Here is a 142,259-nt window from a genome sequence, read left to right as displayed (position 1 = left end):
TTTCTTACCCATTCTGAAGTCAATGTATCCTTCTCCACCGCTTATCACCAACATTGATTTTAAGGGACACTGGTTGAAGGACTCTTGGCCTTGTTTATCAGCTGTTAGATCTGTTCCACCAGTACTCTGCGGGCAAACAACCTGACCTGGGTGAAAAACAGAACACTTTTTTATGTCTTATCTCAGAGCAAAACCTTCTGTGCTCGGTCATTAGACGACAAGGCCTAAAGCAATTGAGTGCCTTCTTAACAGGCAAGTGCTCACTTAGCACAGCACCTTTTTATAGAAGGAAGCAAAGTCCTTGCTTGTGATCAAGCCCCTTTCCTCCCACTAAACTGGGCTGCACTTAGCAATCAGACAAGTCTTGTAATTAAAATCCAATATATTGTTTCTGAAAGTATGAATTCATACTCTTGCTATCTTAAAAACCCCTTTGAAGATGGTAACAAAACCTCACCTGGTACTGCAACAAAGAATTTCACAGCATCCCGGTGGCCGTGGAAGCAGAGCTGTGCATGTGCCATGGAGCAGTAGGGGATGAATGTCCCTGGAGTCACTTTATCACTGTGCTCATCTCCATACACACGGATCACACTCCCTGGACGGTTTCCAGAGCCTGCTGCTGATTTATTGGCTGTAAAAGAAGAGGAGTTGTTTTCTACTTCAAAACACAAATTGCTGAAGTGGTTATATGTTAAGAAACCTTATGGGTACCGTCTAAAAGCTAAAGCCAACTTAGATAAAAATGAAACAGGAGGGCAGCAATGCCAATTCAAGACAGAGCTGGAAAGAAAAAGATTGCATGCTTCGTTATTTTAGGTACATCAGAAAATGGAGCAGGATTCTTATTAGTCTAGCATAAACACCAGATTTCAATATCCTACTTTTGGGAAAAAATAATTTGTGACAGGACTGTATCTTTCTTAGAAAATAAGTACCTCTAATGTGTTACAGTATGAGCAAATTCCACATACTTAAGCATGTAATTAAAGACAGTTTCATTCCAACTAATCATAATGTATGCCCTTACCAGCAAAAATTCTCTAGAAACAGCCACCTGTGGGCATGAAAGAGCTACCCTATTATCATTCTACATCTAGATTTTACTGAGAAGTTTTAAAATACATTAAACCAGAGAAGTACTCATGCTAGACACACAAGCCATCTCCATTCCAAAGACTATCGAAGTAGTGAAAGAAACAGTGATTTGTAACAAGACAGCAAATGATGTGGATTAATGACAAAGTTATAAGATGTGGTATCACATTGGCTGGAAGAAAAACAAGTCTATATGAGAGTTCAGCTGCAACACAGATGATATGCTAAACTGCTGAGCAGACTGGTGGCCATTTAGCAAACATAAAACTGCTGCAATGCAGTAACTGCAAGTGGAAAAACATTTAGGAACATACAAAGGGTAAATCTATAAGGAGTGGGAAACAGCCTCAAAGTGGCTATTAGAAGCCTGAAAATAGGTTTCGGTTCAGGATCTGCACTTACCCCGCAGCCCCAGTAAACGTCCCTGGTGGAGGATTACAGCTAGTGAGAAAGGAGGAAAGGGGAAATGGATAGGTATGACAGTAGAGGAGAAGGATTAATGAGAACCCACCACTCATATTTTGGTTTTTGATAAGGTAGAGCTTAAAATTTTAGCTCCTAAAAAAACCAATAGATATTTAATTACAGAAGATTCAATCAAAAGTCACAAAGAACATCTTATTATAGAAATTTCAGTACAAAACAGACCACAAAAGAACTGTCACATATTTTTAAGTTTATTATTGATTAGCAACGTTTCCCCTTTCTCTCTTTCCTTGGTAGGAGGCTCCAGAGTAATACAGAATGACTCATGTTTTCAAGTACCCTTTTGAAACATCATCTGCTGCCCTGCTACTGAGACCCAGGGGATTGAGAGGTGCCACTGCTCATGCAAGGATGTGACTGCTTTTAAAAACCATCAATATTTCTCACCAGGGTTCTCAGTCCCACTACCAGACTACCCCCAAAAGGCTGTTCTGACCCACAACCAACCAACAGCACTGAAATTGAACTGAACAGCTTTAATAGGGATTTCTTCATGTTTACTTCTGGTTTAAAACAAACTCCTCTGGAAACGTTAAATTAAGCTTGACACAAATTAATAGCTATAATTTTTGAAAGCATGGTTTAAAGTGTCTCAAAATCCATGACAGGAAGTCTGTCCTTCCTTAGTACATTCATGCAAGGCAAAAAAAAAGACAGTTACTGAATGGATGGACAATGCAATGGAACAATATGAGAAACAATGCATGTGTTTGCTGTTCAACAAAGATACAACATGAAGAGTTTTCACTATTAAATCACCCTAAAATTTCACCTGTCAGACTGCACTATTTTCTAGGTAACAACAGTACAATTAGGACTATCAAAGGTCTGCATTTTATTTTCTGAAACTTCTGTCCACCTGTTATAACATTAGTCTCAGGCACAAGGGTTGAGGCTTTTTTTTAATTGTTTAAATGCAATCAATTTACACAGAGATTCTTCCCAAGCTTTACCTACTTAAAATCTGGTTTGCCCTTGACCTGTTCTTTTCTCCTGAGATTCAACTGCCCTCAATTAGTGTCAGCCTATGACAAGCGTCTAGGGTCTGTTTTTAAGCAAAAACCAAGATTTACATGATTGCAATCTGACCTGCATATTAGTGCCCTGTTTGAAGAATGTGTTTACAGCTCCTATAACTCTGAACGTGTCCTTTAAAGCAGTCTGTGTTAATTCTGTTCCAGTCCTTTAAACTCACTTTGTGGTGAATTTTCAAGAACTAAAGCAAATCAAATTGCATTAGCAACAACACCAGTGTGCTCAAATCAAAAATCTACTCTGTGATCATATGGCAATCAAAAACAACATCAATCAGAAACCTAATGATGTTCCATATAAGCATTAAACTTCTATCAATGCTGCTAGTGCTCAGAACACCTCTAAGGCTTTGATGTGTCCCTTTGATTCAAGCCAACTCTGCTCAAATGGCAGTACAGGAGATTCTGGAGATGTGTTATTTTCTCAGAGTAATTGTAACCACATACACAGATCTAGGTGCTAAACATCACACAGGCCTGATCTGTTACAAACCTGAAAGAGTCAGACCTGGCAGCGAAGCTTTCTATCCATTAGCAAGCATCTGAGTTGTGTTTAATACTCTTTTTTTAATGCCTACAGCATATTGCACAGTGCTATTCATTGATATTTTACTTACTTTCTGTTAATGGAATGGAGATGATGACACCATTTCCTGTTCCTACCCATAAACGATTACAAGACACCATAAGTGCTGTGATTCTCACAAATGAGAATCCCAGTTTACCAGTACCTAAAAACAAAAGATGCTTTTCATCAAAAATTATGAGCAAGAATAACTCTAATTCTACAACACAGAATCTTAAACCCAACTCCCAAATCACAAAGACGAGTAATTCCCTCCCACTTCTGAGAGAAATAAAGCAGAGGAGCACATTTAAGTTGTAAAGATAACCTAGAAGGCTACAACACTGTAATTAAATCAAGAACCTACACTGCAAGAGTCTAACTTAGCTATGAGAAAGCAAAAAAGGTTCAACAGCCCCTTAATACTGCACAGTAAAATCTTTTGGGGCTTATCAGCTTTTAAAACAAACAAAAAGTGAGTTTACAGAGATAAGATAGTAGTTTGTTATCCATTAAAATTAATTTCTCATTTGTTAGCATGATGAGGGGAGCAGAAGGCTGACCAGCCATGTGCAGTGCACAGCAGAGACTTGTGAAGGATTTCCCAGAGCCTAATTACCTGTATTTGTTGTGTAATGTAGGTGGTCAAACTGCTGTTATACAGATATTAATGAAAAAAACCAGAAAGTTTACTAGGTTCAACAGCAATAAAAATTTGCTATTTTGAGGGGTTTTTTTTGAAAAAAGAGGCATTTTTTCCAGGCAGGTAATGGATTCTTCCCTTTTCTAACTATAAAAAAATGTATCAGTATAGAAAAAGAGAAAGATTGTAGCGTGTCTATTGGTGCCTGACCAACTCAACCACCATTTTCCTCATTAGTTCTGAGTTTTTAAGAACACTTTACATATCAGGTAAGGTCAACAGACTGTAAGAGATGACTGCAACAAATGACCCATCACCCCCATCATGCTTCACAGACTGACTGAGGCTTCTACTTCCAGATACAAGTTTGCACAAACGTCTTTTAGCTGGCCTTTCCACCCACCCTTACCCCAAATCTGCAGTGAGAACTGCCTGATGCCTAGCAGGAAAAGGAAGCTGCAGATAAGCAAGAACACAGCAGATTTTCCTGGGAACTTACCGAGCATTTTGCTCACATAGGGCTCAATGTCCACGTCCTGCAGGTGCTGGTAGGTGTGGGCGTGGTACAGGCGCAGCGTGGAGTCCAGGCGGATGGACACCCACACCCCGTCCCCCACCCAAGCCAGCTGCCTCACTTGGCTCTCCCTCCTTGGGTGGGCATCAAAGGACTTCTAAGAAACATTGGGGTTCAAATTGAAACGTAAAACGAAGGGAAGAGTAAGAGAGGTTTCTTCTGTTACAGCCACACAGTTGGAACTGGCAATTTTAAATCAAGCACAACCCTCTGATTTGCAAGATCACAGACAGTGTTTAGCTCAATTACAAATAGCATGTGATGCTCTAAAATTGCCGATTCTTTTCCCTGAGTGTGATCTCAAAGCTGTAATTTCCTACTCTGTCCTCATTTACACATCTCATCCCAGCCTGCTCCAGCTTCTGTCTGCTTTGAACCTTGAGCCTTTTTGGTCTGAGATCCTGCTGCCACAGCACAAGGTACATGAGCCCAAAAAATGTCTTTCTTCCTTGTTCCATCATGACTGACTCTCACAAACAACCCCACCTGTGCAAAATACACACCACCCACCAGCAAAATAATCCATTTCACTTTATATGAACTTCATTTCAGTCTTCCCATATATATTTAGTCTTCTTCACAAAAAGAGGTTATTATTGGGTGATTGATATTTTCAGAAGAGCTGAGCAGTCACTCTCAAAGGCCCAGGTCTCGGGCCAATTAGCAGGAACTGAAGCACTTATATTGCTGAAGGCTTGCAGAAACCTTAGCCTCTTTCTGCTCTTGAGATAACAGACTAAACATTGCAGATAAAGCACCAGCTCACACGCCTTGCATAAGCTATTCTCTAGCTGGAAGGAGAGTACATTCCAAAATAACACAAACCTCTGCATCTGTGTGAAGAACAAAATAAAGCACACAGTATAAGCTGGGAGCTGGCCTTACAAGGACACTTTCCAGTTTCTGACCAGCTAAAAGTGGAGAACTGTATCTCCCAAAAACTGCTTTCAATAAGTGAGAACTGTCTCATCACAGCTTAAAGTCTTCCAAAACAACTATTTTGTAAAACAAATTTGCTAGGTAGCCTGTTTCCCGAGTTACTCTGGAGTCTGAGCTGCAGCATTAAAACACAACATTTCATTATTTTAGTCACCATCAGAACTTACCTCTATTTTCATAGCCTTTGGTTGAACAACATAGATTTTGTTCCTGTAGCCACACCAGACCTTGTCATGTACCACTGTCATGCACCGGATCGAGTGGTGCGGCCGGCCTAGGTCCAAGAGGTGATAGTTGGTCAAATCCCACTGACCATCTGCAAAAACAGGAGGAAAACAAAACGCTAATAAAACAGAAGACATGACTATAATGAAAATGCAAGAGTTAATGATCAAAGTGGGCTTCCAGATGGCTTTTCCCTATTTAGTTCAGATCTATCCCATCCTCCATTTCAAAGTAAGAAAGTACTCCATGAATGCATCACAACAGTGCAAAAACAGTACTTGAATCTGCAACTGAAATAACAAGAAATATTTCTCATGACAACCCAAAAAAAGGTCATTGGGGAATACACTATCAAAACATTACTTGTAAATGGCACATTTCTTTCCTGACTACTGTCAAAAATTCCCTGGGTTCCAGATGCAACAGAATCCTTACCAACTCCCCGGTGAAAGATGGCGAGCGTCCCATCTGCCAGTGCAACCAAGACTATGCCTTTGACATGTCTGGGGAAAAAGGAAGCACAACAACACCCTCTGTTAGACTGCTCTACTCAGAAGGCAGGTTGAAAGCTAGGTAGAAACGTTTGCTATTTCAGCATATTTTTTGCAGTCACATTAGCCCCAGTGTTTTGATTTCTACAATATAGCTCAAGAGAAGGGATGTAACAAGGGGTCAAAATACAGTTCAGAGAGCTTGAAAGATATCTGGCTACAATGTCTGAAGAAAACAGCAAAGATAGCAACCTATAACTGTTTTGTAGAGCTACAGCTCATCCTTTGGGCTATATATTTCTACAGGTACAAGATGCATTTATTTTCCTAATTCCCCAGAAGTTTTCCACTGTCCCCTCAAGGAGCATGCAGGCAGTTATGGCAACTGGCATTCCCAATATCTGAGGAGGAAATATAAAACTACTCTGGAAAGTACTTTAACAGAAATTCATTATGATTTACATGACATTCTTTTAGGACTTACACAATACTGAGAATAGAATCTTTAAGTTTAATGGCATGAACACATTTCCTCCACTGGGCCACTGACGAATGAACATACAGGCTGCAAAGACAAATCAGGAGGGATTAAAAGCACTACCAGACAAAAACAACACAAGCAAAACCCTTATAAACTGAAATCCACAAACAAAGGGAAATAAGTTTTCATCTTCCATTGGAAACTATGTATTCACTGAAAGGAAGAACTACATGAGCAACGGAATGGCTTTTTCAGAGGTGTAAAGCATCACAAACTCCCTTGCAGATCCATCTGCAGTAAAAATTACAATACATTTTTCTAGCATGCTAAAATATTGAAAATCATAGATTTAAAAGACCATAACAATTTCTTTGACTACACAAAAACCACAGAACTTCTCTGCATGATGATGAAGTGTCATTTAACAAAAAAGGGCTTGCTAATCACCTACAATACTTCCTTTGAATTCTCTAATGCCTAAAAATGCAGCACAGCATTCAAGGTTTTGGCTCTCTTGAGATCATCCTGTGCTTATCTTGACTTGAGATGGTTATCAGGCCTGTAGGCACAAGAAGCAAGCTTAAAGTAATTATTATAAATACATGTAACAAGATTAGCACTTCCTTACCATCCATTCTGTGCTCCAAGCCACATGGTCGGTAAAAGGCTACTCATTTTCTGTGCTTCTTCTCTCACTAGATCTTGCTCATTTGGCAGAACTGCAACATCCTTATATAACTCTGACTCAGTACTAGAAAAAAACACCAGTTAAAATACACTTAATGGAGTGCACAGATTACTCAAGCTATAACCCAGGTGTTTACTTCACTACTTAGAGTTCCTACACTGGCTTTTGAAGTATGTGAGACATTTAAAAACACAGTAACCACACATGAAAGTACAATAGAGATGAAAACCTCAATAACAATGGATTTCTTCAAGCGGACATTTACTTTTACAAGGAAAACTAGGTTCCATTCAAGCTTGTCAGTATTATTATCTCTGGGGAATGGCGGAAGAGAGTCACAAAGCAGAGTCTTGTACCAAGACTACTTAATATAAACCTCAACACACTTAAAAAGGAAAAAAGAAGTAGTAATTTTGTCTCCATGCTATGTTCCTACAAACACTATATTTCTTTTTTAAAATACATTTTAAGAGGTATGAGGACTGAGACTAGGTACTTAGGCTGATACACTGGAGATGCCTCTGTTGTATGCTGCACTCCCAAGGGATCTGTAAAGACATGCTCTGTGTAGACTCCAGTTTGTGCAATATCAGCTGTGTCTTCTCCTGTCCCTGCATTGACTTCTGTTGCCTCTGTTGCCTCCTCTGCCGTTGGAATGTTCTCATCTACTGAATTATTTTCAGTTGTAATATCTATGAAACAGACAAATTTGAAAAACTTTTTAACAACTGCAATAGAATTTGCTATTGTTTAAAACAGCCAGAACTTGATACTTAAAACTGAAGTGAGTAGCTGTTATACCAGACAGTTACAATTTCCACATGAGAATCAAAAACATCACATCAGAAATGCCCAAATTTTAGCAGGTTGCACTGTATAAACAAATGTCAAATGCACTTTAAGTATCAACCCAGTGACTGATGGCTCAGATTGGCCATTCAATGATTAACTAGGACAGCAGTGAACAGGATCAACTGCCACATATCCATTGACAATCTTATCACCATACAGATCTGCAGGGCATATGACAAAAAAACAGTATGAATGTTTATGAAATAATCCATTTCACTTAAATCCCTATTAAGACTTGACAAAATCCAAGGCATTTATTTTAGTCACTCTTTGGCAAGATCTGCATTTCAAATATTACATTAAAATCTCTCTAGAGCAGGCACAAGAATTCTCTCAAAAGTACCTGCAAGAAGCAGCTGCCAATTCCCATTTCATGCCACCTCCACCACATTTCCAGCTACAATTTACACATTAACAGAGAGTTCATGTTATCATGGCCTACATGCTGTTAACCTCAGTAGTTGCACCACTTATTTCCAGCTGCATCTCGAGGTGTTTGGCCAGCCCTGACACACCTGTAGTATTTATCACACACCTGACTGTTTCTCTGCCACAGGTGAAGCCCCATTGATGTCATGGGCACCAGGAGCCCCCACGACACCCTCAGCAGTGCAGCCCACCACAGTGATGCCCCCCAGGAGGCTGTCGGTCTCAGCAGAGCTGTTGCTGGTCATACTGCCACACAGGGAGGATTTGTCCACTTGGCTGGAATCTGCTTCCTGGGACCCTTCTTCTCCTGCAGGGTAGTCTGTTTCCCTTGCCCCTGAAAGAGAATAAACTCAGAATAACGTAATATCCTGAGCTGGAAGGGACCCACAAAGATCCAGTCCAACTCCTGGCCCTGCACAGATACCAAACAATCCCACCTTTAGTCTCAGAGCATTGACCAGACACTCCTGGAGTTCTGGCACCCTTGGTGCCATGACCTGGGGAGCCCTTTCAGTGCCCCACCACTCCCTGGAGAAAGATCTTTTCCTGATATTCAGCCTAAACCTCCCCTGATACAACTTCAGCCATTCCCTGGGGCCCTGTCACTGGGTGTTTTTCACAGGGATAAAGCTGAACCACTTCTCTATCTAATAACCAAGCTTCAAACTGAATGAGCTCACCAACAACTGAGATTTAATATGTAGACAGCCCCTACTTACAAGGTTATTTTAACATGATCAGCAAACGTGGAAGATGCTGTCACAAAGCCCACAAAACAAAAGCAAGATCAACTTATGCTGCACTACAATGCCATTCACTGTATTTCAATCTGCAGTTTTCCAAATAGCTTATTTCTATTTAATTACATCTTCCTCTAAAATCAGATTTCATAACAGTGCATGTATGCAAGGGCACCTATCCATATCTTTATGAACAATTTAGGTGCAACAGATCATTTGCTCTGGAAGAAAAACCGTTTTTCTCATGTTCAATCCTCTGACACTTTCAAGACTTAAAATACACTCAAATGTAACAAGGATTCCCTCTACAGGGAGCTCCAAGACTTGCTGCTTATCTTCAAGAGGCTGAAGAGGTCAAAAAAGCAACCAACATATTATTCTTTTTGTGAAGTTCACAATTCCACAAAATATTGAAACTGCTGCACAGTTTATAGTACATCAACCAAAATAGTTCCCCTTGGCTGCTGACATCTCTCTGACTTTTGGTTAATTTCAGTCAATAGCCAACTAAAGAGTGAAACAGTAGGGTAGAAATGCAATAGTTTAATGTACAACCAAACACTATCTTATTGCTGCGCTACAGTAACTTTTTATCACACCAAGTAACAAATCTGTGGATTTTCATTGCATAAGAAAAGCTGAATAAGAAACAGTTAAAACAGCAGGAGCTGAACCAGCCCAAGTGTTTACCTGGTACACTGGCAATACAAAGCACGTGAGAATTGCAAACAATGAAACTGTCCAGAATATTCCCTGGTTGATTTGCATCAATAATGATAACTTTTGTAGCAGAATGTGTGCTAGTACAGATCCAAACTAGACTGGATAATTCTTCCTGATGTTTCAGTTCCTTCTGCTGATCCTGAGAGAGAACAAAGGCAGAAATGAACAACAGAAAGAGGGACAAGAATAGAATTACTACCTTTGATCTTTTATGGTCTTACAGTTTCACTTATAGAAATATACATAAATGTGTGGAAGTTAAATATCTTCAATTCCATTGTAAAACTACATGTAGTTACTCATTCTCTATGAATCTGAAGTATAAAGCTCCCTCATATTTCGTACTTCCATTAAAATATATAAATTATAATTACACTGCATAATTATACAGTTAGACCAGTATAAAATAAAAACATTATTGACATGACAACTGCCATACTCAGTATCTCCACAGGTTAATGGGATATCCCAAAGCACTTCGAAATTAAGACTTTGTTTTTATGTCCTTAATATGAATTCCATTCATGACAGTTAGAACATCTACGGTTCTGTCACAAATAGTTTTCAAACAAGGCAGCACTGGTATAAGCAGTACATCATTTTGCTATCAAGTTGATTTGCTCCTGAGATTTGCCCGCAATGGAAGAAACGAAGTATTTAATAGTTGGATTCAATAACCCAAACATCCTGGGCTAATGACTAACCAAGAAAAATCTATTTGTTACCAATGCACCTGATTAGAAAATTCTTTATTACTCTACAGTTAAAGAGTAAAGACATGTACCTATATAATTTATTAAATGTGTCTTACAATGACCTTACCTTGAGCTCCTGGTCTAGTTTATCTAAGCTACTCTGGGATCCTGTTTGTTGCTTGTTGCCATCTGTATCCACACCACTCACATCATTGTAGAATACACTGGCACCAACCACAGACCCTCCATCTCGTGTCTTCCCTCCTGACAGGTTGACCCCTACAGCACACCACAGCTTGGGAGAAAAAGAAACATTTCACTTGAATCGCAAACTAAAAAGAGACACAAGCATTGTTAAATATGCCAAGTGATATCAACATTATTATGTATCTGAAGTGGATTTTAAGTCATTAATCACAATTCAAGTAATGCACATTTTACCCAGACATAAATTCTTCCCCACTATGTTTTAAAAAGAATGTAATTGAGTCCAAAACAAAAATATTCAAGCTATAGTTTGCCCAAGTCTCTCTATCATCACTGGAAATACCCTACCTTCATAGAGGTATCCTTCTCATCCAAAGGCCTCAGGTAAACAGGTACAGGCAAGTTCTTCATCTTATTTTCACCCTGTCCACCATTTGCCACCTAGGTAAAAAACAAAAAAACAAACAGGGAAAGTTTTACCTTTGAAAGAGGTTTACAATCTTTGGAATCAGTTGCTCAGAATTTATTAAACACAATTAAGAGTTTTGCATTATTGTTTTCTTTCGAAAGATTCTTTACTGCTAAGTGCAACAAAAAAATTCTGGAATCACTCAAACATAAGCTGTGAAATCATACCATATTCAAAAGTGACAAAATATGAAGTTGTTACCATTACGCTTGAAAACATCATACCTGTTTGTACTTCTGAGGTAGACTCCAGCCAAAAGCCTGCACTCTGCCATCCTCTTTCTGGACATGAGCTTTCACCTGGCGATACTGCTCCCTCTTCTGCTCCCGGCGTGAGGCTAAACTGGCTTCAGTTCTGGGCGAGAATCAGGATTGAGGAACTCCTTACTTACGCTCTTTAGAATCTCTTGTGTAATGTGAATTGCTGTTAAACTCAATAACCAAGATCAACGTGGATGCACTGGGTTACCAAGGATATCCCTAGTTTTTTTCACCTATCAGAACACCAGGTTTCCTGTGGGATATTTTTAAGGGATTGGTGAAAAACAGGCAAAACCAGGAAGTCTACTGCCAGCATTCTTAAAAAAAATGAACTTGGGCTGTGTACCTCCAGTAGGAGCTTTAAAAGTTGTAATTCAGAAGGATATATTGCCAAAACAAAGCACAGGAGAAAAAAAATAATTGGAGTCTTGTCAGCCTGACTCTTAAGTGAACCTTAAGTACCTGTACAGTTACTGCCCAGCTACAACATTTGCATATAAAAGTGCACCAAGTGTTGCCTCCTATGCCTAAATGCACTTTTTTGAAAGGCAGTGGTATTCACCAAGTAAAATATTTCAGCCAGGTGCTCAAAGTATTTACCCACTGCTGCAAATTTCACTCTGCATTATCTTGAGTCCTTATGAACCAACACTCACTTCAGGAGAACATTATACTTCACTTACCAGCATGCTAGTAATCTCAGAGGACTAAAACAGTGAACACTCGATAGAGCATATCTACTAGTATAAAACAAAAATGTCTTACTCTTCACTGAGGAATTCAAAGGCTTTAGATTTGTCACTGGGTAATTGAGATAAGGTGCTGCTTCTTTTCTTGACTGATGGAGTAATGTGCGAGGTTGGAGCATTATATTTAACATTGACAGGAGGCTCTGGTTTCTTTGCTGTATTGCTGGATGAACTGAAGAGCCTACTAAAACTAGAAGAAGAGAAAAAGACAAGTGTCAAGATTTGTCAGATACATCCAAATTTGACTGTGCAGGCAAAACACAGCATATGTCAGCCTGCTCAAAACCGTTAAAGTAAGAAACTGGAGCCCAACATAGCAGCAGCCACCACACACTCAGCAACACTCACAAAGCACAAAGCCTCATGTCCATAAGAAAAATTCTTAAAGGATTATTATCCCATTTATCAAATCCAATGGGAACTTCACCTTAATTAATCTACAAGGAACTAAGAAAATTAGGATCTGAAGGACACACCTGGAAGACAATTCTGTGAAAGACATTAGTTCATGCAGAGAAAATTTTAAAATCCCTGCTATTTTCTATGCAACAAGATAAAACAGTTATCAACAAATCACAATATCAAAAGGATTATTTAACAAATATCTTGTTGTAAAAAACACTGGTTTGGATTTAAAGAGCTTGAAGTTCACAAGAAGAATGTAACAATCAGTAAGCTGTACTCCACAGAGGGAAAAGAAGCTCAACTAAATGCAATCCACACGTGCTATTCAGGTTTCTACTTTTCATCATAAAAATGGATCCAGAAAAAATGTTCAGAACAAGAATTCTGGTGCATATGCAGCTAGAAAAAAATTCCAGCACTTCGGCATTAAACTTTACAAAGTGCACAGCCACTCACTACATGCTGCAGCTTACAATACATTTTGTCTTCCAGACCAGTCTTACCGAGTTGGCATGCTGGGCAACAAGAGGAGAAGGGTTAAGATACCTTCATCTACCAAAAAATAATTAGCTAATACACACGAATATGCCCACTAATTGGTTAGAGTCTTTATGTATTTTTGCCAGTGAGTTGTGTTTCTATACTTACAATTGCCAAATGCTTGATCTTTTCTTCTCTTGCATGGCTGGATTTTCTCTGGATGCTCTACAAGAAATGAATTCCAAGTTTACTGAGTCAGAAACAACTAAAAAAGGAAAAGGAATGGAACAGTGTATAACTCCTATTTTTTAAAAAAGGATAATATCTTGAAAATAACAAAGCCTGTTTTTTCACACTGTTACTTCTTATCAGAGGACAATATTGAAATTCCCACTAGCGGAAATAATATTACATAATAAACTTCATCCACATTTCTTTGCATCCCAAACAAACTGGCAACTTCTCAGACAGAAGAGACAAGTCTGCATAATACTTTGTAACAAAAAAAGCTTGGAAGAAAGCAGCAAACCATTTAAAATTATTCTGCCCCCTATTTAATATCTTAACCGTTGGTTTTTGTTTTAAAGCCTATTAATCTTCAATACATCAGTAAATAATTGATAAAATGAGTGTTCCCATAGTCATAGGTAAGAGATAGGAGAGGATTTCTACAGCAGACAATAGTTACAGAGGAACAAGCCATGGCTGGTGGGAATGTGCACTTTTCCTCCCAAACGGTCACAGGCATGAGGACAATGGGAACAATTAGATGCCACTGCTGCCCATGGCCAGCAGGCAGCACCACAGCCTCTAGTACCTGTGGTCAGGGACAAGGATGAGCTGGGCTGATGTCTGAGGCAGAAGACTTAGGTTTTTAAACCATACTTTCCAAACAGCTGAATATTCAGCATGCAAATGAGACCAAATCACCATCTTTCTTGCTTGTATTTAACACACGTTTCATAACTTGAAACTGTTTCATCTTGAACAACCCAAGTCCTTCCAAATCCATTATGCTCAGTCCAAAGACCACATTACCCCTACTTTGACACCACAAGGTATGTGAACGCACAGACTAATTTTTACTGCCCACCAGATTAATGTTATTTATAATTACCAATTTCTTTACCTGTTCCAAAATAAGCATCCCTTGAAAAAATGTGTGTATTTCACATCATATGAAGTAACACATCTCCACTGAGGTCTCACAAAGAAGCATTCTGACAAATTATATGCCCACAACTTAACAACAAGGTTCCTCATAGGCATGAGGCAAACAAGCAGAAGGCAATGAACCTGCTGAGCAGATCACTCAGCAGCTAAAAATCACAAGGAGCTCTGACAAGGATTCTGTAAGAGCCCTTTCACCTTATCATCTCAGTCCATCGGACAGCCTCCTGCAGCTCCATCAGCCTCTCCTTGTACTGGTTCCTCTCCATCAGCACTCGGGCCATTTCCACACGTGTGAAGCGTTTCCGCTGTGCCGTGGGGACGTCGCTCTGGGCACACAAGGAAACAAACATGGCAGGGACAAAGGAGCACCACAGAGCCCTACAGAGCCACCCCCTGCCTCCTGGTAACAGCCAGGCTAGGGCACAATTCCAGATTTCAAATAGTTCGGGGCTTTGGAAATCTGAGTTTTACCTTCCTCTCCCTCCCATCCTTTGTATGCAATATATTGTGAATGAAAACAGCTCTTCAAAAAAAGAGTGTGATAAAAGAGGGCAGAGAGGAAAGCAAGCAAGCTAATCACTGTTAATTTAAGTTTACTTGTGCTCTTTTGATCTTCTGTCATTTCTATACGGGGATGAACTTTACCACTCCTTATCAAGCACTAAGTTTTAGTAGCACTCACTAAACACACGGACTTCTAATGTCCCACTGAATGACACACACAATCACATACATATACACCTACATCATCATCCTCTTTAGCCTTCTGTCTTGCTTCCTCTGCTTCTGCACGAGCTCTAAATACAAAATAAAAAACTGCATTAAATACCACAGTAGAGTTTTTCTTCTTTTCCTTTTTCACAACTACAGAATTAAACTTACTTCCTCAGCTCTTCTTCCAGCTCTTTATTCTTCTCTTCAAGCTTTTGTTTTGCTTGTTTTACAGCCTCTAATTCACCTTGTAGTACATCCTTTTCACAGGTCAATTCATCCACCTTTGCTATTAAATCATTCTTCACTACATTCAGTGCATTTCTACACAAACATCAAAAACACATGGTTAAAAGGATGACCATGGTCTCGCAGTTCAGCTTCAGCCTGGTTTCATTTTTAAACCCTATACATTTCTTACACAGAACTACTGTAAAACAACACAGTGTTCTTAGAGATCAAACCACGTTCCCCCAAATCTCCAACATTCAAACACATTTACATTCTCTCTATTAGAAGATAGTACTGATAAATCAGTTTGCTTAGAAAAAATTCCTCAACAGTGCTTCAGTGGATTTGCCTCTGCACTTGAAATCTGTTTCTGACAGGGAGTTGATCTCATCAGTACACAGCACTGCATTTCTTGGAGCCTTACAAGGATAAAAGTACATTTTGCTTCTTAGGTCTTTAATTTCTAGAAGAAGACCAACTCAGACAAATACGCCTACAAATTCAAAATACTCACACCCCCACTACTCTTAGAACTGAAATCATATTTGTATAGTTTCATTTCTGTATCAGGATATTGAAGATGTGATGAAATAACTGGAAGTCTGTATTTCTGCGTAAACATTCTCACTTACTTTGTCTCCAGCAGCTGAGTGTTTTCCAAAATAAGGTTTTCAACCTCACGCCCCATTCCTTTCCAAAGGAAACAAGCACATGAAATTAGCATATAAAATGGTTATTTTTACAAAACTTAGGCTTTGCCATTGTCTAAAGTCAACTGAACTTTAAGTACGACAAACTTGTCAGAAGAACTGTGAGCTATCTCAAGTTTCAGGTCCAACCTACCTTCTACAATTAGCTTTCCCCCCCACCTTCTCCCAGTCTGACGTCAATTAAAGCCCAAAGACATCCCTGACTAAGCACAGGCCAGTGCTGCTACTCTGTATATTTAGATGTTACAGTACAAAGTCAAAAACCAAACACAGCATATGTTGCAGAAGTATTAGACCACAAAAAGTTAAGTTTAAAATGCTCAACTGTCTTTTATACCATGTTAGATATCGGAGTGTATCAGTTATAGACAAGACATGCTGAATAAAGTTCAGATTGTGAAAACCCTGCAGATTTCCCCAGAGCAAATGATACCTTACCAAAGAAATTATGGTCTTTAAAGCCCATGCATTCCATGTAGAGCAAAAACAAGAACAAGAAACATTTCATGTGAGGTGTAGTATGAGTGAGGACCAACAAAAGATTTAGACTTAGGAAGTAAGAGCAAATTAAAGCCACCACCAAAAATCTGAAGTGGGATATGACATGATTAGAAGCAGGATTTATACAGAAGACTGATGTTGAAGAATTTAAGTTTGTCACAACCATTTCCATTGGTTAAACCTCTTATAAAAATCAGTAACTTAATGAAAGTCTCTCATTTTCTGTGAAATAATTTAAAAGCACAGGCCTTGGAAGAAATTCTAAGCCATTCAGAAGTTTCCAATTAATATGCTACAATGGAAAAAAGTGAACATAACTTTTCAAGTAACTCCTTCAATGTTACTTAAATTTCTGGAAATTAATTTCTCACTCTATTTTTTGCATACCTTATATGATTTTCAGAATTTAAAAAAAGGTAATTTCAGGAGAGAATAATTATTTTGCATCTTGCACAGCAAAATAATTACCACACAGATAACAGCAATTATGTTAACTCAAGATTAACATAATGAATGAAAAAGGTATCTTAATGGTGGAGGCCTTTTAGAATACTTAAGGAACACAATCTTCTAAGCAACTTTGGCAGCAGAAGACTTTAAAAATACTTGGATAACAAAGAAAAAAGGTATCTATAAATAGACATGCAAGTCAAAGTTCCCTCTTTTGACATTTCCCTCTCTGGGTTTTGGATTAAAAGTAAATGACATTTACTGAACTAACTTAGATCAGCCATGGTTAATTTATCAATATCTGGAGAAATCCCCTATACCACAGCCATTAAGAGATTTTATTCAAGATGCTTACTGCTTTTTAAACGTTTTCAGTATTCACAGATAAAAGTACATAGGATAACGTCCAATAGGTTTCAGGATCTATTATAATGCAAGAACAAAAACTAGAAAGCCAGAGTGCAACAGCAAGAAAAAAGATACCAAGCAGGGAAAAAATAGAGAGAACATATTTCATGAGAGCAGCAGCCAAGAATGCCTAACTGGAGAAGCAACAGATTTCAAGGGTTTTTTGAAAAAAGAAGCATACACACCAGAATATTCCCCTGGGTATGCAGCCCAAGAGAAAACAGATTGGAGAATCCCAATTAACTATTTTTACACAACTCCAAACTGATGCTTAACGTTCACTTAGAACAGGTTCAAATGCTTTAAACACCCAGATTTAAACACCCAGATGGAGGTGTGGCTTTTCAGGTTTTGGACTATGGTTGTCCTCAAAGTTAAACGACAATTCTAAAATCAGATTTTCAGACCAATACGTTCTGCATAACGAACGCAGGTATAACCCTAGGCTTAGTTTGCACACACTGGTGCTTCCAGCAATAGATTTACAGAAACTAATACTAAACTCACTGACAAACCCTTAGTAAGTTATACTAAAAAGTAGGTTATTTTTTGCCTATGAAAAACAAAGCATTAGAATCAGGACATCCTGACAACAGTTTGATTTCTTTTATCAGTTTATCACAGCTAAGGGATGGATGTTGCTCCATGTTAATACTTCTTCAGTATCTGTATTTTTGCATGCAGAATGTGTGATTAGTTGTCCCCGTGACAATGGAATGACATCCAAGAGATTTGGATGGAGTATGTTGCAGTAAGGATGTGGAGAGTCTCACTGCTCAGAGCAACAACAAAGAAAAACCATCTCAGACTGGAGATAGGACCATTACTCCTAGTGAGTAATATCTACAGAAAGGTCACCTGTTTGATGTAAAATAGGTTTCTGGAGGAACACTGAACAACCAGAAATCCAGATTGCACACAGGAGTTTTAACAGTCCTAACAATCTGCATCATTGCAGGGTCAGAGGGCAGAAGCAAACGAGCTTCTCTCCTTGATTGTCTGCACACAACCCATTTCAAAGGCATCTGAGAGTGACATCTGCATTTTATACATTTCACAGTACCAGCTTTCCTTATTTCAAAATGAGACCTGAACAACTATATAGCAAAAAATATCTTGCTATATTGTTTATAGAAAGATGATTCTTCTGATGACCTTTTTGATCTTGGCCAACTCAAAACTCAAATTTTTTCAGTCAGCATAGAAGTAACAGCAAGCTGCTTAGGGGAAGGAGAAATGTGAGTTTCCCTCCCCCTATCAATTAACAGTTTGATTCTCAAATTGCCACCATTTCACTTGCTGCAATTCTCTTTCAAGTTAAAATCCCTAAGGAGGTGATAAAGCCAGGCTACTACAGATCAGGCACGACCTGAATAAAACTACCTAAAACTAGTTCAAGGCAAAAATCCTTCCTTGAGATAAAAACCCTTATGTAAGAGAACATACCAGGAGAAATGGAGACTAGTGTAGGAAGTGCCCCAAAAGATTAAGATCGTTATACAGAGAGAAACAACAAACACTTTCTTCTGGTTTTACATTCCAATTACTACCTTAGGATGCTACTCAATTTTAATGCAAATGAAGCCTAACAATAAATCCAGCAAGAATAATTACGCACTTCCTAAAAAGGAAAAATTGCTGTAAACAGCATCTGTAAATAACCTTTCTTACCCAGTAAATCTGCACCTTCATCCACATCTCCAATTAGGCCAGAACCAGCAGATGACAGCTCTTCAAAGAGTGACTCTGTGTTACGGTCAAATGCTTTGTTCTTGATGCCTTTGGTGGGAGTGCTGGGCAGAGAATTAAACAAGACATGAAAAAGGAGGGGGATAACACTCCCATAAGGAAGAAAAGCTTTCTCTGTATTTTTTACCAGGAGTTCGTTTGTTCCCTCAAACAAATCCCACAAGCTTTCAGCTGGCTTACGAATTCTAGATTATATTTTCAAATGCTGCTTTGCCATCAAGATCCCAATCTTGAAGCAGTTGCTGATACTGAGCTGGACAGGATTTTAATAAATTAAAGCATATCAAATTTTGGCCTGTAGAAATTCAGTTGTGTCAGGACTTAGCCCAAATGCCTGAAGAACAGACAGCTCAGCTAAACTGGAAGTCATTTAATATAGCAAGAATGCACGAGAACTGAATAGTAGGAGGTCAAAATATTCCTCTGGTCAGAGAAGGGGCTCCTCTCACACAAAGCTCCTACACCCTTAAGATACAGGGTGATTTTATCCTTCTCATCACAAGAATGAAACAAAGACAAGAAAAAGAAAATTCCCATAAACAGCATCTTTAAATAACCTTCTAAAATTTGTCTTCTTCCTCAAATCAAAACACACAATTTACCTGGAACCCTTATATCCACTGAGATCTTTATCCATATCCAGTTCTGGAGTTGACTCAATGATTGCCTGTACTTCAGATTTTTCTTCATTTTCATTTCCTCCTGGGGCAAAGCAAGTGGTACAAGCCCATAAACAAAATCATCATGACATATTAACTACATGTAGTAGTTTCTTAATCAATTGCCAACTTAGGATACTTCTGTTCAAAGACTTATCAAGGTAATTAAATGAAAAGACGCACAGATTTTGATACTCTAGTGCAGACACTGGAATTTCTAGGTCTCTCCTGAATTTAACACAAGTCATCCAACAGTTATTTCCTACTATTTCTGCAATTAAAACCAAGACGTCCAACATTTGATGACTCTTTGTGACTCTTCTACTGCCAAAGAAATGTCGTAAATAATTCTGATTCTGAAGAAAAAGGACTAAAGTCACCAATAAACAACAGATTTATCTCTGACCAATATTCTGTACTCCTTAAAACACTGAGCAGAAAAACCCCATTCTCATTTGTGCACAACAAAAAGTAATTAATAAGTGATCAAATATGATCTATAGTAACCCTACATTAAGAAGTTAAAGCAGCTCACCAGTGCACACATTTCTTGTTTCTTGAGCTACCTGTACTTGAGTATTCTTGCTTACATCCAGCTTCTCATTCAACATCTCTGTGTCCTTTGCAAGCCCTTCAACATTTTCCTTTTGAGGGGTTTCAGCAGGCAGCACAGGAACATCTGAAGCAGCTGTGGATGCTGGAGTAGTACATTTGGAGCCTGCTTGGCTAACATCAGAGAGCTCATCCTAGAATTCCACCATTACCAGTAAAAAATGAACAAAGTGTTATTAGAGGAGTTGGGCATATAAACTAAGGAACAGACAACAAAACCTGCATTTTTCTGAAAATTATGCAAATGCAAAGTCAGATGAATTAAAAGTAATACTTTAAGCCAGTACAGTCATCTTTAGCCTATGGCTCTTTCACTCTTGTTAAGGCCATTATAACTACATAAAAATGCCTTTATTTTTAATAGTAATGTTTGAACTCAGCTGATAATTTTAGTCACTACTTTACTACTTTTCTGTGAAGTCTTCCAGAAAACAAGCAGCATTCTCATTCTAAGAGTCCTTCTAGCTGCACAATGAACTGCTTAATCTTCCCAAAGCTACTGTAAAATTAATGGTTCAGAATATACATGCTATCTTAAAAAGCAGCCACTGAAGCACTGATGCAAACATGGATTCAACTGACATGAGACTGTAGTAATTCATAGAATCATAATCACGGAATGGTTTGGGTTGGGAGACACCTTAAAAATCATTTTGTTCCAACTCCCTGCTGTGAGCAGGGACACTTTCCACTAGACCAGGTCGCCCCAAGCCCTGCCCAACCTGGCCTTGAACATGTCCATATCTGCAAGCACTTCACTCAGGTTTTAAGTGCTTCCCAGTCTGAACTGTGAGCACTGGCTGACACTGCGAATGAGACACGGAACTGCGGTAACTACTTGTCCAGTTAGATTTCAGATCAACCAAGGAACACCAGCTCCTCCTCAGAAGCTGATTCCTGTCAACAATTTACAGTGAAATTGTGTCAAGGCTCACAATTATGGCATTAATTATGGACTTAATCCAGCTGCTGGACTCCAGATTGGGACCATCACACAGACAGAGCTGCAACAGGCACTGGGTGGGAGGGCAGAGCAGTGCACTGTGTGTGACACAACCAGAGGCCACTACCTGAATATACCAAAAGCCCTTTTTTGGCTCTTCTCTCATCACTTTCATTCACATTTTACCTCCCATTCATGCCCTGACCCACATCAGATGTCTGATCTACGACTTAAGTAGCACATGACAGTGAGTAACAGCTCACTGCAGAGAGGAAAACAAATCTGCCTGTTTAGGCCAATAGTTTCTAACACACACCATTAGAGGAATCTTGTTGGGGAAAATAAAGATGAAACTTGAGGCTGCTGTGTGCAAAATGAAGGCAGGATGGTAACGTTCTATCAAAAGTTCTTGTAGGGTTTGTTTGGGAATCAGAGGTGAAAGCAACCTGAACAAGTCTGTGACATTTTTTAAAGAGAACATGACTGAACTTGTCACAAGAACAAAACAGGATCAGATTTTTGCAAAGCATAAATTCACTGCATACCCTTTAGAGGAGGAAATGAAACTGAATTTTAAGGCCATTAAAAAAAAAAAAAAAAAAAAAAAAACACAGAAGAGACCTGCATGTAGAAATACACTGCCTCACTTGTACTTAGCATAAGATTACTATGAATTGTAACTTAGAGATTTCTCCTTTTGGAACTTACTATGGCAAAATTGTTTTTTGTGTGGGAACAGGGAGCAAAACACATTTATTTATATCAGCATAAACGTAAACCTTGCTTGATAGTAACATCTCCATGTTGAATTTGCACGTCCTAGGAACAAAAATACAGCACTATTTGCCTCTCAATTACTGACAGTTCTCATTGTTTTATAGTAAATTGCAGAATAACCAATTATTAATATTTGATTTTCTGTCCAAAGTATTCAGAAATACAGATACCTCTAAAGGAATAAAAGAAAATAAAAAATACTCTGCAATTTACCCAATTGCCTTTTGAATGGGTGAAGTTGAGGCACTGGATAATGGTTCATACTTGAGCAAGCAGCTACAGAAGGGAGGAAGTGGTGCTCCTTACACCAAGGGCATCCAGAACTCACACAAATGAGGAATAAAACCTCAGCAGAGCTGCTGGCTCTGTTTAAACATTTCTACATCTTTGTATTCCAAGAGCATCCACTAACCGATGCAGCACAAACTGATCACTGACTTTCACACACAAAGCTCAAGGAAAATAGCTTGATAGCACACGAAAAAACAGGGAATAAAATGGTCCTTTCCCTAAGGGAATTTCAAATCACCCCATCTATTTTATATTTCTGACTTTATTATCTAGGGTATTTTTTTAGCTTACTCTTGGAAACCAGAGAGATTAAACTATTACAAATATTTGTTCTAGAACTAAAGAAAAGCAAAAGCAATTTCATTAAGTGACACTGAATTAATCGAATATCTCAAAGCCTAAACATTTGAAAGTCAGTGCTGTGTTGATTTAGCAAAATTGACTTTTTTTGTCATGTTGCCAAAAGACTTTTCCTGAAGAAAAAGAAAAACAGTTTGAAAATTCAGTAATTAAATCTGAAGGAATAACTCATCTGCAATGCTGTTCAGGAATGAGTAGAAAAGACTGACTGATACACAATTGTGTGTCATCTTACAATGATATCCAGCAATGTCACTATTGCACAAGCTATAGAATACCCAGATTTTTTTAATCTCTGCCACCTCCTCTTTGTGATACTTCTGGAGGAAACGCTGACCATTAATTAAAGTTTCAGGCATGAATGGAAAATAGATGCTAGAAAGCAGCCGAATCTTGTTTGTGCTTTATACTGGATATTAAAAATATTCAGAAGAAAAGTAGTAGAGAAAAAAAGTTTCAAATGCTGGTTTTGGCTTCCATATATCATGTTATTCAACAGCTTCACTTCAGAAGTACTTTACATCCACAGCTACAAAGTAAAGATGTTCCTTTGGACTCAAGGAACTTATTCTGAATAAACAGATTTGAACTACAGTTTGTGCTATTTTGTGAATTCTCATTTTAGCAGGGCATTATTTTTAGAAGAATTATACCAAGAAGCCTATTTTGACAATATGGATTAGCCAATTTTCTGAAGGGAAAGATGGAATCAGAAGCTTCCCTTTCCACTTCATCTCCACCTACTCTTAGTCATAACTTGTATTTAGTGTACATATTTCAGCCAGCTTTCCTAAAATCTACCAATTTACTGATGTTAATAGCATAAGACAAAGGGAATTGGACATATTCAAAATCCAACCTCCTGACTAGCACCCTTTTAAGTGACAAATTTTTAGAAGCAAACACACATTGTCACTTTGATATCCCAATAATTAACCACTATTTACTCTTCCCATTATCTCCTTATGACCTCCATGATAAATAAATAGATTCCTATTACCTCCAAATAGTTTTTGTAGTTCTGATCAGTTAATATTCCCCTGCTAGGCAGGTATCAAGTTCACTTACGAGGAAACTCCTCTCAGCTGTATGCCTTTCCAGAAATAACAGTACATCCACAGGCTTCCAAAAAACCTCATCAAGAAATATATATTGGGAGGATTTACACATTCTGGAGTTCTTCGCTCTGCAGATCCTCCTCCTGCTGTGCTGTGAGTGCACCCCAGACTGCCAGACTCATCACACTCCAACACCACTCCCCCATTCCTCCACTCCTGCACATTGTTTTCTTCTACCCTCTCACAGGTGGAACATAGAACAAGTGCAGGAATTATAGCCAAGCTACAAGTAAGGGAAATCATGATCACAGACTCATTTAGGGAAGCTAGGTCATTCTCAGCTCTGTGGTCTACCTGCACCATACACCTGGTAGTAGGCAGACGCTGCATGAAGAGCACTGCCCATGTCATCGCCAAAGCTTTCCTTCTAAAGCAGCATCAATAAAATTAATTAGACTGTTCCCATTACCTAGTAACATATCTAGTGTGGAAAAACAAGTTGGAACCTTTGGAAAGGGCCCTCAGTCAGAAAGAAAAGACCCACTCCGGAGAACAACAGGAGAACTAACCTGTATTACCACTCTTTTGGAAAATGCCCCCAAAACTTTGTTTCTTGTACTAAGAAAGTTCCCTCAAAGCTCACTGGAGTAAGCAACCTACTTGGCTTACACAGAGATGTTTTAGGGGTCTACCTCCTCTCTCTCGATTTGGTGGGGTTTTTTGGGCTCTTTTTTTCCATCCTCCCAAAGATCTACCATCTGTTATGGGAGTTTCTCCTGCCACACAAGGCAGCCAGGCTGTGCTCACCTTGAGGCTGGTGTGGGACCGTGGCTGGCTCAGCTCAGGGAATTTCCAGTGCTCTGCCGCAGGTGTTTCCGCCGCCTCCCTCTGAGCCTCGGGTGTGAGGAGACCATCTCCTGCAGGTAATGGGAAGATGCCCAGGGATATTGGACGCTCCTTCCTGTTGGAAAGACAGGCAGGGTTCATCAGCCATCTCAGATGGCCCACAGTTTATTTCCCTGCAGGCCTCTGAAATCAGCAGGGAAGCAGTGAAATTCCAGGCTCAAACATCCAGACACTGCTCCATTAGATGTGCAGTGCAGCACACCCAGACTGTGCCACAGCACCCAATAATTCCTCAGTCCACAATTGCCAAGCCAATTTCACAGCTTTAAATAGCAGTTATTGATTTACACTACAGCTAAAATGTAGCAAAGAAAAGTTTTACAGAAATGAAACACCAACCAAAGTATAAGACGAAAGTGTTTCCTTACTTCAGACTGAAAATAGTTTTCAGCAGCCACTATTAAAAGTACCATTTTGCACCTTCTTCTCCAAGATACAACCACATAATTTCTACAACAGCAAACAGCTAAATCATCAACTGAAGTGTCTGCAAAATTGTAAACAGTAAGTCTCAAGCAACTCTTCTCAAATCATTGGGGATTTTATTTCTGAAGATCACAGAAACTACATGGATTTATGTAAGAGAAAAGAACTGGGTCAGGGAATTACCAATGTTACAACTGGTTCAGCTAAAAATTGTGTAGTTTTACCCAAGATCAGTTCAACACTCTGCTTCATCCTAAAGCTGCACAAAAGCTTGTGCCACCAAAGTAAATTGTCTCATCCTAAATTTTCACTTCTTCACTCTTTCTACATCCCTATGGCAAACAGCATTTGGAAATTCCAAAGGTTTATGCAGTAACCCTCAAAAGAAACAAAAAAAATCCCCAGGTCAGTAGTGTGCTCAGTGCACAAAAGGATTCATTCTTCCTACTAGCAAGAGACAAAACCATTGTGTACAATGCCATTCATAGGATGCTGTGGCCAGCCCTGAAAAGGAAAAATATCAGCCAGGCCTAGAACTGAGATAAGCAAAGTGTTTGTTCAGGCAGAACAATGTAAAGCAGAAAAAAATGACTGTAGTCAACTAGCACAGCTTTAAGTATAGTAGAGGCAGAAGATAAAAGTGTGCACAAGTGATGGCATGGTTTTCACATTTTAGCATTAAAAAAAGTCAAGTCCCAACCACACGTGCTTTCTTTCATGTGGCCTTTCAAAAATTAAACATAACCTGGGCAGAATTAGTATCTGCATACAAAATACATGCAAATATATGGCAGGCAGAGCTGAAAAGCAAAAGCTAAGCATTTCTGGACATATTTTTGATTTTGCTTATTTACTTTGAAGAAAGGATTTTATTTACCAAGTAATCAGTAAACTCTCTTTGGTAAATTTTTACATTGTCAAAATCACAATGTTCAAACAGCAAACAATTCTAATTGGCATGAACCTTTCCAGTCCAGGTGTAGAAAGATGCTCCTGCTCACAAAAACCTTTGCACCTAATTCTCACATTAGAGCTATCTTGGCCTTGCAGAAATATTATACCAAATTAAGGCATTACTTGTGAAGTAGTTTAGCACAACAACAAAGCAGTCAGCAAAGTGAGTAAAGCAAATCAGTCTGGGTTACAAAATTCAAAACAACAGATAATGTTCCAGCATCTGCAACTGCTGGAATGAGAAACCCCACAGCAGAATCTAAGGATTCCCACTACTGTAACAGGTCCTGCTTTACTTTAGATTTCCCACAGCTCTCAGGCATGTGGGGAACAAAAGAAAGGCCACAGAAGCTGAGATTACGTCAAAAGAGGGTCTGAGACCATTTCATTGGATAAGAAGTGCGGGAACAAAAAGGAGGAAGAAAAGCTGCCCTTCAGTGGCTGACAGTGATGCCTTGGGAAGGCTGACCAGAAACAGAGACTGGACAGAGCTGGAGAATGAAGTGGATATTTACTGAAGGGCCTTTAAGGGTATACCTTGGGCAGGACAAGAGCCTGACCAGGGCTACACCCAAGGTGGACTTAGAATGGTCACAAAATGGATGACCACTCACAAGGTCTTACACTTTTATAAGTTTTGGTCCGTTTGCATATTGGGGCTTAATTGTCCAATTACAGCTGCAGGTTGTGAGGTCTCACTCTGCTTATTTCTCTCTTCAGTCCACCGTTGTTTATGCTTTTGGGCCTGAAAGCTGCACTTGTTGTCCTTGTTCTTCAGCAGGAAAAGGATTTGTTTCATCTACCTACTCTGTGAAGAGAGCTTACTAGCACTTAATGTGAGGCTCAGAACTACACCCCTAGGCAGCACAGAATCTGAAAAAAGTGAAAACTAAAACTTAAGGCATCAATAGAGCAGCACTGTGAGGGGCCTGGCCTCAGGCAGAGGGTCCAGCACATTTCCTTACTGCAGGACTTGCCGCAAAGCTGATCTGCTTCACAATCCTCAAAAGAGAGAATTAAATGGGTACCGAAACAGTTCACACCTGGCATCGCTTTTTTTCCAGATTAGTTTGAAAGAAATTTTCTAATAAACATATTCTGATGTGTTAGAACAGAGGTTGGGTGCGTTGCAAGTCTGTAAATGAAGTTTGCAAAAGAGGCTGATTTTGGGAATGAAGCTTATTATGTGAGAGTGTCTGCACTAAAGAAATGTTCCAATCAGACTGAAGCAATTTCAATTTATTTCACTGCTTGTTGAGCAGAAAGCAAAGAACCTCTTCTGCTTCCCCAGTGCCCAAAAAATATCTGAAAAAGCCACAGTGAGAGGAATGGAAACACGTATTTTAAAAGCCTAAACTAATCATCTGAATTCTAATTCATGTAATTCCTAAAGGAAATTAGAAGGGCAGGAAAAAGCATAGCTTCCCCAAACCCCTTAAATCCATTACTCCAGGGGAACAAAAGCACATTACCAAAAAAAAGAAAACAAAACCTATTTCTTAAACCATCTGACTGTTTAAAACTTTAAAATATCTTAAAAGTTACTGGACATGAAGTTCTGTTTTGGTTTTGTTTGGTTTTAGAGTTGGGAAACATTTATTCTGCGTTTGGGTTTCCTCCTCTTTTAAACAAACACAGCCTTACTAACTAGACCAATCTATAGTTTCACTTGAAATTTATTTTATTTCTTCATATTTAAATATTCATTCAAATTTTTTATCAGCTACTGATATAAATTGGTATTTCTTTCATCTATTGATTGCCTTTAACCTTTGGAACAACACTTCTGTGCTCACAGACCCAAGTTAAAAGTATACTACCATACAAAGTCTACACGCACCTAGTATTAAGGAGGAAAAAGTCAGATAGCTGCTCAGAGAACACTGATTTCCAGCATTTTTCCCATTTAAAACTGAATTTATTAAACTTATAACCACAGGTAAAACAAGTCAAGTGCTCAGGCCAGAAAGCTGCATTTTAAACCTTTCCAGCTGTTTTCCATCCGTAACTATAGTATTAAAACATGTCAAGACTACTTTTGGTCACAATATTCAAATGCATTTCTGTCTGCTACTGCTCCAGGCACGTAGGACAAACAGAACATAACCTGAGGCGGGGTGGGGGGGACAGACAGCTGGCAACCTGCCATACAAGTACAGAAACAGAGGAGAGGGTAACACTTTTCTGAACAATAGTGAATAGGCTTTAAGAGTTCTAATGCTTAAATCATGATAGATTTTTTCCCCCACCAAGTAATAATCAGATTTTTTGAAAATAACATGATCAACTAATCACTGTGGTTTTAACATCAATTAACTGACCTTACATAAGCCTTTTGATTAAAACAGGTGCAGTTTAATAGTACAAAGCCACAGACTGCATACATTTATGCTACACAAGATCAGCCAAGTACCTGACAATACCCTGAATGTGAGCTTTATCCCCGACATTAACATTGCAGCTTTTGCAGCAGGTTACAATAAACTGATGTTAAGACCTTTGCACAGCAAAGAGACACGTAAACTGATCTTAAATAAAAGGCTGAGAAAAGAGATCGTACGTAGACAAATGTTCAGCAAAACATGACATTTATACATAATTTACTTCTCTAATTTGTCCCTGTTTGAAAAAGCAGGAGAACAGAAAGCAGGGCAGCAGCGAGAGCACACGAAGATGGGGTTCAGTGGGTCAGAGTACCTGAGGATCCTTGGGAGGTTCTGCGTCAGAGCTGGCACCCCAGTGGAAATGGAAAAGTGCACGAGCAGCAGAACAGAGAGCGACACCAGGATGGCTGAGTTAATGACCACCGCCCCGCCAACGAAGCCAAACACAAACAGCAGCATGCAGCCCGGATTCATGGCGCTGTGCTGGCATGGTGGAACGCCGGCTCCAAGAAGGCTATGCAGGGGCCAAGGGGGGATCTTTGTAGGCAAAGTCTGTCATTCAGCCGCCACCACAAAAACAATGCCATCAGCAGCAGCAGCAGCAGCGTTCCACTCTTCTGCAGCAGCTCCAAAGCAATGACGTCACCACCCTCCTCCCCCTCGCCGCTCCTCGCAGCATCGATGCAGTAGCGCAGAGGCACAGCCAGCCCAGGAGTGCTTCTCCCTCCTTCCACGCAGGGTTCATCGGCTCTAAAGCTCCCAAATCTGCATAATCTACTCCCAGCAAGCCCTGAGGACGAGCGGGCACCATGCGCACGCCTCCATTGCCACACACACAAAGATGCAGCCAGACAGCAGCCGGGCTGGGACAGCCACTGACATTTTCCCTGCCTGTCCCAACAAAAACACTCCAAAGAGCTGAAATTGTTTAAGGCTAATTAATGTACGAAGTATATCTCAACGCTGAGCAGGCACAACAGCAAAAGCCTCTTTCTACGGATTTCTACGCTGTTCTCTTACCACATTCCAATCATACAACAAATCTTTCTGATTCAGCCGAACCGTTGTTGTAGGATTAAAGAACAAAGTCTTGCAAACACAAATGAATGGAATTTTTTTCTCATTTCAGGGTGAGAGACCAATAAATAGCTTACCTAATTCTACTGTGTGTTGTGGATTCTAGCTGATCACCCCCTGTTAGCTGATGAAGTTTGGTTCTTTCCAAGTGCTCCATATAATTGTGTATCATCTGTTTAAAAGGGCAAAAACAGCAAGAAATATTTAGTAACATTTACTTGTACTACACACAGCTGCATAGTTCTTGACCAATATATTCTCCCCCCGTAATGCTAAATAGTAAGAGCGTTTAGAGACATTAAAGAAATAAAGAAAGAAGCAAAATTATAGTGTTATTAACCAGATTAACCAGGGTTATTAACTGATTAAACCAGAAGAGAAGTCCATAATAAATTAAAAATAGTGGAGAACATTCTTGTACATTCATGCACAGGAAACTTCCTAAGGGTAAAGAAAGTGCATGCAATATTTCAAACATAAGTTTAGAAAAGAAGTATCATGTCCAAATCCATTTTGGAGTCTGAGACCTCTACGTCCAGCAGATACTACCGTTTTTCACATGATGCATAATAGGCACTATAGGCCTAATTGCAAACTACTGTGAAGGTTAGACAGTATGCTCCTAAAATATTAAACACTCTGAATCCACAAGCTAATAATCAGATTATTTCTGCAGGCAAAAATATGAAGTCCCCATTTCTTCTCCTTTTTTTCTACTGAAATACAAATAAACTTCAGCTTTCTGTATTTTCTACAAGGGAAATTTGGTTTTAAATTATCTAGGCTGCCATCTCATTAAAAGGACAGAGTGGCTGTGGATTTTGAGCACTCAAGACGAGTTCTGCTTGCTCTCTCTTTCCCAAAAGAGACAAGCACAGGCCAACAGCTGCAGTCATGACTTATTTAATGAGCCCTGACTCCCATGGCCAAAGGATACTGCTCTCAGCATGTAACTGATCCAGGACATGCATGGGGAGAAGTACCAGGTATCACTGCATCATTCCAAGGGCTTTATTCGGACACACATCTCTGAACTTAAAACTGGGAAAGCCTAAGGAGAAGTCTGTGTGCAATCTGGTATTTTTAGCACTTCCAACATTCACGTTCACAGATGAATAAGGCTCTAGGAACAATAAAGGAAGAAAAATCCCAGGTGTACTGCAGAGGAATTTAATGTACTTTTTTTCCCTGAGACATATTCAGGTCACATCTTAACGGCTTTCTCTAGAAAAAAAAAAAACCCAACAAACTACTCTCTAAAATTGTAATTTCTTCTGCTATTCTACAAAGGGTATACAAACGCTTCAGAATAGTGATATTACCAGGCATTTGTACAATCAGTTATACAATCTTTTCTTTTGGGGGCAGCTGCACACATGAGTACTGAACTCAGCAGGACCTGGAAACCTACATTTATGTGTTACTCTCAAGACAGGTTTGTGGTGTCTGAGTTTGACCTTCAGATGCCACCAACCTCAGCTAGTGCCAGCATCTCTTCAAATGCTTCTTGCCAGCATTAGCTACATAGGAATAAATATTCTTAGTTTCAGATTTTTCTGATCAAACCAACAGGCTTAATACATCCTGACTGATGGATACGCTATAAATCAGTAACTTATGTGCTGGTTACAAACGGATGTTGGTTTTCCCAGCATTCACCTGAATTAAGAAAAATAATTCAGACCAGAATAAAATATCATGCTGTTGGGGGTGAGGTTTTCTTTCCTTGTTAGTTGTGGATTTTTTTTCCCATTGCACTGCTAAGAAGCACTGATGGCTGGATGCTTGAGATGGGTTAGCCGGCAGCGGGGTCTCATGGGCCTTCAGAAAGAGACGGTGGAGCTGCTGCTTGGGGAAGGGAGCTCATTGCTGCTGCAGGTGCCCAGCTCAGTCCTGCTCCTTCGGCTGTGGGGTCCCTGCTCCTGGGAGCAGCCACTGACCTGGGACCTTGTTACCGCCTGCCTCACTAAAACAGGGGCCTGTCACTGTTCTCCTGGGTGTCCGGGGATCCTGAGCCTTCCCCTTTCAGCCCCGCTGGGAGCCGGGTGGCTGTTGTCCCAGCACTGTCTTCGGCAGTGCTCTGAGTTTTTCACTACTCTGCAGCCCGCACCCCCTGCCTGCCGAGACCTCCCGTGTCTTCAGCCACAGCTCCGGAGTTTCTGATCCATCCCTTCAGCCACAGCTCCGGAGTTTCTGATCCATCCCTTCAGCCACAGCCCCGGAGTTTCTAATCCATCCCTTCAGCCACAGCTCCGGAGTTTCTGATCCATCCCTTCCCATCTGGGCCCAGCCGCCATCACCGCGTGCTCCCCGAGCCCGCCCCACAGCGCCCCCTGCAGCCGCGGGGGATCAGCGCACCTGCCCCGCCCACCGGGAGCCAGCAGCGCCCCAGCCGGCTGTGCCCGGAACTGCACCCCAGGGGAAAGTGCCTGTGGTCAGGGAAGGTGTCACTGGGTTCCCGGCTGTTTATTATTAATGCTATAGTTATTGTTGTTTGTTTGCCTTTTAAACATACTTCCCATCCTCGTATCTTTGCCTGAGACCCCCTTAATTTCAAAATTATAAAATTTTGGAAAGAGGGGGGTTGCATTCTCCATTCCAAGGGAGGCTCCTGCCCTCCCTAGCAGACACCTCTTTCCAAAGACACATGCTATTTCCAGAGAAACATTATATAATATGCTTGGACTGCTGTCAAAAGCTTACAACACCTATCTTCCAACAAAATGCAGTGTTTCACCAGACCATCCCATTTGTCTTCTGATTTTTAATGCTTGCTCACACACAGAGGGGCAAACAAAAGGACTGAAAGCTCCACCTTCAACTATCCACATTTTTTTCCATCTTAACCAAGCAGCTAGATGTTCCAATTGTTCCTTCACATAGTTTTACGCAAATTTATTATAATGCAGATAGTTTAGAAATTCCGGAGGGGGGGGAGATCCCCAAGAAATGTACATCAGACCCTGTTCATGTATTCTCTCATCACAGGAGGAAGATATTGCTGACCCGCCTACAAACACTCCCATTTGCAGCACACCAATTGGTTTCTCAAAGTAAAATTTTAAATAGAACAACTGCTCTATTTTTTCATAGTGTTTTCAGCCAGCGGACAGAAGATGAGTGTCTAGTGCCTCCCCAGGGAACTGCTAACACATGGGAAAAAATAATAGGGTCAGTAAAACCCACACAACTTCCATGCTTTGCAAAGGACATGGTTTTAACCTCCTCTCTTCTCAGTCTGTTCTTTTGTTTACTGAAATGTCTCATCACATTTATTACCCACAGAGGCTGGAGGGCAGGTCAATTTAAAGGAACTTAAAATTGACCTGTTCAGCTGTTACTGTTCTGCAGCGGAAAATGGTGCTGATAATAAGCAAATCTGTAGATCACACACTTCAGCACAATGCATATAAGCTACAGGAACCCAAAAATAAAATGAAAAACAAAATGTGCAGTGCTGCATTGCAACTTAAGATCCACAGAATCATAAGGTTATATGTGCATGTGCAGTGCTGCACAGCAACTTCTCCACAGATCCCGGCTATATGTGCCAGTGGTGCCCAAAAAACCAGAACAGTGGTACCACCACGTAAAGTCCACTTTCTGCCTCAACCCAGGGTCCCAAGGATAAAAGTTGATAATACTGGAATAGCCTCCACAAGGAAAATAATACCTTACCCTCCCGCCCCACAGGATGGGGAGCTCCACAGCTGGTGCTGTAGAGTCATAAGAAATGGTGTGTGAATTCCCAACTCCCACAGGAGTTAAAGGAAGGTTAAAGTAACACATACTGCAGCTTCTTGGGAAGTAAGCCCACTATAACTGCTCATGTGCAATAAAACTTTGAAGACTCACTCCAAAACCACTGGGATTTGAACCAGATGACATTCAAAAATCTTTTGAATCTAAATGACTCTCGAGCTTTGGCATATCCATGAAGATCCAAAAACGTGTAAGGAATTAATGCACTAGAATTCTGAGAGCTCAAAATCTGATTAGAAGTTCTGCTGGTTTGAGATTATTCAGCTGCTGAAATAAAAAGGTTTTAATATTACTGACAATTTAAAAATAGACTTAAATGGATTGAATTGCTCTCCATTCAGCACAATTTTTTCTGAAGTTATGCTGGAGGACAGATGAAAAATAATTAACTATGTCTACCCATCTTCTATTCAATACAAGCTGCAGTCAATATTTAATCATCCATAACCTTTCACTACGGACAACTCGCTCTGCTGCCCACAAAGTCCACAAGTATTTTGAATACAACCAGTTGTTCCAAGGAACACACAACATAAACACAGAACACTTCAGCATTGTTGTAATTAAACACATTGCTTAATTACGATTAGCTGAGGGGATTAAAGATAAACTTGGAAGACTTACCTTAGTTAACAGCATTTCGCAGTTCGGGTGTTAATGATTTTAAGGCACATGTACAAATCAACTACAACATGCTTTCGAACACATTACAGCATGAATGTGAAACCAATTCCCTTTGAATGCAATGTCTTTCCACCTCGTAAAACACTCAGATTGGCTTCCTCATACGGCATGTGACGAGTTTTACAACCACAGAAGTGTTAAAGGTTTTTCTACATCTTAAACTCCAGCACTCAGTAAAACACAATGAACATCCTGTCACTCATTTCAATTTCTACCCTCACAAATGCCACCACTCCCAGTGTATACAAGCCTGGCACTTGTCACAAGTAAATGTGAGTATGCATTTTGGGATGTTGTTACCTACACCTTTCCTTAACCAGGTTGAGAGCATCTCCTTTATACATCCCTTGCTCTTTCACTCCTCCTTCCTTTTTGGGTCACTACTTTAGCTCCCCTGGACAGGTTTTAGTAATTCTTTGGCTGTCAGAACAGAATCAGTGCTACAGCCCTTGCTGCTTATCCTGCAGATCCAGTCAGGCTGGGCACGAGCCACTCCTCCCTTTGGGAATGTGCACCCAATTGTGTGTATATAGATCTTTCTCTGTCCCACATAATCTAGATTTATTGAGGTAACAGATATTTCTAGAATCTCCTTAATTTAATATCAAAGTCCTAAACATACTTCCATGTAAGTACCTTTTTTCTTTCAGGGCTTGTGGTGAGTTTCTCACCTAAGTAAAAGCACCATTCCCACCAGAGAGCATGATGCATCTTTATCCACACACAAGATGGTGTTGCTGGCAGATACATTAGTATGTAAAGATACTAAATCCAGGTTTTATAGATCAAGCTGTTAATGCTCAGCATAAGGCTTTAGAAAAACTGTTGGCTTGAAATGATATCCAAAGTCTAATCTCACAATGTGACAGCTGCCCGTGCTTAGCTATAATGGTAAATAGACACCTCCACTAGCCTTCTCTTCCTGCCCAAGGACTTGCTGGGGATATGTTTATGCTAATGAACCCGACAAAGTCCATTCCCAATGCCAGAGCCAGGCTAACTGCTCTGTCACATCGTATCAGTGCAGAACATGGAGAAACTTCCATGGCCCAATTATGCTTCATTAAACTAAGCCCATATTCTGTGTGTCAGGGAAAGATATTGAACCACCTCAGCCTCATGTTTCCCAAAGGAGAAAAAGAATAACTTTCTTAAATAGAGAAAAAAGAGTTTTATCTTGGAAACCTGTGCAGAGAGAAGCCACAGGTAATAGTCAATTCTCCAGCAGATCTCAGGTATTGCTTTGCCTCAGTTTCCCAACTGAGTAATAAACATAAAAGCCTTAGCCAAGCCTTTAAAAAGCCAGTGCCATAGTTAAGAAGTTACGCCCTTTAGCTCTAAAGAAAAAGGAAAGTAAGATCCTTTACCCCCTACTCAGCAGTCAAAACCACCCTGAATGGTTTGCTCTGAAAGAGGCACCAGCAGCAGAGCATGATCTCAGCAGCAAAGGCAAGAAAGCCCTCACAGGTACAAAGAGCAGACAGGCCTGCTTTTATCCAGGCACGAAAATAAGCCAGATTCTATTAAACAGAAGAATATTTGAGATACAAGAAACAACTGAGAGAATTCCTTTCTAAGTCAAAGAGGAAAGATTTAAAGACTTTTGTGTTATACCACTGCCAACCCTTCTGTTTTCCAGCACTTGGCTGTATGATTGCTTCCTGCATCTGGTCCTTTAGAGCCAGAGAAAGATGGAAACAAGACCTTGCATAGAAGTTCCACCTCAGGAACTCGAGTACACTGCTTTGTCACTCATCTCATCTGAGTGCTAGAGCAGAGTATGATCAGCACAAGATCAAAACCCACTGCAGGCACAGGAAAGACAAGGAACCAGAGCAGAGAAGTCGGAATATGTTCAGGCTGTTCCATCCATTCTGTTCTGACCAAACATTTTATCCTCTTCACTACCTGCTACACCCCACCTTCCAATCTGCCATCTCAACTGCTCAGGTTCTCATACCCTAATCCATTTAAAATCAAGCCAGTTAGCCCAAGCACAGTCTTAGTGGGAAGGAGGCTTAATGGGATATCCTGCACTCACACCGACCAGCCCACCTCCCTCTCCAGACAGCAGCAAGACAGATGCTGATTTAACAGAAGGGTAATGGAGGGTAAAGCCTGTCCCCAGAGCTCTTCCCAGCCAAGGCAGCCCTGCTACCTCTGCAGCCACAGACACCTCATTGCTGGGCAGGCTGGTGCTGGAACTGCAATGCAGACCCTGTCTCTGACAGGCTGAGCTCCAAGGAGAACTCTCAGCTCTCACCACAACACACACACTGCGGAAAGGGATTGATTCAGCTCTCTGCTTCACATCCCTGGTAGAACTCCCCAGGGTGACTCAGTTTCAGTAGGTCTCGGTCCATTTGGACTGAAAATGGGTGACATTCCCTGGGGTGCTAAGCCAGCACCTTTGCTGTGCAGTGAACTCCAGCAAAGGCAGCCACAGACAGGTAGGGAGGGCTGAAAGGTGGGTACTGTGAAGGACACAGATACAGAACCTCAGGCCAGGAGTTGGAAGAGAAAGACATCCAACTCCTCTGAAATATGCATCAACGAAATAAAGAATGAGGGGGAGGGGGAGTGGGAGGTGGAAGGAAACAAATAATGAAGACAGAAGAGAGAAGACTTGATAGAAATTAAGATTGCACAAAATGCAGTCCTATTGCATCTCGGGGGCAACATTAAGATTTGTCACTTCTCATTTTACTTAGATTTCCAGTTTTCAACAGATGTGCCATTCTAAAGCGACTATCCAGTAACAATTGTGATTTTAAAAATGCCATGATTTCAGTAAATATATAAATATTTTTAAGAGCTTCAGAAGTCTTGTCACATAAGCGCTACAGACTGGTCATGGCTCCAAGTCACTTTTCAGCTGCTCTGGGTATAAAACACCTAAGGTTGCTGAAAGCATTTAAAATAACCAAATCTGACACCTGCATCTGCTTCCCCTTTCCCTGCATGGGTCTCTTGGACTGGGAGCAGTCAGTATGGCTCTCTTTGGTAGCAAGGATCTAAAACCAGACCTCTGACCTTCCGAAGGCAAAGCAAGGAGAGTAAGAAGAACTGTGCTCAAGTGGGACTCCACATTAATCAGAATAATTCAAAGGACCTAGTGACTTCCTCAGTAAAATATGTATATGACTGAGGCAGTAAAACATCCCTGTATGGGAAAGACAACCTGCTACTGAAAACTGAAGCATTGCAAGTCCTGTTTTTATGCTTTAGACCCAACATAAACAGCATGGCTCTTATTTATTTAAATTAACACATTCAAACTTGTTCCATCTTCATCAGCAAATCCCATTTTCAACAGCTATCAATAAAGTATGGCAGGGAACTTTTTTAATCACAAATCCCAGTAGGCCAGATTTTGAAAAGATTTGTTCCTTCAACAGTACAAATAAAGCCAATACAAAGAATTGACAGAAAGAGTATGAAAATGTAATTTCATTTCTATTTCTTTGAAGCTAACAAATATGTTTTGAAACTTTGCCTCTGAAATATGGAAGAACAAATTCCTTTTTAAAACTTCTCAATATTTGACAAAGCTATAAAAATTACAGATGTGTAATCAAACATTGAGAAACAAATAGATGTGAATGATGAAAACTACATCACCAAATGAAGCCTGGATACAACTCTGTATACAAAACAAAATATTCAATAATTTTCCCAATTGGTCACAACAAAAGGTTTTCCACAGATCTACATTTTTACAGATATCCCAAAATCACCTTGATGTAACAACCTACCTCTGTATGTCTGGAATGAAGTGCATTGTATTCCTTCTTGAGTTCTGCCTCCCGCTCCTCAAGTCTGCTAACTGGAAGAAGAAAAAAAAAAAATTAAAACTCAATTCAGAGTTCTAGAAAGTGAGACTGACTTGCCTGGGATTTAGCAAGCAGATCAGAGTACTCCCAGTAGGGAACAGCACAAAACAGGATAAAAGTATGTCAGTGTTTGTGTTTCTAAGCTCTTACCACTGAGCTTTCTCAGTACATCAACAGCAGCACAATCTTGCAATTTACATTCCCCTAAAGAGCCCAAGTCCTATTTTCCCCAGCTGATTACTAGGCCAGCGAGAGGGGATTTTTCTGTTCAAGACCAGCTTACTGCTCACTCCAATCCAGATTGCTTCACATGGAAACTGCAGGAAGAGGCAGAGGCCACGTCACACAATCCCAGATGAAGCCATGGGCTCCACCTAAGGTCCTACATCAGTACCCTAAAACACCTCCACACAGTTTCCAGAGGTGTTTAACCAGGACAAACATAGGCAAGGTATTTGTTAAAACAGGTTCAAGCCATATGTGGTACAGAAATTAAGGTTTCTGCTGGCATTCACTCACACTTCACTGAGCATTAAGGCAATAGATTTGAAGACAGAAAACACTTGAATACTTCTGTAGGCATTCCAAGAAATTAAAAATACATCTAGCAGATTTAGGAGAACTTTAGACAGTAAGTTCTTATTAGAGGGAGATGAAGCAAACTGAGCAGCTCAGCTCATCTGTGCCCTGTTTCAGCTCAAATGAAACTGAGCTGAAATAAACCGAGATATCCCAATGCAATTAATTTGCAGAAAAACTAAGAGAATTCAAACCTTCTACACACAACTTAATGTGTCATTCAAACATAAAATACATTTCGCTGCTTAGATGTGAATTCCATGTTTTTATTCAGGTATTTATCACAATATTTATGTGACATAACCATGGGTATCAAACTGTGTAACTGAGCTTTTTCTACTTGCCATGTTTAAATATCCCTGGGAAAGTTCAAATTTCTAGTTCCATGTTTCCAGAGAGTCATTGCCAGACACACACTATCTCAAGACAAATGCCAAGATCTTCTTTGCAATTTGCATATTTTCATGTTGCCAACTGGGTCTCCTGAAAATTAATTTCAATATACCATTTCTTTTTGATCTATATATCTGTATTTTGGCACAGTATTTTATCAAAACTATGTTTTAATGGAAAAAAGTCTTTGCCCGAGTCAAATGCTGGAACCAAAATACGTAACTGTCTACTCACTCAAGTCTGTATAAACATTCTGAACGGATCTAATCTTGCTCTTATAAGAACATTAAGTTCCTTGACACAACCTTTTGCAGTTCACCTATAAATATCTGGTCAAAATAATACATCAGATATTATTTCTAACACTGCCAGATCGAATGCTTCCATTCCTGCCCTGTTATTGAATGGAACAAAAGCTCTTTGGATCAAATAGCAGCAGGGGAGGCACAAGCACCTATAACACAACGTAGAGAAAAATGTATTTTACACCACAATGCATGAATCTAAAAGTACATATTTATGTGATGCAGAACACTACTGAAGGGAAGAGTTCAGTTTATTATTTTGAGGCACAAGGTGGTTTAAGTCTCCTTGTACAGTTGAAGTGTGGTTTTATGGAAGCCTTTGGTAAGAGGCTACAGAAACAAAAGTCAGAACTTACAATTAGCAAAGCTATGATACGACACACCATGTTTTATCCACTGTCTTTGCCTGATTGACATCCTAGTCATGAGTTATGAGATGTTAAACAGCTGCCCATCAGCGATACTCCGCAGCTCCCACGTGAGCACATCGTGCCCAGGCCATGTACCACAGCTCCCAGAGGGTCTCCCTCGTAACCTTCCCACAGTGCTAAACCTGCTTTGGGAAAACAGGAGATCAGAAAGTGCAAACTGCACGACTGATGGGCCTCCTGTTTCCTGAAACCAGCTCCCTCTCCAACAAAGAGTGTCCAAGGAGCCTCCCTGCTGCTTCGCTCTGGGTGGTGAAGTCATGGGTCAGCTGCGCCTTGCGCAGAGCTCCCACACAAACCAGGGGGACACACCCAACATCATCCAGACAGTGCAGTCAACTCCAGGGATGAATTCTGCAAGTGGATTCCGGGAAAGTACTCAACAGTACATTTAATGAAGATTAACATCACATCAGGTGTTACCAACACCCTTCTTTGCAGCTGCCCAAAACCAGCCTTCAGGAAATCACAAAAGCATTTCCCACTGTTACGGATACAACACACGCTTGCACAGGGGTTGAGGTTCCATAAAGAAGCACACCACTTTCCTCTCCATCTGTGAAGAAAGAAATGCTTTAAAATGTTTTAAAACTTTAATGGCCCAGTTATAATAAATAGTTCCTTCAATCAAGTCACTGAAGACAAATGTACATAGCTAGTGATGCTGCATAGTCAAGGGGGAATCTCTCCATTAGACCTGACCGCTGGGTCTTTTTCATTAGGTACAAAGGTTAAAACAACTAAGGGCCCAGAAGATGACACAACTGACATAAAGCACTTTCTTCTGGAAGTCGTTGCCAGCTGTGCAATACATTACACTCCTAGAGCTGGAACTTTCAGCCAGAAGAGCACTAAGTTACATTACCCTCAACAGACACCACATCCACAGCCCTCAGAACTGGTTCTTCCAATACCAGCAGAACGAGACAGCACCAGAAATCTGTTCTACCCAAAATATGCCTTCCATCAAGAAAAGATCTTGCCAAAACAACCAACAGAATACACTTTCTTTTTCCAATTAAATTCTGTGCAAGAGATCAGATATTCCCCAAGGACCAGAGACCACCACTGACTTGAACACAGAGTCAGAAGAATTTTGAGGAAGACCACCAGATTCTCACCCCAAAAACTCCAAGAAACTTAAGTCACTATTAAATGGGAACTAAACAGGAAGGCAAAATGCCTTTCACTGGCACCCAGAAACATATTTTAAGCTCAATTGTCGCCAGTTCCATTTTAATACATCAGCATACAAAGGAGTGGAGGTCTGGCCTTGATAACACCCCAAGAGGAATGGAGCTGTGTGCTGGCACTGCCTGACACATGCTGAGCCTACCAAGTACCAACCAGAGATAGTTCCTATCAGTTTGACTTAAGTAACAATACAAAAAGTTTCTCTGATATTTCAGCCTCAGACTTTTTTCCACTAACATGTCAAAGTCTTACGGGTGGATGATAAAATTAGTTTGATTCTATATATCCTAAAAGCAAAAGTATCCATTGTCTCTGTTGCAATGTGTCTTTACAAAGCCATTACAAAGCCTTGCTACATCAAGGAAGATCTTACATTGCAAGATTACACTGCTTAAGATAATACATGTGCAAAATAAAACATGCAACAAAAAAGTTGCACTAGTCACTCTTGGAAGCTCATGTGGAAAAAATATAAAGGTCTTCAAGCATCATAAGTATGAGCATGAAATACAAATATTCTAGTGTTTTTAGGCTGATGAGAAGGCATCCCCCTGAAACATCACCACAAACTCAAACCCAAGGCCTAGTGTAAACTTCTCCAGCACTGTCAATGTTCTAACACCTTTAATGACCTGAGGTACCAATCTTAACCAAAGTTCTCTCACAGGAAATCAATTAAGCCTAAAAATGGAGATCAAATGTAATAGTAAACTAGAGAAACTGGAGTTTCTGTCTCCTGACAGCATTATGAGGAATTAGGCAGCCAAGCTGCCACCCCTGCCTGTTCAAAAGTCAGAGCTTACCTCCCAAGTCTGATGGCTTTTACCAAGTTTGGAACCCTTCATCTGTATGTTGTCCTCTGCCTCAAACTCCTGATAAGCCTGAGGGGGAGAAAGAAAAACAGACCTACTAGAATGGCAAATCCAACCAGTGTGATGCCTTCAAGAGGAATTACAAGTTCCTCCTACACAAGCCAGGACAGAGATCCAGTTCATTAACGAGCCCTTCCTGGCACCAGGACTATCTGAAGACTCTCCTTGGACAGCTTTCATCTGGCTCTATTCTTTAATGCAGGTCCCACACCAAAGTTAAGATGTAGATCCAGAAGGACCTTATGACCTCCTAAGTAGCTGCCAAAGAGCACATACATCACTTGTGGACTGAAAAGAGGACTGAGCTATCAAACAAGTGTTTACCCTGGAAGTGGTAAGACCTGCAAATCAAACCAGCACAGAAAACTGATTTGTAAAACAAGTGAAAAATTCAACCCCTTGACAAGATCACCTTCAAGTAGCTCTTACACTGTGAACTACAGGTCTAGATCTCAGTTTAATAAGTAGGGCACTTGAAATTATAACTATAATTTAACTGTCAAGAATGCTCTGTTGATAGCAAATATCAACACATGCAGCAGCAATGGTCTTATCCCTGACACTTCTAGACTGTTCAAGTTTGCACTATGTCTCAGGCACCCAAAATCCCTGCAATTTGTTACCAAAAACCCAACACAAAACTTTTTAAAAAAAAATCCCAAAAAAACCCACCACAAACCCCAAAAAACAAAAGAAAACCCACCTCTTTAAACATTCTGCTACAACATTTAATATGAAGACAACCACATGCCAGGACATCCCTTACACAGACTGAAACTCAAACAATCAAGAATATATACAAGAAACTTCCACACAAAATCAAGTCAAAAATCCAACTTCTTGCCCACTCTGCACAAAGAAGTGTTTCAGTGAGAAAATCTTTGATTGACTGCTTTGCAAACAGTGGGATGCTCCATTTATAAACGTGCCTATTGAAGCAAGTCCCTGTCTGAGAAAATCTACATGAAGTCAGTGTGGACACAGAAGCTTTAGCAGGCTGGATTTGTTTTAAAAGCCAATGAAGACTCAGGAATGTAAGATGCTAAGAGACATTTAAAGCCATTTTCTTAATTACTGCAATATTTCGACCAACAGAATCACTATAACAACCAAACTCCAGCACAGACTACAATACTCTCTTAATTTAAAAACACACATCAGCAGTTAATTAAACACCAGTGGATCTCAAGCTCTTCTCACCACTTTTGCTCAGGTATATTAACAGCTAAGCTTAAAGCAGGCCAATCACTGCTCTAATTTCGTGCTCCATTTTATTTTAGCCTTGAGGCCTGTAGTTTGGTTCAGTGCCTGCTCTGGAGCCAGCTGTGCCCCCTGCTCCATCTAGTGGGCTGCTGGCTCCCAAAACCACACAGACAGCAGGTCTGTGGGAACAGCACTGGGCAGCCAGGAAAGGCACTGGGAGATGCACAGACAGGAGGAAAGCCTCCCTTTCCAGCACACCCTGATACTCACACTTCTTCCTACAGGATTTTTCAGGTGTAGTGACTGATACCTGAGGCACAGTGTAGCAAAGGGCAGGGGGAATCTGCCTGGTAAACAAACCTGAGATAATGATGGACGTCATCAGAGATGAGGAACATCCACACTGAGAACACACTAGCAAACAGTTCAGTTCCACATCTGCTAATCAAGAAATACAAGAACTCAAGCCATTCTGTTCCTCCTCTGCTGGAAATCAGATGAGTTCTGCTGCTGTCAGACTGTGAAAACGAAGTAGGAACAATCCAGACCCCCAGTGAAGAAACCTGAACTTTTCAACTTCTTTCCACGATCTATTGAAAAGCTTTCTTGTATTCCTTGAGATAAACACCAGTTGAGCCATCCCCAGAAGCAGCATTTACTGACAGAGCTCTTTCACACCAGTTTAGTTATTCATATTACCATCTGTGCAGATACACAAATCGAATCCCAAAACAATTTTCTGGGAAGTTTCTGTTAAACTTCACAGCTGAAAGTTCACATCAGAGTCTTCCTGCTAACTACAGATCCACATGAGCTGCATGATGTCCCATGTGCAGAGGTATGTCAGATACTGGATGCCTTCAAACTATCCATGAGTGGCTGTCTGCCTGGATGTACATAACAGCAATGCTGGTGTGCTGAGAGCTCAAAGAAAATCAAATATCAAATAACATTTGCAGAACATTCACAACAAACCTGGTCTTGCATTTTCTCTTGAAGCCAAGGGAAGCAATAGTTCTGTTTAGCTTCTGAGAAAAATGTTTTTAGGTCAGCTTCCAAAGCATTTGTCTCATATGCCAAATAAAGCCTTCAGCAAGCAATAGCTGCACAGTGTCACCTGACACGGGAAATACCACCATCCCAAGAGTTGTGTCACAACATTTACAGCTCCAAAACCCATGAGCTCTTGCTTGAGATTATACTTGTTTGGGGTTTGTTTGTTTTGTTAGGTTTCTTTTACAACTGTAGTTTTCCCCCTGATGTAATCTATCTTGTGCACAAAGCTCAGGTTTGATAAACTCAGGTATGCAGATATATCTGTTGTCTTGTCAAATGCAGTTTGTTATCTTGGTTGTACTTTAGCACTAGGCAGATCCAGAAAAGGAGCCAAATCTTTCAACTCCCACAGCCTACCACCTCCATCAGAAAGCACTTCAGTCATGCAGACATTGTATTTTTCAGATTCTCTAATAAATAAGTTACTCCAAGAATGACTCCTTCAGAAAGCTTATGCCAAAGCTGTTCCATTCCTGTAGTAAGTCAAAATATACTAGTCATTTTTTTACTCCCAAAAATTTGATTAAGTTATAGCCTGTAATACATAAAGAAAATTGACATTACCAGAAAGAGAGGCATGGAAGGAAACTAAAATAAACCTCTGTAGCCCATCCCCCAGAACTCCATGGAACATCCCATGAGCTCTGAGAAGATCGTATCCCCTCCTGTAACTGAAGACTGAGCACTATCAGTATCCCAGCAGTATCATATGCCTTCACAGAGCACTGCTGGACAAATGAGCTGTTTATTCCTATTACAAGTTTTTAACAGCCCTCTATTTTCCAGGTCCAGGGTTGACATTTCAAATATTTTAATGCTGCAAACAGATTACAAGCAGAACTAGGGGGTCTCACAGCAGCAAAGGCTTGAAATAATGTGGAAGTCAGGTATTTTCAAGTTCTTGTAAGAAATATTTATGATTGTATCAAAGACTGGCATTGGCCTCAGATACACCACTGCAGAACAGAAGAATGTTATTTACTGAACACGTGGCATTATCATGTTCACAGGTGCCCTCTGCTGCCGAGAAGGAAAAAATGACATGAACTCTAGATAAGTCATAAACCCAAAAATAGACATTTGCCGTCACTTGGTAAAACTTTACTATAGATCCACAGCGAGAACCTCTAAAAACTCTGCCTGTGCCAACACCATTCCTAAACAAATACCCAGGAACTTGGTGCTCTTTAACTTGCTTGTCTTTCCACACAGCACAGACCCCAAGAGCACAGGCACTGCCCTTCCTGCCTCTCTGTCCAGGCACTGCTGAGAGCCAGGCCACACAAGGGACAGGGGCAACCCAGGGAAAGTTACTGCCAAGAGCAACAGTGCAAAACGAGATGAAAAGCTGCATCACGAGCCAAGGAGCTTCATCAGTGTTGCACATTCCTGCGCTCAAATAGAAGCCGCAAATCCTTATGCCTCTGCTCTCCTTTAGGCAGTTGTAAAGTTTGTATTGCACCATTTTTTGGCAGTAAACTTGACTTAGGCAACCACCACAGCCCACCAACTACCAGGACTGAGTGCTACACATCATGCAGGAGTGGTAACTCCAGCGCATCTGCTCCCACCACTCAGGATTTCATCATCTGCTGGGCTCACAGTCCGCCCAGTAGTGTCTTGCTGTCATCTTCGCTCTTTTCCACCTCCTCCTAAGAAAGAGCAGAGTGCTTCAAGGTAGTTCAGGCATCTGGCAGCAACTGTTTCAATTTCTGATGGGGGGGGGGGGGGTGAAGAAGTCAGTGAACAACAGGAACTTAGCAACTGGTTGACAAAACAACCTCCTTATTTCTGTAATTTCAAAAGGCACCTTTATTCCGACCTACCTGGTTGAATACGTGGCTATGGATGCAATCCCACAGGGTAAATTTAAGTGCAAAGAAATACCTTCTGTTTTCTTTCGATTTAGTATGACAATCACTTAGACTGCACAAACAAGCACTTAAAATTCAGGACATAACAACCATAACTTCTTGAGCAATTTTAACTGGCACACAGGTTTAAGCACATACAATAAAGTTGAACTCAACCATGTAACGTAAGAGCTGCCCCAGCTGACAAGTCTTCACTAAATGCTCAGCACTGACAGTGTTCAACAGAATGAGTCAAAACTTTTTAACAGACAAAACTTGTTCTCACAGGCTTTGCTTCTATGAGGAAAAACACACAGGGCAGAGGCAGCCTACAAGAAGCAAAAAGTCTTGCAGGTAAAGTATGACACAGAACCACGTTTTACCTGTTTTTCATTCTAATCTACTACTGATGTCACAAACTGATGTTGTGCTCTCACTCAGCACTCCAGACCCAGGTTTTATTTGCTTACTTGCACTGTGCCAGACATTTGCAACTCTCATTACCAGTGATAACACTGCCACTGTTTTGAATGTTGACGTGGTAACACAGTTGGCAATACCAGAGCCTAATTTAGATGCACAGGCAGTACTATAGGAAGTAGAAGAGAAAAAGAAATATAGCTAGAAGACTTGGAGCCAAATTAAAGTGACATGTCGGTGATTGGGATCATACAACGTGCCAGTTGCCTGGTCTATACAACAAAACAAGGTAATGCAGTAAGGTTAAGTTGCTTCACGAATATAGACACTTGTATGGTTTTCATACTTTAGAAATTTAGAGCACTAAAAAAACCAGTTTACTTGCATAATATTCATTAGATGTTCAACAAATGTGCTTGTGTCCCCTTTGATCTTGTTCTGCATCAGCAAAACGTCAAATCTTCCCAGAAGCCTTTCATGTTGTCCTGGACAGCTTATCAAAGCCAAGCACAAGCAAACCCGGTGTTTAACCCAGCCCTATTGTTTCTCCAAATATACAATTTTGCCATGACAGAAGGTTTTTCTCCAACAAAAAGATTTTTTTTCTCCAATAAGTAGATGTTGGAACTGTCCAACAATCATTGCTCTATCACTAGAGCTTTATGTAGTTATGATAACTTTTTTTAGCCACATTACTTCTTACAAAAAAAGTAGTTCAAGCAACCTTCAGTGCTTCTACTGGAACAATTGAGTTTCTTGGGCAAATACTTTCACACCAACAGACTCACAGAGCAACATAAAATGGATTTATCAATACACGTAAATGTAATTTCTATTAGAGAAACTCCAGGTATGTTGCCACATACACTGCCAGAAATCCAACTGATTTTTCTTTTTCATGGAACCACTTTGTCCCTTGGATTGCATTAACAGAATAAAGCCATGGCCTATAGGACATGATGCAAACTTGATCCATAACCTTGTTGTCAGAGAGCAGGGTCTCCCATGAACAAGCTGTTTGGGCCGTGTGTTTAGAGCACAGGCCTTCTAGAAACAGTGTCTTAGTTACCAAAACAGACCACCTAACTCCCACTCCAATGTTTACTTTTCATCTCTTGTGAATAAATACACACAACGCCATTTCACAAGAATCACAGGGTTTCTGGTACAAGTCTCTACAATTACCCATTTTAGCCTGACTTCATTGACAAAGAGACAATCCTAGGAAATAATTACCCTGGTCTTCACTGTGAAAGATTGCCTGAAGTGCTCCTTCATCCCTGCCTGCACAGAATCTGGGAATATTTGAACAGTGGATAATGAAGCAGATGACGCCTCTAAGATTTGCTAACACCATTCTGAACTGTCAACTTTCAGGAGAATTCTGCCCTAGATGCCACCTACGCTCATTTTAACACTCTCAGACTAATACCTCTGCCCTGCTTTAGACTCAGTCATGCCACTGAAAATTAAACTTTACAGAAAAAGCGTTAGAGCTTCAGCAGGAAAAGAGCTGTAACTTGCTGCGTTAGGGGCAGGAAATGTGGCTGAGCAGAAAAAATGGAGGAAAATAGTGAAAAGGGGCTATTTTGATGGCTGGCACTGCTCTTAGAAACTGGTCATCTCAGCCTTGTCACAGTCTCACTTTACATCCTTGCAAGGTCCACCAACAAAAGCAATATATTAACTGGTGAACACACCAGTCTCATGTCAACAGAAGGTGGCTTAGAAGCTCGAAGTAGAAAAACTGATGATGAGGATGATGAAGTTTCATTCAATGACTCTGTGGCTGGATAAGAAGCAGCCCAGCAGAATGTCTAAACTACAATATATTGTAACTTCAAGCGTTACAACTTCAAGACAACTGATCACTCTCATCTTCTTCCAAAGTTTCCAGAAGTTTTTTTTTAAATTACACAGAACACCTCTAAAAAGGGAAGTGTTCTCCCTAAACTTTTTTCTCTTAAAAGTAAATGTCTCATAGAAATAAATAATTCAGCAAAAATTATATAAAAGTTAATGAGAATCAGCATCAATGCCCTTCTCATCCCAGCTGGGCTTCTAAACCTGAACCTTATTTTAGCACAGACAACTGTTTAATAGGAAGAAAATAGCTTATTTTATCATCACTAACAAGGAAGTAATCTAACCAAATTCTGAAAAAGTTGCTAAATGTTAAAACAGCACTGTCTAAAAGGCAAACAATACAAGCAGGATACCAGAAGAATCAGATTACAAGTCACAAGCTTGTATCTGACTTGTCTGCCTTAATTCTAAAGAAAACAGACTCGCACAGGAGTTAAACCCAGTTATCTGTCCAAATACAGGAATCAGAGGGCACAGATATTTAGAGTATGTACTATCACTTTACAGAACAAAAATTACAATGCACCAATATCTTACAGGGAGTGCACCACGTTCTACTTACTTTGATCAGCATAGTTTTTTGCTTTTAGTTCAAGTTGCCGAGTTTGTGACTCTAATGCTTCCACTCTGGTCTGTAAGTCCTTTTTCTCTTGTTCTTGAGAATCTTCAAACTCAATGAATTTCTAAAGAACAACAAAATAGTTAAGTTAGAACAAACAACTGATTACAGGTTTTACAGCAGGTAGGAAGCAACACGATAGCCCTTCACAGCCAGGAAGGTGCAAGGTGGTTTCCAAAACAACTGAATAGATCCACAGGCCACATTTAAACACAAAGAACTGTTTCAGTCCAGGTCCATCAGTCAAGCACCCAGCCTAGGTTATACTGTGTAATAACTTTCAACTAAGTGCCAGCTGCTCCAGAGAACCTGCTTGGGATTAATCTAAATATGAATTATTTAATTATTGCCTAACTTAATGTACAACAACTGCCAACAGCTCATGTGAACACAGGGAGTCTTGGTATCCTTAGTCTGAATGATCATCAGTGAAGTTATTTTCACTCATAAGCCACAAAGGTAGAGACACTGCAACAGGGACACACCAGCAGTAGTGCCAACCAAAATTATTTGGTATTTTTTTCATTCCCACCCAGTTCTGCTATAAATTCTCACAGTCTTCATCAAATCCTTAATAACCATCTACAATCTGTCAACTGCACAGAAAACTCTGTGCTGATCACCATCACCTTCTGTTTCCTTGGGTTTACCAACTCTGTGATTCTCCATATTCCGGAGTTCACTGTGAATGCATCAGTGTTTACATTCCCTATCATAAAAATTACCAACAGACAATTATAGCCGCTTTAAAAGCTCATTTTCTTTGCTATTTATCTTGCCCAAAAACCCAAGAAATTCAGCGTGTATTGCTGGCACAAAGAATACTTCCAAAAGCCAGAGATGTTTCAGGCCATGCAGTACTCTATGCTCTGCATTGCAAGAAGACAAGGCCATCAGCACAAGTTATGCAGAAGGCTCATGGAACAGGGAGGAGAGGCAGACCAGAAACCTCTGCAGGAAAAACTCCCAAACACCCATGACAGTTAAAGAGGCAAAGACAGCTGAGGACCACATGGAAGAAAAGAGACAGTGAAGGCAGCAACTTTAAACCAGTAATCTGATTTGAGTATTTTTTCCTATGTATTGTTAGGAAAATCTAGTGGGAAAAATATTTCAAATGGTCGCACATCAACTGTTAATGAACTATTACTACATTTAAGCCACTGTGCTTTAGAGCTTTTAAAAAAGCAGAAATTCATAACCTTATGAAAAGGGCTTCAGTTGAACAGGGTCATCAGAAGAAGTTCTGACTAAAAAGTACTTCAGATGTCAAAATGCATCAAAACCTATGAAGTGAAACAAGGGTTCCTTTCAGACAAGCTCTGCACAGCTATCACAGGACTGGGCATGGTGCTCATATGACTGCTTGAAGCTAACTCACGACACAATTGAGGAACAGCTGACATAGCTCCAGGTAGCTATGGGTGCTGCCATCGAAAATCCCTCTTCAAACACAGATGTGCAGAAATCTTTCCACTCCCTCCACACAAAGTTTGGGAATATTAATTAGTCAATGTAATTTGAAAACCTCAATGTTTAAGCTTGTTTCGTGTCTTCTTTGTAGTAACTCATTCAAGACTTTTGCCCCTTTAACATTCAAGTCATGTCTGGCCTATTCTTGGCAGACTCTCTTTTCGCAAAGGGCTCCAAAGTTTGACGCAGATTTGGCACTGGGGCTAAAGACCAACACGGTCTGTTACACTAAACATGGGAAAACATGAAAGAAAAATTATAAAACTGTAACATCTTTGTTTAGTTGTTTCTCTGATGATTTCCCAAAAATGTGCCATAGCTCGCTAAAGGCCAGGGATGATTATACTCATGAATAACAACCAGTCATTCAGAGCCATTAATGTCATTGTTACTCACAAAACTACAGATAGATATAATGTTGTATTCCCTCTCAAGTTCCTCAGCTGCAAGTGGTAAAACTGGTTATGCCTAGAACAGTTTTGTTATCTTCCACTAGTTTACCTTCATTTTGTTAAAGTTCAAAAAAAGTTCTACATTACTATACTTTAAAGCATTTCTGTAATTACAGCTGAGTATTTGTCCCTCCCCTGTTGTAAACTATACCTGATCAGATCTTGGCATTGAGAACTTTGGACTTTGAATATTTTTACTCGGTTTCATTTCTCCTTCCGGTGACAGTATTATCACTGGCACAGCCCCAGTAGATTGATCATCCCATCCTGACTAAGCCTGCACAAGTATGACAGAAGAACTAGTTAGACTGTTTGGCAACTCCCATTTAATCCATCTCATTTTCTCCAGGCAGGATCAAGTGTGTCATTTCAGACCTTTGTCCAACCCGTCCTTAAAGACCTCACGTACAAAGTGTGAAAAAGTCCCCCCACAAACTAAACTCAAAATCAATTTTAAACCTAAACTCGAAAGTTTGCAGAGATCTGTGGAATAAATAAGAACTGCCACTACACAACAGCCCAGCACATGAGGAACCCTGTGTCCTGCACACAACCACTGAAGCACTCAGTAGCACATTATTAGCCAAATGAAATCTCTCTTCCTATTTTTATGTCATCTCCTGTCTCTTTACATCTTGACTTGTTTTCCTGTCACAGGACCCAGGTGCAATGCTGAGCATATCTGATGTCAGGGTCCCACCCACTTGGCAATTTTTATTAGTCTATGACACGTCCTTCAGCAATGTGTATTGCACCAGTGACAGATTCTCAGCCAATGGCAAGTTCTTGGAGCAGGGAGGAAAAAAAATGACCTAAAAAGCCCGTTCAGATGGACTCGGGGCACAGAAAAACACATGAAAATGAAAACAACCTGATAGCTGTAGAGTAGAGTGAAAGTTTCCTGTAAAATGCATCTCTGTTTTCTTCTCTCAAATGAAAAATACTTAAACTCTTATGGCAGTGTTTACTCAACATAAAAACCTAAGGAAGAAAGTTACCTCTGGGAACAGTAAGAAAAAGCAGACATCAAGTTCATACTATGACTTAAACCAATTTTAGTGGTGGTAAATCCTTTTTCATGGTTGCCAAAGATTTCAAAAACAGCTTAATCCCATCAGTAACAGAAAATCTAAAATATATCCTAACTTGGCATGGCTAAAAGGAGTAGATTTTATCCTATTTCCAAGTGCACACAAAACACACGCCAGCTACAAGTGCAGGTCTGAAACAGCACATTGCTGCAGAAATAACTCTTATCAGGGTATAAAATAGCAGAAGCACAAATGCTGTTTCCTCTCCCACTTCTTTGGGGCAGGAATTGCTACCTCACAGTCACCAAGTGGGAAAGTAAGAACGGGAAGCAGAACAGCACTGCAGCTGGTTCCTACGTTCCTTCAGCGATATTAAAAAACCTGCCACGTTAAAAGTCAGAAAAATGATCTTGCAGCAACTACAAAGATCAAGACTGTACTCAAAGTGTTGTGACATAGGCCCAGAACTTCTGTCAAGGTGACTTTAAAAAAAATTATTTGAGAAATCCACAGGTAACAACTTTAAAGATATTTTTTTAGTAACTTCTCAAGCACAGGAAACAAAGAAGGCAAATTACAAAAATGGGGTAAGGAGATCCCTCCCCAAATAGTAAACTACTTAATGTTCATCAAGATACTACTGCAAATAAATTTCCTTCAACAAGAAGCAGAAAGAAAAAGAAGGTGTGTTAATTGCCCAGAGAAGCTGCAGTGGCCTCATCCCTGGAAGTGCTCAAGGGTAGGTTGGACAGGGCTTGGAGCAACCTGGTCTAGTGGATGGGGTTGAGTGACATCAACTTTAAGGTCCCTTCCAACCCAAACCATTGTGTAATTCTATGAACAGATGATAATAAATATGGAACTCAGCTGCTCAAAATTCTCCATTTTGCCACCAGATGACACAAGCAAACTCCACAACAAAAGAAATGTGCTAAGCCAGCAACCTTTTGCCCAAGGAAAAAAGTGTTAAATTTCTGTTCCCTCCTTTTATTTCAACAATACCCATCAGGTTATCTCAGCAAGGAAAAAATAATTCAGCAACCATGCCTGACTAATACACGTGCCTCTCCTGAACACACCAGGCTGTACCCAACACTTTCACACCTGTACAGCACAATGACCTCAGCACGTCACAAAAATGACCTTTGTGCTTACCATGAAAATACAGCCTTTGGTCTAACTACACTTTGGAAAGTATCAGCCAGCTGTCTTGCAGCATGGGCACTGATTCTTCAACTGCATGAAGCCTGTCCCCCTCAAGTTAATTTATCATGACACACAGAAGAGGAGATGGCAGCGAAGGACACCGTCAATACAGGCACATACAGCTCCTGAAAAGCTACAACAACAAAATTAACCCCGTGTCTGTTTCACCACATTGGTACGGTTTCTGTCCTGGTCCCAGGGCCTGTTTCTTTCAATCTGGCAAATGCTGCCTGTGCTTCAAGCCTGATGGATTCTCTCATGAATTAGTTCAGAAAGTATTTATCAATCCCTTCCTATTACTCTCAACATAAACATATTTTCTAAAAGACCCTTTTACATCAGCTTGTGTTGGAAATAGTGTGGCAACTCCTGTCCTCTGGCTGGAGTCCATAAAGCATCATAAAATCACTCTGTGTTTGATAAGGAGGATGAATGACCTATCAGTCCAAGAGCTGGGGGGACACCATTCATACGACAGCACTTCATAACAAACTGAGTCCTGCAATAATCTGCAGAGAACACTCTGCACTCACTTAGGAACAAAAAAGTATTTGTACAGGGCTAATATTTTTTAAATCAAGCTTTCACTGTCAATATTGTGTTCACCCTCAATGCAGTTGTTCTCATTTTTGGAAAATTTAGAAGGCAAGCACAACCAGAGGGATTAGCACAGGACAAGGGATCTGGAAATAGACTTGTAAGATAGCTTGTTCTATTACAGATAATGCTGCCAATCCAATTTCCTTCACGAGTCTGGCAAAACAAAGAGCTGCAGGAAGTTACCCTGCACAGCTGATTCCTACTGTATTGCTTTATAATATTACATTAGATAGTGCCTCACAAGCTTATTTATGCTGAAGTGATCATTGGTACAAAAACTGAAATAAAACCATCTAACATCCCAAATCAGAGACGATGCCACTGGAGAGTCCACACCACCTGTTGCTGCCTGCAGCTTCACGTACCAGCTCTGAAGAGCTTCAGCCTAGACACTGTATTTCCACGGTTTTTGCAATGCGTTGTGTCATTATTTTTGCAGAAAGGGACAACCCGCCTCCCTGCGCGGGGAGCATCCCGCGGGGCCGTGACAGCGCAGCCAGCGCACGGTTCCATGTTCGCTCCGCTCCCCTCCCGCGGCCCTACCGGCAGCGCAGCGCTCCGCAGGCGTCACCGGGGATGCTCCGGGACGAGCGGCTCAGGGGACCGCGGGCACACGGAGCCGCAGGACGGCTCCCGCACGGACCGGCCGGGACTCCCCTCCCTCCTCATCCTCCCGCCGAGCCGCGTCGCGACCTCAGCTCGTCACCGGCGGCTCCGGCCCCGCGCCCGGACGGGAGGTGGTCCCGGTTCTCGCTGCCGGCTCTGCCCCGGTCAGGCCCCGCGCGGGAGCCGCGGCCGCCCCCCCGGAGCCGCACCGGCCCCGGCCCAGCGCCGCGCTCACCTCCTCGGCCTGTTTGCGCAGCGCCTTCTCCCGCTCGTACTGCGTGAGCAGCTGCTCGTTGTCGTCCCGCAGCAGCTCCAGCTCCACGCTGGTCTCCTGGCTGTGCGCGCACACCGAGTCCAGGTTCTCCAACACGGCCACCACCAGCGGCATCAGCTCGGCCACCACCTCCTCGTCGTAGCGCCCGATGAGCCGCTCGAACTCGCGGTAGATGGAGCCCGCCAGCCCCGACACCCGCTCCGACATCATGGCGGGGCCGGGCCCGCCGGGGTCCTCCTGGTACACCACGCCGTCCGCCAGCTCCATGGCGGCGGCGAGGGGCTGTGCGGGGCCTGGCGCGGCCCGGCGGGTCCTGCTCGGAGCGGCTCTGCCTGCGGCGGCGGCGGAGCGGCGGCGGGGCCGGGCGGGGAGCGGCGCGCGCCTCTGACCTCACCCGCCGCGCCGGGCGGGGCCTGCCGGGACGGCAGCGTGGGGCGGGGCTACGGGCGTGGCGTCGGCGCGGGGGCGTGGTCGGCGCGGTGATGTCATCGGGAGGCGGGGCCTGTGTAAGGTTCCGGGGGCGCTGTTCGCCACGGTGGTGTTGGGATTCGGGAAAATAACATTCGGCGGGAGCTGGGCGGCACCGGGAAGGGCTGTCGGAAACACGTCGGGGGTCACAGAATCACCATATCGTCAAGATTGGAAGGGACCTATAAAAAGGCAGCCAGGCTGGTGAAGGGTCTGGAGCACGCTTCCTGTGAGGAGGGGCTGAGGCAGCTGCGGGAGCTCAGCCTGGAGAAAAGGAGGCTCGGGGAGATCTTACCGCTCTCTGCAACTCCTCCTGTCGGGAGGGTGCACTTGGTGGGGGTCGGGCTCTGCTCCCGGGGAACAAGGGACACGAGGACACAGCCCTAGGCTGCTCCAGGGGAGGTTCCGGTTGGACATCAGGAAGAAATTCTCCACAGAACCAGTGTGATCGGGCATTGGAATGGGCTGCCCGGGGAGGTGTCACCGTCCCTGGAGGTGTTTAAGAATAGACTGGATGTGGCACTCAGTGCCACAGTCTGGTTGACAAGATGGTGTTGGGTCGTAGGTTGGACTGGATGATCTCAAAGGTCTTTTCCAACCTAGTTCCTCCTGTGATTCTGTCACCCACTCTGACCATGCGCCTGGCACTGCCACTGTGACTCCTAAACCACTAAACCACATCACCCAGTGACAGGTCCAGTGTGGTGATTCCACCACCCCTAGGGCAAACCCTTCCAACCCCTGACCACACAAACAGTAAAAATAAATTTTTCTAAGATTTAATCTGAATCTCCCCTATCTCAACTTAAGGTCATTTTCTTTGGTCCTCTCTCTGCAGCCACAGCAGAAGAGCCCCGTCCCCACCTCACTACACGCTCCTGTCAGTGGTTCTAGAGAGCTGTGAGGTCATCCCTGAGCCTCCTCTTCCCGAGACTAAACAAACCCAGCCTCATAAGACATGTTTTCTAGTCCCTTTACAAGCCTTGTTCCTTTTCTCTGGACACCCTCCAGCCCCTCAATGTCCTTTCTAAAGTGAGTGGGACAAAACTGAACACAGCAGTGCCAAGAACAGAGGGACATTCACCTCCCTGCTCCTCCCTCTGTACCAGAGGGAACATCGAAGCCCGGGTGCTGTTGGTGGAGGCTCTGGGAGCCCCTGTCAGCGGAAGGTTTGGTCCTTTTGATCCCATGGTGTGGGACCAGGGTGGGGAGCTCTGGTTGCACTGTGGGGTGGGGGTGTCCCATAGGCAGCTCCCTCTGTGAATTGCAGATGTGAGGCAATGCAGTCTGACAGCTCCTAGGGTATTTGTTTATCACACCCACGGAGGCATAAATAGACCCAGTGATTCACTGAGGAATGACTGAAGGAGTTAGGATCTTAGCTCTTGGATTTTGTGACTTTGCAGCTCTGTGTTGGCTGGTGTCTGGCAGCAAAAAGGCCTTTCCTTTCTAATAAGGTCTCCAGATAATATCAGAAATCCTGTTTTCTTAACAATAATACAGCTTAGAAGGCATCTTGTACTTGCTGAGAAAGATTGATTTTCCTAGGATTTGGAGCAGGGGCTTCCATTCTGTCATGGGAACAATGGGTGCTGTTACAGACATTTACAGTAAACTTGAAAATACCTACTGAGATTGAAAATTTTCCGAGTTGTTTCACGTCCCTCATTTTATCATGGGGTTATTTAAGTTGGAAAAACCCTTTAAGACCATCAAGTCCTTCCATTAACCCAGCACTGTCAAGGTCACCACTAAACCACGTCCCCAAGTGCCACATCTGCAGATTTTTCAGGTGCCTCCAGGGATGATAACTCCATCATTGCCCTGGACAGCCTTTGCCAGGGGTTGTCACTGTGTTCAGTGAAGAACTTTTTCCTAATATCCACTCTAAACCACCTCCAGTGCAACTTCTATCATGCAACTCAAACTTGGGGAAATCAGTATTTTTCATACGGTAATATCACAGGTACAGTCGGAGGAACCCGGTGGCCCAGCAGCAGTCCAGGAACAAAGAAATCAAAATGTGCTTGAGAAAGGGTGGAATTTTAACTGTGGTGATTGCATTCAGCTCCACTGGAGAGCAGCAGAGGCTTGCACCTAATTTTCTCTCATTTGGACTAGTTCTAAGGCAGGAACTCTGCTTTAAATGCTTGTGCTGCCTTGTCTCTTCATGTACTGAGCCAGTGAGTCTGCACAGGAATGACAAAGAAGAAAAGACTCCAGCCCTGTATATTGGATTTATTGTGAGTCCTGTTTAGACATCATCATCATCCTTCCATGCTAATATTTAACATGCTATGGCCAGGGCACAGGCAGTTGAAATACAATTTATAAACATGGCAAAAGGAAAAGAAAAGCTGTTTGGCTTTCAATTCTTACCAAAAAATGACATCATTCCAGCTAAAAAGTAATTTTTAAAAGACACAGTGTGTACTCTCATACACCTTCTCAAGTGAAATTTTCATTTAAATTATTGGGAATTATCTCTATGAAGGGATTATATTTTTTTTTCCTCTTTCTCTTTAGCAGTTGTACACTGCCCTGGTTTGAAAGACAAGTGTCTGTCCACCAAGGAAGGCAGGAACCTCCCTTGGAATGGAAAATGTGGCTCCCTTCCCTCTGAATTATTATAACTTTGAAATTAAGGGGCTTTCAAGCAAAGATGTGGGAAAAAGAATAACAGTTCTTTACATATGTGTATGTGTATGTGTATGTGTATGTGCATGTGTATGTGTATATGTGTTGGAGTCCAGGGCATCCCTTTGGGCGCCCTGGAAAGTCACAGACCTAAGCGAGAGGATTTGAGACCTGTACAGGGGGTCTGGGATCTGTACAGGGGGTTGGAGACCCTGGCACAGAGCCCAGGAAGACACTGTCCTTGGTTTCAGCCTATGGAAAAGGCTTCCAACACTGCGAGAGGAATTGCAAGTCACACAGGTGTTCTGGAGCCTCACCCTTCTCCAGTGCAGCCTGGATCAGCCCATGGCAGATGGGGGGGCTGTGCTTCCACCCCTGGGGCAGCCGGTTCCAGGTGTACTGCACGCCCCTCCAGGTGAAAGCTAACGGAGGCCTGCATTCTGCAGCCAGAGGAATGGAGAAAAATGCATTGGCAATGTCAGTAGTGGCATACCCCCTTGCTGCCCTGGACTCCAGCTCGTACTGGAGCTCCAGCATGTCCAGCACAGCAGCGCTCAGCGGTGGAGTCACTTCATTCAAGCCACAATACTCCACAGTCAATCTCCATTCCCTGTCAGACTTGCACACAGGCCAAAATTTGTTGTTAATGTCATAGTTGCTGTTGTTTGATTGCCTTGTTATACATGCTAGTAAAGAACTGTTATTCCTATCCTCATATCTTTGCCCGAGAGCCCCTGTAATTTCAAAATTATAATAATGTGGAGGGAGGGGGTTTACATTCTCCATTCCAAGGGAGGCTCCTGCCTTCCATAGCAGACATCTCTCTTTCAAACTGAGACAGCTGCGCACCAGTATCAACCAAAGCTTCATATTTCTGTGGTTCTGATGTGCCAGGCCATTGGATCCACACAGTCCAAAAGACACAATTCTCCTGTGCCTCTGCTTCTGGCTAGAGGCAGCTCCCCCACTGACAAGTAAATTGATTTGCAATTTACCAGGGAAAAAAATCAGCCCTCAGATCACTTTGGGATTAGAAGAGTTTAACTGGGACTTTACCCAGAGGAATAAATTTTTGTAAAAGTTTAACTCTATAGTGGTTTATACCTTAAAGCAACAGAAATCAAGATAAAGATTGATGAATAATAGCAGCACTCAGCTAAATAAAGAGTAGGATATCATAGAGCAACAAAACATGTCAGTGATGACTCTGGTTAAAAGGAGCAAGGGGGACACAGCACAAAATGTGATTTTTATGAGAACCCCAAATATTCTGGGTGGTACAGACAGAAGCTGTGAGCTGAGGCCAATGTAAATCTGGGGCCAAACCCGCAAAGCTGGAGCTGTGTTAAGTTCTCCTGAAGTCTGGAGACATTCATAATCAGTCCTGTTTTAAAAATCTCTTCTGGTTTTAAGTAACGTGGAAATGGTTTGAGCTCAGCAATTACACTTAGTTCGCTCACTGAGAACTTTGAAGGTGTTTACTTCCCTCCCATGATCAGTCTGTTTTTTGGAAATTTTTTGTCTAGACTCTCAACTTCTTCACATTTTAGATAAACATGTAATTTCCAATGTAATTAAGTGATCCTGGTAAAATTTGCAACCAGCAAAAGTTCCTTTATACAGTAACAACTTGCTCTGCTAATCATGGATTAATCTCAAAAGTGACAAAGTTGACCCTTATTTAATGAGGTTAAAAGACTTGGCAAAGATCACAGGACAGACCTATGGTAAAGCTGGAAGTCATCCTTGCCCACCTTGAGGCAAGTCCTAAGCTTTAATCATTAAATGACATAGATTTAACAAGGCTGTAAATAGATGTCCCATTGCTGCTTTAAACTTAATATTTTTATAAATTTCCTGTTTATAGAAACCTTTCTTCTATTTTTATATGTTATTTTGCCATAGTGAAGATTACAGCATTAGAGTTTGTTTAAGTAGTATGAAATATCTTAAATAAATGTGTATCAAAGCAAGAGAGTAAATTGGATTGGCATTGTCAGTAAAATACTTAGAAACTCTAATTCCAAAATAACCTCAAGGAGGACTTGCTAGAATGTATGATGCTGTGATTGTTAAAATATCATCTATTAAATCGGAGATCTTGGAAAGTATGATGGAAAAAGACTCTGAATACAAGAAAGCAGGTTGGTTGAATAGATGCTTAGGTCAGATTTGGAGTCTCCCACCAGAACTAAAAGTACCACATGGATGTGTGATGAATTGTGGTAAAGAGAAGGGATCCCAAGAAAGGAAATCCGTGTAATCAAAAAGCTGGACTTCTCCCTGTCAAGCAGCGAAGTCCTGCCCAGAGGGAAGCAAAATCTTCATTGTTTTGTTTTCAAGAACAGCCAGGGAGTGGAGCCCAAGAAGCTCATCTCAGTTTGGAAACCAAAACAGGACAAGCATGGATTTCCATCCAGATGCTTTATCCTCTATTCTCTCAAAGGCAATAAAATGCTCAAGGCAAAGCAGCTCAGTGGTAAATGGTTGAAGGTTTGACTCAAAGAGCTAATACAGTATAACCAGAAAAAAAACGAACAAAATTAATGACCTCCTTTAAAGAGGAAATACAAGCAGAACAGTGCGATAACGAGATTTTTATTAAAATAACGGTACGTGCCTTTTGTTAAATAAAACCCGGGATCTAGCAGGCAAGACTGAAATGCTGAAGGGAGAGGCTCCGGGTGGGTGCCGATGTTACCCGGGCGGGGGACCCGGGGCAGGGCTGGATCCCGAATCCCGCCGTGGGAGCGGGGCTGGGGGCGGTGACGGCGCTCTCTGCGGGCGGGAGCCGCGCTGTCCCCGCGCCAGCCCCTGTGCGGGGGGAGCGCGGTAAGCCGGGCGGGGACCTGCGGTGACACGGCTTGACAGGGCCACCGGCGCGGGACACGGGCTGCCAGAGACGCCGGGGAACCAGCGAGGGACACGGGCTGCCAGAGACACCCGGGGAACAGCGGGGTACACGGGCTGCGAGACCCACCGAGGCCACCGGCGGGGGACACCGTTTGTCACAGCCACCGGGCCACCAGCGGAGGACGAGGCTTCAAGGTTTGCCAGAGCCACCGGGGCCACCAGCGGGTAAGCCGGGTTGCGGGGCAGCAGGAAGGGTCCCCCTGTCCCCGGGCAGTGTCACCGCACCCCCGCGGAGCCTTCCCCGCAGCCCGCGCGTCCCTCACCTGTCCGCTCAGGTGTGCAGCGGCGCGGGGCTCCGAGCCCCTCCCGTCCTGCTGGTTTCCAGGTGAAAACTCTGCGTGTGGATTAATTTATTGATTTATTGCACAGCGCTGGAAGATAGATCCGTGGTGATCATTACCTTCCTTTCCATTCAGAGCTTTTCTGATTTCAGTATTCACAGATTGTTCCTACACTTGGCACCTTTCTGCTGCTTCAAACTCACTCCTGCAGCACTTGGGAAAACCTGTGTGCGATCAGTGGCTTGTCCAAACATTGGAGACCGTGGGTTACTGACCCTCAGATGCAGCCAATCTAGTTACACTGGTAGCAGACGGGGCTGGGATGGGCTGGGATCTCAGAGTCCTGGAATAACAAATTTTATTCTCTCCCTCCTCAGGACCATGGCGACCATCGAGGAGCGCACTTTCATCGCCATCAAGCCCGACGGGGTCCAGAGGGGGCTGGTGGGAGAGATCATCAAACGCTTTGAGAAGAAAGGATTCAAACTGGTAGCCATGAAATTAATACATGTAAGCTCTCCTCAATCGCTGTGTCCGATTCTTTATGTCAGCTGTAGCCTTCAAATAGAGCAGCATGCTGTAACAACAAATGTGGCCTCTGTAACACTCAAAACTGAAATTTGGAGAAGTACTTGAGATGTTTTTGGAAAAGTTCCAATTCCCAGCTCTGGCTAAATGCTTTAGACATGCTAAGCACACTAATTTTAGTAACTTGATGCCCTTAGTCTGAAGAGAATATTCTCTCAGGTGCATCCTATGCTTAATAAATATCTTTGAGTATCTTTCACAAATCCCTGATCACGTAAATTGCCTTTTATTGGCAACAGAAACTTTTCTAAGTTTACCTATGGTTAAAGCAAACAGTTCAAATTCATATCGAGCAAAAAGTGCTCCTAGGAAGGTGCTAGAAATACTGAATTTTGAAGTGCGTGCAAGATTCAGGATTACCAGCGCTCTGTGGTTAATCTCCATGATTTCACTATGCTCTTAAGTTCTTACTGTAAGCTTTTTTCTGTCTGTCTGGTTTTTAACCCAGGCCTCTGAGGACCTTCTGAGGGAACACTACATCGACCTCAAGGACAGGCCATTCTACGATGGCCTAGTGCAGTACATGCACTCAGGACCTGTTGTAGCCATGGTGAGTTCCTGGCAAGGACAACCACACTGCTTGATTGTCTCCCCTGCTATGAGATTGTGCCACCTGTTGGATTCTAGTTTACTTTTAAAAGGATTTAAAATCAAAGGATTCAAATGCTGTTATTAGGAAGATGTGCTGTTAACCCTTTTTCTTTTATCTTTTCTCATAATCTTTCTCTCCTTTGAGTCAGTTTGTTGAGGAAGAGGGCAGGGGCAAAAGAGAATCAAAACCAGGATCTTGAGAAACAGTAAACCTGCACAAAAGCCCCAATCTGAAATGGCTGTGTAGTAAACCAGCTGAAAAAGGATGGTGGAATATTTAACACTATTTCTCTTTTTTCTCCTTGATAATGTATTTGTAAAATGGTTGAGGTCTAGCTCTCCCAGGAGCAGACAGCTCTGTGAGACTGTTTGACATACTGAGACGGAAAATTGTTCTCTCCCCACCCTGGGTGAGGAGAGGGATTGTACAGAAAGGGACCATGTGAGCAGATGCTTCAAGAATCTGACAGAAGAATTGGAGATAAAATATGTCTCACTGTTACAAATATTCAGATGGTGATTTGTGCCATAATGGACAGCCCCGCATTCTTGTGGATGGTATAATTTATCCTCTGCTAAAATTTAATAATTTGAATGGAAAATTTTTTTCTTTAAGGTGTGGGAAGGTCTTAATGTGATTAAGACTGGAAGAGTGATGCTGGGGGAAACCAATCCATTTGATTCCAAGCCTGGCACTATTCGTGGGGACTTCTGTGTCCAAGTTGGAAGGTAAATTTTAAAACTTTTGGTATCATCCAAAGGCACTAAATGCCAAGTGTTATGTCATGATATCTGCAGAAACTGTGCTCCATCCTTCTCTGTCTTACACATGGAGCTGCCATTCCATGTGCCCATGTCATATTAGGATCTAAGGATGGGGATCAAGTCATGGTTGTCCCCACTGACAAAAACGAGGAGCAAAGCTGGCACTGCCTATGCTGTGTCTTTTTCTACTTTACTGTTAAAGTAAACTAGGAGCTTAAAGCTCCTGTCCATAAAGGGAATCATTTCAAAACAAAAAACTTATTTTACTTCAAGAATTCTCTTACTCTTTTTCTTTTCCTAGGAACATCATTCATGGTAGTGATTCTGTGGAAAGTGCTGAGACAGAGATCAATTTATGGTTCACTCCTGAAGAACTGGTTGATTACAGAAGCTGTGCTCATGAGTGGATCTATGATTAACACCCAGCCTGGATCTTCTGATATCCCCATGTGTCTTGGTTTAGATAGACAGGTATCTGCCAGGGAAGATAGAAGTCTCCCTTGGAATGTAACCCCCACCCCACCCCCCCTTTTCCAAATTATTATAAATTTGCAAATAAAGGCTGTCAGGCAAAGATTTTGGGAATAGGTATAGCAGTTCTTTACTAGAGATATTAAAAAAAATACAAATGTTGTAGTACAGAAGAATAAGCAAGCAAACAAACAAACAGGAAATCCTAGAAAAAACCCTGACAGAGTCAGAAATACAACCTGACACCCTGTTGGTCAGGGTGTTGGAAACATTCCAAAAGTAAGTCCTCCTGGAGTGGAAGATGTGGTCCTGTTGGAAGTAGAGATGGTCCTTGTGGAGCCTAGGGTCTAGAGATGGGTCCAGTCTTCCTTTGGGAGTCCCGTGGGAACGCTGGATGACTGGTGACACTTGTGGCTCCTTTTATCTAGATGAAAATGGTTTGGCTCCTCCTCCCTGGGTGGAGCTTCTCACAATAGGATGATGTAATGTGTCATGTCATTGGTGAGCTTTAATGGCCCATTAACAAATAATATCCCAATGGGGGTAGTGGAAGGCTGAGCAGAGATAAGAAACAATGCCCCACCCGGTTTTAACAGCTGGCTTGTTATCAGAGAGGGCAGTTACCTCCTCCCTTCTGCAGTTACGACAGATAAAGAAAAATCTCCCCAACCGGGGTTGAACAGATTGAATAGAATAAACATTTTTTGTTGTTGTTACAAAACCCAACAGACCATGTCCCTGAGCTGTTACATGCAGTCGTAGGTTGGAGACAGAAATCATTAGTTGAGACCTCTTGATCATAAGACAAACAGCCTGTTTGGTTGTTCGGAACTTTCTCATATAGAGAGCTCAAAACTCCTGGATCTAGACAGTTGATTGGTCTGGGTCTTAACACCAATGATACATCTGCGTGTAGGGTTCAAAGGCACTGGTTGAGGTCTCTGTTTGAGTTCAAATCCCTCCTATCATTGCTTACCCAGGGACTTATTCCTAGGCTGGTCGAGTTTGGGGGGCAGCTTGAGCAGCTTCAGACTAGCTGCACTGTGACAACTCACTGTGACAATGAGCAGGTGCCAGCCTCTAGCTATTCCAAAGAATTCCCTGGTAGAAACCTCAGAAAACAATGAGATTGCTCTGTTGTGGATGTTAAATAGAGTCAGTACTTGCTGCTCATTTGATTTAAAAGCTGTCAAGTTATAGATGAAATTGCACATTTTAAAAGCTGCTTCTGGGTTTGAGAGATATGAGGTGATAACACAGAGCAGAAAACAGACACATTTTTCTGAAGCACTTTGTAGTCACCTAGAATATTTTGGTAAACATAAAAAATGGGCAAAAAATTATTTGGTAAATAAATATGCAAACGGCTCAGAGTCAGAGGTTAACTTTGCTAAAACATTAGAGGATAACTGATGGTGTGTAAATGCATTGGTAAAATACCAAATGTTGAGGATTTACTTAATATCAAGTCAAGGGTGTCCTCATTCCTAAAACAGCTGCAGAAAAAGCCTATTTCTCTCCCCAGAGCATGCTGTACTCATAAAGAGCTCAGCTCTGGCTAAAGTGACAACTGGCCTCCATACTGACACTGCTTCAACTTGCTCTTTTTTCCTACCACATAGGATTTATTCAGCATTTAAAGGAAAGATTAACCGGCCAGGCTTTATGAAATGTCCTTTTATGTGAAAAGAAGATTAATATGAGGATGATTGTGGGCCATTCTACCTTAAGCCACTTCAGTGCAGCAGCTCTCTGGCATTGCAGAGCAATAAGTGGTGTTTGTTTTGCCTGCTGGACAACTGATAATTTAGCTTTGTTCTCATTACTGTTCTTTCCTTGGTAGCTGGAAAGACAAAGCAAACGGTCCTTGGATAAGTTGTTACAGAAGTGACTTTAGCACTATCATTTTGTAATTATTTAATGATGTAAAGATAAAATACAGTCATAATAACGCAGAAGGTGTTTCAGTTTCCACAGCAAAAGTTCTGCTGGATGAGGAAACTGGGATTGATATTATGGATTTATTTCCTTGCAACATTTTATTCACTAAGAGCAAGAATTTCATGGAATCAGTTGCTCAAGCTCCACGATTTTTTTTTTTTGCCCCCACAGTGAGTTGTTGTATCTGAATACTGAACTGTGCAGTTGTTGGGGATTAGTTTCTGATGTGATGAGACTGGGAAGAGGTGGAGGCCAGCATTCCTGCATGGCTGAGCTGCCTGAGCAGGTCCAGTGAAGCCACTAATTGACCTTGTGAAGCCACTAAGTGGCCCCTCAATAAGAGACAACGCAAGGACTGCAGCGGTTATTTCGTTGATGTCTCACCCGCAGTGATGGTGTGCAATTATAACTCGCTCAGGAAAAGGCGCTTCATCTGCTAGGAAAGGGCCAAGTGGTAAACATCATAAAAAGTGACACGGCATTCCGTGCTTCATGTTGTGACACGCGTTCAGGGACTGTGAGGTGGTTTTTTTTTTCATCTTCCCAATAAAATTGCCAATAATGTTCCTGGGTTATGGATCCCACGTGGCTTTTCTGTGATAAATATGCTTTTGAAGAGCTGTAGCCTTGCTGTGCGGTGCAGCCGGGCTGGCAGGACCGACCCTCAGGCCGCGGGGATACCTGAAAGCAGCCAACCCAGAAAAAAAAATGAATAAAAACTTATTTAGTTTTGTTAAACATCCACCATCGTTCCCGTGCCTCAAAGGCTTAAACCACAGTTTCCTTAAATTAAGTTCATAACCCTTGAGGCGACAGAGGCGACAGGTGCGGTCGGGCCAGGCCAAGAGCCGCCCCTCGGCCGCCGGCCCCGGCAGCGACGGCTCTCCCGTCCGCTCCCGTCTCACCTCATCCGGCCCCGGCAGCGACCGCTCTCCCGTCCGCTCCCGTCTCACCTCATCCGGCCCCGGCAGCGACCGCTCTCCCGTCCGCTCCCGTCTCATCTCATCCGGCCCCGGCAGCGACCGCTCTCCCGTCCGCTCCCGTCTCATCCCGGCCCGGTCCCGCTCGGCGCTGGAGATTCCGCCCCCGAAGCGCCACCGGCCCGGCGGCTCCTCCTCTGCACGGGGCGGGGGATCCGCGGTCCGCCCGCCTCCTCCGCAGCCCTTTCCTGCGGCGGCAGCGGCGCGGGCGGTAGCGGCGGCGGCAGCAGCTCCGGAGAGGTGAGGCCGGGCCGGGCCGGGCCGGGCGCTGCCGGGGCGGGAGGTGCGGGCGGAGGGGCCCGGCGGGTTCCGCGGGGCCGGGCCGGGCTCGGCGGGGCCGAGGGGACGTTGGCGGCGGTGCCGCGTGGCGGGGCGGTGCCGCCATGGCCGCCGCCGACCTTGAGATGGCGCGTCCCCTCACGCTGCGCTCCCGCCCGCAGTGCCATGGCGGGGATCGGCGAGCGCACCTTCATCGCCATCAAGCCCGACGGCGTCCAGCGCGGGCTGGTCGGGGAGATCATCAAGCGGTTCGAGCAGAAGGGGTTCCGGCTCGTGGCCATGAAGTTCGTGCACGTGAGTGTCCGCGCCTTGTCCCCAAGCGTGGTCCCTGCCCTGCCCGGGAGGGGCTCACCGCACCCACCGCACCCACCGCACCCACCCCCAGAATCTCTCCTTGCGGCTTCTCGTGCGGCAGAACCGGGATTGATTTGATGGCGGATGTGCTGGAGCACGTGTCAGGCCCGGCTTCCTGCCCGGCACACGGCTTCTCTCCTTTCCTAAAAAAGCGGACTTTGCTCCCGAGATTTAATGCAGCTAGAATGGCCTTGGCTGAAAGGTTTTGTTGGGCAACATCATCCCGGGATCCCGTACTCAATCACTGATGGTCACTGCAGTGCAGAGAAATCATATTGACAATTCCCAACACTGTCACAAAGAACTCCTGTAATGTTACAGCAGGAGCTCCCACTGATACCCACAGTAGCACTGCAGCGTTGCTGTTAACATTCATTATTAGTGAATCTAATCACCAACGCCATAGTTGTAGACCTGTAACATCTTTTGTTTAATGATAGTCAGAAAACTGCATTTAAGGTTACATCTGCCCTTTTTAAAGGCCTCTGAAGACCTTCTCAAACAACATTACATTGACCTGAAAGACCGCCCCTTCTTCCCTGGTTTGGTTAAATACATGAACTCTGGACCTATTGTGGCCATGGTAAGTGGCTTGATTTTAGTTCTACTTTCTTGAATATATTTGTTTTGCTGTATAAATTATTAGGAATATTCAGAGATAGTGTTACAGAAACTTTTCTTTCAAATGACCTAGTTCTGATAGTGGGAAAAGAGAAAATTAAAATTAAGACAGTGAAATTACTATATAACAAGAAAAGTGCACATATGAGTATTAAAATGCCTAATACTCATTTAAATGTATAAAGCAAAATTCCTAAAAGCAAGTCTTCCACACCAAAAAATCTGTTTTGGGCAAAAAAAGGTCAGGCTCTCTGACACAAAACCCCAACTTCTGTGTCATTCATTCTTACATTCCCCCCAAAACAAGGTCCTTGCTCTAACAGCATCCATCTCCTGGTGTGATAAAGAACTAGGAGTGAACACTCAGTAGTGTCCCTATTCCTCCACAACACAAAGGGTTGGGAGTTGGTTTTGTATGTTAACTCCGGTTACAAAGTATACTTCCTATACAAAGATGAGGCTTGGTAAAGGATCTCCTTCACTGCAGTTAACAATGCTGATAGTCCTTTTTACAATTACTTCCAGTTCATATTTTTTTTCCCTTGTCACCTTTAAGGGCCTAAGAGAGAATCTAGGCCAGGTTAATATCTTTAGTCGTAGAGCCTTTGTTTGCAAAGTATGGTAGAGCAAAGATGAACTGTCAGTATTTTGCATAAGCGTGGATTAACAGAATTTTTGTGTTTTTTACCTTAAGGTATGGGAAGGACTCAACGTGGTTAAAACTGGGAGACTAATGCTGGGAGAAACCAACCCTGCAGACTCCAAGCCTGGCACCATCCGTGGTGACTTCTGCATTCAAGTGGGAAGGTTTGTACTCAGTCTATTAATTGATACTAAAAACTCAGCAACTCCTACTCACTGTTTACATGACAACACAAAAACTGTTGGCAGTCTTTTATTCTAGAAAGTCAGAATTGGTGCTAGAGACCTTAGTCTGATAGTATTTCAGTTGCAGGTCTGAGTGCATAGCTGCTGCTTATGAAAGTGATACAAAGCTGACTTTATTTGCAATCCAGCTTGTCCCCAGAGCAGCATGTAAGCTCAGGCAGGGGCTGGTGTAGAACAGTAGCTCTAGAGTGACCCTGCTGGGCCTAATTAGCTCTTGGGGCACTGGGGGTGTGGGTACACTCTACCTGAAATAATAGCAATAGTCTTCCCACTCCAGATGCTTCACCCAAGTTTTTGCCAGTTGAGAAGAACGCTGCTGAAAGTGTATTTTTATAGGGAACAATGTCTGTCTCCTTCCACAGGAACATCATCCATGGCAGTGACTCGGTGGAGAGTGCACAGAAGGAGATCAACCTGTGGTTCAAACCCGCAGAGCTCATCGACTTCAAGCCCTGTGCACAGGACTGGATCTATGAGTGATGGTTCTGACAGTGATTTGTGCCTTCCAACACCTCATCTCATTCCAGCTGCTGCCCTGAGAGCAACCCCAGTTATCTTTGTGCTGAAAGTGACTGTCAAATAAAAGGGTGTGAGCTAATTCCTTGTGGTGCATTCACTTACAACAGCGCCCTGTTCAAATACTCATAAAAGTCATTTTACTCATTCAGGAACCACTGACACAGGACCCTGGCCCAGCTGCTCGACTCAAGCAGTGGCAGATTTGCAGAGGGAGAGCTGAAGGGAGGCTGGAGCTACTTCCAACACAGCTAGAGGAAAAAAAAGGGATACCCACAAAATTTCCCTCCTTACACAAATATTAATACTAAATAAAATGAGACTGAGTGCAAAGCTTGCTCTCTGAAATGTTTATCTAATTCACCTTCTCTTATCAAATCCCTTATCTTGTGCTCAGGGCCTCACACAATTTGTTGTCACACCAACATACTTAAAATACTCAGGTTTTAACAGATTGTGGGTACTTTTAATATGGTTGAGTGTCTTTTAAAATAAAACATCACTATTCAGAAAAAAAGACTTTTAATCATTTTTATTTTGTGTAAAAAAGGCAAATTTAGTGAATTATTTTCATCTTGTACACAAAGTTATAATTTTAATGCTTTTCACATCCATGCTGAAAATCTGCAGTCTCGTAAAAATGAAAGTAACATTAATTTCTCCAAAAGCATTTTTTCACTGAGTTATGTACATTGCATGAGAAAGCTTTAAATACTCTCTCACTGACCACACAAATTACCAAGAAAATAAAAGATTAAATTTGTACAGATATTGATCTATATATCAAATACATACAGAAACGATGTAAAAACCCATTTGTTTAATCTTGATTCCCGCCCCAACATTTTCCCAGGGGCCAAAGCTGATGCCTTTTTTGTATAAATGGCTGTGGCTTTTCATTTTAAATATGAAAAAAATCAAAAGGAAGAAAAATTCAGCTGAAATCACAGTTTTAAAAAATCCCTTCCCAATAAAGGATTATTACCAAATATATTAGCACCATCATACAAAGATCGAGGGAGGGTATTCACATCACAGAAAACAACAATAAAAAACCCAAAACAAACACTGAAACCCGTGTTAGTATCCATAGAACAAGGAATTGATAACTGCCGTAGCTTTCCTCAGATGCAGCAAGGAACAGGTTAGAGAGTTCTACTGAAAATAATGTAATAATCAAAGATCAGCAGAGAAATCTGGAACAAGAGGGGCAGCAGCCAAGTCAGGGACGGCTTGGGCTGCCTCAAGGTCAGAAAAACCTGCTGTGCTAAATGCCAAAATTAGTCTGACCCCATTGAAGGTTTTAAGTGTCCAACATTTGCTGCTCTCTCAGCCAGGTACCACAGCTTGAAAGCCAAGAGAAACATTTCCGAGCCATGGGAATGCTTTGCAAAGCCAGGGAGCTGCCACAGGGACACCCCACAGGCTCTCTGGGGATCGCATCCCTGGTAGCACCTTGCTCAGATTTTCCCTGAGCTTCTCAGCAAGTGACTTCCAGCAGGCTCCTTCCATGGTTTGCTTAGCACAGATGTCACTGTACTTGACACTTACACAATTGAGGCATATTATGAACTCAGAGACACAAAAGACGTTTCACCAACTGCTGAAGTCACATGGGTACCCAAGAATGTACATCACCTCACAGACTTTAGTGTTTGATGATAACAGAATATTATAAATACTGACAGACTTTAGAACAGATTCTTACATTTCTCCCAACACATAAGTGTGTTAAGGACTAATTTTCCCTCTTGATATTTGAAGACCGACTCCGAAATCAGGGATGAGCCGGGGCAATACTCAGGGCAATATTCAGTTTAGTGACCTGGCAATGCACCTCACTCATTAACTAGCCCGACCTTCTACATTATGACACACTAATTAATGCAACAGTTTTTCTACTGAAGTCAGAAGCTGTTGATGAGAGAAGAAAGCAAGACTGTGAGAACCTCGTTCCAGCTGATGGGACAACCTGCAAGTTGTTGCATTAAAAAAAAAAATAAATCAATAGTGCTATACTTACCAAATGAAATCAATGCTTGCAGAACTGGATTTTACAGCAGATTAAATTGAGAACACAGGAAAACAATCAAGGCTCAAACTGTCACTACAATGGTCTCTAATCCTAGTTCTCCAATCTAGGCTGTTCAAAATAAACATCATGGGTGGGTCAGAATCTGAGATAAGGTATTTGAAGTCTACCAGGTCCAACAAAGTCCTTTTTATGGCTATTTTAGAGAGCTAAAATGTCTTTACCACCTGAAGTTATAGATTCTTATAATCAGATTAACAGATTCTGTCAATAGAAGAAGCTGTTGTTAAAAACAGGTTGTTATTTAAGAAATTTTACCAGTAAGGGAGAAAAGAATTCCAGACATTCCTACACTGTACAGGACATGTTTTACTTCCAGTAGTAAATACAAAACTTTACATAATTAACCCCTCTTGCATAGAATGAGGTAAACCTGTGCATATCACCAATACTATGTACTCAAAGTTGGAGCAATATTTTAGAAAATAATCTAATTGCTGGTTTTCAACTTTCTATGCACTTTTTTTTTTTTTAAGCTCAAACGACAATATACAAAAAATGGTCTCCTGGGGCTCTGTGGGTTGATATCCTTAAAGTATTTCTTAGGCTGTAGGAATACAGATGTTAATAAATCTTGATCTATTTTCTTTTAAGCCCTAACTTATGGTCAAGAGCCAGATGATCATTGTACTGCTCCAAAGGGGACCTGTGAAGACCCAGAAGCACTTACAGAACTTACAAGATAATTCCTGAGAGTTTAGTTAATGAACCTTACTGGTAAAGGATAAAGCTCTTGATGCACATTCTTCCAGTCACAGCTCTGCAGGGCTGATCAACCACCTCACTCAAACTCCATTTACAAAAATGTACAAAGGTTAAAAATATGGAAAGATAAAATCCAAATGATTAAGAGCTCCTGCAAAAACACTTTGTGTTTAAGCAGTCGTAATTTTCACCCTTTTATGTGACTTTTGCCTTTTAAGTTGACCAGGTGGCGCTAATGGGATGCTTGACATGAGACAAGAATTCCAGGCAACAGACAAATTCAGTTTATGAATTATAGACTCAAACCATGTGATTTTGATCCTGTTCTCAAGTCTCAACTCCTATGTTACACTATTGTAGCAAGACATGAATATTGCATGCTATGCAGGACTGAACTAATTTTTAATCCACAATGCAGGGCTCCTTTCAGCTCACCTGAAACCATGTGGCACACCAGTTCTGAATGATCACAGACAGATATTTAAGATGGTAAGAAAATATTAAGGGTTTTCTGAATGGGGAAAAAAAAAAAATCACAAGAATACTCACAAGTTCCTTCCCACTACCAAGGGAGTCCTTAGTGACTGTCCATCTAAGCTGCATCTTCAGTCAAAATTCAGAGCTACAACTAATCTTCCAATGAGAGAATTTTCTGAAGTTCCAGTTTGGCATAGGGCTCTGTAAACATTTGCTGAAGCATTCCAAGACTACAGACATTCATCTACAGACAAGAGCTTTGTAGATCCAATAAAATGCCCACTGCAGTTGACGGAGACAAGGCTACTGATATTAATGGGCACTGAATCAGACCCTAAAGAACGTTAAAAAACAAAACCTTATATAAAAAAGGGTATTTTAAACTAAATAAAAACACCTTGAAAAGTTAAAATCTTCCTCAGGCAATGGCTCCGTTGCACTTGGGGCTACTCACTGAGTAGAGCTTTACAGGACTATCTTCCACATATAATTTATGCCTCTAAATCAGGGCTTTAAAGCCTTATTTTCACAATTAAAAAAACAGAGGCGTGACCAGTGCAGTTCACAAGAGTCTAAGTCTCCCAGCTTGTACCAAAAAGGTTCATTTGTTATGACAGTTCACTTGTATTTGCAACTATATCTTCCTCCAACTGCTTCCCACAATCATGCTAAATAAACTTTAATCTTACCAAAAAATTAGATTTTCAGTTCTTGTTAACAATGCACAATAAATCTGAACTTGAAAATATTACAAAATTCTTTCAAAAGCTTCAAATACAACACAAAAGTGTCCTTTGTTTTTGTTTTTAATAAATTGAAAAATCTTTGTCACTAAAATAGTTTCCCCACCCTTCCAAAAAATTCTTAACTGAGTCTAATTCATCTACATTTAGCAAAGCGCCCCAGGCACAGTCACGTGAACTGCACCATCCAAGTGGGAACAGAATCAGTCAGTCTTGGAGAAAGGTCCTTTTCCTATCACCAATGCTGTGCCCCTCCCTCCTGGGAGCTGCCTCAGGGTTCCTGTTTGATGTAGTAGCTGGCGGAGCCGTTGCTTTCCTGGTCGGATGTTCCCTGCAGGAAGCTGTACTCCTCTCCATCCAGCAACTCCTCCTTCAGCTGTAATGAAGTCACTACAAATCAAAAATTCACATTAAACATCTATATAATTTAAAGCGCAACTTTTCCTTTAATTTACTTAATATTATTGATATCGGGAGCATTCCAGATTCCCCATTTTCTTATATGCCACATTTTAGTGATGCTTTAATGCTCAGGATCCCACAGAGAACAGACACTTTGTGAGTGCAGATGGAATCTAAAGTTATGCTCTAATATTAACAGATTTCAAATTATTTACAGTAATATATTCTCTGCCAGATTTTCCTCAAGAACTGAGTATTTTAAAACACTTAAACCTAAGGCACTTTGCTTCCTATTTAGTCTTCATGCAAGTGAAAATGAGATTGAAAATGGCCGAGAGTTAACCTACAATTCAAATTACATAGCCCAGTTACTGCAGTCTATGTGAGACAACAAAATATATTGACAAAGATTTCTCAATCCATCATTAAAATTTAAAGATCCCAGAAGGTAAGCTTCATTAAAGCAAAACATTTTTTGTAGTTTTAATCTTCGCTGTTCTTTTGTCAAAATTAAATGCAAATGAGATTAAGACAAAAATGTTATGAATAGCAATGTCACAATTACCTTTCCAGTTTCATTAATGAATAGAGATGATTATCAAAATATGAGCACAATGAAAAGAACATTGAAAACAAAATATGTAAATGTTTATTAAAGGTGCAGTACCCACATTAAAGGGTTGATTATATAAAAAGAAATGATTCTCTATGACCAAATGAATGAGAAAAATATAAAAGTTTATAATTATCGAATATAAAGTTTATATACATTGTCAATGTGTCTTGAAATGCAGAAATATGCAGTGAAAGGAAAAAACCCCAACCCAGAACCTGCTGCTACTGATAGTCCTGCAGTAATTTATAAGCTGTTTGATTATTCGTTTATAAATATTCTATGTTGAAACAAGCTCTTGAGCTAAATAAAAATAAAATTTGAAAATTAAGATAGTAGAAGATGTCAAGAGTTGCTGCAGCATAATGCAAGCTCTCCTCATCTTTCTTTAATAGATTCCTCTTCCCACCTACACAGCCCACAACCCCTGATTTTTTTTCTCCCAAATACTCTTCCCTGCATCATGCCCAACTTTGACCAAGACTCCTGATCTCCGGGGTCAACAAAGAGCTGTCTAAATGATAAGGCACACAACTGGCTACTTGGCAATGCTACAATGCCTTCAGCAAAGGCTACACAGAAGTCAGGGATACAAACCAACCCAACATGCATGTTGTTTCCCTTCTCTCCATGAGTAGGAAGTTCCTGAAGGTACAGGAGTAACAGCAGTGGCTGTGATTCGGATTTGCTGTCTGTGGCTCATTTGAACCAAAGTCCTGACATCTAGATATTTAATGATACCTTACTTCATTTGTTCCTATTATACAGCTTTTAACTACAATCCTCCATTAGAAAAGCTTAGTTACAGCTACACACCAATTACTTGAACGAAGAAAAAAGGAAAACTAACGGAAGTCATCCAACTGAGGGAAAAGGAATGCAGATGGGCCAGGTGGCATAAGAGAAGAACAATTGTGCAGAAACATGCTCCAGAACACTCTCCCCTAAGCAAGGCTTCTCTTTGGCATCAAAGGCTCTGTTAAACATGGCATGTACACACCAGCAGGAACATGAAGTGGCCATGAAAGGGGTCCTTGAGGAGGGTTGAGAGGTGTGCAGAAGAGAGGTAAAGGTTTTCCTCAGGGTCTAAAGGTGCTATGTGGGTTCCCTTTTTCCTAGTCTGTCAATGGATAACACATGGACAAGAGAAACTGTTCTGAATGTATTCCAGTGTCAGTAGAGAGAACTGACAGGGCAGCCTGTGGAGACTAAGGCAAGCTAAAGGGAGTAATCAAGTAAATCTGAGGCTAAATCTATCAACCTGGCAACTGTCCTGCAAGGAGAGCATCATTCAGCCTGTCTGACAGTTTCTATTGCCACAACATATTTGTTAGCAATAATTTGCTGCATTATGTTGCCAGAGATGTCAGGAAAAGGGAAGAGAGAAGCTGCTAGAAGCGAACTTGTATCATTGAAAATGGATCACATTATGTAAACTATACTTAAATAAATACAAAATTTTAATCTACTTCAATATTACTGATTAATTTTTAAGAGTTTTTCTCTGCTCACTCATACAGATGCACAATTACACTGCTTCAAATATATTTTCTTAGTAACCCACAAAATTTCACATTACATATTCCAAAGATATTTTCCCAGATAACTGCCTTTTTCTGATACAAAGACAAAAATGTTTATTTACAGCATATAGTCATCTCCTCTGCAAAGGGTAATACACAATCATGACCTACTTACATCCAATATTCCCAGATCCACATTACCATTCAGTTTCACAGGGTGCATTTTTGTATCTTAACACTCTGCAGAGCCCCTCTGGGATTCTCAGTAACCCATACCACAACCTTATTCCTCAGAAGTTCTAAACCAGCTGCAACCCTCTGCTATGATTAATTCAGTGACATGGTGCATCAGTGAGAATGTAAAGCTCTCTAGCAGAAAAAATTAAGCCAACTAAAATTCAAAGGAAAAAAAAAAAAAAAGGAAAAAGGAAGATTGGATGAGTCAGCACATGACACCCTGGACCACAGCTTCCCACTCTGCAGTGACACACTGCTGTGACCAGTTACCTGTTTGGAGGCTGGGACTGAACTCCTGGCTATTCCTGGGAGGCTGGAAGGCCTCAGGGGCTGTCTGTGCTGGAAGGGCTCGGTATGGAGGAGGAATCAACTTGTCATCCCCAGAGAAGCTCCTCCGCACCTCACCTGCCATGGGTGGGCTGGACAAACTGACAGGTTTCTTCCCAACTGGTATCTTCCTCTCTAAACATCAAGTCAAACTAAAATAAACGCTCGGGTTAAAGTGCATCAGGCAACTCTGACTGTTCACTGAGAAATGGCTCTGATTGATATTCACCCATTCTCAAAAAACAGGGCCTGTACAATGGCACCATTCAGTTATTACTGGGAATGATGTACACAACAACCATATTGCAGTCCCTGAATTCTACAGGCTACAGGTAGGACTTCAAGGGAATTGCTTAATACCATGACCCACTTATTTCATGCTCTATCGATGAAATACAAATGCTGTGAATTACTTGTGCTGCAGCTACACTGCACAGTCACACACACTCCCCTACCTGGGCACCCAAGATATCCTGGCTCAGTTTCAGGCTACAGTTGTTACAGTGTGTGTGCCTAAGAAACAGAAGGACGCTTCTGAGGAAATAATACTCTCCAGACAAAGTTTATCACCTCTAAAAATACATGCTCGTAATTCCCTTAGAATGGTATTTCCAATTTTTACAGTGCCTTACAAATATAAATAACCATTTCAGCATGTAGAGAAAACTTCTGAAGTGCCCTCAAACTATTAAACACTGCATTTCATGAAAAAATGTTATTAAAACATTTCCCATACAAATTACCATGTTTCTCTTTTATCACTAAGATACTCCCATTCTGTGCTCAAGGCACATTCTCTGTGGTATTGAGGGTACAAGATCTGTAACATAAATCAATGCTTTCAGCTACATCAAAACTGTGGCTGCTCATGCTTCAGTCCTATCAGCACCATCAGACAGACAAACAAAAGCCCAGCCCTGAAAAGGTAACTGATTACGTATATGCTAAAGATACCATCCTGCTTAAGTATTCTTCTTGTAAGACAACTTCAGGATGAGCCTTTTAGAGAGAGATTAATGAGGAGGAATGCTGTCTACAGAATCCCAACCTTGAAAATATGTGGGTCAGATCATCATTTCAGTAACCTTATTCTGATACACACACCCAAGAGGAAGCAGACAATACCAGCAGATATTGCATCCTTCATTATTAATTAATTGTCTGGGCATGCTGGCATGTTACCCTCCAAGAAGTGACCTGCACAGCCTTCCAAGCAGCAGGAACACAGCACAAAACCCTACTCACTGAAACAAACACTATTGGAGAGGGAACTGGGGGAGATTCTCAGGTATCCCCAAAAGCGTTCCCAAAGTGTTGACAATGCAATCAGTTCTGCTTCCCAGAGAACATGCGCACTTCCCGTGCTCCCAGGAAGAAGGGGACACTACAGCAGAAATCTGCATCATTACACACAACAGAATGACTCAATGACATCCTGGGCTGTGTTGTGAGCACATGAGAAAAATGTGTGGAAATAACTCCAACCTGCTAAAACTTACCTAATTTATGACATAGAGTTTCTTGTTAAATCATCTGTGGTGACTCTACATGGTACCATAAAAATATCACGGCTGCATTATATGGTTTTGTGACTGAGATCCTTTACAAAATAACTTTCTATTTTATTTACAAGTGCTGAACAAGAAAATGCTTCAGAAGACATTTTTACTGTTATTTCCTGTGACTCAGCACTTCTGTTGCCATAACCTACTTAGAAAAAAATCCATATAGGAGGTAGCTGGCTCTAACTGCTCATGACCTTGCGCTCTCTGGTGATTAAGTGGATTTCTTGGTATTAAGCAAACAGTCCAGAATACAATCAGTTTTCCTTGCTTCCACAGGCAACATTTACCTTAGGTTAATGAGAAATGAAGAATAAATTTCCCTAGGCTAGATTTTCTAAAGCTAGACTAAAGTTTCCCATGGCACTAAGAGCAATTTTTTTCCAGGTTTGGGTCACACTTATTGTAAGATGGGTATTAAAGGTATTAGGAAAGAGATAAGGTAAGGAGTATGATGGTCTAGAACAGCTTGCTAAACAAAATCTGCTCAGACAGCGCAGAATTATCCAAAAACAGGTCCTACACAAAGGTAATTAACCATAGAGCCATATTTCCCTAGCTTTAAGCAAAAGCTCTCACATCTTTCCCCAGATAGTCTCAAATCAGGAGTTTTCTAGTACCTGAATTCTATTTAAAAAATACTGCTGCAAGATTCTGAAAAGGATCTGGATTTTACTGTTTATTTTACTGCTTATTTCCTCCAACATCAGAAAGGAAAAGCAGTGCAACATTTGAGGCACTTAACAAGAGGTTCTAAGAATTTCCCAGACACCTGTTTTATCTGTGGCACTCACCAGCCAACTTCTTTTCATGCCCAAAGATCAAAACAACAAAGGCTGTAATCTCAATGACTGGGGAAGAAGGTTCCAATTGGCCTTAATAGATCCATTCACAAATTCACCAGGAAGACACCAGGAATGTTTTAATTCCTCACATGGGTTCTATACAACAACGAAGCACTCTGGAAACAAGACTAAATTAAGCAAGCTAATTTTATATTTTGACAATTTGATTCCAAGGGAATCAATTACTGTGGAAAGTACCTGAACACTGCGGATTCTTAAAAAGGTCATTACTGTGTTTTACTGCAACAAGAACAGCCACATACAGCAGGGCTGTTTGTTTCAGGAAGTAATAATACAAAAGCTTAATTTACATAGATGCCTAAACCAAAACATCTGACAAGTAAGTAGCTTTTTTGTTACAAAGAGAAGCCAGTTAGATGATAATTTAAGTTTTCTACACCTCATTCTTTCTGATCTCAGTAACTTGGTTCTTATTCCTTCACCTGTGTTATGGACAGCAGAGGGGAAACTGTGTTGATACCCGAGTATTTTGTACAAGGCAGTACAACTACCAATATAGTACACAGCCAATATATTATTTAACTGAAATTATATCAGAATACAAAAATATTTTAACCATTGCCCATTTACAATTCATAGATTATTATTAGCAACATCTACCCTATCACGAGTTATAAAAAATGGTTATTCTCAATGAAAAAGTTCCTTTTGTGGCATACTGCACCTTTAAGCATAACACCTGTTTAGACACAAACATTTCCAAATAGAACAGGGACTTAGGTGGAGACCACAAACTTCAAAAATCAGGTAAAGTGCAAACACTATTTTGTCACCCACTTTTTTTCTGTCCTTTGTACTGTTGTGATTTAGCTTTTTTCTTCTGTTTGGATGAACTTGACTGGCTATCTCTTGATGCTGCAAAAATGAAAAATTCAAAATTTATGCTTATTATATAAAAAAACTTTAGAGTCAAAGCTGCTACACAATTACAGAATTTTTCCTTAGTGACTGAACAAAGACAGAAATTTACTATGGAAAACCAACTTGCACTAAACTACTTAACATGACTTCTCTTATTACCCCCTTATTAAAAAACAGTTCTTGAAATGTATTTCATCAGTTATTGCTTGATTTGACAGGACAAGTTGTGATGTAATAAATTAGACACAGCTTCTGCACAGGCTGAAGTCCACCAAATTCAGGAGGTGAAACAGATACACTAGCAGTCTTAAAGCAATATAAATTCTTGGCAAGCTCCTCCAGAACAGACAAGAGGCTTTTTTCCCTGCATCAAATCAGCATCTTCTAGCATTGAAAAATCGTAAAAAAGACTCAGAAGTACTTTAGAAATCAAAGTGAGAACGATTAGAACTTTGAATTGGAACTTCTGGGCATTAGCAAGAGTTTTTTCTATTTTTGTTATGCCTGGGGACCTAGCTGGAAAAGGGCAGGAAAATGAGCCCCCATGAAAATAATTTCCATTATTGACAAAGCAGGACTCACACTGCGGCGCTGGAGGCTGGAGCTGGTATCCAGTGAGCTGACACCATCCCACAGGATACAGGTCTGGGGACTCACAATCCACCCACTGATCATATTCATCTTCCCAGCCATCAAAGTGTATCCTCAGAAGCCGGTGGATAATGCGCGTCACTGTGGCCACACACACCAGGCGAGGCTCCATCAGATCTACAGCCTCCAGTTTCATGCCAACATGAAACCCGTGGTTTGGAACTTCCTGGGAAAGGAAAGAAGGCAAACATCAGTAAACAGACATGTTCAATAAGATAGTTTAAGCACAGTGCTGAAACAGGGATTTCAATCAACTTAATACGGAAAAAAATCCAAGTATCATCGGTGAAGTTTCCTGAAGCCCCACATCTTTTCAACATTACAGGGATACCAACCTTTGTTAACTCAAATGGTTCTTACCTCTAAAAGTCCTAGTTTTTCAAAACTGTGTTTAACAAATGGCTCCATCCCATGCACTATGCAAAGAAAATACTAATTCCAGGATAAACATGTAGAATTTCATTACCTTATTGAAGAGCTTTACCGGTGCTGCTATTGAGTCAGTTTCCCTGAGGTAGTCAAACCATTTAAAAGGGAGTTTTGCATAACCTGTGAATTTTAAACATTTTCATACATCAACTGCCAACTTCATACATAAGAACAACAGCAAAAATAGCACATTGGGAGTGTGTTACAGCTAAAAAGACAACAAAAGTCAAACATTATCAGAAACTTCCACTCTCTGAGCTTTGATCTAAGGGACAAACAGCCACCTGGACATTGCCCATTTGAAACAACAAGAAGAATGAAGCACTGGGTAACAGAAAAGGTATCATTTAAGTAAAGATTAATCACTTAAACTGGAAGTTTTTTGTCCACGCAGACTCTTATCTCCACAAATGCCCTACACAAATGACCCAGAACAGATCATGGAAATAAGAACATCCAGTTTCTTCCCTGTGGGGAAATAGCTCCATTATCAAAACACTTAAATTGTCAGGAACAGAATGGTGAGAATAAACATGGATATTTTAAAAGTTTAATAAGGGTAAAAATAGCAGTAATATGTAATATGGAAAATTAGAGGATTTTTTAAAAAAATTATTATAAAGGGAAGAAAATAATTTGTCAAAAATATATGTAGCTGCTACTGAATATGCATAAAGCACAGGAATATCTTTTCTTTTGGGCAACTTCAACAACTGCTTAAACTAATAATTCTCTAATTCTAGCTGGAGGAACAATAGCCCAGAGGATTTCTCTGCAGCAGTGTGCAGTGATGGACATCCTGAAAATCTGCAGTGCAGTGGGCATGGTGTGGGAGCTACAGGAGAGATCTGGATCTCACCTCTTTGGGAGCAGAGGGCTGCCACTCGGGGCTACCACACTCAATACCCACAGCCCAGAATTCAATCCCATCCCTCAAAATGCCTAAGCATCTTCTACTGATTTCAGCATGGGATGAAGATGTTTGGGAGGAATGAGCTTTGCAAAGTCCAATGATCTCACAGCAACTAAGTTATCCACAATACTAAATGCAACTTGGATAAGAGTGCTCACACTGGCTATGGAATATCTCCGTGGACAGATGCAGCTAGAGAGCTAATTAATAATGGCAATACTCTATCAGTTCTGCATATTTATGCTTTTCTTCTCAATGCAACATTCCTTTGCTACACCAATATAATTTGTACTCAAGTCCATCACACACATGAAATGTGCACATGGGCTTTGTCAAACCAGGCAGAATTAAGAAACTTCCAGTCAACTTCCCAGTCCATAATTTGGAAAGCAAAATACCCTTCTCGTTAGAGCTAAGGAGCTTTGATCACTTTGATCCTATTAAAAATGCCAATGCACATTATGCTCTGTATTTTACTGCTAGTAATTCCTCTTCCAAATGACTTTTAGATTATTGCACGTGTGATTTATAATCACCTCTCACTGATGACACAGGACTTAGGAAAAACTGCAGTAAAAGGTAAAATGTACATGGAGGTAAAGAATTAGGTTGCCATGATACAAGAAACACTAACTATCATAAGTGTGCTAACAACAAAATCCACATTCTGAAGGCAGTGTTTCGAGAGTGAAGAGGTAGTCTTACCACCAAAGGCAAGTTTTTCTCCTATTCTGTCCCAATAGTTTCATATATGTATTTCTAAATTGATTGATACGTAGATATACGAGCATTTCCTCCCATAAAAACTTCTATTGCAAGAGGCTCTGCACCTCAGATTTTTGAGGGATGCTGGTGCCCATTAATTTCTAGGCAATAAATTCACTAAATGAGCTGACTGAAAAATAAAACTACATCTGTAAAACTGTACTTTCCACACACTCTAGGGTAACAGTTGTCACTGTACAACAACAAAAATGATATGAAATTACTTTCTTCATGTTGCATTACACTGTATTATTACCTAGAAAAATAATTCATTGAATACAAGTAGAAGCCTACAAGAATGAGAATGGAGGGAAAAAATCCTAGAAACTCACTGTCATCTGCTGTTATACAGCTATGATCCTCTAAAAAAGTGCCAGACCAAGGCAAGAAAAATGGGAAAAGGGAGGTAAAGTCTTCTGTAGGCACATGTGCTTGTGAACAGAAAGCTTTTCCACACAGAGGGGTTTATTCAGTCTACAGTCCTAAAGCTCAAGTTTGTGTGTAGCCTTCCAAAAATTGACTGGTGCAGTTGTGAATTAGCCTGAGATTCTTTACAATGTTCATTAACTGTTTTGGTGGCCAGGACCTCCCAATCAGTGACACTTTCTGAAGAGCCCTTTTAGCGACTCCCACACTTCCCACTGACTTAGTGGAATCCTCAATTTCTGACAGCAAATGATTATTTCATCAATCTAACTTCTTCTAAATGAAGAGTTGGCTACCTCTGGTTTAGATTACTCCCAAGTAAAGCTGTTGTATTTGTTTCAGACTTGAGAAAGTCCTAAGAAGTGACCTGAATTTTGTAGGCTGAGTTAAGAAACAAAGCATATGGCACATACAGTATCAATGAGCAATATTCACAATAAAAGGTGTCAGAATGCTACCTGTACCTCTGGGTGGAGTTAGTTCAATCATGTTAATTTCACAGAAACCAACAGGGAAAATAGAAGGGGAAGTGGCATGGTAACAAAACCAATCAGACCCATCTGCTGCTTCTGAGCCATCAATCCCAATCATAAGATAGCCATCTGCTAACACCTTGGTAAAGAGAAACAAAATTCCACATTATACCTTCAGCTGGGTGAGAAAGCTAGAAAGAAAGCATGCCATGTTTCAAGAATAAAAGCAACTCAATAATCATGGAAGCCCACTTAGAAGGACATTCAGTTATAACAAAACCCCTCCAAATCATACCTGTCTCCAGGACTATGATACAACTGTTACATGTACCTTTGATAAACACAAAGTTACAAGAACATTTCCTTTTTCTGATATCTAGTTTATCTTTCTTGTGAACATCAGCTCTACTTGTAAAGCTCTATAACTCAGTCTGTTCCTCAGCTTGCAATGATATTCAGCACACCATTACTCAAAATCATAACCATACTCCTCTCCTCACTGAAAAGGTTAAACAATTCAGCTAAGCTGCATTTTACATTTTCTCTTTTAAAGCAGATTTCACATGGATTGGCTCCCTTTCAATCAAGCTAAGAAAGAAGGACAGCCTTAAAATATCTTCATAGACTTCCACAAGTCAGCAAGATGAGGTTTGGTTTTGAACAGTTGCAAAACACTAGGTGTAATTAGCAGAATATTTTTCTGCAAATTCATCTCACAAATACATTCTAATTAAAGGTAAGACTGAATTTCCAGAGATTAAAGTCAAATTTACATGAGCACGATTTCACAGCAGTTGTATATAAACAATTGACAGACGTAACGCATTCACTGTGTGAATGAACACCACTAATTTTGGTTTTGAGCTTTTTGTTTCAAGCCTGAATAAAGGTTAGGGGAAAAGGATTCCCCTCTGCTTCCCCAAAATGCACATTTGCTTTCTTACCTTTCTGACAGTTGCCACACATATTGCTGAAAGGTTTAGGGGGTCTATAGCTTCCAATTTCATTCCTTCTTTAAACCACTCTCCAGCTGCATCGACCTCTTTTACCTAAAGAATCACAGAACAGCAGCAGAAAAAGAATTTAATGAACCTGGAACAAAACATACCCCCACACTGCCAAAGCAACAGACTGAAATATCTGTTCTACCACCTCTGCTTATATCAAGGAGGTCAGATTGGATAATAAAAGCAGAAATGCTTGTGCTGGGCCAGGATGTAAATAGAGTTTCAGGTCTGGTTTACACACAACAGGAACTAAAGGTCCTCAATCAACTCTGCAAAGAGTGTTCTAGCTACTGAACTCACCTTCATAAATAAGTGTGGGGGTGCATCAAAATGTCCATCCTGTTTCTTTGTAATATCTACAAGGAATAATAATAATACTATAATATTGTTCAGAAGTTTTGTTCACAGAGCAAACAGTATGTTTTTCTGAATATGTTAACCAACCCCACACAATCACTGGTGTGGGAGGCCCACAGTTTTACAGTAACTACCACAAAAATCTGGAGGACATAATCCATCCATTTTCCTTGCTGACTTCAGCCTGAGCTGCCTCTATAACACAAACATCATTTATGGAAAAAAAACAATATCCAGTATTTACAAGACCATTTGATTATGTCACAAAATTGATGAAAGTATTACATAGAAGCTTTTGCAAAAAATTGGCAGGTAAACGACTTTGCATTATGCTATGACAGAAAATTACATTTTTATATATATATTTTTTATATAATTAAATATAATCGCTTTAAATAAATAAATAAATAGGTATATGTATATCTATCTGTTTATAAATGGTTTCAGTGAAAGTTGAAGCATTAGGAAAACTGAAGGCCCTTCCCTGAAGGGAAGCCTTATGGAACACTTTACAGGAATTCTGTCTCCGACAAGGGATACTAGCTCAAAGGAACAGAGAAATAATAAAAAACCCAGACTTTTTTTGTTGGTGTTTTTGGGGTTTTTTGTTTGTTTGGGGTTTTTTTTGAGGTTTTTTGGTTTTGTTTTGTTTGTTTGTTTAGAAGCCTTAACTATTTCAATTTACAATTGCTTTTGTATTTTAGCTAGCAAAGGCCTTAATTGTGTCCTTTCTATCCAACTGTCATTTCTCTTTCCCAGCCCATTCCCTCATGCCCACTAAATCACGTAAATACTGCAATATAAAATATTCGACAGTCTTTAAACTTGCAAGTAAAAAGAAATTCTGCATCCACGAGGATACTTGTCCACATTGTATTGCACAAAAAAAACGAGTCGGATGTGAAGAAACTAGGAGTTTGTGGAGCAGGGCTGTAATTCCAGTTATCAGCATGAAAAGTGAAGCTTACCATGCTTGAATTGTGCAGTGAAAGGTTTTTCTGCCTACAGTTTGCTGACCTCTGTTTATCATTGGATCTCCTAAACACCATAAATCAACCTAAAGGTTATTGTGGCTTTTCCACTGCTGCATAATATGTCAATTATAATTTTAACTGAAATTCCTGAGCGTAATAAATTGGGTAAAAGCCCTGGGCCACATTGCGTAACATTTCAAAACACTATTATTCAAGTTAGTTCGATTAACTGTATAAAGCAACAGAACTGCTTAAGCCAACACTGACCACAAAACAGCTCCAACCCAAACCAAACTTACCAGATCTTTTGAACCTGTGACCTATACTTCGAGACCAGCCAATATGATGAATGAGTGGGCTGTACATATGGCACCAAAAGTCATCAGTTTTGTCCTCACTCTCCTCATACACCAACCTCAGGCGGCCCCCAATGACACTTTCCACCACAGCCACCCTTGTCCGGCAGAGGTGTGTCTTGTCCACTACTTCCACCCTCATGGAAGTTTTGAATGGGTACTGCATACTCTCAGATACCTTGAAGCAACACAAAACACGTATTTCTGTAAGAATATCCTCTGGTTTTCCATTACCTGTCTATTAAAGCACAGTATTGACACACTTGTCGTTTAATTGAAGTACCTGTTAATCAACCCAGAGAAACGACACAAATTATTTCTCTTCTATTTCATTGTAACAAAATATTTCAGAAAACTAAGAATATATCCTACAATGCTTTAATTGTCATTCCTTATGATGAGATACAATTCTCACAGAAGTTCAAGGAATTTCCCACTGACAAAATGAAAGTTTGCTCTGTTGTTAACAATGGGTGAAGTTACCTTGAGAAACCACTTTAACAAGAAAAATCCCAAGTTTTTTTGTTCTTGCTTTGTCATTCACTCAAAATACAGCATTTCAAAAACAGGATTAAAATACTTCATTTTAAGGCATGGAAAACAAACCTTCAACATCATCAAAGCTGGACATTTATGAAAGTATTTCTTCAAAATACACAAAAGAAAGGAAACATGTTAATCTGCTTTGTGAAAATAAGACTATAGAATATCAGTATCTGTCACTTGCCATTGTCATTAACAACTCCCCAAAAGACTGAGATCTTGCCAATTCAATTTCCATTCTAACTGAGCCAACTTGAAAATAAAAATTAACAACTGCAGAAAGGCTTTTTGGTTGTTTTTTAAACACTACATGCAGTGTAAAACAACAAATTAAATCTCGTATTTCTACTAAGAACTATATGCACCATCATCTCACAATGTTGGTAAGTAAACTTACAGCACACTATACAGCAGCTGCCACACCTGAAGACATGACTAAGACAGAAAGAAACCTAGTCCAGAGCAGGAAAAAATATCAAGATTTAAAAGTATGATCTTTATTGCCTCTACATCCATGTTATATTAACATACTCTGTTCAGTTTGTTGAAATAGTGCATGACAAAAATCATTTCTCAATTAGAAAAATCAGGTTTTATTTTTCTCACATATCACAGGGTAACTCATGAGCACTTCTGGGTTTTCTGTGGATTTTTAAAATGGGGTATTTTAAAACTGACTAACCAGTTTTTATAGAAATCTATTCTTTCTAGAGCAAACAGTTTTCCAAATACATACTAACAAGCGTGGACATAATTGGAGAAGGGATTCCAAGAAAAGCTGTATCTAAGGGAAGAAACTACTGTATCTCCTTCATTGCAAGAGGAGCTAATGTGCCACTGTAAAATATTTCAGTTCTTCACACTGCTGCAGTTTTCTTTACAGAACATCATTGATATTGCATCAGCCTTACCTTCTGAGAAAAGTCAGGAGGAAGTGTTTTGGCACCAGTAAGTCGTTTCACTAGAAAAGCTTTCCAGTTTGTGTATTTGTGTTGGATAGCTGTTGCAAATGAAGGAGAAAAAAAATAAGCCACTAATTTTGAATTGTGCCTGTTAGAGACAATATTAGAGACTGGAATATGTAAAGAAGAAATCCCAGATGACTTATTAAAAGGCCTAGATTACAATAATGACAAAAAGCCTCTTTAGAGAATGAATGCTACCCGAGATTAAGTTTTATAGGCCAGGATGAAGAATTCAATAACAAAGTATAAATAAAATCAGTGCACTTTCCCATCACTGATTAGCCAACTGCTGCCACCCCAATCTTAAAAGCTTTGAGTTGCATCAGACGGGCTACTCCAAGAAACACTTTCAGCATCAGTCAAGCTCTTATTTTTCCAAAAGTTAAAATTAGTAATTCATCACTGTTGAAAGAGTTGTTATGGTAAAAGACAACTTTGACATGTGGACCAAGAGCAAATTTAGTTTAATAAAGAGACTTTGAAATCAGTCAGTAAGGCTACTATTTACATACTTCGAGGAGGAACTAAGGGCTTCCCACTGGTTGCACACCAACCCACTGGGTGGATGTCAGTCCCACAAATGTTGCACCAAAAGTCAAGACTTGAATCATTTTCAAAGCCTTCATATCTCAGCAGAGCATTGTAGCCTGAAAGAAAGCATTTTGAAAAATACAAGAATGAAACAAGATTATAAAATATCTATGAATATTTCTTGACCAATCATCATGTACATTACATTGGTTTTCTAAATGTAATTTTTAATAGCAAGTTTTTTTTAAGGCACATTTCTGGATGCTATTAATGCACAGAATGGATTACTTTGATAAATGCACATGTATTATCATGTAAGTCAATTTAAATAAAATTAAAATTCTTGAACTAAAAACCTTTAGAAGTTGTACATAAGAGGACAAAATTAATTAGGTACAGTATCTGCTTTTTCACATCTTAGATCTGTGACCTTGAATTTCTAATTTTTTACCAGGGAATGTGATTTGTATGAGGCTTCTTGACAGCTCTTATTCAGTCTCCTGTCTGCTCTGCACTGCTCTTACTGCACTCTGAGGCAGTATTAAAAAAACCAAACCAAGGACAGACATTCTCAAGCATCACACAGCCAGCGTAGAACAGTGACAGCACCCCAGTGTATAACCTACAGACACAGCTCTGCCAACCTGATCAGTGTCAGCATTACTCTCACCAGGTGATCACTGACTAAAGTACTTTGATTATTTTAATTTCAACTAAAACACATTTACCTGCTAATTTTACAATTCCAGCTATCCAGAAGACTTTGGTAGGCAGGCTGCAGTCAGTGTTTGGAACCTCCACTCGCACTCCTTCTGCAATATCACCCCAGCAAGTCCCCATGGGTGCCTGTCAAGGTTGGGGTTAAAAAGTCATCAGCTCACCATGTGAAAATATTACTTTTATGTTGTCTCAGTGTTCTACAAGCAACTTAAAAAGACAAAACATTCAATATACATATAACAAACATATGGTTAGAAACCACTGTTTCTAGGAGAACCTACTTTGGTCTTGATTTGATGACCATGCGTAATACTGTAACTGAATCCAATTATTCCTGTGTATTGACTGAAAAAAACCTAGAGCTTTCGAAGTTTAAATAGCAGTTAAGCACAAGCACAGATTGTACATTCTCAAAGATCAGTTTTATTCTATGATGTTTCAATTAGGAAGAAATTACTGATGTTAGTAAGAATGGCAGAAATTGCTATGCAATTCTACTTGCAAGAAAATCATGGTACCTGTAACACAGACAGCAAAACCTTTAAATTCTGCAAGTCAGCCATGCTGCTGGAAGAATGCCTAAAAATTATTTCTTTAATCTATTCTGATGATTTATTACAGTAGGGTTTATCACCCACTAGTTCACATCCTCTTAGAGGAACAGGCTTTCACATCACCTGCAAGTGATCACTCCACAGAGCAGGCAAAAAGAACAGAAAACTGAGTGGCACCTTTTTAATGAACACCTAGGAGGAAAGGCACAGCAAGATCCCTCACACTGTCCCATGTGAGGAATATGTTAGGAACAAGAAGGAATATCTGCCTGATGAACTTGTAAGGGTTTGCAGAAGCTGGTGATAGAAATTACATTTTGTTTGCTATCTCCAGAAGAACATTTTGTTGAACAGAATATCATGAAATATCAGTCAAAGATGGTATTGTAGATACCAGAAATGCACAGTGCTGAAGAACCTAAATTCTTAACAGTAACACAACTGAAGTTATATTGGTAACAAGCTAGAAAATTTCTCAGTCCGCATTAAACTTGAGACTACCCAGGAGAGAGAGATTCATATTTTGGGTGTTTTATAACAACAGTCACATCAATTCTGAGAGAAGTAAATTCTTATCAGCTCAGAGATTACCCAGCTATCACTGGGACAACTGAAGGAAGGATCCTCTGACTCTGCACTGAGTCTCATTTACAAAGCTCTTGGAAAACCCAGAACACTGAACCACTCTGGGAATAGTCTCCAACTGCACAGAATTTTTGCTAAGAGCTACAAGTGAAGAAATCTGGATTAACCCTCAATGACTGGAAATGACAATATTGGAATTTTGCTGGAAATCTGCTATTGCCACTAGCAGTGCTAGAGGCTGAATTTATCTTTAAAAAGGGAAACCCTTCACTAGTTGAAGTATCTGAGATTAAACAAAACTTAAAACCAGTTTTAACTCTTAAAGGAAATGTAAGTATGCCAGTTTTTACTCTTGAAGCCCAGTCTCTTCACATTCTGCTATGTCCCATCTACACCAGTCTAAACAACAGAGCTCTCTTCTGCCAACTGGCAGCCACAGAAAAATCCAACTGAAAAGATGATGGCTTATTTTCACACACAAAATATGCAAATACAACTTAAATCCCATCCCATACTCACTACCCTCTCTAAATTGACATGTGTAGGCTTTTGAATTGAATTGGGGAAATAAACTTTTCAAACTGCATTATTTTAGCAAATCTTGTTGCCTGTATAGTGATACAGATGAGGCCAAACAATCAAAAATAACAGTGCTGAATAATTTCATAATCCAGCCGCACTCAATTGAAGTACATTTACTGCCTGCTCATCTATTCAGTTGATTCAGAAAGAATAGTATATCAAAACACTTCTCCTGACATCAACCTATAACAGAAGTTTCATTTCTAAAGCATGGATTGGTATAGACGGAAATAGCAGAAAGTTAAATTTGTCCTTGTCTGTGAAAACATTGGTTCTGCTAGTTCTCCTACACCAATCCATATGGCTCGCCCTTTCAAGAAGGAAGCCATCCTGTGCAGCATCACTGCTGAAATGTCAGACAATGGTACTGTCCTGAGGGATGGTTTACAGTACACCTGTTACACTGCACCATCTTAGTCTCCTTCACTCATTAGGGATATTCTTGAAGCAGGAAGATCTGGATAAACCAGGGCTGTGACAGCCATATTCCTTCATCTCTCCTCTGTCTCATCTGATTAATCAATCAACGTTTGAAGAGTGCTTTCAAAAACTCAAAACGCACTGGAGAAGTGTTAAGTCTTACTTATCTGCTGGCTGGAAGGTGACTGCAGTCTGGATTGGCATAGTGTGAACTAGCAGAACCATCATTTACAGGTAAGAACAAATTTACCTTTCAAACTCATGACGAAGAGATCCACTTCACATCACTCCCAAACAAGGAAGAGCTGGTTCCTGGCTTCCTGTTCCGGGACATGACCTGGGAGGAGTCTATCTGTGAGCATCAAGGGCCTTCTCTGCAAGGTAAGGTGCAGTCAGGAAGGGCCTGTTTGACAGGAGCACCTAAAGGCCAAGTATTCCCACATACGCACCTGAACAAAGAGCTCACACTGCTTAAGTAAGTGGTTTCTAAAGGTTTTGGATGGCATCAACGCTGTCATGATTCTGGACATTAAATTTAGTCAGGATTTTAATGGCAAATCCTGATGGTGATGCTACCAGTTCCTGAATTGTATGAAATGCTGAAACCTCGTGCGTGAGCAGTGCCCCAACAACAGGTAATGCCAGAGGAGAAAACATGCAAAGGGTTTTAACAAAAACCTTCAAAGCAGAGCACTGCCACCCAGTGTGGCATCCTGGAAATGCTCCCTTAAATCTCTCGATATAGTTTATAAAAACACAGGAAACCAAGAGAATGAAAATATTTCAGCTCAGAACAAAATTCAGCTGGAAGAAAGAACTTCAGGAAATGTGCCTCTCACTAGCAACAGAGTGAAAATAAATAATTTTTCTTAATTGTGCATAAAATTGTCCAGTAAGTAGTACTGAAAAACAACTCAAACCACTGTAATTTGCTCTCAGTTGTAGGAATGGTTTGAACTAATAAAAGCGACTACAGAAAAGAGTAAAAAGTGTTTAGAGGAAAAAAAGTGGAATTCAAGTCAGCAATGAGCTCACTGTACGTCATTAAGCTATAACTCAATACTAAAACCATTAAATTCAGGGGGTTTGCTCCTTGCAGCAGCTACTGCTGTGTGCCTGACTAATGCAATTGGACAAAATAAAATAAGAGGCTGTAAGGTGCACAAATGGGAATTCTGGCATTGTCATGAGCTTCCTGTAGGACATAAACCAAAGCAATTCCCTACTTCAGTTTACTGAACACTGAAGTCATGGGCATGGTCATTCTATTGCTACTGAATTTCATTAGTGTAACTCAACACTCAAGTCTGGAATACAGGTAACATGGAAACACAAAAGGCACATCAAAAAAACTTTGCAACTAATTCTTATCATAAATAGAAAGAGAGAGAACTTCCCAAGATTTAGATACTTTAATTCTTAAATGTAACTGTTTTAAATTGAAGAACAAATAACTCCCCAGGAGAAAAAGAAAACCAGAATAACTGATGTGTGAAATGTACATCAGATACTGAGATACTGAAGTATGCCAGGTTATTAGAAACAATAATTAAAAAGCCAAATCTCACATCTCATAATTCCCTTAAATTTTCTTTAATATTGATCCAAAAGTTCCCTATCGAATACTCATACAGATATATCCAGTATAACCAATAAATTTAATATATTTTATTGAATAATGAATTTAAGGGCAGATATATCATGATTTTACTATCAATTCAAAACTTTGGTCTTGAACAGAGTAAGTTTTATGTATTCCATCACACACATACAGGTGTATGAAATCCATAACATGGATGGTAAACAAACATCAACTAATATGAACTTTTACAAATCAAAGCAATACAGTACATAAAAAACAGCAATCTTTCCAGAAAGGCAAAAAGAATATTAATTATCAATGGAGTGGGACAAAGAGAAGAATCTAACAAAAAAGCACTGATGTGTTTTTCAGATTCTGACTGGTTTAAATAACGTATTTTTCAAAGAAATAATTACAGTAAAGTTAAATGCAAACCATACCCTTATAACACTAACTCATACCCATCCAAAGAAGTAGAAATCTCCAAAGAAAACTAGGATTTGCATTTTACTTGTATGAAAAAGGAAAATGAGAACCTAACTTCCAGGCTACTTGGTAGCACTGTTCCCATTATCTTGTGAAAATATTCAAGGTACAGTGTGACCATGAGTGTGGTCTTGGTTCACATTATTGGGGCACTGTGCAGCTGAATGAATGAAGCAGGGAGAAAGGAAGATACAACTCCTTTTAATGAAGTGCGATGTTGGAGCACGATTTACAAGTGACCTGACGATTGTAGCTGTCTCTAACAGAGGATGCCACCCATCCTGAGACATTTGTAGATACAATAGCACAGCCCAGGTTATCAAACTATACTTTCTGATATGAACTCACAAAATCACTTATTACATGTACACAGCCGTGAAGGCAAAGTGCAAACACCCTGACTCGAGCAGGCGGAATTTGATACAAATTCCCCAAGTTCTCCTAACACAAGGCTCTGTTCTGGGCAGTAGCTGAGGTCTCTGAGCATAAAGGGCACTATTCACAAAGTGCCAACTGCCAGGAGCCCTCAACTCCCACTGGTTTATGAGCTGAGAGGGCTCAGCAGGAATTTCTGAGCTGGAGAGAAAATATGTCTCTTCTGTCTCATGGATGACTTCCATGAAGCAAAATGTTTGTTTTGATTACAACTTTCAGCACATAATTTCAAGCAAAACAAAAATTTTGTAATACAGAACACTTCAACTCCTCAAATTAAAAAATATGCTGAGATAACACTTTCTGTCAAAGCTCTTACTTAAGAGACAGAAAGTACTGACAATATTTTAATTGCGAGTTTAATGTCTAATTACTGAAATTTCATAAACACATTAAAGACAGATGAAACTAAATATTTTCCCCAACCCCAAATTTCCTCAGTCATTAAAGAATGTCTTTTTCTAAAACAAAGAAAACTAACTTTTTATGTTTCAGATTTCTAAACAGCCTTCATTTTCCCCCACACTAGACTACCTGGCAGCATGACTGACAGGGAGAATCTGACTTAAAAATAAGAAAGAAGACCCCAAATCTAAATATGTAACAAAAAGATCAGTCCAACACAATGGAACAAGCCTGACTTAATCTACAATGCCTTTTGTAATTGTTTTCAGTACATCTTGACTTGGTTGGTTTGTTACTCTGTGGTACATAGGATAATTTTGTGACTTGAACATAAGAAAAACAATTCTCAAGTATGTAAGAGCCTTCCTTTTTGTTTATGAGAGTGTATATATGAGGAAAGTAACTGATGGTTTTCAGAATGGTTTCAAAGGACAGATAAATTATCTAAAAAGTAGTCATACTTAGTTATACTTCACAGATCATGAAAAATATTTGGATATGAATGTTTTGGAAAAATGAGTTCAAGAACTTCCACGGACTCACTCATACACACACAGAGAAGGAAAGCACAAACTGAGAAATACTCACATGTTTAAAGCAGGTAACAGGAGCTGCTGTAAAGCTATTACTATTGATGTAGTTACCCCAGCTGAAACCTTCCACAGGAACAGCTGTTAAGGGAAAGTTATTTTAGTTAGGAAGCTGCTAATGAGGCACAGATCTTTCAGTGTTTTTGTCTCAGCTCCATTTATATGCTGTTACCTGCTTTTGTCTTTGCCTGGTTTTGTAAAGTTGCTTGGTACTGGGCATATGCTGCTAATTTAGCCACTAAGGGCTGTTTTTGTAGAACTTTAGATTTCTTTGTTGGAGGCTTACCCTATAAAAAAAAAAAAACAAAAAAAACAACCCAAGTAATTAACATCTTTCTAAACTCCCATCAGGAAATTTCCACAGGTCAGCAGCTATCTTTGGCAGATTTAAACTAAAATTGGAAGTATACAGAGACTAAGTATCACACAACTACATATATTATAAAATAAATATAAAAACCAGTAGTAAGGAGTGTCCAAAGGATGACTTTTGTACTACTATCCCAACTTGAACAGCATTATAGATTCACTGTTGTTTACCTGAAAGAAAGATCTCTCTATAAAGCAGGTCAAAATGAAGAAATTTTAATCTAACTTACAGCAATGCAATTTCTTGGCATTTGTTGCAATGAACTTGAGACAGGGTATAATGATATTTCTCGATATTTCTCTGTCTTTCCTTGAATACTACAAACATGCCTGGATGATTACTTGATTAACATTTTAAGTCAATGGACATATACCTGTTCTGCAACTCCACAAAAACCCCCCTCAAACCCAAGTAAGTGATCTTAAAACATGCAGCCATGTGTACAAATACCCAGTTTCACCACCACAGACGACAGAAAGGATGTAAAGAAAACGGTGTCTGTACCGCTACCTGAAGCCTGGCCAGAATGCTGGCCTTCTTGGAGTTGGAGGAGTAGCTTCTGGAGCACGACACGCTGCAGAAGCGCTTGGTTTTAGAGTAAAAAGCGTCCCGGACACCAACCATCCCACACATCTCACATGTAGCTAATCGGAGGAGAGAAAAATAACCCCAAAATGTTAAGAGTGCAGTCAAAACCACAGTAAAAAATTCAGAACAAAGAGGACAGAATTAAGGTCCTGAAGGTGGTACCATCAAACAGTTTCTGAGGGTTTGACCCAAAAGAAAATTGCACAGGAAAAAAAATTTTAAAGATCACCACCAATATCAGTGAAAGACCAAGAACCTCAAGTTCACTTGTGAAACAAGGCATCTTTCTGCTCCCTATTAATTTCACCCCTGGTGCAACTGAATGACCCAGCTAAATCAACTCAAGCCAATACTTCCAACCTGAAATAAAACCAGATCTCTTGTTTGATTCATAAATTAGTATCTCCCAAGTACGCCAGCCCACCAAAGATTTTTCTGGCTAGAATCATGTTTCAGAGGTGGACAGCATCACCCACAGTGCATTCCACGATGAGTAAGACTCAGAGACCAACAAATGCCAGTGAGAAAATACCCAAAATCTGCCCAGAGAGAGCTCTACACTAATCACTAGGATTTCACATAAAATATTTTTCCCTGATAACAAAAGAAGTCTTCCCTTTTAAATTTATTTTCCTAGTATCCTCCAGCTCACAGCTAAGGAGGAGTGAACAGGTACACACTAAAAGGTTTTATGGAGTAGCAGTAATAAAGTTTCCCTAGTATAGGAAGAAATATATTTAAACATACTGTATACGTAACATAAAGGGCAGAGAGAAGGTATGGCCTGGCATAGATAGAACACACTGACATTGTTCTCAAAGCTCCAAGAATAAAACCAATGAGAACACACACATGCATGTGCAGAGACAACACATCTGACAGGAGGACTGATGTTTCCATACTATTTCTTCCCTGTTAGCAGGATTCCAACCCTCTCTTATTTCCATTTGGCAGAACCCAAGCAATTCCCCCTCCCAAAACCAACCAACCCCAACCCTTTAGCTGCTTTGCTCCCTTTTCAGTTGGGGCCTTTGGGAGGGGCCCCTCACAACCCAGCACAGGCTAAAACCCATCAATATCCAACTCCTTGCACTCACACAGCACATACTTACCCATGCCAGATTTGCCATCTGGATAAGTATAAACTTGCCCATTGTTCTTGATAATTGGGAGACTGGATGGCAAAGGAGCAACCTCCTCCTCACTTTCATCTGAGCTGGAGCTGCTGCTGGTGTCCTCACTACAACTATCATAACCGTCAAACATCCCGAACGAGTCTCGGCGTTTCCTTTCCACTCGGGAACTATGTTCTGTCTAAAAATTAAAAATAACCAAACAACAAAAAAAACAAAGAATAGCAGAATGTTCTGAATACAAAGATTTCAAAGTCAAGCTAAAAAAGTTTCACAGGTCAGTCTTCAAAAGCAGGTATTTTAAGGCACTGCTGTATCAGCACAGACATGAGCCATCTATTGCTAATTACATGAGCATTTGCTAATTACATGAGCATTAGTATAATCCAAAGTGGCCAATTTTTGGTGTTGTGATGTATAGGAAGAAAAAAATACGTCTCATAATCCACTGAGAATACACAGGAGCCACGCACACATTTAATTTCCTTAGAATCTTTAGAGTCCGTTAAGCCTGACGTGCTGAACACTGACAGCCACACGGATCTTATATGCAAACGAGCACATTCCAGATGGCTGCAGCCAATTCCACTAAAATTCATTCATTTGAGAAAGCTGGGCAGAGAAAAGACAGTTCAATCAAGAGGGCACTTATACCACAGGAACAGGAATGAGAGGCTCTCTGCTCTCATTGGCTTGTGGGGTTATCCATAAATCACCCAGCTCCCCTATGAGTCTGTGACTCCTGTGTGAAGCAGGAACACCTCTCCAGCTCACAGGGCTGTTCTGAGGATTAATGCATTAATACATTATAACAGCTCAGTTACTATGGCAATAGGGTCTGTACAAACGCTGAAAAAGAGAAAGGTGACTAATTTGCCACTGTCATATACAAAAAAACTTGTTATGTAATTGTTTTTCTATAATCAAAAAATCCGAAGTAGGATAAAACCACACAATTTTGAAGAAGGCATGACAGTTAAGCAATTTCCAGCAAAGACATTAAAGAAGCAAGAGATTATCTGATGTACTATTTCTGAGGCACATCCACCACATGCATTTTGATACAGTGACAATTTTCCCTTTATTAATATCTTACACAGCTCTATTGAAACAATGCTACTCCCATGTGAGCTGCCCTCATTAAGATAAAAAAATATTTTATGTTTCACATTATTTCCATGATCTTAAACAGTATCTAAGTTTGAGTAGAAATAACAAATAAAGAGAAAACTAAGAAATTCTACAATAAAAGCACAAGTTAGAGAAATGAAGTACAGACAAGAAAACATTAGAAAAATTAAGAAAACCTTTGGCTCAATTTCCTTTTTCAAGAGTTAAATTTATCTAAAAGTCAATGTAGACAAAAAAAAGTAATGTGATTGGGCTTTTCCTTCTTAAACTGCATTTGAATTCATAGCTTCAAGATTTCATCACAATTGCCCAAATCCCTTTCCTAGAGCATATGGCTGAGCATCCTTATAGTGAGATCTCATCCAAGCCTTTTTTCTGCCATGCTATCCCTTTATTATATTATCTTCTCCTTTGCAATCTGAATAAATCCTATTATGGAAGAATTTCCTAATAGATATAAGGGAAAACTGATTTCCACACTGACCCAATCCTAGCATGCAATTATTAAAAAAAAAAAAAAATCCCCAAAAACCCAGTAAGCACAAAAGGTTATGCAATAAGGCACACACTTTTAACACACTTACAGTAGTTCTGAAACAAAACAACAAAGTAAGTCAGTGTAATGTTAATTACAAATATACTCAGCCAAAAAAAAAAATTAAAACTGTATTAAATTTAGGATAGGGCACAGCCTGACAACTTTCTCAAGGCTCTGAAACCAGCAATCAGGGTGCCCATGGGACTGTTAGAGGAAACACTGAGCCATGGCAGACAAAGACCAGCCCTGACCTGTGCTGGCAGCAGTGCCACCTATCCTGTGTCACCTGTCCCATCTGCCACCAATATGCATGAGCAGTGACTTGTTTGTGTGTGCACATGTGTGCAGCTTAAGGCAGAAGCTGAGCACAATGTTGCCATGGATACAGTGTCCTGCCAACACTGTCAGGAATTTTCAGAGCAGAAGATGAAAACTAGTCATCTTCCTCAAGATTTCAGGAGCTCCTTAATTTCTCACAGTATTTAAGTTCTCTTGACCAGTCTCTGCTAAGATATAAAGTGTGATTCCATATGAACCATTCCTAGGAGTACTACCAGCAGCACTATGCTGCTTAGAGGGTTTTTTGGACAAATACTCGTGGTGTTTCAGAGCCCAGGGAAGGATCTCCCTCTTCATGCCCTCATCCTCTTTAAGTCATCTGGTCTGACTTCACTAAGAGATTAGTGTCTCATCCCATACCAAGGTGTGATTCGATGTCTTCACCTGTCTTAGGGAGGCTGCAGTACAAGCCAGTCCCAGGATAACCCCTTTCCACTGCAGACCTGAGAACCTGGACCTACAGGGTGCTAACCCTGCCCAGTGGTCTGCTGGCAGAGGTCTGAAATGCTGTTGTGGCTCAGAAGGAATTGAAGTGCAGCCCATTCCCAGTTCCTCCAACTCCCAATGCCAGCTCTGCTCCCACTGCCAGGAAAGGTGGAAGAAAAACTGGGAAGTTGGGGGCAAGGTGAAGAACCAGAAGCTGAAGCATGGAGCAAGGTGACCACCACAACAGTGCACCTGGCTCTTTGTGTTGCTCTTTTGCATCGCTTCCTTTCAGAACCTCAATATTACTGCTAGGCTCTCTTTGCCAAAATATCCACAGATGGGAAGGAAAACAGTTTCTCTTTGTAAATAGAAAGTTGGGCGCTCAATTAGGAAAAATCATTCTTCAGCATGGTACCATTTCAAAAGTAGCAATCAAATTTTTGAGTTTAACTACACTGTCAAAACAAATCTCATGCATCACCTTTCCATTTACTTAATGTTCAGCCAAAGTGTTCCAACTCAAAATTACTGAATATCAAATCTGCAATTCAAATCAGCAGCTTTGCTTACAATTTTAAAATAATACTGTAGCCTTTATAAAACATTTGTATCCCAGCTTTTGCCAGAAGATGACCCCATTTGCCAGATAATTTATGCCAGATAATTTTAACTTGTAGTTATTACCTGGATTGCAATTGGGGAAGCTACTCAAAATGTTCTCAAATGTACTCCTATTTTGATAATAAGCACCACAGAGGTTCTTTTCAAGCCATGTTAAAACACAGCATTTGTAGAAATAAGTGAACACGAGGAAGTTTCAACAACTCTTCCTGCAGAATTCAGGAGAACAAAAGAAAAGGAGCTCTAACATTTGGAAGAAAAAAGTTGGAGCATCGCTCTGAATTCAAAGGTCAAAGACACATCCTGACAAAAAGGACAACATATACCTCAAAAACAATTATAAACAAGATAAAGCCAGGGCTTTGGTACAGCAGGAGCCTGCAGTTCCTGCTGAGTTCTTGCTAACTGGTTCCACTTTTTTCTTCTGAAAATTAAGAACAAAATTTCCACCTTTCTGATTTTCTAGGGCCTCAATCTCTTTCCAGAAGCTCTCAACCATCTCATCAACAGTTCCTGAACTGCTGGTGGCCTCTAATACATTATTATGAAGCTCATTATTGGTGAGCTTCATAAGAGATGCCAGGAAATTAGAACCATATACCTTATACACACATTCTCTGTCCCTCTGTTGCTATCCCTCCTATCTTCAAAAAAGGCAAAAGGAGAACCCAGGAAATGACAGGTCAAAGAGCCCCATCTCATCTCTGGTGGGGTGATGGAACAAGCAATGTTGGAAGTCATTTCTAGGCACGTGAAGGACAAGCAATTCTTGATGAGTCCTTTTAGGCTCCACAGATAACAGCAACATCCTGTCTGTCCAAACCAGCATCTCCCCACAACAGCTGCAGGGCCTTGGACTCAAAAACAGGTGTGCAAAAAAAACCCCCAATCCTCAAATCAACATCAAACCAGTTTCCTACTCTTCAAAGCTGGACTTAGCACCAAAACTCATGCTGAGAAGATGGTCTTTTCCTCAAAACACAATCCAATCAGTGTTTGATTTCTAACAAAACTAGGAATAGCCTCCTTTCTATCCACAGAAACTGCTTGGAGCAGGAGCCTGGCTTGCTGTAAAACAGAACCTTGCAGCAGGTTGATGCCAAAAGAGCAGCAGCTTGAGTAACTACTCCACTAATAGAGTCTCTCTGTACATTAAGCAGAAATAATACACAAACAAAAGAACAAGACAAACTTTCAGGCATTTTGGCTAAGGCTTATTTTCCTAATAAGATTACTGGTTCCTCATCAGAGGTTTTCAGTCAGAGCACAGTGAAATGTAGCTCTGGCAAATTACCCTGCACTATTTGCTCGGGGGGTTTCTTGCATACTTTTCTTTATTGAAGGGATGGGTGGAGAAAGGAACTCTTAAGAACTGCCTTCTTGTTCTGCCCAACTTCCCATTTTCCTGTTCTTCCCGTCCTCCCTGTGAATACTTGACAACAGAGTATTTTTAAGAAATATTCTTGATTAGGCATTACATAAGGCAAATAGTATGAAAAAAAATACAGTGAAGGAAACTAGTTTCCCTGAGAGCAGGAAGGCAACTCTAAACAAATAAGAAAATAACCAGTTTCTCACTCTTAACATACATTTTTATACACACATATATATACATTGAATTTGATCAACACATTATAGCATACATTCTTCGAGTGTAGTATCTACTCTTAAAACACAAAAAAAGGTGGGCACAAAGAGTGAGCAATCCATGGCAAAACCAAAAACCATTTCATGTTATTTAGACATCAAACGCTCATGAAATGGCTTTAGCGTCTTGACGAAGATTACACTCAAGCATTGGCAAAATTTATGCAAAAGAGTTTAGAAGGTAAAAACTTGCAAGGAAAACACCTCATTATGATGTAACCAAACCTCTTGCTCCCAGGTAAGTGCAGCTGGCCACAGGAGGATGATCCAAAACAGCCACAGAAAGGTTTCAAACCACTCCAAATGGTTGTTGTTACTCTTGAAATCAGTCTGGGGCTTTAATGCAGAATGGCAGCAATTTGGAGCTTGGAGTGCAAGAGCTGTAGCTCAGCAAAGGTACACCAGCACTTGAACAGAGGCATCACTTCCTATATTCAGCTCCAACCCCTCCAAATGGGACAGAGCTATGGACACATGGGATCTGAGGCCAAGGTCAACAATGAGGTCACCACAACCTTCAAGCCAAGGGTCTGTCCTAAGACAGATTTACTTTAATCACATATCCTTAATGGATCCAAAGGTATTTCCAAGTTAGACTTAAATTTGATGCACAGGTTTTGTTTTCAAAAGTTCATTGATGATTTATGCTACAAACTTAGTTTCAGCTCTGGATGTTAAGGAAACTCTACAATAGAACTAATTTATAACAACTCTTCTGAACGCAAGTTGGCCAAAATAATTTACAGTAGAATAGTAGCTTGTCCTTGTGGAACTGAAGCCTAATTGTGCCTCAGAACATGATCAAAAAGAAAATTCAAACATGGTATCAATTTTTTTAAAGAAAACACATTTTCAGCTTTCATTAAAAACAAACAAACAAAAAAACCCCAAAGCTAAACATCTTGGGATTCTTGGAAATCAGAACCAACCAAACTTACTTTTTTTATATAAACAACTCACCTCTATCTGGAAAAGTGCCTTCGACTTTTATTATAAGTAAAATCTCTGCTGGAAAATTACAGAAATGTTTTTTCCTGTCTCTTCATTTGCTATGTATGACAGCATTTTGTCTGAAGCCAGTTTCTGCTGTTTGCCAATGGTTTTGTCCATAGCCTCTTCCCCAGGGGGTTTCACACAAGAGGGGAGACTCTTTCATAAAAAAATATATCACATTAGCAGGAAATTTTGGAGGGGGGTGTGATGATTAATATGTGAAATATCTGAGTTTTGATAAAACTAAAAACGTGTTACAAACTCCATTACGTTTCTACAAAGCCCTTACAGGAGTATCTGGAAGAGGCAAATATTTCACTTTAAACACTGTGTTACCACTAAAACAACCAAACAAAAAACCAAAAACCCAAATAAAATAACAAATTTAAATGTAAAGAACCCCAAAACCACCACCAACCCAAAACCCAAGTCTTCAACACCTGAATTCATTCCACGTGCTCACAGCCAGATTCATCAAATGATCCCACATGCCCAGAGTGTACCAACTTACCTGAGAAATGAAGAAATGCAGTAGAGGTTTGCAGAAGATATGAAAAGCCTTGCAAAATCAAATCAAATTTTAGAAGGTAAGAGAAATGAAACCCAATGAGAGGCAATTTTTGTGCATGTTACCACTGCTGCCAGAGGCACCTCTCTCTTTAAGGAATAACAAAAAGAATTCTTACTTCCAGTTTGCAATCTTTCTGCATGTGCACAAGTCCACATGTTCTCAAGAACAGCACCTAAACTATTCCTGAGAGACAAGATCCCTCTGCATAGTTTCCTACAGCCTACCTTACACACTTCCTCAAAATGATGCCTGGGCTGAAGGAATGAGAAAAGACAACTGACCTGCCAAGTTCTACTCCCTTCTTAAGGGAATATAATGTTTTAGTTCCCATTAAAGGCTCCAGATTAGACTCTCAACAGCCTTATCCCATTCCTTTTAAGTCAAAATCAAACTGTTGGATACAACAAATTAGTAAGTGCAGGTACTCAAACCTGCAAAATATTTTTAATTCAAAATAGAAGCGATTGCCCTGCAGCTTCCAGTTTTGACTAGATTTAGATTTGAAAAATAGCAACAGTTGCCAGCCACATTTTAAAATAAATTGCTTTTCACACATAGAATTTCTAACATAATGAACATATGCTTTGTAGCAGGACTTCCAATTTTCAAAGCCACGCAGGGCAGAAATTGCTACACTTTTAAACATTTCCAGCAACAACCTGAAAGTGAAACTCGTTTCACGAGTTTACTACTCCTTACAAAGAGACCAAAGTCACAATATCAGAAGTCATAAAAATTGCACGAGAGGGGGGAAGTGGCCGCCAAGAATCCAAAACTTTCGAAGCGTTGACATTAAAGAAAACACTCCGGCACTTAACATGAGCGCGCTGGAAGACTGAACTTTAAAGGCTAGAACTACAGGAGGAAGTTGCCGAAACCCGGCACTACAGTGGAGCAGTGGGAGAAGCTGAAACTTTTCTCCGAGGCAGGAGGAAAGAGGTGGGGAAGAACAAAACCCGACCCCGCACAGCCAGGCCGCAACAAAGGGGTTCAGGCGTGCCACCCCCACGTGCCCTGTCAGAGCCCGCCGCGGCTCGCCGGGACCCTCCGCCAGCAGCGGCGCCGGCCCTGCCCCCGGAGACCCCGCCCAGGGCGGGCGCAGCCCCCCGCACCCCGCGGGGCCGCCCCCGCAACCCCCGCGGGTGTCCCCGGCTCCCTCCCACACGCCGCGGGGCCGCCTCCCCCCCCACGGGCACCGGGGGTCGCTCAGCTCCCGCCCACGGCTCAGCCCACGCCGCTTCCCCCCTCAGGCGCTGGGGCTTCCGCGGGGCCGCCGCGGCCGCGCCTCCCGCGGGCTCCGGTACTCACCAGCTCCTTTGTGTTTTCCATCAGGCCCTCATGGGCAGGAGCCGCCTGCTGCCTCTGCGCGCTCGCCCCAGGGGCTCGGGCGCTGCGGGTGCCCGCGGTCGGGGCCGGGGCCGGCGGGGCGAGGGCGGCCCGGGCAGTTCAGCCGCTCCGAGCGCCGGGGACCGTCCGGGACCGACCGCGGCCGCCGGGACATCAACAACACGAGCGGACAGCTGCGCAGGCGCGGACACGCCCCCGCCAGGATCGGGCTGCGCGGGGCGGCCCCGCTGCCATATCCCCCCCCCCCCCCCGGGCGAAATCATTCGTTACCGGGGGTGGGCGCTCCGCGCCAAGGCGGGGACCGCGGAGGCTCGGAGCAGCCGTGTGCGGCAGCGAGTGGCGGTGCGCAGGGGATGTCCCGGTGAGGGGCCGACGAGCAGCCGGTGAGGGACGCGTGTTGCCTCGCGGGTTGGGGGATCCCCCCGCGGGCTCGCAATGGAATGGCCCAGCCTTGGTGGCGTCACGTGGAACTCGGGATGGGCGGGGGCGTGGGGGCAAAGGGAGGAGAAGAAAGGAGTCACGTGATCACGGGTCGCTGTCGGGGGCGGGGCTTCACCGCACGGGGCGGGGCCGGTCGGCAGCACCGACCTATCGCGGCCGGGGGCGGAGTCAGGCGGGGGCACGTGACCGCGTGCACGTGTTCCGGTTCCGGGTCTGGTGCGCGATGCGGGGTCCGGCGGCGGCCGCGGGGCGGGAGCCGGGAGCGGTAAAAGCGGGGAAAGCGCCTAGAATGAAGGCGGCGAAGAAAGTATCTAAAGCGACCAAAGCGGCCAAGATGACGAAACCTAAGCGGGCGGCGAAGCGGCTCTTGCCCACGGCGGATCAGGCGGCGGCCGCCGAGGCGGCGCGGCGCGCCCGCCACCTGAAGGCGCTGAGCTGCGCGTCGGGCGCCGAGCGGGAGCTGGAGGAGCTGGTGTTCGGCGACAGCCTCAACGTGGAGGAGGACGAGCTGCTGCGGCGCCTGGCCGGGCCCCGGCGGGTACGGCACATCCCGGCCCGGGCCCTGGGGCCCTGCCCGAGCCGGCAGCGGCGGCCCCGGGCGGGGTCGGTGCTCGCTGCCCGCGCTCCGAGCCGTGTTCCCACTCACACGGCCCGTTCGGTTGTTTTCAGGTTACTGCTGCAGAGGGGAAAGGCCTCCAGGAGGACTCCAGTGATTCGGGGGTGGAAAATGAGGCGAAAGGTGACTTACTGCCCAAAAAGCCGGCATGGGTGGACGAGGATGATGAAGCCGAGGAAAAGTAAGTTCAGGTTGGGTGACGGGAATTACGTATCACACTTGGGAGTGCATGTAAGTAGACTTGGTTTGAACGATCTTTGTGTTCTGTGCGTTTTTCCCCTGTAGTGTTGATATGACCCATAAGTACAGGAAAGATTTCATGAAAAGTGATGCCGAGACAACGCTTACTAAGAAAAAACTGAAGAAAAGGCTTGAGGAACAGTGAGTGTCACTAATGTTTTTGTGGGTGACTATATTGAGATGAGGTCATTCATCTCCAAGGTGGGTGCCAGGAGGATGGTGCCACACTCTTGTCAGTGGTGCCCAGAACAGGACGAGGGGCAGTGACCATGAGCTCAAACACAGAAAGTTCCATCTCAACATGAGGAAGAATTTCTTTTCGTGGAGGGTGACAGAGCACTGGAACAGCTGCCCAGAGAGGTTGTGGAGTGTCCCTCTAGAGACATTCCAAACACACCTGGACATGTTCCCGTGTCACCTGCTCCAGGTGACCCTGCCTTGGTGGGGAGGTTGGACTGGATGATCTCCAGAGGGTTGATCTCCATTCCAACCCAACAATTTTGTGAGCTAAAATACATTTATGTGACATTCAAAGTCACTTTCTTCTTTATCCATTGTGCTCATGTGGCCTCTTTAAAGCCAGTGCTTCTTGTAGCGATGTATCTGTATAATGTTCTGATGCTCCAGCCAAACTGGTTGTGAGTAATCTTATCAGACCACCTGCAGTTTTGTTATTAGAGCTCTCAAGATTTCATCAAGGTTACTGAGAAAACAAGAAAGATCAAAAATAAGAAGAGAACCTGAGAAAATGCCTGCAAAAAATGTAACCCTAGATGGAGGAAGCACAGTGTCAGAATGGATGCTTGACCAATTGGATGTCCTGTTTATTGGACTAACCTGTTTAATACTTGTATCAAAGTGCCCAAACTAATTTGTCTTCTGGGGAATTATGCAAGAAACAGTGAAATCTTAAATTTAGAAGAAAAAAAAAATAAAAACTTGAGTTGTGTTTTAAGTGCAAGTAATCCTGCAAAATTCTGACTGTGCTGCTTTTAAGTACTTAACACATAAAAGGAAACTATTGTCTCACAAAAGTTATGGGTTTTTTTCTCTTCCTCTTTTCTCATAAGGTTTCAGCAAGCCATGGGAGGAGTTCCTGCCTGGGCTGATCTAGAAAACAGGAAGAAATCCAAAAGGACTTTGAGTGATAGTAAATATGTCCAATACTATTCTGATAAGTGTTTCTGTGATTCCCTGTTCACCTTGCTAGAAGATAATTGCTTTTGATGTCTTCTCAGTTTCAGTAGTGTGGTAATATGCTGGATACGTCAGCTTTGTTCCTTCAGTGTGCTTTAATTTAATTCATTTCAGTGAGGAATGTGTTGTTTTGGGGTGTTTGTGCAATTAGCTGTTTCCATGTGCTTTGGTTCAATGAGGTGATAGTGATGAAGATGATGATCTGCTACGCAGGACTGGCAATTTCATAACCAGCTCAGAGTCTCTGCCAAGAGGGATTTTGAAGGTAATGACCTTATCTTTCCACTTCCATTGGGCTTGAGTGCACACTTTGATTCTTGTTGTGTATAAAATTAGTGATTCTGTGAATTTGTTTCTGTGACTAGAAGCTCTAAAAGATAAGCAAATTGAACAGTTCATGTGAAAGCATGAAACAATAAACTGAGGTGGATTGTTTGACGTAAGAATTTTCTGCACTCTGAATAGCATCTTGTAGTAGGAATTTAATTTCTGCAGAGGGAGGATGGAATTCTCCCACAACTTTGAAGCTACTGAAATGATCTTTAGGAAAACAGCCTTACATGAGTATTTCTCACAGTGTCTCCTAGAGCTGTCTGAGATGAGTCAGTTTTAAAGCAAGTAGAAAGGCTGGTGAGTTCAGCCTGTGTTTGCATTGGAGAATCTCCCTGAACGGGCTGTGTGTGCTCTGCTCACCTCATACTGCCCAAAACTTCATCACAGCGCTTGAGGTCTTGTAACATAAAGAGAAATTGGCTTTTTATTCAGCACAAGTGATTACTGGGGTTTTTTTAACTGTCTGATCTGTGTTGTAGATGAGCACCTGCCTTCCTGCAAATCAGGAACGTTTTGCCAATGGAAAACTGGTGACAGTGCAGTTTCATCCTTCAGCTCAAGTGGTGATGACAGCTGGGCACGATCGCTCTGTGTCCCTCTTCCAGGTGAGGAACTTCAGTTTGTACTCTGCTAGTGGTCACTAACATAGAACCTTTTTTTTTGAGTGTACATGAAATAGCCTGGAGTGGTAGACTTTGTTTTCTCTCTTCCTCTGCACACTGGATGTAATGTCTGTGGTTACAATGGAAATTCCTTGGTTAAAGGCGTCTTGGAAGGAATTTCCACCTGTGATTTCACACCAAGCGCATGCAGAGTACTGGCCAACCTTTTGTCTCTGACTTTTTAGCTGAAGATTTGTGTTTAAAAACGTTTGGTTTGAAGGTTTGCAGTAATGAGTACTAACAAGGTGGTTTTGTTCCTAAGTTATTTGGAGAGCCTGTAGTGGGGGGAGCAGCCCACTTTGCTTTGAGACTGTAAAATTGCTGTGAGATCATGTTGGGGATGGAGAGGCTGTGCTGCAGGGAGATGTTCATCCTTAGACACTGCCCTGCTCCTCTGAAAACTAAAGATCCTAATTTTATTTAGGAACTTTTAGCATGTCCCAGTATCACTGAAATAGTTGGATACAAGTGGAATGTGATATTCCCACAGAGGTGCAAGAGCACCCAAATCAAAGCAGATGTTTCCGTTTAGAAAAAGCACAACAGAAGTGATTCTTTGAACAAAGCACGGGCAAGATGAGGAAGGGCAAGAGGTGTGAGGTCTATCAGAAAGGCCTGTTGCATGAGGTGGAGGAGCTAAGAACAAGATCATTTGTAGGACAGAGGAAGAGTTTAATGCTTCACAGTGGTGTATCTCCTACTACTTAAGTCTCAGCTGAGAAGTTGATGTGATTTTTCTCTGTAAAAGTATTTGATATATTCCTCAATATGACAACCTGATTTGTTACTTTCTTTTTGAAGGTGGATGGTATAAGGAACCCAAAAATACAGAGCATCTATTTGGAGAGTTTTCCAATTTATAAGGCTCGTTTCAGTGTGGATGGAGAGCAAGTTATAGCCACTGGTACCCATCACAGCCTGTTCTTTGTGTATGATATGATAGCTGGGAGTATCATCCCCATCCCAAAAGTACAAGGTATGTTTTGCAGCTCTGAGTGCCTGGGCACAGTTGAAGCTGTGAGATGGCGCATGAATTTGCTTTAAGAGGACATGCAGTGAGTTGTTGGGGGTTGTATTTTTAACTCGTCTTCAAGGAAATAAATTACTTTTAGTGTTAATTTGTCTGGGATGTTAATTATCACACATGAGCAAGGTTGAGTTCAGCTTCTCGGTGGCAGCGTATTGCAGAAATGAAAAGCTGAATTGGAGTCAGGTCTTAGTCATATTCATCCTACCTCTAAATGTTGAGGCCGAAGAATAAATTACATCAATTTCAAGTTTCAAATCTCTTTTTAAAGGTGTGCAGGAAAAATTTCTCAGAAACTTTGAACTCTCTCCAGATGGATCATTTATGCTGCTAATTGGAACTTCAGGCTACCTTCATTTGCTGTCCATGAAGGTACTTTCTCTTTATGGTTCATGTAGCTTCACTTCCTTGGTGCCTTTGCCCTTTTGAATCTGCTTTTATCTCATCTGCAAGGCAATCTAGCTTTCAGCTGAAGCCAAGGTATGGCACGTATTGTGACAGCCCTCAAAAATGTGCTGCTGAATCAACCCACTGCAGCTTTAGGGAATTGTTTTGGACTCTCTGAGACCTTGTTCTGCAGCTCCATGGGGCTGGTGGAGCGCAGAGCAGTTCCATTGAGTTTTCAGCTGGAAGAAATCGTGTGTCAGTGCTGTATTTCAGCTGCTTGCACAAATGCTGTGCTGGCAAAAGGAATGGAAACAGCATGGGAACAGGCACCTGGGGGTGCCAGAAATACAGGAGTGCTTTTTTTGGGAGCCATGCTAGTGTATGCTGCTGTACCCTGTTCATGAATCATGCCACACGCTGATTCATAATGCATAGAGCAGTCTTTCAGCTGAATTCTAAAATGCCTTATGATGGCAGGTGGATGTGTTTTAAACTTTAACATGGAAAAATACTTTTGAAGGAGAAAGTTCAGTTTTGTATAACTCAGGCCCTTCAGTGAGAGAGCAGACAAGTGTTTGTTGATCCAGCTGCAGTTGGACTCAGCAACTTGTGCTCTGCTCTGTGGGCACCGAAAATGTTGGTGCTGCTCTCTGAATGTCAGGGTAGCTAAGTTAAGATTTTTGTGGGACAGGAAACAGCTTTTCTGTAAATTTTGGGTAGAATCTCTGTCAGCATTGTTTTTCATCCTACAGACAAAAGAACTAATCAGCAGTATGAAGGTGAATGGAAGGTGCACTGCCTCTGCTTTCACCCCAGACAGTAGTAAAATATACAGCTATTCAAGTGAGTATTCCAGCAGCTCTAATCATAATTCCATTTAAATTGAATGAATTTGTAGAAGTCATTTATTGTTTAAGAAAAATAATTTAAAAAATTTATGCTAGCATCTCTCCTAAAAATACATCCCAGTGATCAATTGTTAGAGAATGGAATTGACTATTTTAGTAAAATAATAACTATTTTATATATTTATACATATTTCATATATTTAGTATAATAATAACTAAAATAACTATTTTAGCTTTTAATTGTTCGGGATTTTTTAAAATGCCCTATATTTGATAGCTGTAAATAACTAGTTGTCATCTAATAAAATTAATTTTAACAAAATGAACCAACATAGTGATGTGTATGTGTGTTTTCTCTCATATCCTTCATTCTGCAACCAGAGGAAGGCGAAGTTTTCATTTGGGATGTGAGAAGTAGAAAGTGTCTACACAAATTTGAAGATGAAGGTTCTTTGGAAGGAAAGTGCATTGCTGTTTCAAAAAATAACCAGTATGTGGCATGTGGGTAAGTGACTGAACTTTGACAGCTTCTTCTGCTCTCATTTTGAAGCTCTTCAGTGAACTTCTGGGTGGCTGGTGAGAATGTAGGAACATGGTTTGGTTCTAATAAGCTTAGAGTAGATACGAATAGATGACTATTACCTGTTTTATGATAATAATTTACTTTTTTTCTGTGTAAATATAAAATACCGTAGTCCACCTAAAACAATAGGAGTGATACTGGTATTACTATTGCCTTGTATGGGTTCAGCAGTTAATTTTGAAATCACACTGACTAAAATCCCAAATTCTGTAACAGGAATGTTGATTCAGGGTCTTCTTCCTTTTCTGGTTCTCTTCCCTGTACTCTGAATTTGTCTCCTGCAAGGCAGCATGTTAACCTTTCAAAAGGGGCCTCAACTCAAAGCCACAAGCAGAAACTGTTTCTCCAAATTTATTGAGATGCAGTTTCAGCCGGTGTCTGGATTCTTTTAAATGAGAATAGCAAATAAATACAGGAGTACAATATATATTTTCCTAGTTCACTGTAGAAGAGGATTTTAAAGTGAGCTTATGTTACAGTTATAAAAAAAAAAACCCTTAATAAAAAAACTTGAATTATTTCATAATATTTTGATACCTTGCTCTCCTTGCTTTGAGTTCATCCTGGTAAGAGATGGGCTCATCAAGGCTCTCCACAGTCGAGTGTCTTATTATATAAGTAAAAAGAAAATCCAAACCAGGAAAAATCTAAACCCCTCCACTGCATCACTACATATTGTTATAAACTCCAAAGGAAAATCAAGCTCCAAACAAACTATTATTACAAACTTCAGTAAATAATTGGAAATTACATTTCCAGGTGAGTGGTGGCTATAGCTAACAAGGCATTATGTACTGAAATGTCACTTTTCAGTGTACTCTTTGTTCATTTTGTTCTTTAGTTCATCTTCTGGAGTTGTAAATTTATACACTACTGATACCTGCCTCAAAGAAAACCATCCTAAACCAGTTAAAGCCATAATGAGCCTTGTTACTTCTGCCACCTGTGTGACCTTTAATCCCACCACAGAGATTTTGGCAGTGGCTTCCCGTGATGCTGATGAGGCTGTCAAATTGGTATGTTCTGCTTCTTTATTGCAATATTTCTTTTATATCTTGCTAAAAATACTGCTGGTGACATAATAAAGCTGATATGAAGCAGATACAGATACTGCAAAAGGTGCTGCACCAACCAGATCAGGACATGGCCAAGACACTCTGCATTTACAAGAATATAATTTTATTTTCTTCAGTACAGTTGCTCTGAAAATAACATTTTGTAGTGTAGTTTACCTTTTTACCTTCTTCAAATGCCCTCTCAAATGTCTGGAAGTGTTTGAGGACAAGTTGGACAGGACTTGGAGCAACCTGTTCTAGTGGAAGGTGTCCCAGCCCGTAGCAGGTGGGTTGGAAATGGATGAAAACTTTAAGGTCCCTTCCAACCTAACTAGTCTGTGATTCTATTTCAGTGCTGTAAATATAGCTCAGCAACAAATGTGAGTTTTCAGCAGCTGGGTAACTGTAACCTTCTTACCATGAGGGGGTTTTTTTGCCAGCCTTAGCAGAATTCTGGCCCACAGCGGAACTGTTGAATTGATCTGAGGATTGGTAGGCCTGAGAATTGCAATAATTGGTTCCCTGGTATGTTCCCTGCTCCTTTTCTCCAGTAGAATTCTATATGTAGAGTCATGTGGGGTAGGAGTATAAGTGAGCATTTGAACTTAACATTGAGCTTCAATTATAGATTTGTATTTTATTTTTAGTGGGTTTTTCCTAACTTTAAATCCTGACCTATTTCTCAATAGGTGCACCTTCCTTCATATACTGTGTTCTCAAACTTCCCAGTGTTCAGAAGAAAACAGATTTATCTTACTCAATCTATGGACTTCTCTCCCAGAAGTGGATATTTCTCTGTAGCAAATAACAAAGGCAAGGCTTTGTTATTTAGGTAGGTACTAAGTTGGGTCCGTTAATCCCAGATAACACGTTTGTGTTCTGTAAGATGGGCCAGGTGACTCTAAGTGATGAAGTGATTCCTGATCTGAATTTCACCCAGTGAGTTACTTGAGTGTGGAGTTGGCTTTCCATGCTGGAGAACAACCCCTGTTGTTTGTCTGATTATGCAATGCACCATTTCCATGCTTTTTTATTTTCCTCTCCTGCTGGTGTGGTCAGGGGTGAGGAGCAGTGCTAACTCCAAGCAGGAATATTTATTTTTTTTCAACTCACAACTTCATGGTGCTTGAAAAACTGCTTAATCTTAAGATGAGATTTTAGTGATTTACTAAGAAGGGAAAATTTATAGAAATATTCCTAAATTTGACAAAATCTTGTGATTTGTCCTTTATTTTAACTTGAACTGCATATTATGATGACACTTAAGTAATTCTAGCAGATGGATGTTTGCTATCTTTTACTACATCAATGCTTCAGATTAGCTGAGGTTACTCAGTGACACTGCTCAAGAGCTGTTGTTTCTTTGTGTTGTCCCCTCAACAGATAACTGAGAAGTTTTAAATCTCTCAATTTCTTTTCTTTAGGCTGAAACATTATTCATCCTTCTGAAAGAAGACAGAGAAGAAAATGAGCCGGTAACTGAGGTGAAAATAGCACTAGAACTGTTCACAACATTGGCTTGAGGAGCCTCAAAATTTCCATTTTGCTGCCTCCACTTCTTTACAGATGGCAGGAAGAATTTCTTAGCCCTGTGTGATCTGTCCTGCCTGGGTCACTCATGGGCTGGAATAGGACTGGCCTTGTCACTCTCAGCTTTTCTGATAATGCAGCAAGTTGATAGTTCAACTAAAAACTGCTGTCATTAATAATTTATTGAAATCAAACTCAGCAATGTTGGTAAACAGCAGCAGGCTGGCAGGGACTTGGCTTGATCCTATTCTGGAATATTGTGAACCACATAAGTCTGCATCATTTCAGATTCCTGTTACATGAATTGCTGAAGTTTGAAGCATAGTTTATGTGCAGATATGATTTTATTGTGCACTTAAATGTCTTGGGAAACTGGAAGAACTTGTAGCCTTGACAGTAATACAGTTGATTGACAAAAACTGTGTTAATGAGGGGGGGCTGAACTTGTTTAGACTGGAAGCAGCTCTGGCTGCTGCATGTTAAGCTTGCGTAGAATTTTGTGATGGCTCCATGTTTGGAAAGTACTAACAAAATTATCTCTGCTGGTCTTTCCCCAGGTGTTGTAACCTGCAGATACAATGATGCTGACAAAGTCAAAGCTTTTTTTGTTTTTTTTAAATATAAAAGCTACAAAATACTAATAGAATGTATGTGTTTTAAAATGTGGTTGGTTGGTTGGTTGATTGATTATTTTAAAATAAATATACCTGGTAAGGTTCCAGGCAAGTTGTTTCAACTTACTCCAATGCTTCATGTAAGCTCACAGGTAAGATTTTATTGCTTGGCACTCAAGCTGGTGTCTTCCAGAAGCTTAAATGTCTCAATTATTATAAACATGCCAGTGTATATATTATATACCTATGCTGAAACAGAAATTTTGTGTAAATTGGTCTCTGCTCCATGCACTTAGCAGGAACTTTTCCATCAGCCTGGTTCACTTGAGGCTGAGTTGGAAACGGGATTTTGCTATCTGGAGGAGCCCATTCCTCTGAGACCCTGTTTACATGTAGAAGCAATTCCCTCATTTGCTTCTCATTTTTAAAAATAATAATAAAAAAAAGGTAATAAAAATAAAGCAGGTCTGATAATAAATATCTTTCAAAGCCATTAAAGCTTTTTAAACCCAAGAAGACTATCATGATTCCCGAGTTCAGCTCTGGGACCTCCCAGGGACTCCAGGCTGGGAAGCCTATTCTAGACTGGATCACCCAGCCTGGAGCTGAGAGAAGCTCCTGAAGCCTGGAGCAGCACAGCCCACACACAGAGTTAAGTTACAGCCATCACTCCAAACACTCCTTTCAGGTCTTTCTGAGTTTTAAAGGGTGAGAAAAACCTCTAGAAAAGCTAAAGCTTTTACAGTATCCCCTAAATACATGATATTCTCTTGAGTGATGCAGAACATTAAAACAAACCTAGAGAAGCTTCAGTGCACCAAAAGCAGCTGGTGCTGCAGGAAAGCAGTGTTGTTTTAAGACCTCCTGCTCCCAAGTTCCTTGCACTTTTTGTTCACAGAGAAGTCACACAAGCCCTGATATACTTTTCCTTTCTTCAAAAATGACGACTACAACCAGAAACCTGTGAAAGAGAAACTGAACGAAAGCCGGCTAAAAGCGTTCCCTGCTAATGACCCATTAAACCAACTCGTTCAAAAGGAGGCGGGATTGGTTCGATGCTCACCGACCCACCTGGCCAAGGTCAGAGTTCTCTGCCCACCGAGGACGCAGCAAGCAGCAGGGACCTTTCTCCTTCTCTCCAGCACAGGCTCTCTCCCTCCCCACGCAGGGAACTGCAGCCACCCAGGAAACACAGACGTAGTCCTGGGCTGGCGGCAGGAGAGGCACAGGGAATATTGTGAAATCTTTCCCATCTTAGCACTGTCCAAACCTGGGAGAAAGCGCTTCCCACACCATTCTTGGAATTGTCTTGCCTGTCCCTTCCAGCCTGGGAAGGTTTTCTGTGGGAGCTGGGATTCTCGGTGTGCTTCAGAAGCCGCAGGTGCCTACAGCATTCCCTGGGGAGCGTGGAGCTTCCCTTGTGCCTTTCAGTTCTTTATCCCAAATAGTCTCCCCAATGCTCTTCAATCTAAAAAGAAAAAAAAAAAAAAAAAAGCCAAAAGAAGGAAGACCAATTCCTCCTGACATTAGGGAGGGTTGCTTGTCCCAACACATTTCCAGGCAAAAAACCATCTCTGCCACTCTAACAAATCGACTCGATCAGCTGTCTCAACTCGACGGTAACTATTTCAACATCGTTTCAAGAATCCTAGGGCACGCCAGGCTTGGAATTCTCAGCTTGGCTCCTTCAAGGACTTTCCCACCCGGGGAACCCAGCACTCGCAGTTTGAAACGCCACACTCGCTACAAAGCCGATCAAAAATTTGCACACACGGACGACGCGAGGCTGCCGCGAGCCCTCTTTGAGCCGCAGCAGCGGCAGCTCCCGGGGGGCGTGAGGAGCACGCCCCGCTCCCCGCTGGCTCAGCCCGAGCTCCGTGCAGCCAGAACTCAGCCAGAGCTGCGGGGAGCTGAAACTGTCCCCGGGAAGCCCTGCCGGGAAAACCGGGGCGTCCCCCCGCCAAGCCCTCGGCTCCCTTCGCGCCGCTCAGCTTTCCGGCAGAGAGCAGCCGCCTCTTCCCAGCTGGCTGCTGCCGACTGCGGGAGGGGGACGGCTCAGGCAGCTCCGCCGATTGTTCTGCCCTGACCCTTTTGTGTTTTCCTCCATGCCCCCGGGCCGGAGGGAGGCGGGGGTGGTGTGTGGGGACGGCGGGGAGCGGCGGGGACACGGCAGGATGGGGATGAGGCGGGCCGGGTGCCCGACGCGGCACGGGGGCCGCTCCCAGGCCGCCGGCCGCGGCAGGACCTCGGCAGAGAGAGACGTCGCAGCCGCTGCCCGTGGGCGCAGGCCCGGCTCCCGCCCGCCCGCGACGCCGCCGAGCCCACAGCCCGTGGCCGCGCACCTGGAAACGCCGCGCAAAATCACGGCCGGGCGGCGCCGTGGGCAGGGCAGGGCGTAGGCAGCCGGGTAAACGCACCCGGGCTCCTTGCATTTTTCCAGCCCTTTTGGCCGTTATCTTTGGACGGTCGGGCGGCAGCGCCGCCCCCGAGCTCAGTGCCCGGGGCTGCCACGCGCGGCGGGGACGGGCACGGGGAGAGCTGCAGTACCGCTCTCTGTCCACACGGTGGCAGCACTACCCCAAAGCTCAGTGCCACGCGCGGCGGGGACGGGCACGGAATAGAGCTGCAGTACCGCTCTCTGTCCAAAAGGCGGCAGCACTGCCCCAGAGCTCAGTGCCACGCGCGGCGGGGACGGGCACGGGGAGAGCTGCAGTACCGCTCTCTGTCCACACGGCGGCAGCACTGCCGCACAGCTCGGCCCGAGGCTGCTACTCGCGTCGGGGAAGGCCACGGGGGAGCTGCAGTACCGCTCTCTGTCCACACGGCGGCAGCACTGCCCCAGAACTCAGTGCCACGCGCGGCGGGGACGGGCACGGAATAGAGCTGCAGTGCCGCTCTCTATCCACACGGCGGCAGCACTGCCCCAGAACTCAGTGCCACGGGCGGCGGGGACGGGCACGGGAGGAGCTGCAGTACCGCTCTCTGTCCACACGGCGGCAGCACTGCCGCACAGCTCGGCCCGGGGCTGCCGCGCGCGTCGGGCACCGGCGGCGAGGGGAGGCAAAAAAGAACGTGTCCAAAAATCCTCTTCCAAAAATCCTCTGAAATAAATGCCCCAAAAGATCCCCAACCACAACTACGGTCTCCGGTCCCTGACACACCCTCTGAGTCCCCCAGTGTCTCAGGGGCACGAGAAAGATGCCCCCGGGAATCCAAGGCCTGAGAGAGCCGTAGTTCCTGGCAGATTGTGTCTGGAAGAAATCCTGTGACATTCACAATTTTTACAAGGCAGATTCCCGCTTCTGGCTGCAGGCGCCTGGGTGTGAACGGTGACTCTTTCCCACAGGTATGAATGATTGCCACCCTCGTGTCTCGGAGCCCGTTCAGAGGAGGCCCCTGGGAGTCAAAGGCCAGCCAGAGCCCTGGCCCCTGGCAGCTTTCATCTGGGACAAAACCTATGATGTTTGCAAATTAAGGAGATGGAATTTCGCTTTTGGCCACAAGCACCCGGATGTGAACGATAGCCCTTTTTAGAAGAAAGCAAAGTTTACCAGCCTCATGGCTCGGAGGCAGTTTGGAGGAGGCTCCTGGAAGTCCAAGGCCACCTAGAGCCATAGTTCCTGGCAGTTTCTGTCTGGAAGAAGTCCCTCAACGTTTGCAATTTAAAGAGATGGCATCCCACATTTCCACGAGTGCCCCTGGCTCGGCAAGAAGCCTGGCACATCCTAGTCCAGGCTGTTGGATTCATTTGCCACCTTCGACTGCAATTATCCTGGCATGGGAACTGTTAAATCACAGACTGCAGAATGACAGACTCTTCCTGAAACAGAAATAAACTCCAGCTACAGAAAAACTCACTGACACATTTAGAACACTTCAGCAAAGCAAACCCTTGTAAAAAGAAAGGTGATTCGTGATTACCTTGGTTCCCAGGCTCTATGAGCTAAAGGGGAGAGGAGTTTAATGATAGGGACAGGGAGACAGAGAATAATCAAGAGAAAAATGGACTGAGGGACAGAGAAAGAAAAAATGAAAACGTTGGGGCAGGGACCTGGAATGAGAGCATCCAAGAAAGAAAAAGTGTACTTAGAATATGGGGCACAGAAAGGGAGGAAATAAAAGTTGGGGGGACATCACAAAGACCTAGAAGGTATATGGGGTGAAGTTAAAAAAATTCAAAGACAGATAAATGGGAAAAGATAAAAATTGAAAGGGAGTGAGATAGAGGATAAAGACAAGAGGGGTGGGGAAGAGGACGGAAGTGCAGAAAGGAAAAGAAAACAGAGAGGTAGAATGAGAGAGAAAGACTGGAGCTTGGAGAACAGGAGAGGTGCAGGGAAGCAGAAAAAATTACATCAGTGGGAAAAGGGTGGGGTGGTAGGGATGGGATGCCAAAGAGCAGCAACATGCACTAATGGGTCCAGGAGTCATTGCAGCTCCCACTCAGAGATGCTGGGAGAATTTGACAGCTCAGATGTATCTTTGTCTCTCTCTCCTGCAGGGGAAAATGGACAACTGAATAACAGAATCAATATGATTCAACAGAAGCCCTTTATTGTTTCCATTACATGGCAGATCTGGATTCTAGGTCTACTGTCCATGTGGGCATGCATCTCTGAGTTGGCCAAGCTGCTTGTTCATGAGGCAGGCACACATCCTTCAGGACATCCAGCTGGTCAAGCGTCCATCATCACGTTGTACTTCCCCTATCTTTCACATTTTTTGCAGAGAGTTTCTCAGGCTCTCTGTTCTTATTTTTGATCTTGTTGTTTTCTCAGTAACCTTGATGAATTCCTGAGAGCTCTAATAACAAAACTGCAGGTGGTTTGATAGGATTACTCACAACCAGTTTGGCTGGAGCATCAGAATGGCCTGTAATACAGATACATTGCTACACTCTCCCTCTCCATCCCTTACTCTGTACTTCCAGTGGCTTGGCTGTCAGCCACCTAAGACATTAAATTCATGTCTAACAACTTTTACAGTATAAGACTTCACAAATACACAGCTTCACATGTGTACACACTACACGGTTACACATACAGGCCCCGCCGTGCTCGGCGGTGATCTGCTTAGGACTCCTCTTAGTGAAATTCTTCCTCATCCGGAGCGGCAGAGAAGATCCCAACACTCCTCCCCGGCAAGAATGACACATGAAATTTACGGGGTCACCTCTCAGACTTTGTCCCTGCCCCTCCACACCGCTCCCCGGTCAAACGGGCCCTCCTCGGAACGCAGCGCTGCCGGAGCTCATCTCCACTGCGGCCACGGACGGCCGCGGGGACAATGACGGCACTCGGAAGGCTGCGGGCCTCATCGGCCCCCTGGCAGGCAGACGGCCCGACGCGATGGAGCAGGAACGCGCGCCCGGCTCCGCCCGAGGCGAGCACCGGGAGAAGCGGCGGCGCGGACGAGCCCGGGCCCCACGCCCCGCCCTACGCCCCGCCCTACGCCCCGCCCTACGCCCCGCCCTACGCCCCGCCCTACGCCCCGCCCTACGCCCCGCCCTACGCCCCGCCCTACGCCCCGCCCTACGCCCCGCCCTACGCCCCGCCCTACGCCCCGCCCGGCGCGCCCGGCCCTGCGGCAGCGCCCCGCCCCCGTCGCTAGGGAAGTGAGGTCACGCAGTATGGTGGCTCGGGGCCGGGGCGGCTGAGGCGCCGGGCGCGTCCCTAATCCGTGTCCATCTTGCTCGGGAGCTGCGGCGACGGTCTTGCCTGTCTCGCTAGTATCGAGTGGCGAGACCGAAGCCGCGATGGCGTCCGGAACCGCAGGACTGTGAGGCGTCAGAGCGAGAGCCAGCAGGCCGGGCAGGGCGACAGAAGCGGGTAGCGGACGAGGCGAGCTGCCGCCATGGAGCTGAGGGTTGGGAACCGGTACCGGCTGGGCCGGAAGATCGGGAGCGGCTCCTTCGGGGATATCTACCTGGGTAAGGAGGATGGCTCGCTGGGGATGTAGCTGGCCGTTTTGTGTGGAGAACATCGAGGGCCTAGGCGGGTCAGGCGAGTACCCGGGCTAGGGGCACAGCAGCGGTAATTCAATATTTCGTTGACATCATGTCCCGATTTGGACGGTGCGGAAATCGGGAATTCTGGTTTACTCGGCTGCCTCTTCTCATTGCTGTCTAGTGACCTTGGGCGCCGTTCACGTCTGTAGAATAGGCGTAAGGGTAAAAATCGCCCCATTTGAAAACAAGGAAGAAAAAAACCCTCGAAACCACATAAACCCTAAAAACCCCACAACCCACCACATTCGGAAAAACGTTCTGGGAAAGAGATGTGTATCAGGGTTAATATCGCTGCAGTGGACTAGGAAAAATCGTTGTCAGGAGGATGTTTCTTTCTCCTGTGAGGCCTAAAAAAGCCTACACAACTACAGGACATTGGGTTGCAGTAAAAAAACCTTTAAATCCTTCAAATAAATCTCGTAGTTTGGCTAATCCTGTTGCTTGACCGTCGCCTGATCGTGATCGCTGTGCAATTGTAAAACGTACGGGGTTGGAATTGTCTTTGCCAGTTCCATTATTACAGCTCTCTAACATGATCGCCTACTGCTGTCGCTTACGACAAGCGCGGGTAGTGGGTACAACAAGTTCTGAGAGCAAGTATTTCTAAAATACTCTACATATTCGGCAAACTCTCAAGCCATGTGAAGTGGGTTAAATCCAAAGAAATACGAGCGTTATGTCTCGTGCCGTAGACACAAATACTCCGCTTTTGAAAATTGTGTTAACTTAGAAAAGCAAGTCAAGAAAGAGGGGGACGGGAGGAAGGTGGAACTTGCAGGGGCTAAGGTTCTTTGACTGCATATTTGTGGGAGATAAAAATAATGCCACTTGCTAGCTCGTGTGGTATGTTTGGCCGTGCATGCAGTATGAGAGGTGGAGGTTGTTTTTCTAGACAGCCAGGCTTCATCTTGCAGTGCACAGCTGGCATTCCAAAATAATTCGTTGCCTAAAGCTGCTTGTCTGCAGATAATGAAATGCTGGTTATCCATAAGACAGATCATATGCCTGATGAAAAATACACATTTTTAAGGTATGTGGTTGTCTAGAGACAGAACATGGTCGTTCCTCTCTGCAGTGCATGTACAGAAGATTGAAGACGTGACCATAGAAGATTGTGGTAAAGCTTGTGCCAAAAATCCTTGTTAGCTTCCATTGGGCTTTTGAGGGAAAATTAAGACAGCAGTTAAAATCTAAAACATCTTAGATGATTTGAAAAAAATTAACTTTTAACTACTGCTCAGATAAATGAGATTGTATTACAGTATTAATTTTAAGTTAAATAAATGTTGATATGTCACTTTTATCTCTGTGCATGCAGCTCACACCAGTGAAGTTGCACAGGAAGTAATAGTTCCCTGTGTGCTAATATATAGAGTAATGCCCTACTGAATTTTGCACAATAAATCCTCTGGGTTTTACTTTTTTCTTTTATTTCTAAATAATCGTCACGGATTTACTTCCAGGCCTTACTGCAGAGGTCATGCCTGAGCCGGTAACTAACATGGAAGTATGTGAATGGAAGATCAGCTGGGTTTATTTTCCCAGGGGAAATTACTGTCTCTCAAGAGCTGAAGCCTTTTGTAGAGTCCTGTTTGGTTTGCCTACCATTATCTGGTAGAACAGGTGTATGAAAGCTTTGTTTTTCATGATAATGAAACGTGCTTCGTTTCTAAAAAATTCCATTTATTAAAAGCTCAGTTGTTCAGACTGTACATGTATGTAGACATAAGTGTCTTAGAATAATTTCTAAAGTTATTTCAGAAGTCATTATATATTGTTAAGTACACGTGCTTTCTGATAGGCCTAAATGAATTTGTAGATTACTTCAGTGTACATTCCCAGCTCAGTTTTATGCTTTGAAAAGGAAGATTTAAGGTTTTTTACCTGTTTCCAGTCCCCAGGTTTTGTCTTAAATGCAGCTACAAGGGTTTTGAAGATTCCAGGTTTTCTACGTTGCAGAGTAGAGGGGAAGGACTTCCTCAGTTTTTTCCTTCCTTTCCCTATTTCCTTACTTTGGAATAAGGAGCCAACAACAGTGTTAGGAGCATGGTTCTTTCACATTCTTTCCTCTTCTCCTTCATACCTAAAAATTTGTCTTCTGGAATTTGGAATGGGGATCTGTGGGACAGGATTTTTAAATGTAAGGCACTGCTGTAAACAAATGAGCATGGGCAACTTAAAGTAAAATTTAGGGGTTCACCTATGTTACCTTCTAGAGGAAGATATGAAAGAAATTGATACACAGATATTCTAAATAGTATAAAAGGTGGACAGGAGTGAGGGGATTGGAGTAAGCACTTGTTTTGTTGCCCTGACCATGAGGTCAGCTAGGAATGAATCATGACAACAGAGTAGTTGCTGTGCTTTCATGGTTTCTTGTGTTATGTATATTTCCTTAAGAATGACTTTTAGGTTGTAAACTAATTAAAATTATTTCCAAGGCTTTCCTTAGGGAAGAGGACTTCACAATTACAAGAAAATAAGAATTTTGCATTTAAAAAAAAAAAAACCTTTCACAGCTTTAGTCTTTTTCACCTACAAATAGTGACTTCTCATTATATTGCTTGTTACTGCTTTTTAATGATTCCTTTCATAGAACTGCTGCTTCTCAAATATTACATATTCCTTAAAGGAAGCTAAACTTTTGGTGAAATACAGGGTGCTGTGAAATTTTAGAAACTTTTGTCTCAGGTTTAAGGTGTAACTTGGGGACAAGCACCAGATTGCTTGGCAAAATGATTTCTATTTTTGTGCCCCTCTCATTGGTTTTGCTGGACTCAAAAATATTAATTACATTATTTTAGTACAAAATCTCTTGTCTCGATGGAGACGGCTTACACAGAAGTGGAGTTCAGGCTCAGGATCTTGGCTTTCTTAGGTGGTAAAGACTTCTTGGGAAGAGCAAATTTGTTAAGAAGTGACCTACCAGATTGATACCATGGTCTGTCAAGTAAGTTTAATAGTGTGTTGAGCAGAACTTGATCCTGATAATACAGGTCTTGATCCTCCTCCACAGTTTTTGCACTTATCAACCCCAGAAGTCTGCAGTTGACTTCTGAGAGCTGTATCTTTCATTATATGCAGATGGAAGTTTGTGTCTGTTTTGGATCAGAAAAGTTTTTTAAAAAAGCGAAACCAACCAGAATCCCAAAACAACCCCATTGCTGTTGATCACTTATCAGTTATATGGTCTTCAGTCTGCACCCTCCCTGATTTTGGCTCCTGTAGAGCTCAGGAGAATAAGGGGTGGTCCAGAAAGGTCAGGAGTGGTGCGGTTCAAAACTGAGTATTTCATTTGAGGTGGGGAGGTCAGTATTAAGTCCTTCCTCCTTGTATTGTTGATATGTGTTTTCAAATCTCTGGGTTCATGTTCACTGTGATTAACTCGAAGTCCGCCAAAATAATTCATTCATGAAATGTGAAAAATACTAGGTTACATATTGAAGAGCTTTCAGTTGCTGCAGCTGTACTGTGACCAAAGTAAGGATCCAGGATCCTGTCACCTGTTATGCTAGATAACAAACAGTCGTATGAGAGATACATGTACAGCCTTATTTTTATTTTGGGTATTTCATTTGATGGCCTTGAGTTGTGCTTATCGTATCTTGAGCGAGCTTCGTATGTTTTGTTGGTTTTTAGGGTGCATTGTGAAATGTCTAATAAATACCTGCTGGGGTGTCCACCCATAGAAACTCAGTGTTCCAGGAACACCACCCTGATACCCACGTGTGTGTACAAATGGGAAGACATTTTATTAATGTAAAAAAAGATGCATAGTCTTGTGTGAGCTCAGATGATTCCATGCAGTGTCAGTTCCTGCCAAAGTGAACGGTCACGGCCGTTTTGAGGTGTGGGGTGTTAGCGTGTCTTTGTAGCTTTAGTTTTCCTGGCTTTATAGGATAAAAGCCTGTAAATCACTGAAGTAGCTCCTTAATCACAGGAACAGGATTTTGCAACTATTGAAGTTAGGTCAGTGCACTATAAAAAGAAGAACATAGGGGGAAAAAATAGGTAGGCAGAAAAATATGTAATTATACATGTGTCTTAATTGCTTTGTGTGACTCCCAAACAGGGCATTATGGAACTACAGATAAGAGAAAAGGGAAATAATATGCAGTAATCAAAAATTACTTATACAGGGAATGACAAGAGTGTTTGCACTCTGAAAAGAGTAAAGGGAAAGTGAGATAGTATAAAAGTGTATGCAGTCCTGATCATTGAAAAAGTGAGTGCAAAAAGATGGTTTGCTGTTTCTCAACAAAACAAAACAACCAGTAAGCCTCAGGTTAGGCTTTTGAAAGTGGGGATCAAATCAAACAGTAGGTGATGTGCTTCACATGATCCTGAGCCGGGAGGTGAAGCGGAAAAGGGCCAGATTCCGAAAGTAGAGAGACTTGGCAGTATGTCTGGGAAGTGTCACACATTTCCTTTTGCTATTTCTTTTTTGTCTGTAGTTTGTAAGTTGCTTGGCTTTGAGAACGTGTGTTTTCTTGACTGTTTCTTTTTAAGAATGTCAGCTTCTCCCTACACGCTCTGAAAGTGAACAGGTAAACCATTTTTGGATTCCTGAAACAAGACATTAATGAGATTGAAAGAAAACTTTTGTGGACTGCAGGTTCTTCAGTCTAGATAATCTTCCTTCCAGCCAAGTAAAATGAGGTGTCAGGATACAGCCGTTGAGATCCAGGGAAATTGCAGTCTCTATTTCCAAGACAGAAGAAGATGTGATTTAAATTCCTAGAATTTCTTCCATTGGCGGGGCTGTGCGCCACATTTGTAAATACTAATTCTGAGAGTTTTTACCACAAACTGGAAGTGGAAAGACATCCCTGAGAAGGTGCACTTGGTTTATTGTTGTTTGTTTTGTTTTAATGGGATAGCAATTTGACTTCCTGTGCTACAGTGTCTAATAGTTGTCTCATGTAATCCTAGTCTGTTGGCAAGTATCTGTAAAGTTTCACAAAAATTTTTAGATAATCATGGCTGAAAGTACTTGATCTCTGGATGTTTGCCATTGAGAAATAGTTTGTTGATGTTTGTTTTGTTTCGGTCTTGGCAAAGGGAATGTGTCTTAAAAATAATTTGACCAATGTTTAAATTCTTCTGGTTTTAGGAACTGATATTGCTGCCGGAGAGGAGGTTGCAATAAAGTTGGAATGTGTGAAAACCAAACATCCTCAGCTCCACATCGAGAGTAAAATCTACAAAATGATGCAGGGTGGAGGCAAGCAAACTATTTTCCTTCTTCAAAGATTTTACTGGTTTTACACTTCTGATGTATCTGCCACCTGGCAGTTAATGTTTGGGATGTCTTTTGACAGATAAGGAGAAGGTGGGAAAGGTAGCAGGGTAGATGAAGGACAGCATTTCAGTTCTGCAAGGGTTGTAGAGGAGCAGTTCCAAATCCATGGCTGCCACGCTTCATGGTAGCTAGTAAGATCCTCCAGAGTTTCTCATGGCTCCCAAAATATTAAGATGGGAGGACCTTGTGCAATGTGAAACAAAGTTTGGTCCCAGAATAGTGATTCATTTCTGATTCTCATGGATCACTTAAAGATGGTAACCACTGCTTTGGACCATTTCATCAGACTTGCTTGTCATGGTAGCACAATTCTAAACTTCTAAAATTCAGTTCAATTTTTGTTGTAAAAGTTAGCATTCTTTCTTCTGAGTTAAAAATATTTCCTTGCTGGGTGAAGTGAAAGACAAAATGACATTAGTAGTGGAGAATAGGAGTGCAGCAACTTCATAGCTACTGTGTGTTGCTCTGCTGCTGTAACTTATTCATATATTTTGGAATTCTGGAAACTTAGGATTTCTGTGCAGTTCTGGGACATAAACCTGGTGTAGTTCAGCTTTGCATTTGTTTCATAGTCCCTTGAATTCTTCCTAAATGAGGATATGTTTTGCATAAAGAGCACTTTCCACGCTGTATCTCAAATGCCAAGTGTGGTAATAAGACTTCTAGAAATGGATAATAATGTGCATTTGCATTTAGTTATTTTTTAATTCCTCCCTCATTCAATTGCCATTTGCATGTAACCTTCATAAAGTAAAGTCTTCTTTAAATTTGGTGAATTACGGCATTTCACACCAAAATGCATAGAATTAACTCAGAGTAAAGCATTTGAAAATCTGAATAAGGCTACCTACGTACAGATTTCTTTCAAAGTATTTGACCGTTTCTACATTTTTATTTGGAAAAGGTTCCTGACCTCCTCCATAAATTTAGGGTGATTTTCATACCGTAAAACTGAATGAATAATGCATCTCGTAAGCAATGCTACTTTGGTAGAGAGTCACCAAACAGCAAATACCATGGAACTGAAAGAAAAGACAAGAATATGAAGGAAGGGTGGAAATTCATTGCAAATTTTGATGAAAGAGACAGGTATTTCGTGGTGATTTTGTCAGCTTTGAAACTAAGTTAATTTCTAAGGCCTTCTTCAGTTATAGTCTTTAGTGATCTAGTGGTTTGTCAGGGTCTTTCTTTTCAGACTTCTGATTTGTTCCTTATTGCATCTTAGAGACTATAGAAGTTTTAATATTGGTAAAATGCTTAAGGTTCAAATCCAGCAAAGATACTCAATACTTTAAAGTTACAAGGTAAGTACAAAGACTGGAAGGTTTCTGGTTCTGCTGGAAGTTATTAAACATGTAATTTTGGAATGTCTGAAGGTAGCATAAAATAGTAAGCTTCACTGTAAATGGAAACATTGACAGTAATGACCCTCAGAATTCATCTAAAGAACCTTGAAGATTGGTGTGTATGAATAGTATAAATCAAATTGTTATACTGAATAAATGGTTTATTTTTTCCTAGTGGGTATTCCCACAATTAAGTGGTGTGGAGCTGAAGGGGACTACAACGTCATGGTGATGGAGTTGTTGGGACCAAGTCTTGAAGATCTCTTCAATTTTTGTTCAAGGAAATTTAGTCTCAAGACAGTCCTATTACTTGCTGACCAAATGGTAGGAAATGGCTTTGTTATCTTGATAGTGCAGTATGTTGGGGTATTGAAATTTTTTTGATATATCCATATACATTTTATTTCTAAAATTTAGAGCTGAATAGGTTGTATTAATAGAGAAAAGATTCAAAATTAGTTCTGTTTCTGTCAGTCCAAACTATCCCGTCAAAAGTAAGTACCAATTCTTCTTTAAAAACTGGACCTGCACTATTTGCAAACCAGGTGTTGCACTGCTCAAAGACTAAGAAATTTCCCCAAGAAAGTTTTTGGAAGCAGATGTAAAATAGACATGGGCAAAGAGCTGGAAAGGTTTGTCCGTTGTGTTCTCAATTATGTTCTCTTTAATGCCCTTGTATTTTACAGTAAAAAGGAGCGTTGCCTCTTTCATTGTTAAGACAGAATTGTTGGTGTTTTTGTCAGAAAAAGATGTGTGCTTAGTCTCTCAACAATGATTTTTTTTGTGGTTCTATATTTAGATTAGTCGAATTGAATATATTCACTCTAAGAACTTCATCCACCGAGATGTGAAGCCAGATAACTTCTTAATGGGCCTGGGGAAGAAAGGCAATCTTGTCTACATTATAGACTTTGGACTAGCAAAGAAGTATCGAGATGCTCGAACTCACCAACATATTCCATATCGTGAAAATAAAAATTTAACGGGAACTGCCCGTTACGCATCCATCAACACTCATCTTGGAATTGGTGAGCTGGGGAAAGCAATGAATAGAAACTTCAAAAGTGTCGATGCTTGTAATTTTAGTACAAGTGGATGTTGCTTTGTGGAGGCACAGGGGACAGTCCTTATTTTTGACACTAAGAGTGCAGCATGCATGGCCTTGCATATCTAGATTAGGTGGGATTCAGTCAGTTTGTAATGCTCAGGAATTAGCACATTTTTTAATAACTACTAGCATAATAGGCTTTTCTTGTACTGAACGAGTTAATTGTGGGCATAGTAACTCTCAGCTGTCTCTTGTTTTTGTAAGGGTCTTTATAACAGTCTTGTTGCACAGACTTTTGTTTTTCCAGTAGAAAATGAAACCTAATGAGTTCACTTTTTTATGCTGTTGTAGAGCAATCTCGCAGAGATGACTTGGAGTCCTTGGGCTATGTACTGATGTATTTTAACCTGGGCTCCCTCCCCTGGCAGGGACTGAAAGCAGCAACAAAGAGGCAGAAATACGAACGTATCAGTGAAAAGAAAATGTCTACACCCATTGAGGTTTTGTGTAAAGGATATCCTTGTAAGTTACACTTCTGTGACGCTAGATCTTCCTGTTCATGTTTTAGTGGTACATCTCCCTTCTTCAGCAGTTAAATACTACTACTCTTTTTAGCCCTCTCTCTCTCCCTCTCCTCTTCCTGTTTCTTCCATGATTTTACCCGCCATGATTTTACCACATGTGTGGTAAAAATATTGTGCTGAAGACTGAGATCATTTGTGTTCGCAGAGCATTTCTAGCAACCCCTTGTCTCAACTGCTGAGGTGCCCTCAAGAGGAAGGGTAACATGGTACATCTGATTTGCACCTGATTTTTTGTGCACCTGTTGGCTGCATAATTTGTAACAGACAGCATTTTAGCAAACTGCCCCTTTCTCTGTCTGTGGGTACTGTTTGTTGGATGAATTGGATTGTATAGTAAGATGCATGTCTTACGTATTGCAGTTGTTTCACTTGAGAATTATTATCCCAGGTTCATCTGGTTTGGCCTGCTGATGGATTAGAATTTCTGAGAGGCATGAGAAACCCTGCTGTATCCTAGCATCACGCCTCAAAGTGGTTTTGTTTCTCAGTTTGTTATTTACACCAAAACAATAATAAGCCTTTTTTGAGTATTGTAAAATGATGCTTAAATTTGTTCTAAAACCTAGTAGCACTAGCTATCATCACAGAGTATTTTCATTTCACAAAGAGTTCTGTCTCTTCTTTCCACTCCCTTGGCTTTGGCAACTAGTTACAATGACAAGAACTCTAGGTTTTGGTTGGGTTGGATGAAAATTCATCATTTTTGATGTGTTTCAAAAGTTACGTCATACTTGTTCCTTTACAGTCATGAACTACATGTTTTCTCTGGGGTTCACAGCCAGGGAAGACTAATCAGCTTCTCTTGTGCCATTTGTTAGGATTTCTTTCTTAATATAAATTTAATAAATTGTTTTATTTTGGAAGACCTAAAGTCAAAAGCCAGTATTTTGGTACGGCTATTTTCTCTGGTGCACTGAATTCACTACAGTGTTCATTTTTTTGCTTTGTAACTAGTATTTTACTTGCCATTTAAAAACAAGTGTTCAGACTATTGTAAATTAAAAATGTGGCATGACATATCTGCAAGATTACGTTTTTGTGTGTTTTGTGATGTAGCAGACATGAATCTCTGTGTGGCTTAACAAAGAAATGCTGCTCCATGTCCCACAATAAATTGTGTTCAGTATATTTCAAGCAAAGTGTTAAACCTTTTCTCCCGCACCAACTGTTGGTTAAAGAATTGTACTATTGGGTTCTCTCTGCTGTTGATAAATGAGATCTTTGCCTGCTGTGTGATAGAAAAATAATTTATTTTTCAGGGTTGACATCATAGTGTTGTGGATTTCTAGTATTAGATCATTATTCTTTTTCTTATGTTAAGAAGATTCCATGCTTTTCAGGTTTGGGGTGGTTTGGGGTTTTTTTGACTCAGAATTACAAAAAGGCAATTTGAAGCTGAAGATAAATAACAGACTTTGTTTAATTACAGCTGAATTTGCCACATACTTGAATTTCTGCCGTTCTTTGCGTTTTGATGACAAGCCGGACTATTCCTATCTAAGGCAATTATTCAGAAACCTCTTTCATCGGCAAGGATTCTCCTATGACTATGTATTTGACTGGAACATGCTGAAATTTGTAAGTAGCTCACATAGCTTTCTAAAACTCCAAATTTTTAATGGTTTTTGTTGAGGTTTTTTACTACATTGTCAGTTTTTGAGTATCTTAACTGATACTGTACGATTGTATTCCGGTTTTCCTCCTGGCAACTCTACGGTATAGACAGAAGGGTCAGGAAATGGGGAAAGGCAGGAGATACAGGAGCCATGCTATAAGGCTTGGATGACAGTAAAGTTACAGTTACAAGGCTTTTAATGTGGAAGGCTTCTTAGATCCTTTAGGGCAGTCACCAGGATAGGTTGTGGAATTATTACTTTCTCTCACCTTGATCTTTTACATGGGTCATTTGCAATATTTGCGGAGGTGTCCAGCTGCTATAACAGTATCTGTGTGCATTAGCGTTTTGAAGACTATCTGAGCAGCTGTATGAACAAAACCTATGGCAGTTCTCAAGAAATTTTACCAAAGCAGTCGATGCCCTGTCAAACTTCAGTTCACACATTGTTCAGTTCTTTCTTTTCAGTATTTTTTATCAGAACATATAGTTGTAAGCTCAGTAATCCCCCAAGTTGTTCACTAGTCTTGACCCCTAGGGTGCAAGCAGAGCAGCTGAAGATGCTGAACGTGAAAGGCGAGAACGAGAGGAAAGACTAAGACATACGCGAAATCCAGCTGTACGTGGATTACCCTCCACTGCCTCTGGCAGGCTAAGAGGAACACAAGATGTTGCTCCTCCTACTCCCCTTACCCCAACTTCACATGCTGGTAAGTAACCAAAAACCTGGGTAAGTACATTTTGTAGACTACTCTAATTGGCCGTTTGTCTCTGGACAGAGTTTGGCCTTTTGGTTTGGTTTTTTCTCCCTTGCTTTTTAGTAGATTGAAGGTAATTACATACACTCATTGCCCGGCAATCGATTTTTGTATTTCTATGAAATGTCGAACAACAGCCTTGACTCCTCATTTGGTTCTTTGGTATTTTTATGCGCAAACAGCAAGAGTGTAATTTTTCCGGTGACCGTGTTAAAATGGCATTTCTCATTATGAGAGTCTAATGCAGTTTTTCTCACAGCCAACACCTCTCCTCGGCCAGTGTGCGGTATGGAACGAGAAAGGAAAGTGAGTATGAGATTGCATCGTGGTGCCCCAGTCAATATCTCCTCGTCTGATTTAACAGGCCGACAAGATACCTCTCGCATGTCAACTTCGCAGGTAAAAAAAAAAAATCCGTGTATTGGAAACAATGAGGGCAATTTGATAAAGTTAATTTGCCAAAAGAACCTGCCAGGTAATTGATGTGATTTCGTACTGTTTTTGCAGATGATGTTCATTCATGTAAATGCTTGACATTTATCCTGAATGATGTGGGTGTAAAGAAATGTTTATTTTTACCTTGACAGCAATGAGAGGATGCAAAATTCTTGAGGTGCAGCATTTTAACCTACTATTATGGGATTTAGCTCCTTGACTCATTGAGTTTTTTATATCTGTTACCAGTGAAGAAGCAGAGTAAGAGACAGTAGTGAATCATGTTTCCAAATCAACAGAGCAGAGAATATTGGTGCAGAAAAGGCAAGAGGCATTTGGTGAAAAATGGAAGGTGCAGTAGTGAAGAAATTCTGTAGTGCAGTGCTCTTAATTCAGAGCTGATAAGAGGCCACGTACATGGATGATGGATACGTTGCAGGAGGCGCATTTGAAGAGAATGGGAGGAGGATAAATGATAATGATTCACAGTCAGCACGGAAATCATCCTTACTGTTCACAGTGACTTAGCAAAGAAATTTTAGGAACCTTTCTTTTTTGGGGCTGACAGTGTTTAATGTGTTTCTGACTCTGTGCTATAGCTGAAACATTCCTTCCTCAGCATATTGACAGTCTTGTCCCAAACAGCGTGTGGCTTGGCTTTGTACAATTTACTTTCAGTCTTACAAAACGGAAATCAGCCAATTCTGCAACATTTCCGGGAAGGCAGTGTGTTAGGGGGACTGTTGCAATGACCATGGGGTTTTTCCATCATGCCTCACTCGTTATACTCTAACTGCATAGTTTTTGCTAGGGATTCATTCCTCGTTGACAGAGCACATTGACAAAAATTAACTCGGTTTCTTTTGGCTTCATTATTTACTTGGCAGAGTTAATTACTTTTGGATAGTACTTGTTCTTACGTATGAAATTTTACTGCTAGAAAGAACAGTTTTTTAGATAGGGGCCAGGTGGATATTGCTAATGAAGACTGAGAGTGAACTGGGTTTGAGAAAAAATTCCATTGTGATAAAAGTGAAGTGGGATTTGGGGGGGGCTTAAGCTGAATGAGATGTTTCACCATGTAGCTGCACAGATACTTGTGCTTGCAACAAGGGATGAACAGTTCAGGAGCAGAAATGACTGGGCAAGAGTAGTGGATAGCTGAGGTCTTCTGTATTGGCTTTGGGTACAAGTTTCACCATCTTAAATTGTTCACTGAATTATTCTTGCCACCAGAAATTCTCATGTCGAAGTATTTTTAAGTAGTATGAAAACACAGAGGGTAGAATTTTGTGTAGTTATGAATCTTGTAAATTTGCATAAATACCTGTTAGAAGAATGTAAAGAAGGTGTAGACTGTTTACAGCAATATCCAGTGAACAGGCAATGGGGAGTGGGCACAAATTGAAATACAGGAAATTCCATTTAGACATACAAATAAACTTTTTTACTATGAAGGTGGGCAAGGACTGTAGCAGGTTGCCCAAAGAGGTTGTAGAATCTCCATTTTCCAAAATATTTGGAACCCAATTGGACATTGTCCTGAGTGGCCTGCTCTACTTGACTGTTCTTTGGGTAGTGGAATTGGGCTACGTGATTTCCGGGGGTCCTTTTTGACCTTGGATATTCTGTGAGGCTGGGATACAGACTTCTCCCTCACTATTTAATGTAAAGATGGCTTCTTGGAAAAGTGTATATGCCAGGTCTTTGGCATTCTGAGCAAATCTCACATGCTTTGTCTCTGTTAACAGTCCGATAAATAAGTAATAGTCATAACAGATGGAAATGCAGTGATGCCACTTGATTGTTTTAGGTGAAAGTACATCTTTAATTTTTTTGCTATGTTCATGACATGTCGCTCAGTGTGCAGGTGACACTATTGTAAACATTTCAAGATATGAGTAATACGTTTGGCCTTGTAGACACATTTTGGTTCTGCCTACTTGTAAAATGTGAATACTGTGAGGATAGTGGGCGGTTTTCTGAGTGCTCTTTAAACATCCAGATGTATAATTTGTGATGTGGGCCAACGGTACAGTCTGGCTTATTCCATGGCACATTCCAATGGCACATTCCATACCTCCTCTTTTCAACACTCTGCTCCAAGTATAGGAATGCTTGGTTGACTTATTTACAGTCTCAACAGCAGTCTAGTCAGGATCTTCTCTGGAGTTTGTTAGAACTAATAATTCATTGACTGCTGTATTCATTTAGTTCTTAAGACAGTGAACGAGTGCTGTTATCTACTCATGATGACTGAATAGCAATGTGTGACTGTAGTATAATTGGAACAGATTCCCATGGGCCTGTTGCAATTGGAAAGCAAGAGAGATTTGCAGGGGGTATGTGTTGGATTGGAAGGGACCTTAAAGATCATCTCATTGCAACCCCCCTTCCATGGGCAGAGAACCTTCCAGTAGGCCACATTACTCAGAACCCCATTCAGCCTGACCTTGAGTATTGCCAGAGACAGGGAGTCCACAACCTCTCTGGGCAACCTGTTCTAATGCCTCGCTGCCCTTATAGTAAAGAATTTCTTCCTAATAAATAAATCTACTCTCCCTCAGGTTAAGGCCATTCACTTTTGTCCTGTCACTACATGCACTTCTTACATGCCCTGTGAGCAGTCACTCTTCAGCTTTCTTGTAAGCTCCCTTTAGGTACTACAAGGCTACTCTCAGTTCTCCCCAAAGTCTTGTTTTCTACAGGCTGAACAGCCCCAACTCTCAGCCTGTTTTCGTAAGAGAGGTGCTCCAGCCCTGTCGTCAACTTAGTGGCTCTCCTCTGGACTCATTCTAACATTGTCAACATTGTTCTTGTGTCGGGGGCCCCAGACCTGGACACAGTACTCCAGGTGGGGTCTCACAAGAGCCGAATAGAGGGTGAGAATCCCCTCTCTCGAGTTGCTGGTCACTTTTCTTTTGATGCAGCCCAGGACACAGTTGGCTTTCTTGGCCACAGGTGCACATTGCTGAGTCGTGTTGAGCTTCTAATCCATGAGCATCCCCAAGTCTTTTTCCCCAGAGCTAATTTTGATCCATTCTCCACCTGGCCTGTACTTCTGCTTGAGGTTGACCTGACCTACATGCTTGACCTTGCACTTGATCTTCTTGAACTGCGTGAGGCACCCAGAGGCTCACTTCTCAAGCCTGTTAATGTCTCTCAGGACGACATCCCTTTCCTTTCAGCATGTTGACTGCATCACACAGCTTGTTGTTGTCAGCAAATTTGCTGAGGATACACTTGTTTCCACTGTCCGTGTTGCTGACAAAGATGTTGAACAACGCTAATCCCCATACTGAGCAACAAACACCGCTCATCACTGCTTTCCACTTGGACATCATCTCACTGACTGCAGTTCTTTGAGTGCAACCATCTGGCCTATTCCTTATCCACCAAGTGGTCCATGTGTCAAATCTGTGTATGTCCAGTTCAGAGACAAGGATATCATGTGAGGCAGTGTCCAGTGCTTTGCGGAAGTCCAGGTGCGTGACATCTGGCTCTTCCCTCGTCCACCATTGCTTAGTCCCACTGTAGGAGGTCACCAGATTTGTCAGGCACAATTTACCTTTAGTGAAGCTATGTTGTCTGACACCAATTTCCTTCTTACTCCCTGTGCCTTAACAGTTTCCAAGAGGATCTGTTACATGATTTTGCTAGGCAGTGAGGTGAGACTGGTCTATATTTCCCTTTATAAAACTGGAGGTTATGGTTTCCCCCTTTTCCAGTCAGAGAGAATTACACTGGACTGCCATGATGTTTCAGATATGATAGTTAGTGGTATAGCCATTTACTCAACCCAATTCCTCAGAGCCCATGGATACATGTCATCTGGTCCCACAGACTTGTGCACTTTCAGGTTCCTTAACCAGTCCCAAAACCTGGTCGTCTTCCACAGTGGATCGTTCTTCGTTTTCTCAATCCCTGCGTTCACCTTCTGCAACTTGGGTGGTGTGGCTGAAACACTTGACTCAGACTTCAGCTTATAACACTTCCACTTGAGCTTGTTAGAGAAAATTCACTTTTCATTTTCCCAGTTCTCACTCTCTAGCAGGCAAGGTGGTGCAAGTTGCAGGTGTTGATAGCTTATGCTCTTTACAGTCTTCCTAATACTAAAGCAGCTCTTCCGTAATCAAAATTTATCCTTAGTTGTTAGCCAGGTTACCAGTTACCGCCATGAGTTTCAAATTGTCTTTATACCTTATTTTCAGGAAAACATGAAGTATTCGAGTTATGTGGCAAAGTCATTAAAGAGAATATTGATTGGAGAGATGTAAGAATATAGAGAGTCATCTGTATCACTTCTTATCAAGAGAACCATAACAAATAGCAATTGTTTGTCCATAGCGTGCTAGTTTCCTCAGTAAGTCTTAAGTAAGTACTACCACAGGTGATTTTTCAGGAAGTGCTTAAGCTATACTCCTGGTAGAAGGCGACTTTTAGCATTTGCCCTGCACATCTACAGATGTTTTCTGTTAAGAACTACATTTGTTAGAGTTCTTACTTATAATTCGATAAGTTAGTTTTGTTATTTCATTTACTTTATGCCTTGGTTTGGTAAGGCAATGTTGCATCTGTAATCTCCACCTCTGTTCATCTAGAGGAAAGGCTGCTGCTTGCTAAATTCTGGACAGTGAAATGCACAGATGTTACTCAAACAAGGAAAGCTACTTGGCTCGAAGTAGAGTTCTTAAAGATGTCTATTCCACGTGTTTATCTTTCTTTTTGCTAAACTGAATTCTGATCAGGTCAGACTCAAACTGAAAAACTAAGGCTGTGAATGCAAAGAATAGGAACCAAAGTTCTCTTGTGAAAACTAGGCATTCTTAGAGAAATTTATTGCTCCTGGAAAAATGGTAATTGGGAAGCATAGCAAAATAGGTGTCGTTTATTCCCCACATTTATTCCCTACCATGTCTATGAAATGGTTCGTGAAACTTAAGTGTTTCTAATGAAATTATGTAAATTCTATCGCATTAGTTAGTCAGTACTTTTTTGGATTGTATGAAGTGAGTGCAACAGCAGAAAACCTGCAAGCTGTGAGTTCACATCAGTGATAAACATCAGTGGGAGCTGAACCGTTGTGCACAGTCTGTTTAAATGTGTATTCCTGCAGTACTCCACATTCTGATTAGGATGAAGGAGTGAAGGCCATTTCCTGTATGGGGGAACTGTGTCTCTGGTAAGTAATGACTGAGGAGTCAGGTGTAATGTTGGAGAGGTTGGTGTAGTTCCATAATGAAAGGGTGCAATTTCCTCCTTGAATCTATGTATGATACAGTAAATGAAAAGAACTGGAGATGTTATTTTGTGTCCTTAGTGAGATGGATTGGGAGAACATATTGTACAGTGTAAGAGTTTCAAATCTACTTCTTTCAGTTTGTCTGAAAGCTAAGAAAATGTCTTGAGTGAGTTGGTGTAATGTTTGAAACACAACGATTTTAAGAGGAATTCATGTTAAAAGGAGAAAACATGTGAAGAACCCATTGCTTCAAATTAAAACCACTTACAAGTAAAGAAAGGCAATATAGAGGTCTAAGTGAAAGTAGTTACCTACTGAAACAACTTCTGAAATAATTAGATCATCTCTTTACCTTTGCATCAATACTGGATTCATTTTTAAGTGGTGTGTTCAAGTCTAAAGCAAGCCTAAATTACAGGTCTGGACAGAAAATCACACCAGCTGTTAAAAGATCCTTCTGCTCTTAAACTCTCTAAGCAAATTGTTCCCTAAGTTGCCTTTACACGTTGTTTTTAAACATTTAGAGGTGTAGTAAAGGAGGTAGTAAATGAGGTAATGAGAATTCCAGTAAAAACGACTTTGAATCAGTTCTGTTGGTCCACATGCACAGACTGCATCCTGAAACCAGTGATCTTCTCAGGAGTCTAGTTATGGGTGAGTAGTCTTCATTTCCTTCAATGAAAGGTTCAGTCTGACTGCTCATGGTTACACAGTAAGTTGCTTAATATTTTTTTCTTTAATGTAGCATATTCAGCACCCAACAGTCAAAACTGTGGCAAATTCCTATTGGTAATAGAGGTATTCTCTCTAGTTGGAAGAAAAGATTGAAAAGCTGCACAAAGAAATACTTGTTTAAGTCTCCTTCACAGAAGTTTTTAGAAGACTATAGCCAACACTGACATTGAATAACTGAAGTGTTGAGCCATACTTCCAGTGCTTCTGCATTTTCCATTTCTGCATCTGCAAATCTTTCTCCACATATCCATCTTAATAGGCATCACAGTCTGCATTGTTCTTCTTACCCTGTCAACTTCCTTTGAGGATTAATGATTTGTTTCTTTTACGTGTCTCTTAATATGATGGAAATGTCTTACAGAAGTCTGAAATCAGAGCTTCTCAAAAGATAGAGTTGCTACTGCAAATTCAGGTTGGATTTTTGTTAAGACATCTTAATATATTGGGGCAGTGAAACTGTTACAAATTGCTGTCTTTTCCCCTACCTCAGAATAGCATTCCTTTCGAACACCATGGCAAGTAGCTCCTCGTCTCCTTTCGTTGGAAGGCAGCACAGGGTGAGTGCTTCTCATTAGACACCAAAACTTTGTATGGGGTGGGGCAAAAACTCTTTGGAAACGTCTGACTTCGCTCCTTCTACTCATTTGATCTCATAGTTGTATCTGTGCCTTCTGGTCAGATGCTTGATGAGGCTTTGATTTTGTTCTAACTTAAAAGTTAATGTCTTTCCAAAAACTCAGTTATTGCTGCTGTTCCACTTGGACTCTCAAACAGAATTGACAATAATAGTGACTTAAAAGATCCCTAAAATTGCTCAAATATCAACAATAAAATAACCAAGTCTAAATTTTAGCTGTATGAGAATTACATGTCTTTCCAAGGACGCTGATGCAGCAGTGTGTCATCTATTAAAAACCAGATCTGCTTCAGAATCATAAAAGCAAAGTACTTGTATGAAGACTCAATTGACAGTTATTGCTCAAATGAGGCTCTGTCTTGTCTTGTCGTGAATAGAATGTTCTACTACAGCCTTGTCCGTTTTCACTGTTTGATATTCTTCTCAATGCCTTATGAGCTCTCATTTTAAAAATACTCAGATCTGTTCAGATCTATATTTTAAAAAACGTTCACATACTGACAAGAATCGTTGATCATGAGCATCTCAGAAGTAGATAGACTTGAATTTGGGTATTACAAAGTCCTTTCCACTGTTCAGTGCAGTAGAAGTATCTGCCTTTCTGTGTGCAGCTTTTGGCTTTTTAGTCCGTTCTGCTTTCGGCAATAACAGGTTTCATATGAGAAAAAACAGCTTTCAGTTGGAATCTGAATCTTAATGGCTGAGGGATGCTTTTCTTAAGTATTTCAAGAGCTTCTTTGATTTGCTACTTATTAATAAAAAAGCTGTGAGATTTTTCTGTTCCTTAATTAATTCTGTTGTATAACTCTTGTCTGCTGTCTCACTTTCTCTCTAAAGCCTAAGCTTGCATTAATCCCATATCTCTAGTTGGTGAAGAATCCTGCTGTTGCTCTTCTGTTTTCTCCTTCTGCTTTGTGTGCTTGGCTGACTCTGCACAAGCTGCTTTGTAAACAGTTCATAACATTAAAAAGATCCAGCTGTTAATGGCAGCTTAATGCTTTAAAGACTAGTTATCAGATCTTAGTAAAAAAAAGATACAAGAAACACGCAATAGAAGCTTTGCATTGAAAAGCCTGTGTGCAGGAGACATGCAGATTGTGGGTCGTGTCTGCGTTGGTTGGCCTATACTGTATGCCTTGGTATTTGTAGCTGTTCACAACTGAAGCAAATACTGACTACTGATCCAGCTGCTTAGGTGTTTCTCGCTTCTTAAATTGCAGAGGTGTACGGTTGTTTTTCACTTTCATGGTGAAAGTGGTACTGAAATAATGCTACAGTCTTACTTCAGTAGATGAAGCTATGGAAATACAAGAAGTATCTTCTAACACAATGTCCCATGGAAAGTGAAAAGCTATTGAAAATAATGATTTCTTTTTTACCTTCTTAATTTTTTAAAAAATTAATTATCTGCTGAGTCTATTACTGTGCATTCATAGTGTTTTCATCTGCTTGGTTCTTTCTTCTGCAAATGTTTATGCTCTGTCTAATTTTCTTCAAAACGTCCCCTCTGGCTGGAAAGGTGAATTTTCCATGTTAACTTGTAATAAAAGAGGAAAATCATAGGGAACTTTGTGTAGCTACAGGTGGGCGTGAAACATTGTATTGCTCATTGTACTTTAAATTCACACACTTAAATTTTGGCAATTAATAGTTTAAAAGTACGTTGCAAGACAATTGTGTGTTAACTGGAAGGATATGTGCTGATGTTGTTTTGTTTTTTGGCTTTGGTAGATTCCTGCTCGGGTTACTACCAGTGTTCTCCAGTCTGCTGTGCACCGATGAAAATTATTTTGCCATGGAGGGCAGATAATGCATGGCTGATCTCCCATGTTACCAATGGCTTTACTAGCAAATATACCCTAAACTAGAGTGGAAATTGGAGTTCTCCAGGTGACCTAAAAGGCGCTTGGAGGAACATGCAGAGACTCCAGCAGCTGCCATTGCAGGACGCTTTTGCCAGAAACCCAGTGACCTTAAGAGAACCCTGTGGTAACAGGGCTGGAAAAGAAAGATGGTTTACAGAGTTCACCGCCTGTTACTGGACGGCCATTTCAGTTTTCCCTCCACAGGCGGCAGACTTGACTCCCTTTTTATTATTCTACTGTAACTATAAATCTTTTACTTGGTTTAAGATAAATTTTTTGTATCATTTTGCTAAAATTATTGGCTTACTTCTCTGTAAAGAACTCTTGCTTTTGTCTGATTTAAAATGTAGAATATAAACAAACCTGAACTAAAGCAATGACTTGAAATTTCTTGTTTAAAAGATTAATCTGCCAGGGAACATGTAAATGAATCAAAACCATCTGGTGTTATTTAAATTGTTCGCTTTCAATTACATTACATTGTTCACAATGTATTGTCCTATTCTGAGTCGGCTTTCTCAAGAAATTTTTAAAACGGTTAGAAGTTTATTTTACTGTTTGCTGTCTTCATTCACACTGGACATTTAACTTTCTGTGTAGCACAAAGGAATTTTTAATACTCATTGTGTTTCATAGAAGAGGAGAACTAAATACCCTGCAGGAGAGTCTTAAGTATAGTAGAGATTGTAATGATGAATTTTTTTTGTAAAGAACATGAAGGACACAGTGAAAGACTTGCATTTGAGGGATTTAGAATTAGAAAGCTTGTTCTGTCTCTATGCTTAGTTTGGGTGAATGGATACTTTCAAATGTTGTTTTTACTGGGAAAATTTTGTTTCCTCTTCTCTGAGGCTGTTTAGCTTGGAGGCTATTACAAGTGCAAAATAGACATTTCTGCTGAGTCTACAGTGAATTTGCATGTTTCATTCAGTATCCACGTTTATAAATAAACAAATAAATACATTGATTTAGGCCTTCCATTACGTGCCAAGACTCAAAAAAGAAATTCTTAAACAAGAAAGAAAAAATCCACCTCCCAAACTTAACAACCTATTCCTGCTGTAAAATGCTGAGAATTTTTACAATTCAGATGCATATCATATTTAATTCTTAAGTATATTCAACCTGAGTATGCCCAGAGTCATTATCTAGGCATGAATGACAACATGCACGGGTTGTTGTCTCCTGTTGGTTATGGAATCTGGGAAATTCTTCATATTGTCTTTTACTGTAAATGGTTTCATAAAAGTACGTGTTCTGTCCTTACAGTACTTGGAACAGTACTAGAACTATTATGACTGAAATTATGGGAAGTTCTGTGCTGGAAATGAAAGTATGTACTGAGATTTTGTTTGAACAGTTAGGTATTTTGAGAAATTCTTCCCTGCCTGGATACAATTTTTAAAGGTATATTGGTCTTCAGGTTTTTATGGAGCGTAGTTTTTATTTTTTTGGTGTTTACAAATTCTTTTTTGCCACTCTCAAAAGTCCATGTACTAAGTATTATCATTCTTCTTTGGATGTTTCATAACATTAGCTATTTGCTTGTGTGTACTCTGGGTCAGACTGGGGAAATGTGTGTTTGGGGAGAGTATAGTGGAAAAGCTTGAGAATTTGATGGATTGATAAGTTTGAATAAGAGAATTATTTCCTCAGTTGCTATAAAATTTGGTATTTTAGGCATGTGCACTACCATTTGAGGAGTTTTACACTTCACTGTGCTTTCCTTGTAAATATCTGTGGTTAATAGTGTAATGTTTGAGGGACTTACAAAAACAGCCTTTTTATTTCCTATGTATCTGGACCATTAGATTGCTGTACTATACTTAAAAGTTGACTGCAGACTTCTAGCATTGTACTCACTTTGGGGCAGTTTTTGTCCTCATAATAGTTAAATTCCACCATGCAGAAAATAGTTAGACTGTCTATATAAACTTGTGTATAAACCAGTATCTCAAAGCACTTCATTTGTACTACCACTGTATTTGTGTACTTTAGCAGTTGTGTAAATACATTCATAATAACTTCTGTTCTTCTTTGGTGTAACTTACTAATTTGCAATGAATCTTTACCCTTTACCTGATGCAACTTTTTCCTATTTTTTTTTTCTTTTTCAAGGGGTTTCTGTACCTACAAAGAATATTGTCAGTTGCAAACATTTGAAGATACTGTCTTGGTACCAAAACTTTCAGTGAAAGAGTTTTGTAGTTATGATGCTGGGGTACACAGGAAGAAAGAGAAGGCATTAATTGCTTTGCTCACAGAAAGCATGTCTTTTTGTCATTTTAAAGGTAAATGTTTTTGTTTGGATACCTTTTTTTTCCCCCCGAAGTTCTAATTTTGTACAAATGCTTTTGCTTATCAAGTAATGTATGGTATTGATAAGGAAGTATAGTAAGGGAATTGAGTGAGATTGGATCAGTTATGGGAGCTAGGATAAAAGCAGGAAAAATAGTGAGCTCTGATCACAGTGCCCTGTATAATAAAATTCTGCCTTTTGCTATGTGATTTTCAAAAGTCTATTGTAATCTGAGGGTAGACACACCTTCAGGAACCCCCTGTGTTCTTATTAGCGGGTCTTTAAAAGTTGGAAGGATATTTTAATTTCTTCCAATGGTTTTCATTTAGAACTGTGTATATGCTTTTATATGGAGAATACCACCTGTGCTGCTGTTTCACATAATCTTGAATGGTTACAGAGTCCATGAGTTTTTTGTGGTACAAGTACTTAAAAAAAAAAAAGAAAATAAATCCTCTGCTTTAAAAGAGATATTAAGAGAAAACATTTGACTCCATATATTTCATGTTAACTTCGTGAAAATGTTCAAAATATTCCTTGGAGGACGGCATGTTGATGAACTCATCATTTCCAGTGGTGAAAAAATATCGTAAGTACAACTATTTGTCTTTGTTTCCTCGTGTCCCACACCCTTGAGTATAGCTTTGGCTAGAGCAGCATACCTGCTAATTCCAAGAATATTTTAGTTTCTTTTAAAAAATAATTAAATAAAAAGGTGTTTATTTTGTTCTTTAACTTTTGCTTTACAAAAGCGGCACTTTGTGTGTACAAAATACCAAGTAAAAACAAACAGTGCTGCTGGTTTTTTAATAGTGCTGAGCCATCTGGTCAGAAATGAAAATTTAAGCTTTGAGATTGTGAGAAAGTGTAATCCATCATGAACTTAATCCCAACAGTAGCTACTAAAATTCACTGGATGAGGTAGGTTAATAATAAAAAGGTTTTACTGTGAAAAAATGCAGTACTTTGTTATTAAAAACAGTAAATTTCCCTCTGATTCATTCAAGTGACAATTACTGATTTTACGTGTATATGTCTAGATTTAAGTGATTGTATGAACCTGAATTGTATAGACTGTGTATAGATACATAGATATATATAGATAGATATAGATATGTTGTATCGATACTTTTGTAGGAGGGGAGTGCTCAGGCACCTGGTCCTCAGTAAGAATGTGTTTCACAGCAAAATCATACTGGCTTTTTCAGCAGATATGTGCACAGTACTAAAACTTTCCAACTTCTGCTTAGACATTAGTGGGGTTTTTTTCTTGCTTAATACTATTAAGACTAGTATGGTTTGGTTCGTCTGTCAAAACCTTTGTGTGCTGCAGGCAGAGGGATAGTAGAAAATGAGAGGAAAACTGTACATACAGAA

General features: G+C 41.3%; 6 protein-coding genes across 16 annotated transcripts in view; 4 read left to right on the top strand and 2 right to left on the bottom strand.

The window, feature by feature from the left end:
• The window catches only part of SPAG9 (sperm associated antigen 9), a 60,120-nt gene extending 5,443 nt beyond the window's left edge, over positions 1–54,677 (bottom strand). The window contains exons 1-29 of one of the 4 annotated variants that reach the window (XM_066200810.1): positions 54,284–54,677; positions 48,624–48,744; positions 37,815–37,885; positions 29,691–29,785; positions 24,674–24,827; positions 20,361–20,571; positions 19,769–19,868; positions 19,089–19,210; positions 15,981–16,038; positions 15,289–15,441; positions 15,152–15,203; positions 14,602–14,732; positions 13,402–13,458; positions 12,365–12,538; positions 11,564–11,693; positions 11,219–11,311; positions 10,791–10,958; positions 9,936–10,107; positions 8,612–8,839; positions 7,721–7,916; positions 7,165–7,287; positions 6,540–6,620; positions 6,000–6,067; positions 5,507–5,655; positions 4,326–4,497; positions 3,236–3,349; positions 1,501–1,539; positions 458–634; positions 9–146 (exon numbers count right to left, since the gene is read on the bottom strand). In XM_066200810.1, the coding sequence (XP_066056907.1) occupies positions 9–146; positions 458–634; positions 1,501–1,539; positions 3,236–3,349; positions 4,326–4,497; positions 5,507–5,655; positions 6,000–6,067; positions 6,540–6,620; positions 7,165–7,287; positions 7,721–7,916; positions 8,612–8,839; positions 9,936–10,107; positions 10,791–10,958; positions 11,219–11,311; positions 11,564–11,693; positions 12,365–12,538; positions 13,402–13,458; positions 14,602–14,732; positions 15,152–15,203; positions 15,289–15,441; positions 15,981–16,038; positions 19,089–19,210; positions 19,769–19,868; positions 20,361–20,571; positions 24,674–24,827; positions 29,691–29,785; positions 37,815–37,885; positions 48,624–48,744; positions 54,284–54,589 (3,853 nt within the window). In that variant the 5' untranslated portion in view covers positions 54,590–54,677. Of the gene's footprint in view, positions 1–8; positions 147–457; positions 635–1,500; positions 1,540–3,235; positions 3,350–4,325; positions 4,498–5,506; positions 5,656–5,999; positions 6,068–6,539; positions 6,621–7,164; positions 7,288–7,720; positions 7,917–8,611; positions 8,840–9,935; positions 10,108–10,790; positions 10,959–11,218; positions 11,312–11,563; positions 11,694–12,364; positions 12,539–13,401; positions 13,459–14,601; positions 14,733–15,151; positions 15,204–15,288; positions 15,442–15,980; positions 16,039–19,088; positions 19,211–19,768; positions 19,869–20,360; positions 20,572–24,673; positions 24,828–28,849; positions 29,198–29,690; positions 29,786–37,814; positions 37,886–48,623; positions 48,745–54,283 lie in introns of those variants that run through there. The other 3 variants (XM_066200811.1, XM_066200812.1, XM_066200814.1) reach the window with 3 other exon arrangements.
• Positions 54,678–60,331: 5,654 nt separating this feature from the next.
• On the top strand, positions 60,332–63,084 carry LOC136299311 (nucleoside diphosphate kinase A-like). 2 transcript variants are annotated; one of them, XM_066200793.1, is made up of 5 exons: positions 60,332–60,505; positions 60,999–61,131; positions 61,658–61,759; positions 62,417–62,529; positions 62,867–63,084. In XM_066200793.1, the coding sequence occupies exons 2-5, from the start codon at positions 61,003–61,005 to the stop codon at positions 62,982–62,984; spliced, it is 462 nt and encodes a 153-aa protein (XP_066056890.1). In that variant the 5' UTR covers positions 60,332–60,505; positions 60,999–61,002; the 3' UTR covers positions 62,985–63,084. The 2 variants fall into 2 exon arrangements, with proteins under 2 accessions (XP_066056890.1, XP_066056891.1); XM_066200794.1 differs by having other exon boundaries at positions 60,464–60,475.
• A 3,029-nt stretch (positions 63,085–66,113) lies between these two features.
• LOC136299310 (nucleoside diphosphate kinase) lies at positions 66,114–68,697 on the top strand. The gene is made up of 5 exons (XM_066200792.1): positions 66,114–66,197; positions 66,398–66,530; positions 67,072–67,173; positions 67,906–68,018; positions 68,462–68,697. The coding sequence occupies exons 2-5, from the start codon at positions 66,402–66,404 to the stop codon at positions 68,577–68,579; spliced, it is 462 nt and encodes a 153-aa protein (XP_066056889.1). The 5' UTR covers positions 66,114–66,197; positions 66,398–66,401; the 3' UTR covers positions 68,580–68,697.
• Positions 68,698–69,120: 423 nt separating this feature from the next.
• MBTD1 (mbt domain containing 1) lies at positions 69,121–103,603 on the bottom strand. 6 transcript variants are annotated; one of them, XM_066200785.1, is made up of 17 exons: positions 103,438–103,603; positions 102,070–102,117; positions 95,843–96,044; positions 94,647–94,786; positions 93,945–94,059; positions 93,771–93,853; positions 88,142–88,259; positions 87,395–87,529; positions 86,829–86,917; positions 85,318–85,552; positions 83,988–84,043; positions 83,625–83,729; positions 82,672–82,819; positions 80,141–80,223; positions 79,606–79,840; positions 78,940–79,017; positions 69,121–73,022 (listed from the first exon to the last, which is right to left on the bottom strand). In XM_066200785.1, exons 1-17 carry the CDS (start codon positions 103,456–103,458, stop codon positions 72,904–72,906), a joined length of 2,010 nt encoding a protein of 669 aa, XP_066056882.1. In that variant the 5' UTR covers positions 103,459–103,603; the 3' UTR covers positions 69,121–72,903. The 6 variants fall into 6 exon arrangements, with proteins under 6 accessions (XP_066056882.1, XP_066056884.1, XP_066056887.1 ...); XM_066200787.1 differs by having other exon boundaries at positions 94,653–94,786; XM_066200790.1 differs by lacking the exon at positions 102,070–102,117 and adding an exon at positions 101,526–101,714.
• Positions 103,604–104,116: 513 nt separating this feature from the next.
• Positions 104,117–113,469, top strand: UTP18 (UTP18 small subunit processome component). 2 transcript variants are annotated; one of them, XM_066200669.1, is made up of 14 exons: positions 104,117–104,455; positions 104,587–104,714; positions 104,819–104,914; positions 105,844–105,923; positions 106,150–106,235; positions 106,783–106,908; positions 107,767–107,941; positions 108,264–108,364; positions 109,132–109,222; positions 109,609–109,732; positions 110,652–110,826; positions 111,555–111,697; positions 112,290–112,349; positions 112,953–113,469. In XM_066200669.1, the coding sequence occupies exons 1-13, from the start codon at positions 104,141–104,143 to the stop codon at positions 112,312–112,314; spliced, it is 1,665 nt and encodes a 554-aa protein (XP_066056766.1). In that variant the 5' UTR covers positions 104,117–104,140; the 3' UTR covers positions 112,315–112,349; positions 112,953–113,469. The 2 variants fall into 2 exon arrangements, with proteins under 2 accessions (XP_066056766.1, XP_066056765.1); XM_066200668.1 differs by having other exon boundaries at positions 104,122–104,455; positions 112,290–112,340.
• Positions 113,470–118,626: 5,157 nt separating this feature from the next.
• Positions 118,627–141,617, top strand: CSNK1D (casein kinase 1 delta). The gene is made up of 10 exons (XM_066200599.1): positions 118,627–118,938; positions 124,130–124,240; positions 125,840–125,988; positions 126,464–126,692; positions 127,064–127,234; positions 128,726–128,874; positions 129,450–129,621; positions 129,929–130,068; positions 136,572–136,638; positions 138,450–141,617. Exons 1-9 carry the CDS (start codon positions 118,863–118,865, stop codon positions 136,602–136,604), a joined length of 1,230 nt encoding a protein of 409 aa, XP_066056696.1. The 5' UTR covers positions 118,627–118,862; the 3' UTR covers positions 136,605–136,638; positions 138,450–141,617.
• Positions 141,618–142,259: the final 642 nt, after the last annotated feature.

Source organism: Chamaea fasciata, unplaced genomic scaffold, assembly GCF_029207755.1.
Source record: "Chamaea fasciata isolate MVZ Bird 193981 ecotype frontalis unplaced genomic scaffold, bChaFas1.0.hap1 SCAF_19, whole genome shotgun sequence".
NCBI lineage: Eukaryota > Metazoa > Chordata > Aves > Passeriformes > Sylviidae > Chamaea > Chamaea fasciata.
Note: the sequence above shows the minus strand (reverse complement) of the source record. Positions and strands in the feature narration are given on the sequence as shown.

Excerpts from the sequence above, each read along its gene's own strand:
- LOC136299311 (XM_066200793.1), top strand. The coding sequence starts at position 61,003 with ATGGCGACCATCGAGGAGCGCACTTTCATCGCCATCAAGCCCGACGGG. Across the intron at positions 61,132-61,657 it reads TAGCCATGAAATTAATACAT|GCCTCTGAGGACCTTCTGAG; the intron begins GTAAGCTCTCCT and ends TTTTTAACCCAG. Across the intron at positions 62,530-62,866 it reads TTCTGTGTCCAAGTTGGAAG|GAACATCATTCATGGTAGTG; the intron begins GTAAATTTTAAA and ends TTCTTTTCCTAG.
- LOC136299310 (XM_066200792.1), top strand. The coding sequence starts at position 66,402 with ATGGCGGGGATCGGCGAGCGCACCTTCATCGCCATCAAGCCCGACGGC. Across the intron at positions 67,174-67,905 it reads CTGGACCTATTGTGGCCATG|GTATGGGAAGGACTCAACGT; the intron begins GTAAGTGGCTTG and ends TTTTACCTTAAG. Across the intron at positions 68,019-68,461 it reads TTCTGCATTCAAGTGGGAAG|GAACATCATCCATGGCAGTG; the intron begins GTTTGTACTCAG and ends CTCCTTCCACAG.
- MBTD1 (XM_066200785.1), bottom strand. The coding sequence starts at position 103,458 with ATGGAAAACACAAAGGAGCTG. Across the intron at positions 86,918-87,394 it reads GCCCTTAGTTCCTCCTCGAA|CTATCCAACACAAATACACA; the intron begins GTATGTAAATAG and ends CATTTGCAACAG. Across the intron at positions 85,553-86,828 it reads CTCCTGACTTTTCTCAGAAG|GTATCTGAGAGTATGCAGTA; the intron begins GTAAGGCTGATG and ends TGTTGCTTCAAG.
- UTP18 (XM_066200669.1), top strand. The coding sequence starts at position 104,141 with ATGCGGGGTCCGGCGGCGGCCGCGGGGCGGGAGCCGGGAGCGGTAAAA. Across the intron at positions 106,909-107,766 it reads GCTCTGTGTCCCTCTTCCAG|GTGGATGGTATAAGGAACCC; the intron begins GTGAGGAACTTC and ends TTCTTTTTGAAG. Across the intron at positions 109,733-110,651 it reads AACCAGTATGTGGCATGTGG|TTCATCTTCTGGAGTTGTAA; the intron begins GTAAGTGACTGA and ends TTTGTTCTTTAG.
- CSNK1D (XM_066200599.1), top strand. The coding sequence starts at position 118,863 with ATGGAGCTGAGGGTTGGGAACCGGTACCGGCTGGGCCGGAAGATCGGG. Across the intron at positions 118,939-124,129 it reads CTTCGGGGATATCTACCTGG|GAACTGATATTGCTGCCGGA; the intron begins GTAAGGAGGATG and ends TTCTGGTTTTAG. Across the intron at positions 125,989-126,463 it reads TATTACTTGCTGACCAAATG|ATTAGTCGAATTGAATATAT; the intron begins GTAGGAAATGGC and ends TTCTATATTTAG.